Source organism: Cervus canadensis, chromosome 5, assembly GCF_019320065.1.
Source record: "Cervus canadensis isolate Bull #8, Minnesota chromosome 5, ASM1932006v1, whole genome shotgun sequence".
Taxonomy (NCBI): domain Eukaryota; kingdom Metazoa; phylum Chordata; class Mammalia; order Artiodactyla; family Cervidae; genus Cervus; species Cervus canadensis.
The window spans coordinates 1,534,755-1,659,516 of NC_057390.1; the positions used below are offsets into that span (position 1 = coordinate 1,534,755).

A 124,762-nucleotide genomic window follows, 5' to 3' on the forward strand; every position below is an offset into this window, starting at 1 on the left:
CCACTGCACCCCTTGCGTAGAGCCCTGTGAGGCGGAGGCGGGACCACTGAACCTCCTGACCTTTCACTGGCACGAGTTTTAGTGCCTTTCTCTAGATCTCGCTTTCTCTCAGTCTCTCCTGGTCACTGCCTGTCTTGCTTTCTGCCAGCATTCTGAGGAGGCGCTCTTGGTTCTTAACAGTTCATTTTTTTTTTCTTCCAACTGTTGGTCCAACCAGAAAACAATTCTGCCTTTTACAACCATAACTGGGAGGCAACACAGTCTGAATCACCATCTTAAAACTATGATAAACACCTTCACCCAGTCAGAAAACCAGCACAATGACAGGAACCGAAAACCACACCCATGTGTTCCCCTCCCATTGCTCAGCCCTCGCTGGCTGACCCTTTTAAATCTTGGTTTAGCATCCCTTTACTTTCACTTTATAGACTTCCTCACCTATCCAGGTATGTCCGAAGAGTGTGTGCTCAGTTGCTAAGCTGTGTCTGACTCTCTGTGACCCCGGGACTGCAGCCCGCCGGGTTCCCCTGCCCCTGGGATTTTCCAGGCCAGGGTACTGGAGGCGGTTGTTGTCTCCTCCTGCAGTGGTCTAAAGAGCACATTGTTAGCACAATTTATGCTAGCTTTATTTTAAAAAGCGGGGTGGGAATCAGCACTCCAACGTTCATTGTAGCACTGTTCACAGCAGCCTAGACACCAAAGCAACCAAAGTGTCCATCAACAGATGAACAGATAAGAAGATGTGGTGCATACACATATGGATACATATGGATGGACTTGGAAATTATCATACTAAGGGAAGTGAGTCAAAAAGAGAAAGACAAATATCATGGGATATCACTTATTTGTGAAATCTAAAAAAAAACAAACACAAATTAACTTATTTACAAAACAAAGACAGACTCACAGATACAGAAAACAAATTTATGGTGCCAAAGAAGAAAAGGGATAGGGAAAGGATAAATTAGACATTTGGGATTAGCAGATACAAACTACCATATACAAAATACATGAACAGCAAGGTGCTACTACACAGCACAGGGAACTATATTCAATCTCTTGTAATAAACCGTTATGAAAAAGAATATATATATATATATTACTTTGCTGCACACCAGTAAAGAACACAACACTGCCAATCAACTCTACTTCAATAAGAAAAAAAACCCTCGTCTTTGGCAAGTTTGACACAATCTTACTGTCCATTCTCTCTATACTGTGCCGTCTATCGGTCACAGGTTTGTCCCTTTAAACAACATCCCTCTTGTTCCTCCTCCTACCAGTCCCTGGTAGCCATAATTCTATTCTGTTTTTATGAGTTCACAGCTTTTTAAAATTTCATGCAGAAGAGGAGCTTAGTTTTCTAATCAGCCTAAAGTCACATGTGGAGACCAGCTCACCGACCATCCTTTCAGGCACCCGGGCTCACCACCTGTCCTTCATTTTCTATACACCCATCCTCAGGGACTAACCCTGATCAAAACAAAACACTAATGCTAGCCTGCCCTGGAAAGGAAGGTTCTCTCTGATTAAGAAAGTCTGGGCCCAAGAACCCTGCTTGTTTACAAACCAGTATTTACTCATATTGCTCACTTCACTCCTATTCTGAACAAACACCCAAGGATGACTAGACATTTAACAAAATCCTCAAACACGAAAAACAGAGGTCAAAGTACAAAGGGGGGAAAAAAGGAACTCAAAAACAGAAACAAGGCAGAAAATAGGAAAAAACACCTCAAAACTTACCATCAAGTATCCCCAGGAAACAAGAGACTTGGCAACCAGAAAACAAGAACAGATGCTACAGAAAAGGAACAAGGAGCTCGGAGAGACTGAGAATTACGGCAGTGGTCATTTAAAATGACTCAAGAGAAGCTGGAAGACAAAGTTGAGAAAGTCTGCCAGGAAAAAAAAAATGAAAAGGTACAGAGATGAAGAACAAGAAGAAAAGATTAGGAAACTAGAAGACAAGCCCCGGAGGTTTGACATCTGAATCAGAGTTCAGATGAGAGAGCAGTGCAAATAGTTGAAGAACACTAGCTTCCAGATTAAAAGAGCCCCTGGCATGCCCCCAGCAATGAAAGAGAAAGAGACCAGCATCGAGTCACAACACAGTAAAATTCCATAAAGCCAGTGCTAAAAACAAAGTCCTAGACACTTCCAGGCGGGAGGAAGAAAATCAAGTCATACCTTTACATGCTAAAATGCCACAGTGCAGAAGGCGTCAGGTTCTTTAAGAACAATGTTGCATATTTAAAGGCATGATGCCTTCACAATCCTGGGGGAAATTTTATTCCCAGTCTAGAATTCTACACCTACACGATTATTCAGCCAATTTTGAGAGTAAATATTTTCAGATGTGACGACCTCAGAAAGTTAATCTTCTGTTATCATTTCTCAAGAAGCTATTACATGAGACACTGTCCTGGTTCTCTACGGCTATGGTAATAATGTACCCCAAAACTTAGTGGCTTAAAACAACAATTCAATATCACTCTACCTCCTACTCTTTCCGTCAGGAACTTGGACACACAGGATCAAGTGTTAATAGAGATGGCACGTGTGCTCCTCACAGGTCTGGGGTCCCAGCTTAGATGATCTGAACAGCTGGGGGCTGGAGCAGTCAGGAATGGCCAGCATCTCTCTACGGGGCATCTCTTCAAGGACCAGCTTGGGCTTCCTCACAGCATGGCAGCCACAGGCTAGTACAGAACTTTCCACATGGAAGCCAGGGCCTCGGGAGACAGAAGCAGAAGGTACCGCTCAGTCACTCAGCCCTGAGCCCAGACACTGGCACCCCATCACTCCAACCATATCCGTGGGTCAAAGCAGTCCCAGGGGACACAAAAGCACCCCTCTCCACGGGAGTGCCGTTAATCTGTGGCCGCCTCTAATCCTCCACAAAGAGCAACCGAGAAAGAGCAAGCCTGGGAAGACAGAGACTGGACTATAGAGGAGAGGCAGAGGAAAGCCCCCAGGGGACGGGAAGACGATGGTAAAGCCAGTCCAGACTGAAGCCCCAGAGGGAGACCTCCTGGATGGGCCAACAAGGAGGGAAGGGAACGGCAGATGCGTGGCGGCTTTGGTCACACTGTTGTTTTGTTCTTGTTTAGTTGCTCAGCCCTGTCCAGCTCTTTGCGACCCCATAGACTGTAGCTCACCAGACTCCTTTGTCAGTGGGTGTCTCCAGGCAAGAATACTGGGGTGGGTTGCCATTTCTTTCTCCAAGGGGATCGTCCCACCCCACGGATGGAGCCTGCATCTCCTGCAAGTCTCCTGCACTGCAGACAGCTTCTTTACCACTCAGCCACCAGGGAAGCCCTTGACCAAACTGAGAGGACTGTAACTCTTTTGTCTAGAAGTGCGCAGGCCCGTGAATGACAATTTTATACAAAACTAAGCAAATGAATAAAGGTAGAAATTGTTATCCCAAGAGATCACCAAAAGTTGTCAAAGAAAGGAAATGAAATATGTTATGCCATGGGGCATGGCAGGGAATAACACATGTAGTCACAGCAGTGTGAACCCTGGATAGCAATTTAAGTAAAAATGGGGATGCACTGATTTGTGGGAATAAGGAAATAACATGTGCAGTCATGGGAATCTTCATTTTCTATACTACTAAGTCACTACATGGGCTTCCCTGCCAGCTCAGACAGTGAAGACTCTGCCTGCAGTGCAGGGGACCGGGTTTAATCCCTGGGTCAGGAAGATCCCCTGGAGAAGAGAACCCACTCCAGTATTCTTGCCTGGGAAATCCCATGGACAGAGGAGTCTGATGGGCTACAGTCCTTGGGCTTGCAAAGAGTCAGACATGACTGAGTGACTCACACACACACACACACATACACACAAGTCACTATGTAATCAAGAAGCAGCTCTGTTTATGAATGTTTTAAAGGAAAATAGAAGTAAATGTCATAAGAATCCCCTGAAAGACTTGAAAGTGTTTGCCAATGAGAAAAGGGAATGAGGGCTGAAGGGGATGGAATATGGGCAGATATTTTTCACTCCAAACTTCATAGTGTCTTTGTTGTATTAGGTGGGTTCATATATTGTATTATGAAAATAAAAATAAATTTTAAAAGAGAAAGCTGTAGAACTCATAGTATGATTCTGTTTATCCAAGAAAATGTTCACATGTATATGCGAACTCACAGGAAAATAGGAAAAGTAGGAAAAAAAACAAACGCTACAACACACTAAAGTGGCTGGAGGACCAAATGCCCATCAACATATGAATGGACAAACAAAACGTGATGCATCCATCTAATGAAGTGTCGCTGTTGTTGTTCAGCTGCTCAGTCGTGTCCGACTCTGCAACCCCACAGACTGCAGCACGCCAGGCTTCCCTGTCCCTCACTGTCTCCCTGAGTTTGCTCAAACTCACGTCCATCGAGTCAGTAATGCCATCCAACCATCTCATCCCCTGTAGCCCCCTTCTCCTCTTGCCCTCAGTCTTTCCCAGTGCAAAGAAAGAGAGGACAACAACAGAATGGGAATGACTAGAGATCTCCTCAAAAATACTGAAGATGCCAAGGGAGCATTTCATGCAAAGATGGGCACAGGAAAGGATGATGGAGTGTCAAGTTCAGTCGCTCAGTCATGTCCCACTCTCTGCGACCCCTTGGATCACAGCACGCCAGGCCTCCCTGTCCATCACCAATGCCCGGAGTCCATCAAGTCAGTGATGCCATTCAGCCATCTCATCCTCTGTCGTCCCCTTCTCCTCCTGCCCTCAATGTTTCCCAGCATCAGGGTCTTTTCCAATTAGCTCTTCACATCGGGTGGCCAAAGTACTGGAGTTTCAGCTTCAGCATCAGTCCTTCCAATGAACACCCAGGACTGATCTCCTTTAGGATGGACTGGTTGGATCTCCTTGCAGTCCGAGGGACTCTCAAGAGTCTTCTCCAACACCACAGTTCAAAAGCATCAATTCTTCGGCACTCAGCTTTCTTTATAGTCCAACTCTCACATCCATACATGACCACTGGAAAAACCATAGCCTTGACTAGATGGACCTTTATTGGCAAAGTAATGTCTCTGCTTTTTAATATGCTGTCCAAATTGGTCTTAACTTTCCTTCCAAGGAATAAAGTGAAAGTGAAAGTGAAGTCGCTGAGTCTTGTCCCACTCTTTGCGACCCCATGGACTGTAGCCTACCAGGCTCCTCCGTCCATGGGATTTTCCAGGCAATAATACTGGAGTGAGTTGCCATTTCCTTCTCCAGGGGATCTTCCCTACCCAGGGATTGAAACCAGGTCTCCCGCATTGTAGGCAGACACTTTACTGTCTGAACCACCAAAGTCCAAGGAGTAAGCGTCTTTTAATTTCATGGCTGCAGTCACCATCTGCAGTGATTTTGGAGCCCAGAAAAATAAAGTCAGCCACTGTTTCCCCATCTATTTCCCATGAGGTGATGGGACCAGATGCCATGATCTTAGTTTTTTAAATGTTGAGTTTTAAGCCAACTTTTTCACTCTCCTCTTTCACTTTCCTCAAGAAGCTCTTTAGTTCTTCTTCACTTTCTGCCATAAGGGTGGTGTTATCTGCATATCTGAGGTTGTTGATATTTCTCCCGGCAATCTTGATTCCAGCTTGTGCTTCCTCCAGCCCAGCGTTTCTCATGATGTACTCTGCATATAAGTTAAATAAGCAGGATGGCAATATACAGCCTTGGTGTACTCCTTTTCCTATTTGGAACCAGTCTGTTGTTCCATGTCCAGTTTTAATTGTTGCTTCTTGACCTGCACACAGGTTTCTCAAAAGGCAGATCAGGTGGTCTGGTATTCCCATCTCTTTCAGAATGTTCCACAGTTTATTGTGATTCACACAGTCAAAGGCTTTGGCATAGTCAATAAAGCTGAAATAGACACTTTTCTGGAACTGTCTTGCTTTTTGGATGATCCAGGTTTTTATTATACAGCCTTAAAAAGGAGATTCTGTCACCTGTTGCAACATGAAGGAAACTTCAGGACATTCTGCTAAGTGAAAAAAGCCAGACACAAAAAGACAAAAATGTATGACATAACCAGAGTAGTTCAAATTAATAGAGACAGAAAATAGAATGGTGGTTGCCAGCGGCTGTGGGGAGGAAGGAAGAGGGAATCAGTGTTTAATGGGTACAGTTTCAGGCTGCGAGGGTGCCAGAGTTCTGGGGATGGATGGTGGCAACGGCCGCGCAGCACCGTGGATGCACTTAATGCCACTATACACTCAGCTCTAGTGAGGCAGGCGAGCCTGGAGCCTCTGACACAAAGGGAAGTCAGAAAGAGAAAAACAAAGTTGTATATTAACACACACATGTGGAGTCTAGAAGAACGGTACTGATGAACCTATTTGCAGGCAGGGCAGCAATAGAGACACGGATACAGAGAAGAAACGCTGGACACAGTAGGGGGAAGGAGAGGGTGGAGCAAATCCAGGGAGTAGAGCTGATATAGACACTGCCGTGTGTAAAACGATAGCGAGTGGGAAGCTGCTGTAAGCACAGGGCGCTCGGCTGGATGCCCCGTGATTCCCGTGGGGTGGGGGGGAGGTTCAGGAGTGGGGGGACATGTGTGTACGTACGGCCGATTCGCACTGCTGTGTGGCAGAAGCCAGAGGAACACTGTAGAGCAATCATCTTCCAATCAAAATAAATGAATTTTTAAAATTTAAAAGCAAAAAAGGTTAAAATGGTCAATTTTATTTTCTGTTTATTTCACCACAATAAAAATAAGTGGCTGGCTGCTGCTGCTGCTGCTAAGTCACTTCAGTCGTGTCTGACTCTGTGCAGCCCACCAGGCTCCCCCGTCCCTGGGATTCTCCAGGCAAGAACACTGGAGTGGGTTGCCATGTCCTTCTCCAATGCATGAAAGTGAAGAGTGAAAGTGAAGACGCTCAGTCGTGTCCGACTCTCCGCGACCCCATGGACTGCGGCTCACCAGGCTCCCCCGTCCCTGGGGTTCTCCAGGTAAGAACACTGGAGTGGGTTGCCATTTCCTTCTCCAATGCATGAAAGTGAAAAGTGAAAGTGAAGTCACTCAGCCGTGTCTGACTCTTCGAGACCCCATGGACTGCAGCCCACCAGGCTCCTCTGCCCATGGGATTTTCCAGGCAAGAGCACTGGAGTGGGGTGCCATTGCCTTCTCCAAAGTGGCTGGCTACTATATATAAAATAGATAACTAATAAGGACCTTCTGTGTAGCACAGAGAACCCTATTCAATACTCTGTAATGACCTATACGAGGAGAGAAGCTAAAACAAAGAGTTGATATATGTACAACTGATTCACTTTGCTGTACAACGGAAACTAACACAACCTTCCAAATCAACTCTACTCCAATAAAAATTTAAATAAATACACAAATTGTACACTTCAAAAAATAATAATAATAAGTGGCTGGGGACTTCCCTTGTGGTCCAGTAGTTGAGAATCCATCTGCTGATGCAGGGTTCTATCCCCAGACCAAGATGATGCCACATGCCACAGAGCAACAAAGCCGGAGCACCACAACTACCGAAGAAGCTCGTGTGCCTAGAACCTGTACTCTGCAACAAGAGAAGCCACCGCAATGAGAAGCTCACACGCCAAAATGAAGCGTAGCCCCTGCTCATGGCAACTAGAGAAAGCCCACATGCAGCAAGGAAGACCCAGCACTGCCAAAAATCAATAAATAGTAGTTTAAAAAAATAAGCGGTTGGGGGAGGGGACAGTTTGGGAAACTTTCAGGTTTTCCATATTATCTGACTCTCTGCAATGAGAAGGTCTTCACCATATGCTTGAGTGCATAAATAAGGCTGGGGGGAAAACCAAATCTCTGCAAAGGTTAGAAGAGAAATGTGCATTGCTCCAGGGAAGGAAAGAAAAGGCAGTGAAGAAAAAGAAGGGGGACAGGGAAGCAGCCAGGCTCAACACAGCCAGGCCAGGGAGGGGAGCCCTGAGAACAGATAGTGGGGCGGTCCCGTGAGTCTAGAAACTTCTAGTGAGGCCTGTGAGCCTTATAGGGCTTCCCTGGTGGCGCTAGTGGTAAAGAACTCACCTGTCAATGCAGGAGACATAAGAGAGGAGGGTTCAATAGCTGGGTTGGGAGGATCCCCTGAAGGAGGGCATGGCAACCCACTCCAGTATTCTTGCCTCAAGAATCCCATGGACGGAGGAGCCTGGTGGGCTTATGGGGTCGCAAAGAGTTGGACAGGACTGAAACGACAGCACAGAAGCCTTAAATGTGCACTCACCAGCCTGGCCCCCAGGAGAGAGCCCCGATTTGCCAAGAAACAAACTCAAAAATGTTTGAAAAGCTTATCACATTTCAGATGGTGCTCTTTTTTCTTTAGTTTTTTTTTTTTTTTTTTGATGGGGACCATTTTAAAAGCCTTTATTGAATTTATTACATGATTGCTTCTGTATTCTGTTTTGGTTTTTGGCCACGAGGCATGTGGAATCTTAGCTCCCTGACTAGGGAAAGAGCCTGCACCCCTGCATTGGAAGGTGAGGTCTTAACCCCTGCACCACCAGGGAAGTCCCCGAATGTTGTTTTTAAATATTCCCTGCAACCTCAGGAAGGAGCCTCAAGTGGCCCAGAATCCGCTGCTGCCCCAGCCAAGGGCATACTGTCCTACGGACCTCGGGGCAGGTGGGACCCTTAGACATGGGGACATTCCCAGAGCCAGGGGTACCTGCCATCAGAGTGAGGACAGGGAGGACTCAGCCTGGCAGACTGGTCTTGGGGAGAGAGGGGGGAAGCTGGGCTGCACCCACACCACATCTGGCGCAGTACCCCAGAGGATGAATCCCTGCACAGAGGAGGGCAGTGGTGACGTGCTCAGAAAACTGCAAAACCAGGATTTGGGTTTTTGGGGAAGCAAACTGTTTCCTGGGCTCTAATGTCCTGGGAGTGCCTGACACTGCACAAACTTCCTGCTGTACACACAGCACTCACACGCGTGAACCCCGCCCCTCTAACATCTACTTGAATTTCAAGGGCCTGCAGACAGAGGACTGGCTACAGGAGGCCTCATATTGCATCTGTGAATCCATGTCTGGTGTTAGTCAGTCAGCCGTGTCCGACTCTTTGCCACTCCATGGACTGTGCAGCCCGCCAGGCTCCTCTGTCCATGGGATTCTCCAGGCAAGAATACTGCAGTGGGTTGCCATGCCCTCCTCCAGGGGATCTTTCCGACCCAGGGATCGAACCTGGGTCTCCTGCATCGCAGGCAGATTCTTTACCATCTGAGCCACCAGCGAGTTTTATTTCTGGCCTCTCATGGACCCTTTTACTGTGGCAGAAGGTTAAAAACATCAAGAAGTCAAGTCACTGTCTTGGAACACAGGATAAGATCAAATCTGATAGTACAAGGTGAACTTTCAAGCAGATACTAGGATCTTTAATCACTGGGGGCGAAAAAAAACAGTATGAAATTTAAGCTCCTATTACAACTCTGAAATTATGAAGTCAATAACCAAGAACTGTAGAGAATGGAAAAGTGTTTGTTAGAGTAATGGGGTTTGGATCTTTTTCCCCCACTTTTTTTTTTTAGGTATCATACCACAGCCAGCATTAATGGAAAGCCACTCAACAGTTTCTCATTTAAGCCAGCAGCACAGATGTTATCTCCTTTCTGCAGATGGAAGCTCAGGAAGGTAAAATCTCACTTGATGACAATCACACAAGTAATATGCTGCTGGTTGGCTTTCCAACTCCGGCCTGCCTTTCCCTCTGTCCCAAAGCAGACTGCACAGTTCACAGCAAAGAATCTTCTATTTGGCCAAATCAGTGGTTTAGATGCTAGCATTCTTTCACATCACTTAAACTGCAGTAATCTAAGTAAGAAAAGACAAAGAGATGACAGCCCAGGAACTAAACTGAAAAGACACAGGAAGACAGGAAAAGGGACGTAAGGGCAGTGGTCCCCAACCTTTTGGGCACCAGGCACTGATTTCATGGAGGGTAATTTTTCCATACACCAAGGAGGGGGGATGGTTTTGAGATGATTTAAAGGCATTACATTTACTGTGCACTTTATCTCTATTATTAGTACATCAGCTCCACCTCAGATCATCAGGCATCAGATCCCGGAGGTTGGGGACCCCTGTATAAAGGGATGGGACAGTATCACTTAAAGCAGCAGGACCTCCTTGCCCTCTTAAAAATCCCTGAGGCCTCCACACAAGAACCTGCACATGGATGTTTACAGTAGCTTCACGCATAACTTCCAAAGCCTGGAAGCATCCAAGGTGGACTTCAGTAGGTGAATGGATAAATAAACTGGCTCACCAGACAACAGAGCAGCATTCAGCACGAAGAAGAAATGAGCTCTTGGGCCAGGAAAAGACATGGAGAAAGCTTAAAGATGTATTACTAAGTGAAATAAGGCAATCTAAAAAGGCTACATACTGTATGATCCCAACTATATGATCCTAAAAAGGCAAAACTATGGAAACAGTGAAAAGATCAGTGGTTGCCAGGGGTGTGTGGTGAGGAGAGAAAAACCAAGTGCTGACAATTTTTAGGGCAGTGAAAATACTCTGAATGACGCTGTAATGATGGGAGCTGTGCTGCGCTCAGTCGTGTCTGACTCTTTTGCAACCCCATGGACTGTAGCCCACCAGGTTCCTCTGTCCGTGGGATTCTCCAGTCAAGAATACTGGAGTGGGGTGCCATTTCCTCCTCCAGGGGACCTTCCCAATCCAGGGATCGAACCCACGTCTTCTGCATTGGCAGGTGGATTCTTTACTACTGAGCCACCTGGGAAGCCCCCATAATGATGGGTATGTGTCATTAAACATTTGTCCAGATCCACAGAATGTACACCACCAAGAGTGAACTCTAACATAACTGTGGTCTCTGAGTGACTATGATGTACCCACGTAGATTCATCTTTGGCTAAAAAAAAGTCCATTCTGGTGAGTGATGTTGATAATGGAAGAGGTTATGCCTGTGTGGGGACAGGAGGTATTAATATATGGGAAATTTCTGTATCTTCCTCTCAATTTTGCTATAAACCTAACACTGCTCTTTAAAATTGTCTTTTAAAAAATTATTGGGGTCTGCAAATATCTATGGGTATTTATCATATTAGAAATTATAAAAGAAAAAATGTTTAAATATTTATTAAATCATTTGAATGTAACAATAATAAGCTCATTAAATATTTACAAAAGAACTACACTTTTATTTAGAAAAGTGGCATTGTCCTGCATCTTTACAAGTCTTGCTAATGTCTGCCTTGAAATAACTGGATGCTGCTCTATGCTTCCGCAGATATGTTGGGAAATTATACATCCTATAGTCTCTGGGAACTACCACTGTACCTTCGTGAGAAAATGAAAATGAAAAGGTCAGTAACTGCTTCATGTTATCACTAAAATAATTTCTAACTTGTGAAGCTCCTGGAAAAGTCTTGGGTACCACCAGGAGTCCCTGGAGCATGCTTTGAGAAGATAAAACAAAGAAGACAGTGGGAGAGGGGGAAGGACAAGGCCGGGAGACACGGGCACCCCCACCATCTCACACCCGTCACCTCCCCTGAGCCCCGCGCCCCCACCAGTTACCCCCAGTGCAGAAACCACCGCTGCCTCCCCAAGGGTGACACCCAAAGGCGGGGACTCAAGAAACAGGTTAGGAAACAGGTTTAGAAGCTGCCACTCTGGGCCGACCATCCAGTCCGCCGCTGCGGGGCGCACCCGTTCGTCCCTACTCTCCGTATAGGAGGCAGCGCGGTGGGCAGAGGACACCTCCTGAGGGCCACGAAGTCGCCGGCTCTGCTGCGTCCACAGGACTGGGGCGGGCAGCCCATCTTTTGTCAGGTCGGGAGGGACCTGTGTTCGGGCGCAGCACACAGACCCCAGCTCGCCCTTCCCCGGGGTGCACCGCGCGTACCCTCGGGGACACGTACCTGGGCCGGAAGAGCGGACAGCCGCCCAGGAGCCCGCGCAGCTCGTTTTTGAGGCTCCAGAACTCGCCGTCCAGGTAACGGTGCAAGGATGAGTCCCCGAGCCCCAGGTCCGCCGGCTCCATCGCGCTGGCGGGCCTCTGGCGCATCTGTGGGGCCGCTGCCCGCGCGCCTCCTCCCGCACGCGGGCCGGAGCGCACGCCCTCTCCTCCCCACGCCGCCGGCCAGTCTCCTCCCTCCTCCGCCGCTTGCCCCTCCCTCCCGCGCGCTGGCCTGGGCACCCAGTGAAGCGAGAAAGGTCCGGGAGTCTGGGCCCTTACAATGGTCTCCCCTCCCCGCCTTGCCCCGGGGCTTGGGTTCCTGCTGCCTGGGCCCTCAGCTCAGCTGTCTCTCCAGCCGGTGGCCCACGAGAACCCTAGTATCAGAACCCTAGAGGGGAGGTTGGTCTGTAGACACCCGGGCCTGGCTGCTCAGAGCTGAGGCATCTTACAGAGCGGACCTCCGTTATCAGCAGCCTCTCTGCGCCCAAGATCCAAGATGGCCTGGCCCGTGCTCTGGCCCCAGGTCAGCTGCAGCTTGGCATTCCAGCGAACTTTTTAATATTACTGTAATCTGCGGGGTGGCCTGGGGCTACAGCGTAGCTGGGAGATGCAGACAGAACAATGAGCAACCTTGAACTCATCTCCCAGAATCCTCCTTCTGTTGTTCTAACAAGTGACAAACATTTGTTCCTTTCCCCTAAGTCTCATTTACTTTACTGATCCTCCTTTTAAGTATACAGGGAATGTTAGCTGTTTCCTTTCAAAGACCTCGGCGCTGGGGGGATGACTGCCGGGGGCTGTGCTGCAGTGGCCCTTGGGTCTGTCTGCTGTCGTTAGGTTAATGAACATCATCTGTGTCTATTTCCTTCTTGTTGCTCAGTCCTAAGCCTTGTCCCACTCTTTCCGACCCCACTGACTGCAGCACGCCAGGCTTCCCTGTCCTTCACCATCTCCCAGAGTTTTCTCCAACTCATGTCCATTGAGTCGGTGATGCCATCCAACCATCTCATCCTCTGTCACCCCCTTCTCCTCCTGCCCTTAATCTTTCCCAGCATTGGGGTCTTTTCCAGTGAGTCAGCTCTTCACATCAGGTGGCCAAAGTATTGGAGGCTCAGCTTCAGCATCAGTTCTTCCAGTGAATATTCAGGGTTGATTTCCTTTAGGATGGACTGGCTTGATCTCCTTGCTGTCCAGGAGGTTCTTAGCTCTGTATTTTCACGGTGCTTTGTGAGCCAAGGACTGTTCTGAGGCATGGAGCCCCCACGCCCCTCTTCTGCTGAGGATTCTGGAGCCTGGGCAGTCCCTGGGGTCTGCCTGGAGCTGACGGTCTCCCCCTTCCAGGGAGCCGCAGCCTGTGTTTGCTGGGAGGGTGTTGTGGGGGGGGGGGCACCCCCAGTTGCACACGAGCCCTCGCTGTGAACCTGCTTCTGCCCAAAGGCCTGCCCTGGAGCCTGACCTGCCCCAACTTTGTCTGTGACTGATCTTGTGACTTTAGATAAGAATCTTCATCTCTCTTAGTCTCAATTTCTTCATTTGAAACTTGTGGCTAATATGACCTACATTGTTTTAAAGACTATAATTATGTATATATAATGTTTGCCTCATATTAGGTGCTCTGTGATGGTCACTAGGTTCTGTGGGATTATTTAAATTGTGGATATATTCCACAATGACTGCAGAAAATCTGAATAGAATATTCATTGTAGATTTCTCAAAAACAAAAACAAAAACAAAAAAACAACTCCCTCTCCTTATAAGGACACCAATCAATGGGTTGGGTCCCATCCTACTCCACTCTGACCTCATCTTAACCTGATTACATCTGCAAAAAATCCAATTTTCCAATAAGGTTACATGAACTTTTGTGGAACACAATTCAATCCAGTGTGTGCATGTGTGCTAAGTCACTTCAACCACGTCTGAATCTTTGAGACCCTTTGGACTGTAGCCCACCAGGCTCCTCTCTCCATGGGATTCTCCAGGCAAGAATACAGGAGTGAGTAGCCATTCCCTTCTCTGGGGGGTCTTCCCAATCCAGGGATCAAACCTGGCTCTCCAGGACACAGGACAGATTCTTTACTGTCTGAGCCACCTGGAAAGCCTCCCTTCCTTCAAGGCCATCAATAGGATGGAAGAAGTCAAAGAACATAGGCTAGATGTGCCAGTTACCTCTGGGCCAGCATCAGAAAACCTTCCCCTGCTAGAGGAGTTAGACATGTCCTGGAGAAAGAGGCTGGGCTTAGAACCAGAGTGCCCACAGCAGGGCCTCATAAGGGAAATGCAGGAATCCAGCAGCCCAGTCCTCTGAGAAGGGTGTCCAGTGACCCACAATGGACCAGGCATGGCCTCCAGGTTTGTGTTCAAGGGCCATCCTGCAGCCCTGGCTCTCCATAGAAGAGGGAGGCTGTGCTGGCTACTGGCTTCACTTCACGCTGCCCCTTGCCCCTCGGTCCCTGTAGGGGAGGCAGGCCCTCAGCCTGGACACTGAGAGAGCATTCTGTGTGGGCGGTGGCGGCGAGAACCCTTTAAACTCCTTCCACAAGTGAGTGACCAGGAGCGTCAATGACTTGCCCAAGGCAGAGGACTCAGGCCCCAGAGGACCCACCCTACATCACACTCCCCTGCAGGACTGGCCTGGGGGCTTCGGTGAACTTTCTAGAGGGAGTTTTCATGAGGGCCTGGGGCATGAACACTACAGCCCAGGGCTTAGGGTTCCATGATGAGGTACAGACTGTTCTTGGGGAACTTTGGTGTGTTTGTAGAAACCAGAGAACCAGAAAATAGAGCAGGGAGCACCCTGGAGTTTTCTCGATCAGTCTTTTCTTTTCAGATGAGAAATCTGCAGGGCATGGCCTCTAATGGCTCCATCTAACCACTGCACTGGGTTTCAGGAGGCAAATGGGGCAACTTAGGAAACTATAATGTTCCCTGTGTATGGATGTGAGAGTTGAACCGTGAAGAAGGCTGAGTGCCGAAAAACTGTTACTTTCAAACTGTGGTGCTGGAGAAGACTCTTGAGAGTCCCTTGGACAGCAAGGAGATCAAACCAGTCAATCCTAAAGGAAATCATCCCTAAATATTCATTGGAAGGACTGATGCTGAAGTTGAAGCTCCAATACTTTGGTCACCTCATGTGAAGAGTTGACTTATTGGAAAAGACCCTAATGCTGGGAAAGATTGATGGCAGGAGGCGAAGTGGGCAACTGAGGGTGAGATGGTTGGATGGCTACATTGACTCAACAGACATGAGTCTGAGCACGTTCCGGGAGATGGTGAAGGACAAGGAAGGCTGGCGTGCTGCAGCTTATGGGGTTGCAGAGTTGGACACAACTGAGAGACTGAAAACAACAATGCTTCCCAGTACCCCCCAGGACTTTGAGAATCCCAGTAGTGATACTAGCTCAGGTTTACCTAGCCCTTGCCTTATAACATTGTTATAAGGTAGAGAGGCTATAAATGCTAGAGAAATTTTGAACTAATGCTCAGAGATGCAGGTATAATATTGTAAAAAGAAATTTGTCTGGGGACCTCCCTGGCAGTCCAATGGTTAAGACTTTACACACTCAGTGCAGGGGACATGGATTGGATCTCTGGTTGGAGAACTGTTTCTGCATGACAGTGGGCATGGCCAAAATTAATTTCAAAAAATGAAAAGAAATTTAGTTGGTTTTTGACTGAGCTCCTGACACAGAGCCTTCAAAAACTCTGAGCATTCTTAAGGGATCAGTGTCTTTGTTGTGCTATTGACTAATGCCGGCAGTGATTTTGGAGCCCAAGAAAATAAAATCTGTCACTGCTTCCATTTTTTCCCCTTCTGTTTGCCATGAAGTGATGGGACTGGATGCCACTATCTTAGTTTTTTGTACGTTTCACTCTCCTCTTTCACCTTCATCAAAAGGCTCTTTAGTTCCTCTTCACTTTCTGCCATTAGAGTAGGTGTCATTTGCATATCTGAGGTTGTTGATATTTCTCTTGGCAATCTTGATTCCAGCCATTAGTACCAGTGCAGCCATTTATCAGAATGCAAAAATGAACTCATAAGATTCCCTCTAATAAGGGAAGAATAGGAAAGAGAAAGGAATAGGGTCTCTGGTCTCTAGAACCAGGCTAACATGTAAATAACATCTGGGCATCAGTTAGGTCCATTATACAAATACCAGGATAGCACATAGGATTGAACATTCCATTAGAGATTCTTGGGGAGGCTGATGGCGGCAGAGAGCTGGGATTCCCTCCTTCCTTCCAGGCTGCAGTGATATGAAAGTCCATCCTGGGTTTTGACCACACAAGGGATCTTCAGAAGTCACAAAACACCCTCAGATGAAAAACATTTCAAGAATAGGACTTTATTTTTTCCTTTCTTCATATTGACTTTATTCTTAAGGTTCTGTAGCCCCTTAAATCACTTGTAAGCTTTCTGTCACTACTTTAATTATAAATCTCTAATCTTATATGATGTTTTAGCAACACAGCTAATACTATTATAAATTACTTTAAATTTCCCAGTGGAAGGAAGATATACGTGGATTTGTGATTGTTTGCATGTGTCAAACAGGCAGAACCTAGAGAAGAATAATTGTTTTCTTTCTCTTTTCTTCTTAATTTTGGCTGCCCTGGGTCTTCGTTGCAGTACATGGGCTCTTGGCTGCAGCGCACAGGCTTTCTCTAGCTATGGTGCCCACGGCCGTCTCTCGTCGAGATGCACAAACTCTACAGCATTCAGGCTCACTAGTTGTGGCACCTGGGCTTAGTTGCTCCAAGGGGTATGGAATCTTAGTTCCCCTACCAGAGACGGAACCTGAGTCTCCTACATTGGGAGGCGGATTCTTTACCCCTGGACCACCAGGAGAGTCCCCATTTCCTTTTCTTAGCAGAGCAGTGACTGGTATCATGGGACAACCCAGGATATGAAGCACAGGCTGCAGGAGAGTGGGCATCAGAGGAACATGGTGAAGAGAAGGAGACAGTTTTCATTTTACAGATCAGGAAACTGACGCCCAGATTCAGGGTTTAAGTCCCATTATCTGCTTCTTGGGCTTCCCAGGTGGCTCACTGGGTAAAGAATCTGCCTGCAATGCAGATGAGACTCAGAAGACGTGGGTTTCAATCCCTGGATTGGGAAGATCCGCTGGAGGAGGGCATGGAAACCTACTCCAGTATTCTTGCCAGGGTAATCTCATGGACAGAGGAGCCTGGTGGGTTACAGTCCATGGGGTTGCATAGAGTCAGACACCGCTTAGCGACTGAGCACAACACAGCACATCTGCTTCTTGGGAAAGTCAAGTCTGGACTCATGTTCCCTGATGCAGTCTGGTTTTCCATCTCCAATAAGTTTGGAAGTTACTATTTTGGAATAACACGTCACTGAAAGCCCAAATATGAATAAAAATGCTTTACCAATTTAGACAATCTATTAGTCATTTTACATAGATGGACATTTAATATTGAAATTAGCAGATAAACTAAAGTTTTCGAGGAAGAGAGAGTTATAACTGCACATTTCTGCCTCAGAGGCAGGAAATGCAGACCTTGACACGTGTGGACCCACTGCTCCCACTCGGATCAGAACAAGCCTCTCCACCTACATTCTGGGGCGGGTCTGGGGAGATAAGGTAACAGACCCACTAAGGCAACAGCAATGCCAAAAATTAAAGGGGTGGCTAGATCAGTGAAGCAACGATTATTATTTAACAAACTTTTCAGATATGCCATGGCAATCGCTACACTCTCAACACAAACCTGAGGAGAAAAGGGCAGAGGGAGAAAATGAAAGAAGAAAAGAGTTGGAGCAGATGGAATTTGAAATGCTGTCAGTGGCGTGAACTTCCAATTAGTGAGTTTTTTAAAAAACGACCAACATATTTGCCAGCTCTTCCGGATTTTCTGCTTATATTGATTTATGTAAATTGCCAGCATTTGGGGGTTTATAGATTTTCATCAAAGTAGCAGACTGTTTCTTCACACTCTTTGGAAGTTCTTCCTTTACTCCTGACGTGTGGAGATAACGTGAAGCTCTTAGAAAAACACGGTCATTCTAGACTTAGGAAACAGCACATGAGACTTGCCTCAACAAGCTCCTGAAGGCTTTGAACCAGGCCAGTCTCTGCTTTCCTTCCATGGTGCTCAGTCCTGTTACATGGGAAGGTCAAACATCTGGTAAACCCTCCAACTCAGCACACCTCTCCACAAGCAGCAGCCTCCCCAGCTTGAGCGGCTGTTTCTGTCAACTCTTCTAGGCCATCACATTATCCTTCTCTTCTTTTCCTTACATACTAAAGACATCTTTGTGTTCTGAGAACACTCCCTCCTTGAGATCTGATTCCCTGTCTCACCTTCTTCCAGTCCCTCTGCCTCCAATGCCAGCTTAGCATCTGCAGGTTACTGATCTTGGCCTCTGCTCCCCACCTCTCCCTCCCTGTCCCCCTAAAATCCTGATTTATTGGGAACTGGGTCGATTAACCTAATAGGGACATTACGATGAACACAAATATGTGGGAGGATCGTTATACTGGGTTGACCAAAAAGTTTGTTCAGGTTTTTCCATGTTATAGAAAATTCTGAATTTTGGCCAACCCAACAATTTTCCTACAGAATAAGAATAATAGGAGAGAGGGATGTCCATAATTAAGGAAAAAGAGAAGGCATTGAGTAAGCCAGGAAATTATTTCCAGAAACACGTACGATTCTAATAATTGCTGACAACCCCACTGCTTACCACTGCTACCTCTAGTTACACCCAGTGTCTGGCATCAGTGGGTCAGTGTGCCCTTTTTAAGGGGTGGTGTGGAAGAGGCATTCACAACACTTTACTCCACAAACAAGCCTGGTGGGAGAGAAGCTCCTAGTGGTAGAAATGAAGGAGGGCAGACAAGCTCTGTGGCTTCTAGCAAACGGGGTAGAGCTAAATATACCTACCATGAGGTCCTATGACCACAGTGCTGCTCATTCCCCAAAGGCCCAGTTTACTGTCAAGATCAAGTACAAACGCCTTAATCTAGCATGTAAGATCAGACATCTAACTATCAAATTCGTCTTTCATAAACAATTTCCAGTGCTCATTAACAGAAGTCCTTAGGGGTTATTTCCTTCAGTGATTTTTATTTACACCAGGAATGATGTCCCCAGACTCTCCCCAGCCCAGATCCACCCCACCACGTTCAAGGCCCAAGTCAAGCCCTCCCTTCCCCAGGAAGCTTTCTCTGACAGACAGGCCCATGTCCCCTCCCTCCTCTAGACTCCCCTAGCAGAAATCATATGTGTATTAATTTAGCACTTAATCCTGCATTGGCAGCCAGATTCTTTACTAGCTGAGCCACCAAGGAAGACCCAAACATTCATTTAGCACTTAATATTTTTTATGTCTATACAGGCTTCCCAGGTGGCTCAGTGGTAAAGAATCTGCCTGCCAATGCAGGAAACACAGATCCAATCCTTGGGTCAGGAAGACCCCCTGGTGAAGGAAATGGTAACTTCAGGCAGTATTCTTGCCTGGAAAATCCCTTGGACAGAGGAGCCTGGCAGGCTACAGTCCAAGGGGTTGCAAAGAGTCGGACATGACTTAGTAACTAAAAAACAACAATTTTTTATGTCTGTATCTCCATCTCCGAGATAGTAGTTTCTTAAGGGCAGGATCTGAGTCAGATAAGTTTACAATTAAATCCAGTAGCACCTAGTATATGAGAGATGCCTGATCAACATTTCCTGATTGGTGACTGAGGTGGAATCAGACACAGGTTGAAGACTTGAGTTAGTGAGAACAAAAATGTGTTAATTCCTGTGATAATCAGCAGAACGTAAACTTGTCTAAAGACTCCAGAGTGAGCACCCTCTGAGTTAACAACCCCACAAATTGGATACTTGTGTAATCCAAATCAATCAATTCCCTGAAAGAAATTCTGAGCTCTGAGAGCATCGGGATTTCCAGAAGCTGCTGATTTTTGAAAAAAAAAAGATACTTAAGGGCCCTAAGACAGCAAAACATGCACACCACTAAAAGGAAGGTAATCACACGAATAGCTCTTTATATTTCACTTGCACTGCCAAGCGGCTCCTGAAAGAACCTGGAGAAGTAGAATGGGAAGTTATTAAAAGATCAAGGGTTTAGGTAAGGTTAGGTTGACTCTTCCAATTCAGTCTCAGGTAGGAAGCATCAGCATAATTCTTCTTAGTCTTCTAGGCTCCTTTGCAAACGGATATCATTTTTGGTTTTCTAATTCCTAAATCCATGGTCTCCACAGCTCCCAAGTTCCACAGAAGATGGTGAAAGTTTTTCTGCCGCCATTCTGTACTCCATCCAAACTTCTGTTCTTTTAATTACCAGTTGGATGTAGAAACTGGTCCCTTGAGCCCAGTCCCTTGAGCTCTTATTCGCTATAGAGCACCCACAGAGCATTTCATATCAGTTAAATCAAGCCTGGAGGTCTCCAAGGGTAGCAACTTATCGCTTTATTTGCCATGTGTAATTTACGTAACTAACCCTCAAGTTCCTACAGACGTGATGCCCTCACGTTGTAACCACTACGCTAAAACCCATTAGGTTTTTCCCTGGGCTTTTGATGAATCACCCCGTAACTCTCTGCCACAGCTTATTTGGATCTGGAACCAAAATTTAACGGACTTCAGCACTAGGGTTCTTTACTTACAGCGAGGACGCGGAACAAAAAACTGCGGGAAATGGGGAGGCATGCTACTCGGCAGGATTCCGTTTTTCACCCCACCAGCCTCTCCTAAGCCAGAGGTAGGCATTCCCCCATGGGCTCTGCGACCTTAAATAAGTCTGAACGGTATAAACGCGATTATTTTTCTTCTTTCCATAAACCAGACATAACGACTCTGGTTTATATATGTAAGCAAAACGTCGAAGCGGCGCAATTTTTTCAACCTCGAGAAACTATTTTTCTCCCAGGATGCCTTCCCCAGGGTGATGCCTTAATCATGTTATTTTGTAAGCCAGTTGCAGCTTGGACGGCCAAGGAAGAAACTCATTCCCTCCTCCTGGGCCAAGCTAGGTGGTCCCGGTCAAGCCGCACCCTGAAACCTAGCCCGCCCTCCGCTCAGCTTGCGCTTTTGATTCAACTGGGTTGCGGGAAGTGAAAGGAGGGGCCGGCGCACCGGAGGGAGGCGGACCTTGGTCTCCAGGCAACGGCCCAGGCGATTGGCCAGCTCGTTTGCAGCCGAGGCCAATGGCCAGGCGCCTTGCAAACGGTCGTTGCGGCGACTGAGGCTGCGCGGGAGATTCGACTTGGGGGCGGCTACTACCCAACGGCGTAGTTGGGAGTGCTGCTGGCCTGGATCCACTCGCCATGGATAACCCGGAAAATGTATTTCAGTAAGTGTGGGTCTGGTGGGAGGGAGAGGGGTGTGCGGGGGCGTGATCCCGGGCTGGAGGCCGCCTGGGGGCTGGGGTACCTGAGTTCGGGCCTAGTGGTATGCAGGTCCCTGGCCAGCCCCAGACCTGCCTCCCTTGGCCTTCCCGCCCCTTTCCTTGGACCTGGAATTTGTCCCCTCCCTGCCTCACTACCCCTTTGCCTCCCCGGCTGGGCTGCAGGCCACTCGGGGGTCGTGGTAAGATGGAGCACAGTGTAGCCGGGACTCTCTGCTGAGACCCCGGGCCTTTGACCGAGCTGCCGCTAGAGTGGCAGTTTGGGGAGGGATTTGGTTGAAATTGAGGCCGCCAGAGGTCCTTGATTGTAAGGAATTCTCCCCTGGGCAGATCGCCTCGGTGGGAGTAAAGTGTCTAACCCCCCAAAAAACTAACACTTGCATGTAGGTTTCGTGAGAAATTTTCGAAACCACTTATTTTAAAATTCTAGAAAGGGAAAGAACTTAAAATTGCACTATCCCATAATCCCACAATTATTAGAATCGTTGAGTAATGTGCACTTTAAGGGGAAGAATGTTCCGCTGTTTGTCATTTATGTCCACCTGCTAACAATTTTTAAAATTCCCATGCCTTTGCTTTTTATGACTTTGGTGATTTATCCAGACTGTTTCAAACGCATTTAAAACAGTTAAATCTTGTGCTACAGAAAGTAAAACTGGTTAGTTTTATTAGCACCAGTGTAATATTAACTTTCTGGGATCAAAAGACTCAGATCCTTAACTCTGCCTTCAGACTTTTTCTGTAGCCCAGACTGCAAAGGATTTCAATTTTACAGACTCCTCTTCCCCCATTTTAAAATAGAAACCAGATATTTCTGACCTTATTTTGACTTTCCAAAGGCTGATTTGCAGTAATGCGCTGAGTGTTTTAGTGTTGCTTTGTAGTGTATTTAGACCATATTACTGGGGAAGTGTGATTGGGGTCAGATGGGCATCTTACTTTGGGCAGCCTAGTTCATGTTTCAGGAGAAAGTTATTTCATAACTTAAACTAGGAACTTTTATACTGCTTATAAATTGTGGGAACTTATCTGCTATGATGCACAAGAGGGAGTTTCAAGATGTAGGAATATTTTTTAACTTTTAAAAGTAAGTACTATGTTTACGTGGTTAAAAAAAGATTTAGGAAAGTGTTCACTGAGATCTTTATCTGACGGCTCTCCCAATGCCTCGTATGTAACCATTTTTTTAGTTTATTTTTCAAGAATGTAAATATTTATAGTACGAACATATGTATGTACATATATACGTATGTGTACAATTCCTGCCTTTATTAAACATAAAAAGTAGCAGAGCATATGCACTGCTTTTTTTTTTTTTTGCTTAATGCTCTCCTTGGAGATTTCAGTCTGTCATTCCATAGATTCTTTTTTCATTCTTTTTACAACTTCATATTTCATGTACCATAATTGACCTAAAAAAGGACACTTGGTTTGATGGGCCCTTGGAATATGGACCTTCTTTGCTGTTACAAATAGTGCCGTGGTGAAAAATCTCATACCCATGGTGCTTTTCAGGTATCTGTCCTCTGGATTCCCAGGAGTGGGTTTGCTAGATCAAAAGGAAATCCGTCTGTAATTATGGTGATACTATTACCAGTTCCCTTGGCAGGGATTGAGCACACTGCCACCTCCAAGCAAGTTGGAAGTGTGTCTTTTTCCATTACTTCCCCTCTACATTGTTGTCATATTTTTGGAGTCTGGTAGATGAGAAGTTATCTCAGTGAGGCAAATTTCTCTCCTGAGAGAGGCTGAGTATTTTTCTGTGAAATACCTTTCGTTCATTTCTTAAATTGGATTGGGTTTGGTTTTTTTTGCCCCAATTTCTAGAAGCTCTTTCGTCATCCCTGTTTAGCAATTCTTTCTTAACTCTGCTTGGTGTTTTGTTTATTTGACATGGAGAAGCTTTTTATTTATAAGTAGTCCACTTACCTAGCTTTTTCTTTTGTGGCTTCTGGATTTTGAGTCACAAGAAACTTTGGTTTCATTTGTACTGTGAGGTGACAGCTAGAAGAAAATATTACTTTTTTTTTCCCCTCGAAAAAATCATCGAACTTCTCTGATAGAAACCTGAAAGTCTTCCTTACTTTGGCTCTCTCTCTCACCCAGTATTCAGTCCCATCCGCAAGTCTCATTGTCTCTTTCTCCAAAACACCCCAGTTCCACATTTGAACAGTTCCCATACTGGTTGGGACTCTGCAATAGGTCCGTAACTGTTCTCATCCCCCACCCGCTTCATCACTTAGAGACAGTTTTAACATACACATTAGATCTTGTCACCCCTCACCTTTCTCCTAACTCAGCTGCTTGGTTCTGGCCCTGTCAAACGTTACCCTCTCAGAAAGGCAGGCTTTCCCTGACCACCCTACCTGAAGATAGTAGGTCCTATCACACTCTTACCCCTTCTGCCTTTTAGGTTTGTTTGTTTTCCCCCCCTGTGTTCTTATTTTACAGATTTCTTTTTGTTGGTTTCTTTATCCTGCTAGCACCTGGGGCCTCTTGGAGAACTTTCTTGGCTTGGCTGGTTTATTTTTAAGCTGTGGCTGAGTATGCAGAAGTCAGGGCAAGTTCTCAGGGACCTCCAGCTGCTGACTTCTGAGCATTGTCATCGGTGGTCTCCCTCAGGAACCTCGTGTCCCACTGAGGCCCAGAAAGCAAACTGTATTGTGGAAGTCCCGATCTGTGGGACCCTGGGCTGTCACGCGCTTCCCTGGTGACTCAGGTGGTCAAAAATCTTGCAATACAGGAGACCCAGGTTTGATCCATGGCTTGGGATGATCCCCTGGAGAAGGGCATGGCAACCCACTCCAGTATTCCTGCCTGGAGAACCCCATGGACAAAGAAGGCTGGCAGGCTACAGTCCATGGGGTTGCAAAGAGTCGGACACAACTGAGTGACTAACCCTGGGCTGTCATGCACCTTTCAAGAGCTCTCTTCAGATCTCCAGCCGAGTTCCCAAGCAGCAAGGCGAGGGGTCCGGGTCGACGCCACACCAGGGTCCCAGCGTTGGAAGGAGGAGCAGCAAAGTTCTCGTGCCCTCGTGGCGGCAGTGACATTGAAACTGGAGACCTTTTGTTAACAGCTGCTTCCTGTAGAGCTGCCTCCGCGGCCTTGCGTCTCGCTTTCTTCCGAAAAAAACACTGGCTGCTTTTGAGTTTCTGACTTCTGAGTGAATACTGTTTTCAATTTTATTATAGCATTTGAATTGGTGTTTAAGATTTCTATTTTAAGGTATATTCATGATAAATATGAAATATAACTTTTGCTTTTAGGAAGTATTCCTAATAATCCCATGTACCTATTTTTCTCTGTTCTAGAATGTTTGAAGCCCATATGCAGAGCTACAAGGGCGATGACCCACTTGGTGAATGGGAAAGGTTAGCATTTCGTATATTTATTTTTTCTGTAAACAAACTATATGCTGCCCGGAAAAATTAATATTATCCGTATTTTTTCTAGTTACATGCGATGGGTAGAAGAGAATTTTCCTGAGAATAAAGAATACGTAACAACTTTATTAGAGCATCTAATGAAGGAATTTTTAGATAAGAAGAGATATCACAATGACCCAAGATTCATTAATTATTGTCTAAAATTTGTAAGTATACTTTCAGAGGTATAATCACATCCCCAATCATGTTGTACTTTTGCTTTTTACCCCAGATTTTAGGATCATTTTTGGCTGTTTTTTATTTGATTCCTTATGTTTCTAAGTCATAACTTTTTTTTTAAAGTTGTGTGGCCAGAGACTTGTATTTTACAGCCTTTTGACTTCTGTATTGTGGAATCAGTGATTGAATTTTAGAATCCTCCTTCTCTGTAAAATCTGAAATATGACAACAGAAGGTAGAAACTGGGCTTCCCTGGTGGCTCAGGTGGTATAGAATCCGTCTGCAATTCAGGAGACCTGAGTTCGATCCCTGGGTCATGAAGATCTGGAGAAGGAAATGGCTACCGACTCCAGTACTCTGCCTGGGAAATCCCATGGACAGAGGAGCCTGACAGGCTACAGTCCATGAGGTCACAAGGAGTTGGACCCAAGTGACCGACTAACACTTGCACTTTACAAGGTAGAAACCGTGAAAAGAAGGTTTGTTGGCTGAGAAGTGTGTTCAGGGAAGAGCAGATAAACAGGTGCTTCAGCACTCCCTGGTGCTAAAGAGGGTTCCTGGGAGTAAATTACATCCATTGTGAATAATTAAGAAAATATTAACTCTCAGAAATGAAATTTAGGGCTTAAAAGAAAAGGCTGCCTCAGGTTAGGCTTTCAAAGGTTGGATCTGTTCAATCTTGAAATAAAGGCTTGGGGCATGAGTTGTCATAAAATCATGAATAGAATAGATAAAGTAAACAGGAATTTGTTAGCTATCTTTACTAAGCTTCAAAATGTGAGGATTAGACACACCCTGTGGAATTTAATGAGTACAACTTTATATGTTAATATTACGGCACAGAACCTACTGTCTTGGAAAATAGTGGGGGATGCTGAATTTCAGGGAAGGGGATGAGCTGACTTTGAGGCTTGCCATCGGAGGACCACACAGGCCTTCCCCTGTGCTGCCTCCGTGAAGACGACCGCTGAGTGTGGTTTGGACTGGGGGCCCCACCGAGCCTGGCACGGCCCTTCTCTCACGTCTGTCTGCTTTGGATTTCCGCAGGCCGAGTGCAACAGTGACCTTCACCAGTTTTTTGAGTTTCTGTACAACCATGGCATCGGAACCCAGGCAGCTCCTCTGTACGTAGCCTGGGCTGGGCACCTGGAAGGCCAGGGGGAGCGGCAGCACGCCAGTGCCGTTTTTCGGAGAGGAATTCAGAACCAGGCCGAACCTCGAGAGCTGCTGCAGCAACAGTACAGGTGGTTTGACAGTGAGACTCCACCCAGTGATGCCTACCTTGAGAGGCAGCGGTTTGCTCTGTAAAGGTTTTACTGTTATATTTGTACAGGGAGATGCTTCTCACTGGGGAAAATGTGGAATTGGTGTAAAGAAAAACTGTCCAGAAATACTACCATTGATATTTTTGAGCACTTCCTTCCAGTGTCTTTTCTGATGCCTGTGTATGTGCCTTAGAGTCTGTGTATTACCTAGTAAATTGTACTGTATGTCTGGTGTATGTGCTGAGCTTTATACTGCTCTTAAGAAATTATGGGCTTTTATACCACTTAGAAAGTGGTCGTGAAGTCTGTCCCAGAGCAGTGTCGTAATTTCATTGTTCTAGAGTGGAGCATTTGTTTCCAACATTTTTTTTCTCCACAAAGACCAACACATGGTGCGTACTGAGTCACTCAGTCATGTCCGATTCTTTGTGACCCTATGGACTGTAGCCCACCGGGCTTCTCTGTCCAAGGGATTTTCCGGGCAAGAATAAGGGAGTGGGTTGCCATTTCCTTCTTCAAGGGATCTTCTCGACCTGGGTTCGAACCCGAGTCTGCCGCATTGCAGGTGGATTCTTTACTGCTGAGCCACCAGCAAAAGCCTACAGTATGCGCATGTTGCAACATGTGTGTATTGATACCCGCAGAGGAGGGTACATTTGTTATGTGAATTTATAAAATACTGACATAAATGAGGCAAAAGGAGGAATTTTTCTAATGTAAGTGCGTTGGGTATGAAAATAAGCCCAGGGTTTTTTTCTTAATTTTGAAGCAAATCTAAAATTCAACTTTGCAATCTCTTTTAACCTCAGTCTTTATTAGATCACAGTAAGCTATCATGTTTAGTTTTCACTCTAATATAAATGCATATTAAACTGTGAATTGTAATCTGTATTGATGCCTTTACTGTTGTCTTTTAGGATGTTTCAGGCACGCCTCACTGAAACCCATTTGCCTGTTCAAGGTAAAATAACGCTTTCTAAAATATCCAAAGTATCAGTAACTTAGTCTCTGATTTGCACTGCCTTTTTTCCCTTAAAAAACAAATCCATCCTCTATTTATTGATTATATTATCTTAGGTAACGGGGAAAACCCTCTGATAATAATAATGCCTGCTTCATAGCCCTGCATAGCAGGGCCTCTGTCTTAGCACTTTAAAAGAAAAACTCACCAAAAAAACAAAAAAGCTTGTTAATTTCATTGTATTTTTAGGATTTTCAAAAAGTAAAAATTACCCCAAATTGAGTGACGATACTTATTCTGGAGTACATCTGTTCTGAATTAAATTAAATGTATTTGATGCAACTTTTAAAGAAATGGAGTTTTGTTTTTCTTTTTTTAAGAAATAAAGATTACATTTCGGCATTAAGCATCGACTATCTTATCCTGTTTTTTAAATTAGCTAGAGTTTACATTTCTTTCAGGGACTTCCTTTGGTGTTTTGAATTTATTAGAAAATTGTTTCTACAACATTACTTTTATTTATAAGGTGTTTTAATTATGTTTTTGAGATAGTGTGAATGAGTTCATTTTTCAGTGCTACTTATTGAAAGATCAGGGGAATGTATTTGTATTGTGTTCATTTAATGTGGTTTTACCCTTATTTCTTTTTATTTCATGCATTTCGTGTCATAGTGAGAACGTCAGAACCTCTGCATGATGCTCAGATTTTAAATCAAATGGTAACATCAAAATCACATCCAGGAAGTAACTCAGCCTGCATTTCTAAGAATCAGGTAATAGTAGCGGTTGTAGTTGCGTGGAAACTGGGCAGGGTGTTGCATGGTCAGCCCGCCTGCCATTCGTGTCCCTTGGGCAGCTCGTTTCTTTGCCCTTGTCTCCCTGGACTGACCTCCACGTCAGCCGCCTCTGCTGTGGCGCCTTTCTGGGCCTGTCATCACCCACCACTGCCCACTTCCAGTATCAAATGGAAAATCACTCACTCTGACCGTAACTTACTGTACTCGTCTGACCTGGTGACACCCCTCCATGACCTCCTGTCTTCGCCTGCTCCCCCCCAGCAGCCTCTGTCCCTCTTTGCTCTGCTGGGCTCCCTTCCCTGGCTCAGGATTCTCTAGCTTGGGTCACACCCATCTGCAGACACCTGAGCCTACTTCAAATGCTCTGATCTTGGAACTGTCACCTCAACCAGAGCTTTGCTATTTCCTGGCAGTTATGCTTCTTATTTCTCTGTTCACACTTTATGTTTTCCACATTGCCTGTGTTTCCTTTTCTACTCACTAATGCCAAATGATAATTTTTTTAACTTCTTTTTACTCTCCTCAAACTTGGGGCCTGACTATGTCTACCCTCTTTGTCAGGAACTGGCAAACTTTCTATTTCAATGAGACAGCAGAAGCCCTCAGAGGACAGCTGTCCATGTCTGCCACCAACCAATAAGCAACTGGACCCTTGCTTGCCTTGGCAGGGGCCGAGGCGACTCTCCTGCCCTGATGACTCATCTGCATGTGCACGTTCTCTCCTTTCTCCCAGCGTCTTCCCTCCTCAGGGTACCAGTGCTCGTTCAGTTTGCTGTGGACCTGCTCTAAGCGAAGTGCTATGGCGCTGCCTCTGTTCCAGGGGCACACGTGTTAAGTCTCATTGATATAACACATTCCTAGAAGGAGACATGAATTCCAGCTTTGACAGACACTCACATTATCCCAACTTACATCCTCCTCACGCGTGCTATCTTGTTTGTTTCCTGCTGCCCCAGCTCTAGGCCTCCAGGCAGCAGAGATGGATCCTGTCCACAGTCACTTCCCAGGACCTTAGCTCAGGAGCGGACATGACACGGATGAGATATCCAGCAAATACTTGTCTAGTGACGGGATGCTGGCACTGGGGACTCCTGAGCAGAGAGCAGTACCAGAAGAAAATGTTAACAGTTTTTTTTCTAATGTAGCTATTTGGAATATTAATCTCATTACACTTAGGCCCTGTGGCTCAGCCCCTAGACTGTGGGTCTTTCTTATTGGAACAACACCCACAGGTCCAGACACTTTCTTATTGGACTCTAGTTGTAAAACCTATCATAAAAGTGATGATGCAAACCAAGGCTTCAGCTATTAATGGTAACTTGAAAGAGCACATATAAATCTACTTGATGATTCAGAGACCCCTCAAGTGTTTTCATATTGTTTTCTGCAGTCATCTGGTTGACGGATTCTTCTCAGATAAGTGATTATTTGTGTTTCTCTTCTGTCTTCTTAGGGTCCACAACTTTCTGGAGCAACACCTGCAGCTGGTGATAAAGGGTCGAACATGCAAGTACAATCAGTGCCTTCACCTGTTACTGACTTTCCTTCCAGAGCCGTTTCAGTACACTGTCGTAAATGACGTATCTTCCCCCATTTTAGGGAACAGAGGGTGATCACAATTTCTAAATCAGGATATTCTGCACACCCGTCTGTGGCAGACAACGCTGATGTTCAGCAGGTTGTCATGTATTGCAAGGAGAAGCTTATTCGTGGAGAATCAGAGTTTTCCTTTGAAGAGCTGAGAGCCCAGAAGTACAGTCTACGGAGAAAGCATGAACAATGGGGTACTTGCAGTCTTAAATTTGAGATAGCCTAAGTCACTTAACATGATTCTCATCTCTGAGTAAATACATTTGTAGTAGATAATTCACTGTGTTGAAAGAATCTCAAGAAAAAAATCTCTAGCTCATTCCATCAGAAGCCTAAAACCTTTGTTAAATACTAGTGTAGCAACCACGTTTGTCCAAAGCCTAAATTGATGTCTTGACAGCAAAGCTTAGAGCTGAAACAGCACTAAAGGAGATGTCCATGCCAGTGCTGTAGATATTTTTAAGCTTTCAAATAACATCTGTATGGATTTGAGCGTCTGTATCTAGCAATTCTAAACCCCCGGGTCAGTTATTTATACTGTAAAGGATTAATTAAGAGCTAGAGTTGAAAAGAGATTTTTCAAAGTCTGCAGCTATTATGAATAAGACATTCAGGAGCCCTCTGATCAAAGTGCTGTGTTGTTCATGGCTGTGCTGTACAGTGGATCACGATTCTGCAGGGAAAACTGAATGTAAACAACAACGTCGGCACTTCAGTGTTGTAGCACGTGTTTGCTGTAACAACATGAACCTCAGAGGAAAATGAACCTCTGTTCCTCTCAGGACTTAGACACCATCTATTTGTGCTGTGCCCCCTGTGTTGGCCAATTTTTGTTTATTCATTGTTTCTCGTTTGGTTAACACCCGAGAGGACAGTCAGGTGACACTCAGGGAGGACCCTTTTGTGCCTTGCACAGATGCTAAAGTCTGAGCTGGACAGTGTGATTGGTATGTGATGTGGTTATGTTAACCAGTTGCTGGAAATGGGACTGACAGCAATGTCCTTGACATACTGACCTTTAAGTGCACTGTACTCTTGCTCCTTCTTAGGAAGCACCGAGAAACGTCTATCTTTTAAAAGCACTTCCGTTTTCAAATGATTGTTAAAAGTGCTTAGTGTCATACCATGTTATTACCAAATATTTTTGTTGCTCATCATGTACATTTTTATAACTTAGGCACCCTGAACTTAAAAGTAACTGTGCTGAGGATAGGTAAAAATTATAATTGAAAAGTAGATAGTATTTAAGTTCTAAAAACCTAATACTCTTGGAAAAAGACTAGTAAAAAATAGTTGCCATCTTAAAGATAACCTTTTGCTGATTTTGCACGGATTTCTCTGTTGACCTGAGTTTAAATCTCACATTCAAACTATGTTTTGTCTTTCCTAAAGTAAATGAAGAGAGGCATTATATGAAAAGGAAAGAAGCAAATGCTTTGGAAGAACAACTATTAAAACAGAAAATGGATGAGCTTCATAAGAAGTTGCACCAAGTGGTGGAGTTGTCGCAGGAGAACCTGCCCTCTTCCCAGGGGGCATCTGAGGTGTGTGGGCTCCTCCGCGTCGCTTCCCACGCCCACTGCAGTGATTTCTGCTTCTGTTTGTCCCTTCCATGCTCTATTTTTAGAGTTAATTCTGATGTCAGTTTAGCTACTAGCTTTCCGAATTATTCCCCCCTCCCCCTCACCGGGAGCTGGGGGGAACGACAATCCGACACACTTCCAGCAAGGACAGAAGTCACGTTTAAAGAGCCAGGAGTCAGAGGGACACTGGGTTTCTCAGTACCAGCCCGGAAACACTCACAGTGTGAAATGAGAAGGGACGTTACAGAAGAGAAGGTGTAGTATGTTGTGTGTGTGTGTCTGTATATTAGTGTATATAGTCCTTTTTCTGATTTTCTTTGTTTAGGAGAGGTACAATGACTGTTACAGAATGAAAATTCAAATAAAATGATTAATTTGTATTGAGAAGCTGGCAACACCTGCAGGAATGGGTCTCAGAGCTTGCTTTTCCCATAGACTTACTGTGGCCACATTCCTGTTTTCAGCTCCACCTTCACTTCCATTCTAAGACACATTCAAGATTCTGCGCTTCTCTGGAGATCACCTCCTGCGACTGCTATTTGAGGTGTTAGGATCCCTTTACTGTCATTTTAGTGAGGTTTTGGGAGGATGTGGATGATAAAGCACATGTTTGAGTCTTTAACCAGAAGCCTCTCTTAATGAACTTACTTCTGTATGAGTGGTCTGAGGATGTGTTTTCCAATGGCTCTCTGGTCGTCCCTCAGTCATTTATTTACCAGCTCAGCCTTTCCCTGTTGGTTTAGAATACCTTTGTGCACGCTCAGTCACTTCAGTCATGTCCAACTCTTTGCAACCCTAAGGACTGTAGCCCGCCAGACTCCTCTATCCATGGGACTTCCCAGGCAAGAGTACTGGGGTGGGTAGCCATTCCCTTCTCCAAATGTAGATCTTCCCCACCCAGGGATCAAACCTGCATCTCCTGAATTGCAGGTAGATTGTTTACCGCTGAGCTACTGGGGAAGCCCTTAAAATATCTTTATCATAGACTGAATTCTTAATATATAAAAGATCCATTTCTGAAATAACCATCTCTTTGCTTTGGTCAATAGTTTTCTTCTTGATCATTCCATGTTGTGTGTTTACTATAACTTTGTTGTGTGTTGATATCTGTAGAGAAAGTCTGATTATTGTTTTTTAACATTTTCTTCAGAAATGAATATTATGATTATTTTGGTGTAGGTCATTTAAATTATCTCTTTTTTGATTACTGTTGAGAATAAACTTTATATTTTGTCCATTTGTCTGTGAGATAACTATTCTTGCCCTAGCTATTCAGTGTTTTCCCTAACAGTTTGAGAATACTTTTACCTGCTGAGGAATTAATTCTTTGTCTTCTAACTTGGTAATGTAAGAGTGTACATGTGTAGTCTAAGTACGTATGAGTGGAAAAGCGAGATTTTAATTAAGTTAAAGGCCTGTGTCCACGTCCTTCCCATGATGCGCCATGCTTTTGTGGCAGTTCCTACAGTTAATGTTCATGTTTCCTATTCACTGAAGAGAAAATGGTCACCAAGGGCATTTTAATGGGAAGAACACCATTATGAGCATTTGGTTACATTGATTTGTTAGTATTTTCCGTAAGTAAAGAAAAATGCACCAGTTCTTAAATACTGATGAACGGTTGTGGCTGGTATTTAGTGGTTAGAAATATGAACCACCAGTTGAATCTGTGGTTAAGCTACAGAAGCGTCCAGCATATAGTGTGGCCTTGTTGTTGACTGTTCATTTCAGAGTACCTAGGGAGGTAGAGGCTGCCTCGGGAGGCCAGGCATCTACTGAGGACAGACGCCTTTCTTTGGAAAGCTGTAAGACCTAATTGGTAGCCTGTGGCTTTTTGTCTGCTTGCTTGCTGTGAAAGGTCAGTCCAGCGTGTTTGGAGCCACACACAGCCTCCCAGCAGGAACTAAGAGCTCCGGGTCTTCCAGCCATCCCTCAGCAGACCTCGAAGAACGTGGATGAGAAACCCAGAGAGGCATCTTCTGTTCCTGTCATGGCAAATGCTGTCACCACTGCTTTGGTGTCCCCAGCCGTCAACCAGAGCGTAGCTTGCCCAGGTCCTCTGGCAGGCCAGCCAGGGATGGACGCCATGTTTTCAGGGGCCAGCAGAGATGCCAGGTGAGCCAAAGGTAACCCTAGAGACGTGGGTAGTGGGAATGGTGTCCGATGGCTTCTTTATGTGACTTGCAATGGTGAGAGCAGTGTGTAATTGATGGGTAAGGCTTGTTTTTCAAAATAATTTTTAGATGGGCATGTAGGTAAAAACCAAATTGCCAAAACATCAGCCCCAAATCGTTCAGCCTCACTTATTCTGTTTCGAGAATATTTGTTGTACTTCATACTTCTCTCTTGAATTAAAAATTTTTGATACCCTGAAACTTAACAATCTTTCTGTAACTGAAGAATACACACCTGTTAAACTGAAATTGCCTCTGCTTACTAATTCTGACTGAACATAATGTAGGGGTTATTACAGTCCAGATAGTTACTTGACTATTGGATTATTACTTGAATACTTGATAGTGCGTTCTTCTCATGTTCCTTCTGTCTTCCCATTGGGACAGTTTGGGATTAATATCCATTATGCAGTATACCAAAATCTGTCTCATACACTGCTATGGAGGTTTCCCCCCCCAGTTCTGAGCAATTTTCCTAGATAGCAGAGATTATAATTATTGTCGTATTACTTGTTCTGTTTATATTTTTATCTTCAATCACTTTGGTGCTCCGTCTCTTTTTTGAAACATATAAAAACTTTTTTGCTTTTTCACAAAAAATGAAAGTGAGGCTCCCATCTTTCCCTTGGGCTAAAAGCACAGATTATGGTTCTTAAGGACTATTTCTCCCTGGTGTCTGAATTAACTTTTACCAATGATTTCCCTTGGAAATAAGATTTAAAATGATCATGCTTTGGCAGTCACCTTAGGATAATAATTCAGACCTGTGTCCTGTATTGAACCACGTATGTAAAAAGTGAACTGCTGGGACTTCCCTGGCAGTCCAATGGTTAAGACTGAGCTTCCAGTGCGGGGCCTGTGGGTTCTATCCCTGGTCTGGGAACTAAGATCCCGCAAGCCATGTGGTATGGCCAAAAAAAATTTTTTTAAGAAGAGCACTGTGTGCAGGCTGTGGCTTCATTAGCTCTTCACAGTTAATTCTCGTGACCATAAGATAGTCACAACAGCAATGACAGACCCTGTAGACATGCTGCGCGTCCAGCCATCCCTTACAAAAGGATGAAGCTCTTTAACCTAACGGACATTCAGATCTCAGAATCACTGCGGTCTGACCCTAACCCTGGCCCAGGCACGGGACCGAGTGGACCCCCTCACACTCTCGGTGGCCTGGACAGCTGACTGTGGCAGAGAGAGCACCTTCCTCTGGTACTGCGTATAAAACTCAGGCTTTTATGGCAGTTTAGTGGGGGTTGTGAAATGAAGGGTGCCTTGCACTTTTTACTTTCCATCCTCACAGCGTTCATTAAGGGAAGCAGTGTTAGACAGATGAAGTCCACTATCCCCACTGGACTTAAACCAGACTGTGATGTAAGTGTCTTCTGTAGCATTTTTTCCATTCTTGATAACTGTGAAGTCTAAAGGACGGGCACTACGGCTCCACAGCAAAGGCACCAATGCTCCCCCACATCATAACTCAGAAGAGCCACACTGGGCACCCAGGCCCAGAGCTGCCGGCCAGCCCCTTTGCCTGGGTAACAAATGGGATCGTTTGGATCAGGGAGACCCTTCAGCTCCCTTCCACGTGTACAGATGATTATCAGCTGTTTACGTCTATAATCACTATGTCAAGCAAACATGAATACCTGGCCTTTATCTGTAAGAATTATTGTCCTCAAAAGAAAGAAAAAACAAAGTCACTTACACTGTAGACCTAGGCAGTCCCATCTGTTTCTTTTTCTTGGTCATGCCACATGCCATGCAGGATCTTCTCCAGCCAGGGATCAGACCTGTGCCCCCTGCACTGGGAGTGTGGATTCTTAACCTCTGGACTCCCAGAGAAGTCCCCCATCTGTATTTTAAAAACAGGCTGGTAATCGCCAACATTTTTTTTTTTTTTTTTTTACTGTTCTTGAGAGTTAGTGTGTCTCAAGAGTTTTCTCTTTCAGGTGTGTGAACAAAAGTACTCATGAATTCAGGCCACAGAGCGGAGCAGAGATAAAAGAAGGTAATGTTTAATTGTAATACATTTGTGTCTAATCTCTGCCCAGACTTGTCCACGTTACTCAGGGGTCTGTTAGCTGGCCGCAGTGTGTGGGGACTCTAGGCCTTAATGAACCTAATTGTCAGCTCTCCTGTTCTCAGAACGCAGGGGTTAAATAAGCCCTGGGCCATTTCCAATAAAGGGGAAAATCTATTCGATAGTCACAGGTTATTAGTTAGAATCCTTTGGAAACTTGATTTGTGAAAACTTTCCTCTTAAATTTCCCAGCAGATTAATCTAAAACAAGAGTCATCTTTAATATGTAGTGAGGAATGAAAGGTGGTTAGTTGGGAGTGATGTATAATACGTCTGTTTGTACTACTTTGTTAGAGGTACTTACATAAAAGTAAGTTTTATAAATAAAATAGGACATGGATTGAGCATTCACTTCCCTCCCCCATGTACCGTGACATTCTTTCCAATGACAGTTTAGTGGAAGCAGAGCTACTTGAAAAAGCAGGTGACGCCTACATTTAACCAGGACCTAACTGAGCCCTAGTGGATGCCAAGCGCTGCTCTGAGAGATTACAGGGGCAGTCACAGACAGAGGACAGGAGTCCCCGCCCGCCCAGAGGGGTGACGGGCGTGTGGCTGTCAGGGAGGGCCCGGGAAGATGCTCACAGCGACAGTGCTGTTTGGGTAAAGACCTGAGAGAGGCAGTGGCCCACAGAGCCCGCCTGCAAAACCTGTTTCAGGCAGAGGTACCAGCAGGGCAGAGCCCTTGACGTCCCTGATGTGTTCCGAGCACACAGCGGCCAGTGGCCGCAGGGCGGGGGTGGGGGGTGAGGAAGATGAGGCCGGAGCTAGGAGGGCTCAGGCTGAGCAGGGCTGTACCTGGACTCCAGCTGAGTGAGACGGAAAACCGGTCCTCAGGTTGACAGCGCGGCTACTCTTCCTTGGGATACAGCAGAACAAAGGGTGCTGTTGATGACTAGGCTGCTCATGTGATACGGTTTTAGACCAAGCTGCTTCATTAACTCTTTTGAGCTTTTATTTCCTTTTCTGTTAACAGATAGTTCTTACTTTACCTACCTTGTGGGACTATTATAAAGATCAAAATAAAAGACGTGAGAGTACTAGAATAATGGAAATCCCTACTAAGTATTGGCTTCCCTGGTGGCTCAGTGGTAGAGAATCCACCTGCCAATGCAGGAGACTCGGGTTCAAGCCCTGGTTCGGGAAGATCCCCTGGAGAGAGAAATGGCAACCCACTCCAGTGTTCTCGCCTGGGAAATCCCATGGACAGAGGAGCCTGGCAGGCTACAGTTCATGGGGTCAGTGGACACAAACTAGTGACTAGACAACAACAAGTGAGAATTATCAACAATAATGAAGTGTATAATAAGTTTCTTAAATTGTGTGTCTTCTGAATTATTCTAATTTCTCTACTGACATGGCAGTGTGTCCACGTTTCTTTAACAGGGTGTGAAACACAGAAGGTTGTTAACACAAGTTCCTTTCACACAACTCCAAACACATCACTGGGACTGGTTCAGGCCACACCATCCAAAGCACAGCCGTCACCCACTGTGCATACAAAGGAAGCTCTCGGTACGTAAAGCCCGCTGTCTGAACGCCTGACGTCTGGGGCTTCCCTGGTGGCTCAGACGGTAATGAACGTGTAACCTCTGACAGTGACTTAATGAAAGCTCCTTTGCAATCATGTTTACCGTTATTCTTCTGTTCTTTCAAGGTTTCATCATGAACATGTTTCAGGCTCCTACACTTCCTGATATTTCTGATGACAAAGAGGAATGGCCATCGCTAGGTCAAAATGCATTCGAAGCCCAATTTCAAAGTAATAGCAAACTATTTAATAGCTACTAAATGGATAACATAGCAGGTGGTTGCCCACGGAAAAAGCAAGGATTATGCAAGAAGTAGGCCTGCCCTATGTTAGCTTGTCAGATAAGGGCATGTTGTGAAGTAAAAAATATAAGTGTTTCGCCAGGTACTCAGTGTGTGTCATAGACTTGGTTTGTTTCTTAAAAAATAAAAAATAGTAAGTGCTAAGGAAGGGCAAGATAGGCCTTGGTAGGAGTGGCCAGGAGGACTGAGTGGCTGAGGGGAACCTGAGCCTTGCCAGGCAGAGGGGTGTTCAGGGCGGAGTGTTGGGGACCAGGACCCACCCCACCCCCCACCTCCCATTTGTCTAGAGTCAGAGGCTTTTCGCTGGAAGGCAGAGAGAGATCACAATGAAGACTTAGGGTTAAGAGCTTAACTGCAGAAAAACAAAGATGTGGAGAGCTCTGTTCAGCGTCAGTGGCCGTAGCTGTGTGTTAGGAGCATTGTGATTGCCCCGTTAGCTGTGGCGGGGCGCGAGGCCTGGGAGCTTGCGGGCTAGCGCCTGGGGCGGTAGTTGGTCCCTTCCTGTCAGCGCAGAGGGGCTACCACATGGCCTAGTTCCAAAGCTGACGTCGGTTGTCTCCTATGAGCTCTTATTCCATGTTCTTATTTGTAGTTAAAGTTTCAACTAAAGCATACTGTTTTTGTCCTGTTACAATAATTAACTACAGTTTTTGTACTGTTGCAGAAAATGCACCATCTTCTGGGGCTTGGGGAGTCAATAAGATCATCTCTTCTTTGTCATCTGCTTTTCCTGTATTTGAAGATGGAAACAAAGAAAATTATGGGTAAAGACATACGTGGTTAAGATAACTCTGAGTGAAAAGCTTGTTGCCATAGTGACGGGTGGTGTAGGGGTCCAGGTGGGGCTGTTGAGAGAAGAGCATCTGCCAGCCAAACGGCAGGGTTGCAGCCCCAGCTCTGCCAGGATGCGCTTTGTGACCACAGGACCAGGAGACTGGCTGAAGTCCGTTTCCGCATTCACAGCGCTATAAGAAAGCAGTCCTCCCATGACAAAAGCGTGTATTGTGAAAGGAAACAGTGTGGTTATAAAGCATCAGAGAGCCGAGGTGTCCTGTAGGTTTGAAACTGTGTTAGTTATAATGAGTCGTCAGTACAGGTATCCACATATGTTCTGAATGTATTTGCAGGACTGATGAAGCAGAAGGGAAGTGGCTTACATTGGCTCATGCTGCAGAGAACACTTGTTTTAAGGCTGAGCCGCATTAGGATAAAGCAGGGTAGCACCAGGAAGTTTCTCTGTTAGTAATTTAAATCATGAAAGAGAGGTGTGAACTACAGTGTCATGGTGTGGAAGAGGTTTGTATTCCGTAGCTGGACCACGCCCTGGGGAAAGAAAGAGAACATGGCATCCACGCCATCCTGTTGGTCACAGCCCTCACTCTTTTTTGTCCTTAAAATTTAAAACTCAGTGCGATAGAAAGCTCCGTATTTTCCACCCTCACATAAAGTAACTGTACATCTGCTTGTATATAGCTACTCAAGTTAATTCAGCTTGCACTCAGATTTGCTATAAAGGTAAGAAATATGTATATAAGTATTAACTAATTAAATAGGATAAGTGGAGAATGTTTTTAACACTGTGACTTAAGTGGTAGAATTTATTTCCTTAGGGTATTTTACTGTTTATAATTCTGCCAATTTTTCCTTAGATTACCACAGCTGAAAAATAAACCTGCAGGAGCCAGGACCTTTGGAGAACGTTCCGTGAGCAGGTTTCCTGCAAAACCAAATGTGAGTCTCTGCTTCATCCATGAAATGGTTGTGCAACCCTTTTTGCTTTCTTTTACCAAACAACTGTGCCAGTCAAATGAGATGGTATATTTAAAAAGCAGTTCTGGAAAAATAGAATATTATGTGCAGATCATGTTTTTAAAACATTATCCTATAATTATTTGCAGTATGCATAATACATACTGACAGATGTGGAAATTGAAAAATGAGTTTAATGTGATCCTTGCCCTCTGAGAGTCTTCCCTGTAGACAAGAGAAATCACTGGGGGCATATATATTTTTCCCAGACCTAAGAAGCTTGATAAAGGCTAAGTGGGAACTCCATAATATCTTTGTTATTCCTCTGTAAATCCAGATTTTTCAAAAATTTTTTTTAAAAATTGGTAAATAAACTGTGACTCTTGCATGTGATACAACTCCATTGGCGTGGGTTAAAGATGAAGTGTCCCAGTTCTGGGGAGAAGAACCAGACCCATGATGTCCTTGGCTGCGTGTTAGCCAGGGGTTCCATCCATTCCTTTGAAAGAATCAAAATTCCTGTTTTGTTTTTTTTTTTAATCTAAAATAAGTATCGACGTGTTAAATTTCATCTACGAAACAGGGAGCCTGCTGCCTTTTTTTCAGCACATCTTTCATTGTAGGAAGTGCCTCACACTGAAGAATTTCTGGATGATTCAACCGTGTGGGGTGTCCGCTGCAACAAAAGCCTGGCGCCCAGCCCCAAGAGCCCAGGAGACTTTAGGTCCGCCGCGCAGCTCGCGTCTACACCTTTCCATAGGCTTCCGGTGGACTCTGGGCACCCACTGGAAGATAAAGGTGTGCATTATACCCTCTGAGCGTCTTGTCTTCTGCCAACTTCAGTTCTACTATTACGGTAGTCATCGTCTTGAAAATTCTAACTGGGACATTGGAAAATCATAAGAGGAAACTTAAAATCCATTCATTGTATTAGTACATAAATATAATGTCCTCATAAAGTCTCTGTGCCTTTTCAAATTCAATAGCTTAGATTATAAGTAGAACAGAAGAAAAGACCGCAGAAGCATTTAGGGCAAATGTCTAACCCATTTGCACAGGACAGAGGTTTATTTCATGTTTTACAGTAAATAAAATAGCCAGGACAGACAGATTAAATTACTTGAATGCTAAAATAGTGAACATTTTCTAATTTGATAAGAATAACTAACAGCAAGTTTTAATCCTTGATATGTATCTACAAATTTTATTACTTTAGAGATGTAGCAAATACTTAGAAAATCATATTTAAAATTTTTTTTGGTGGTCTGATAAAATTCACAGATAGTCCTATTTTCCCCAAACTTAACACACATCAAAGATCTTTATACATGTGAAATGAAGCTTAATAAATGACATAGTTATTGAATACAGATAATTATTACCTATTAAATACCAAACCTGCAAAATAATATAGACATACCTCATTTTTGGCACAGTGGTAAAGAATCCACCTACCAATGCAGGAGACTCAGGAAGATGCAGGTTCGATCCCTGCCTGGGTGGGGAAGGTCCCCTGGAGGAGGGCATGGCAACCCACTGCAGGATTCTCGCCTGGAGAAGCCCACGGACAGAGGAGCCGGGCGGGCTGCAGCCCACGGGGTCGCAGAGTCAGACGACTGAGCGACTGAGCGCGGTGCCTCGTTGTGGGCGCCTCACTTTGTTGCCCTGTGTAGACGCTGGGCTTCTTGCACATGGAAGGTGTGTGGCCACTGCGTGTCAGGCAAGCTCACTGGCGCGGTTGTTCCAGCAGCGTTTGCTCACTTCCTGTCTGACATGTGGTAATTCTTGCAGCATTTCCACCTTTGTCACTGTTGTCACACTTGTTACAGTGACCTGTGATGCGGGCTCTTTGGTGTTACTGTTGTAACTGTCTGGGTGCCACAGACCTCGCCCATTAGAGATGGTAAACTTAATGGACATTGTGTGTATTCTCACTGCTCCAGCTGGTTGTTCCCTGTCTTTCTCACTTTCCTCGGGCCTCTCTCTTCCTGAGAAAGGAGAATATTGAAATTAGGCCAATTACTAACCTACAGTGGCCTCTAAGTGTTAAAGCGAAGAGAAGAATGTCATGTCTCACTTCAAATCAACAGCTAGAAATGATTAAGCTTAGTGAGGAAGGCATGTCAAAGTTCAGTTAGGCTGAAAGCCAGGCTTCTTATGCCAGTTAACCAAGTTGTGGATGCAAAGGAAAAGTTTTTGAAGGAAATTAAAAGTGCTCCTCCAGTGAACACATAAATGATAAGAAAGCCAAACAGCCTTATTGCCAATAATGGAGAAAGTTTGAGTGGTCTGGAGAGATCAGCCATAATACCACCTTAAGCCAAAGCTGAACCCAAAGCAAGGCCCTAACTCAGTTCTATGAAGTTAGGTTCTTCTAACTTCATAAAAGTTCTATGAAGTTCTGTGAAGGCTGAGAGGTGAGGACTCTGCAGATGAAGTCTGAAGGCAAAAGAGGTTGGTTCATGGGTTTAAGGGAAGAAGGCATCTCTGTATCAAAGGTGCAGAGGGAAGCAGCAAGTGTTGATGTAAAAGCTGCAGCAAGTTACACAGATCTAGTTCAGGTCATTAATGAAAGTGGTTACTCAATAACAGATGTTCAGCATAGACAAAACAGCCTTCTGTTGGAAGAAGATGCCGTCTAGGACTTTCACAGCCAGAGAAGTTGAGGTCGGGTTTTTAGGCTGATTCAAATGCCAGACTGACCCTGTTGTTAGTGGCTAATGCAGCTGATGACTTTAAGTTGAAGTCAGTGTTTATTTGCCATTCCAAAAGGTTTTAAACAATTATGCTTAGTCTACTCTGGCTATGCTCTATAAAAGCTGGATGACAGCAAATCTGTTTACAACATGGTTTACTGAGTATTTTAAGCCCACTGTTGAGAACAACTGCTCAGAAAAATAGATTCCTTCCAAAATAGTACTGCTCACTGACAGTGTACCTGGTCACCTGATGGAGACATAGACAATGAAATTGTTTTCGTGGCTGCTAACACAGCATCCGTTCTGCAGGAGTCCTTTCAACTTTCTTACTGTTTAAGAGCGACATTTCACAAGGCCATAGCTGCCATGGATAGTGATTCCTCTGATGGTCTGGGCAGAGTCAACCGGAAACCTTCTGGAAAGGATTCACCCTTGTAGATGCCATTAAAAACATTTGTGATTCACGAGAAAAGGTCAAAATATCAATACTAACAGGAGTTTGGAAGAAGCTGATCCCAACCTTCAGGGATGACTTTGAGGGGTTCTAGACTTGAGTGGAGGAAATAACTAGATGTGGGACCAGCAAGGGAACTAGAAGTGGAGCCTGGAGGTGTGACTGACTTGCTCCATCTCGTGGTAAAACTTTCATGGGTGAGGAGCCTCTTCTCGTGGATGAGCAAAGAAAGCGGTTTCCTGAGACACAACCTACTCCTGGTGCAGATGCTGTAAAGATTGTCAAAGTGACAAGAACAGATTTAAAATATCCCGTAAACTCAGTAGATAAAGCAGCAGCAGAGGATTGAGGATTGACCTCAAGTTTGAAAGAAATTCTGTGGGTAAAACGCTATCAGACAGCATTGCCTGCTGCAGAGAGATTGTTCATGAAAGGAAGTCAGTTGACGTGCAGAGTTCATCATTGTCTTATTTTAAGAAATGGCCACAGCCAACCCAGCCTTCAGCAACCACCACCTTGGTCCTTCAGCAGCCACCAACATCGAGGCAAACCCTCTACGAGCCAAAAGATTACAACTCACTGAAGGCTCAAGTGATGGTTTGTATTTTTTAGCAGTGAAGCCTTTTTTAATTAAAGTGCACACATTGTTTTTAGACATAATGCTGTTGCACACTGAAGACTTCAATACAGTGTAAACATAACTTGTGCATGCACTGGGAAACCAAAAATCTTGTGTAACCGCTTTATTGCAGTGGAATGGGTCCAAACCCACAGGGTCTCAGAGGTGCTCTTGTGCTGTAAGATCTGGGGCCACTAGCCAAATAATCACTGCTGGCACTTTTTCTGTTTTTTAAGTAGCAGTTGTTCACTGAAGCAGATGCTAAAGAATTCCATTCCCTTGGATGAAAGGATGAAAACTTATTTTAACATGAAGTCTGAGCATATAGGCCTAAACATTTTTAACTAAGCAATAAAAATCTTTTCTTACGGTACTAACCAAATATATTTCTTACCTGAATTTTAAAGGAGGAGTTAGTTGAAACTTGGACAATTGCCAAGTGCTATCACAGACTTGCTACTTTAATTTTTTTTTAATTTAAAACTAGTTTCAGTTTGGAGAACTTAATCTGTTTTAAGTCGAGTGTCTTTCGTAAAGTCAGTATTGGCCTTTCTTAGTGTGTTTGGCTTTGGTCATATGAAGAGAAGCTAATGTTCTAGTGCTGAAGAGTATTATTGGCACCTGCTCAGTGAGGCAACAGCTAGTGAAGTCTAATCCTGTGTTAACACCTGCTTCTATATTGTTAGCATCACTTGGTAGAAGTAGTCTCTATTTCTACCCTATATCACTTACCTCTCTGTAGATTTTCTTTCAATGATTTTATTTATTCGTTTGCTTGCTTGTTCTTGGCTGTGCAGGTCTTCATTGCCCTGGGGGCGTCTCTCCAGTCTCGATGGGCGGGGGCTGCCCTCTAGCTGCCGTGTGCAGGCCTCCTGCTGCAGCGGCTTCTCGTGCTGCAGCGCGCAGGCTCTGGGGCGCGCGGGCCTCAGCGGTGTGGGCTCCTCGGCTCTAGAGCACAGGCTCAGGACTCATGACTCACAGGTTCGGTTTGCCCCTCGGCATGTGGAGTCTTCCCCGATCAGGGATCGAACCCCTGTCTCCTGCACTGGCAGGTGGATTCCTTACCACTGAGCCACCAGAGACGTTCCGTCTGGACTGTTTTCTCTTAAAGGACTGTATGGATTAGATGGGTAAGGTTGACAAGCTCATATACAATAATAGAAGTGTTTCAAGTGGTTTTCACCCAACTTTTACAAATATGCTGCTTTTTAGCCTGGAACACTATTTTGAAACTGTAATGAAAGTCAGTGCAAAAAAGGAATCCGAGACTTCATAACCATTTAAAATCATACATGTGTGTATAGGGCCCATCTCTACTTTCTTGTGTGTTTCAGAAAATATGGTAGCAAACCAGCACACCCATGTGGCTTTGGATTCTTGTGAAAGAAGCAAGGTGGAACCCTTGAAAGAGAGAAAGTTCAGGTATTGTGGGGGTGTATGTGGTTCTGTCTCTCTCTATTTTCATGGTAGCGTTGCTTTTTAAGCTATAAAGGAATACCTCATTCCTGTCTTTCTTTAAGGGCTGCCAGAGTTTTTATTAACTGAGAGCTTTAAGTCAGAAGGTACTCTGTAGATGTAAGTATAATGATTAGGGACTTCCCTGGCGATCGGTCCAGTGGTTAAGACCTAACCTTCCAATGCAGAGGATGAAGGTTCGATCCCTGGTTGGGGAGCTAAGATCCCACATGCCTTGCAGCCAAAAAAACCAGAACATAAAACAACAGAAGAAATATTGTAACAAATTCAATAAATACTTTGAAAGGATAAAAAAAATTTAAATACAATGATTAACCTGAAGGCTTGGTTTTAATACATCAGGGAGTGAGAGAAGCGGCTGGGTAGCGGAGAATCCCTGCCTGCTGCTGACCGGGGGCAGAGCTGCACAGAGATCGTGGGAGGGGAGGGGAGGGCATGTCTTCGCGTGCCAGTACAGTCTAGTCACGGGAAAAACAAGGGACAGACTGTGAGACCGCTGGACTCACAGGGTCTTAGGGAACCAGGAAAGACCAAGAAACTCACAGGAGAAGAGAGTAAGGAAGGTGACAAATAGATGCAACACGGTGTCCACAACGGGATCCTGGAGCAAACATGGTATCTTGTGGAAAACCTGGCAGAATCCAGACGAGGTCTGGGAGTTTGTCAGTGGCAGGATGACAGGTCGGTTTACTGCTTTTGACAAGAGAGCCACCTTAATGTGAGACGGTAACATTAGACGAAATTGATGAGGAGTTTATGGGAATCCTCTATTATCTTTGCAACAGATGGTTAAATCTAAAATTACTCCAGAATTAGTATCTGCATGTAGGTGAATTCACAGATATGGAATCCTCAACTGTCCATGTGTGCATGTCCCCCAGTGTGTGTGTGTGTGTGTGTGTGTGTGTGTGTGTGTGTGTGTAAATGTAGACTGCGGTTAGGTTATCGAATTATGGCTGACATTTTCTGTTTGTTTCAGTGTCGTAAAAGAAGACACTTTTGGAATAAAGTTAAATATTTAACCTCTTTTACAGTAGTGATGCTTAGAGGACAACTCAGGGAAACCTGAGCAGCATATCCTACTAAAGAATATCCAATGCCTAACCTCACCTGTTTATCTGTTACCATGTTTTTTATTTTATTTTATTCATGCTGTATGAACCATGTATTTGCATATATTTGTACGAAGAAAGTGCTTTAATCAACTATTTGTGAAGCAGATTTGAAATGTCCTTCATAGAATGAAAAGGAAACTGTTCTGTGGGACTTTGACACGATCAAACCCAGTAAGCTTGTCATCACATGTTTTGCTTCCTCCCCTTTCATCATACCCAGCCCAGCTGAAGAGACAAGCCCAGACCCAGTGTGCCCCACAGATGGCCCTTTGGCGTCCTTGCTCCATCTGGGCCAGCCTGCTGCGGCCGTGCTGACTCGTGAGGCAGAGCAGGGCCTCGAGGCCTGCAAAGCCGCAGACCCCGACTTTGCCACTGCAGAGGATCCAGCAGAAGCCAGCGCTGGGCTCCAGGCTGAACTGATGCAGGCTGACTCGCTTGGGAATGTCGACACTCCAAGTATGAACAGTGCTCAATCTTAATTGTTCTCTGAATAAGGACACTAGCCTGGTAAAAGCTGTTTCATGAAAGAAACTCAAGAGTAGGAACTTGAATGCCGTTGAATAGAACACAAATTCAGACAAACTTACAGGTTATCTCACTGTGCATACAACAGTAGCCTCCTTGAAGGAATAATTAATTTTGTTTTAATTTTAAAATATCAAAATAACTACTGTTGGAAGAGGCAAGTGGAACTGGGGGGCTCGCTATGCGCCAGGCATTTGATCTGACACTGTTAGCTCCGTTTTACAGAGAGGTAAACAGGCTCAGGTTCAGAGGACCCCCTCCTTACCCCAAGGCTACACAGAAAGCCTTGAACAGTGGTTAAGAGCACAGACTCTGAAGATAGAGTAGCTAGACTTTTTTTAAAACATAGATTAACTACTTTACTTATTTGGCTGCGCTGGGTCTTAGTTGTGGTGCGTGGGATCTTCGATCATCTCAATTCTCTGTGACCCTGTTTTCTGTAAAGTGGAGGGGGTGGTAGTACCTCCTTAAGAGTCTACTGTGAGGGTCATGTGAGTTACTAAACATAAAGGGCTCAGAACAGCGTCCTGCTTCTGCTTAGCACTAGTAAGTGTCAATCAAGTTGGATTAGACTGATAACTGCCACTCATAGAATTTTTTAGAGCATTCTAAATTGGGCAGAAACTTTTTTCTTCCCTTTAGAAATGGTTTCTCTTTGCGGATCCAAATTTTATCTCATACAGATAAATTGTACATAGTACAGTCCACGGGGTCACAAAGGGTCGGACATGACTTAGCAACTGAACAACAAGCAACAGTATAAGTATTAAAAGGCAGCATGTTTTCCAGATAGAAGTGGAAAAGCACAAGACCCAGAAGGATGGGATGGGGAGGGAGGCGGGAGGGGGGATCGGGATGGGGAACACATGTAAATCCATGGCTGATTCATGTCAATGTATGGCAAAAACCACTGCAATATTGTAAAGTAATTAGCCTCCAACTAATAAAAATAAATTAAAAAAAAAAGAAGTGGAAAAGCAGTTTAAAGAGTACATAGCTGAGCATGTCGGTAATGAATCTCCAAGTCTGCCTTTAAGATGTGTACCCCCAGTTCTATTAAAGGCAGAATCATGAACAGATGCTCCTGATTTTGATTCCTTTATCACAACTGAACACGCAAACTTATAGATCTGAAAATGACAAGACGATGAACTGCAGAACTACCAGTTTTGACTTTCGAAATGATAATTTATTATTTGAACCAATGCTCTTTAGAGATAAGACTTAAAAGCTTATTTAACAAAGGTCTCAACTTGCTTTGTCTTATGATTTATTTGGTAAGTCTTGCCTACTGAATTCATTTCCTTTTTTTCTTCCCATTCCTTCAAGACTTTACTGTTGAGAATCCCTGGGATGAGGAGTTGATTCTCAAACTTTTATCCCGGCTTTCTAAACCAGTGAGTTCCTATCCAAATACTTATGAATGGGCATGTAAGCTTCCAGCCATCAAGCCCAAGACTGAATTCCGCCTAGGTAAGAACCATATGGGTAATAAAGCTTTAAACTCTTCTGTCTGTGGGAAGTTGATGCTGGCTGGTGTGTGTGCGTTGTGTTTCTCCTCCTGTCACCTCCCCGCCCCTCCCGCCAGTGATAGGTTTCATCTGTAGCTTCACCTGTAGTATTAAGACGAGAACATCTTGTTAAGGCATGACTATAGGATTTGATTGCTGCTGTGACTGTGACTATAAAGGGCAATTGGGCAGTTATCTATCAAAATTTAAAACGCGTATGCTTTTAGACCCAGACACCCACTTTTAAGAATTTCTGCAGATAACACTTGCATACCTTCAAAGTGATGTGTGTGTAAAACAGCAGATAGGAAACAACATAGACAGCTGTAGGGCCTGCTTAAATAAATAATGGAACGCGCATGCGTGCTCAGTCGTGTCCGACTCTGTGACCCCATGGCCTGCAGCCCACCAGGCTCCTCTGTCCATGGGATACGGGAGTAGGCTGCCATTTCCTTCTCCAGGGGATCTCCCCAACCCAGGATTCAAACCTCTGTTGCCTGCATTGGCAGGCGGATTCTTTACCCCTGAGCCAGCAGGGAAGCTATATTATCCTTTTAATGTCCACAGTTTCTATAATGACACCCCCTCTTTCATTTTTACTATTAGTGATATGTGTACTCCTTATTTTTTCTTAGCCTGGCAGAGGCTTATCAGTTTTGTTGATATTTTCAAAGAACCAACTTTTTTTTTTTTTTTCACAGAATCGACTTTTGTTTTCACTAATTTTCTATATTGATTTTTACTTTTAAATTTCATTTATTTCTACTCTTAATTCTTATTTCTTTTCTCTGCCTACTTTGGATTTAATGTGCTCTTCTTTTTCTAGATTTCTAAGGTAGAAACTAAGATTATTGATTTTAGATCTTCTTTTCTAACATATACATTCAGTGCAATAAATTTCTAAGCACGCATTTCGTGCATCTCACAATTTCAGTAAATTATGTTTTCAGAGTGTGTTATTTTAGCTCCAAGTGTTTGAGGGCTCTCCAGCTCTCCTTCTGTTATTGATTACTAGTTTAATTCCATGAGTGTGTGATTTCTTTTTTTTTAATTGTATTTAATGACCCAGAACGTGGCCTTTATCGGTGCCTATCCCATGTAAGCTTGAAAAGAATGTATATTTTGTTGTTAAATTATTTCGTAAATGCCTATTAGATCCAGTTGATTGGTGGTGCTGTTCGTGTCAGCCATGCCCTTACTGATTTTCTGCCTGTTGGCTCTGTCAGTTGCTGACAGAGGGATATAGAAATCTCCAGCTGTGATAGTGAAGTAATCTGCTCTCCTTGGAAGTCTGTCAATTTTTTCGTCACTATTTTGATGCTCTGTTTTTTGGCTCTTACACTGATGCCTTCCAAACTCCTTATATGCCAGCTAGAAACCAGCAAGTGACTTTTTTAATATTTGATTTTAAACATGTGAATTTTTTTTTAAATAATCTATTACAACTTGATCTCTGTGGTCTTTCTCCCAAAATGAATAACTTCAATGTCACTAAAAAATATCAAAACAAATCCGGGTGATAGGCATTCTACAGCTTATCAGACAAGTGTTCCATAAAGCTGCCACAGCTGTCAGAAACAGAAAGTTAGGAACTGTCACAGCCCAGCAGAGGCTGAGGAGACTTGGATACATCCTAGAACATTACGGGAAAACTGGTGAAATCTGAGTAAAGTCTGGAGTTTAGGTAACAGTAACCTACCAGTGTTGGTTCTTGTTTGTTACCAGTGTACCTTGGTTATGTAGAAGTTAACAATAGGGGAAACTGGATGCAGAAACAGAAACTCTACTATCTTTGCAACTTTTCTATCAATCAAAAACTGTTCTAATACAGGTTTACTGCAATAAAAATTTTTTAATTACGTTAGAAATATCGGTACAATTATACCCTGTCCCTTTTATTCTGATGTTAAAACGCTTGTGTTTTTCATAGGCAGATTAGAGCTTTATTCAGCACCTTGCGGATGATGTTTACGTGTTCTTTGCTATCACAACAGTCTTGCCAACTAGGCAGCACAGGCATTCCCCCTTTAGGCATGAGAGCACCGCCTGCGTGGGGATGGGCCTGGGCCCAGCCGTGCTGCCCTGGCCCCCCGTCGCCCCGTGGCAGACTGGCAGAACACGTCCTGAGGGAGCCGCACCCACGCTTACCTATTACAGCAACTCAAGCACCAAGAACAATTTACAGATAGTTCACTTCGATAGTCTTTAGTGTTTTAAGCTTCTGTTTTTCATTTTGACTTCTCTCTCTCTTCAGGTTCTTTGCTGGTCTACGTTGATCACTTTCTTGGAGAAGGGGCTTTCGCCCAAGTCTATGAAGTTACCCACGGAGATGTGAACAATAGCAAAAATAAGGAGAAATTTGCTTTGAAGGTAAATGATCTAAACACTATAGAAATGAATTTTAGAACTTGAGATTGCCAGTCTCTTTTTTTTTTTTAAGATAGTGGTGGTTTCAGGGACTTCCGTGATGGTCCAGAGGCTAAAATTCCCCACTCTCAACACAGTTCCAGTTCCAGTTCAATCACTCAGTCCTGTCCAACTCTTTGCAACCCCAGGGACTGCAGCACGCCAGGCTTCCCTGTTCGTCACCAACTCCTGAAGCTTACTCAAACTCATGTCCAAAAAAAAAAAACTCATGTCCATCGAGTCAGTGATACCATCCAACCATCTCATACTTTCTCGTCCCCTTCTCCTCCCGCCTTCAATCTTTCCCAGCATCAGATCTTTTCCAGTAAGTCAGCTCTTGGCATCAAGTGGCAAAATTATTGGAGCTTCAGCTTCAGCATCAGTCCTTTCAGTGAATATTGCAGGACTGATCTCCTTTAGGATGGACTGGTTGGATCTTCTTGCAGTCCAAGGGACTCTCAAGAGTCTACTCTAACACCACAGTTCAAAAGCATCAATTCTTTGGTGCTCAGCTTTCTTTATGGTCCAACACTCACATCCATACATGACTACTGGAAAAACCATAGCTTTGACTAGACGGACCTTTATCGGTAAAGTAATGTCTCTGCTTATTAATATGCTGTCTATGTTGGTCATAGTTCTTTTTCCAAGGAGCAAGTATCTTTTAATTTCATGGCCACAGTCACCATCTGCAGTGATTTTGGAACCGAAGAAAATAAAATCTGTCACTGTTTCCATTGTTTCCCCATCTATTTGCCACGAAGTGATGGGACCGGATGCCATGATCTTAGTTTTTTGAACGTTGAGTTTTAAGCCAGCTTTTTCACTTTCTTTCACTTTCAACAAGAGGCTCTTCAGTTCGTCTTCGCTTTCTCCCATAAGGGTGATATCTGCATGTCTGAGGTTATTGACATTTCTCCCGGCAATCTTGATTCCAGCTTGTGCTTCATCCAATCTGGCATTTCACATGATGAATTCTGCATATAAGTTAAATAAGCAGGGTGACAATATATAGCCTTGACATACTCCTTTCCCAATTTGGAACCAGTCTGTTGTTCCATATCCGGTTCTAACTGTTGCTTCTTGACCTGCATACAGATTTCCTAGGAGGCAAATCAGGTGGTCTGGTATTCCCATCTCTTGAAGAATTTTCCAGTTTGTTGTGATCCACACAGTCAAAGGCTTTGGTGTAGTCAATAAAGCAGAAGTAGATGTTTTTCTGGAACTCTTGCTTTTTCAATGACCCAATGGATGTTGGCAATTTGATTTCTGGTTCCTCTGCCTTTTCTAAATCCAGCTTGAACATCTGGAAATTCTCGGTTCACATCCTATTGAAGCCTGGCTTAGAGAATTTTAAGCATTACTTTTCTAGCATGTGAGATGAGTGCAATTGTGTGGTAGCTTGAACATTTTTGGCATTGCCTTTCTTCGGGATTGGAATGAAAACTGACCTTTTCCAGTCCTGTGGCCACTGCTGAGTTTTCCAAATACCCTGGCATATTGAGTGCAGCACTTGCACAGCATCATCTTTTAGGATTTGGAATAGCTCAACTGGAATTCCATCACCTCCACTAGCTTTGTTCAAAGTGATGCTTCTTAAGGCTCACTTGACATTGCACTCCAGGATTTCTGGCTCTAGGTGAGTGACCACAGCATGATGATTATCTGGGTCATGAAGATCTCTTTTTGTATATTTCTTCTGTGTATTCTTGCCACCTCTTCTTAATATCTTCTGCTTCTGTTAGGTCCATACCATTTCTGTCCTTTATTGTGCCCATCTTTGCATGAAATATTCCCTTGGTATCTCTAATTTTCTTGAAGCAATCTCTAGTCTTACCCATTCTGTTGTTTTCCTCTTGTTTCTTTGCATTGATCCCTGGGGAAGGCTTGCTTATCTCTCCTTGCTATTCTTTAAAGCTCTGCATTCAAATGGATAAATCTTTCCTTTTTTGAAATCAAATTGCAACAGAGGGTGCCTGCATTCAAGCCTTGGTCAGGGAACTGGACCCCACATACCACAACTAAGACTTTGCATGCTGAATCTAAGACCCAGCACAGCCAAATAAATATTAAAAGAAATAGTCTTTTTAAAAAAAGATAGCAGTGGTTTCATTTAGATCTGTTGTCAGCACTTAGGAAACAAACCTGTCCCACGGGATTCAGAACTGCCTTGCCGCTAAAATTACCTTGCAGCAGTCCCCATCCTGCAGCAGCGATTCATAGCTTGTCATCACTTTTCCACCCGTGCCCTTTTTTTTTTGGATGAAGTTGCTTTCTTGCGGTCATTTTCCAGAACATGAGCTGGGTGTGAATGTTACATTACCTGCTTTGCAGGTCCAGAAGCCTCCCAACCTCTGGGAATTCTACATTGGGACCCAGCTGATGGAGAGACTGAAGCCAAGTATGCAACACATGTTTATCAAATTTTATTCGGCCCACCTGTTCCAGAACGGCAGCGTGTTAGTAGGAGACCTCTACAGTTACGGCACGTTGTTAGTAAGTGTGATGCTTTGATGACACAAGCATGAAGTACCTTTTTTGCTTTGCACATCCCTTTTTGCACTTGAAGGTTTTATTGGAGTGGTGGGTGGGGCAAAGCTCTTGGTTTGAAATTTCATTAATCATGGGCAGCCAACTCAGAACATTCCACTGTCCATTGTTTCTAGAATGCCATTAATCTCTATAAAAATACCCCTGAAAAAGTGATGCCTCAGGCACTAGTCCTCGCTTTTGCTATCAGAATGCTCTGCATGATCCAGCAAGTCCATGACTGTGAAATCATCCATGGAGACATCAAGCCAGACAATTTCATACTCGGAAACAGGCAAGTGTTGCACTTTGAACGGGTACTTCTCTGACCATCTCCCCCAGCAGCCTTTTATTTTCTGTGTTTACACAGCCTGGTGCTTATTTGTGTTTAACACAGATTTTTGGAACAAGACAGCAAAGATGATGACTTATCTGCCGGCTTGGTCCTGATTGACCTGGGTCAGAGTATAGACATGAAACTTTTTCCAAAAGGAACTGCATTTACAGGAAAGTGTGAAACTTCTGGTTTCCAGTGTATTGAGATGCTCAGTAACAAGCCATGGAACTACCAGGTAGAGAACTAGAGAGATCTGAAAACATTTCCTGTATTACATTCACTGCAGTCTTGACATGAATTTGGCCATCCAGATGGTTTGAGCTGGTGTAGTTGTTTTCAGCTGTGGACACATCACACTTCGCAAGCTTGGGGTGCAGTTCAGAAACCACAGCCAGCCCCTGGGGGAGGGGAGGGCGTCCACGGGATTGATGCTGTACTGGCCTCTGTGATAGGATGAACGGCACGGTAGCCCAAGAAGAACAGAACTTCCTGAGATGCTCCGTCAGGAGGTGGTGGGTGATCTGCCATCTTTGGAAGCCTCCAGCAAAGCCTAGACGGCCACTCATAGGGCATGTCAGTGTGAGGGCTGACACGTGGCTTCCAAAATTCTTTGAAATCCTGTGACTGTTTCCTATGATTTATTGTATTTGCTGCATAACTTGGGCAGACATGATAATATACTCACATGTAAATTATAATTTTAATCATTGATACATACCCATATTTTCATTTTCTTTTATTAAAAAACTTTATTTTGTATTGGAGCATAGCCAATTAACAACATGGTGATAGTTGCAGGTGGATGGCGAAGAGACTCAGCCATCCAGACGCATGTATCCTTTCTCCCCAGACGCCCCTCCCATCAGGCTGCCCCTTAACACTGAGCAGAGCTCCCTGTGCTGCACAGGGGGGCCCGCTTGATACCCGTATTTCCTTTACAGATTGATTACTTTGGAGTTGCTGCAACCGTATACTGCATGCTTTTTGGCACTTACATGAAAGTGAAAAATGAAGGGGGCATCTGGAAGCCTGAAGGTCTCTTTAGAAGGTGGGTATTAGCACTGGTGCTACAGTGGGAAGGATAAATAGAGTAGAATGTTGCCTTCTGTCTGGTGGAAGATGGATCTTTGCCACGAGCATCCATGCCTCGGGAAGCAGGGTGACATAGCACAGTCCTGGCCCTCCGTGCAGTGAGAAAGTTAAGCGGTTCTGTTTCTCCATTCGTAACTTTTGTTCAATAAGGTGTGCGTAGACATTTAATTGAACCTCCAATTTCTCTTAGTTATAATAGAGTCAACATTTCCATTCTGGATGCATTAAGTTGGGTTTAAGTGAGTGAAGTCAGATGCAAGACTGGGTTGTCGTGCGTGTTGAAGGCTACACTGCATCCTTCTTTTACGGCTTTGTCTCAACAGGCTTCCTCACTTGGACATGTGGAATGAATTTTTTCACATAATGTTGAATATACCCGATTGTCATCATCTTCCATCTTTGGATTTGTTAAGGCAGAAGCTAAAGAAAATATTTCAAGAACACTATACCAGCAAGATCAAGACCCTGTGTAACAGGCTAATTGTACTGCTCTTAGAATATAAGCGTTCTCGGAAATAAAATATGGACACTCCCTGGAGATCACCTTGTAAATACTTGCCCATTCACTCAGTACCTCGATGTCTACATTTATTATTATTGTAAATGTTTCTTAAAAATAAAAGCCCACAAAGTATATCCATGTGACATAGTTGTTACAGATATTTCAATAAAATACACAACAGGATAAGGTCCCTGCCTCGCAGCTGATTTCACTGCTTTTGGGGTGGATGTGAGCATTTATGAGAACAGTCTGCAGAGGAACATTCTCTGAAAGCACTTTTAAAACACTGACCTGTTTACTTTAAGCCAAAAAAGAGCCATGTCAGGTTTTTCCCCCCAAATTTAAAGGTTTATATTTGTGTAAAATAAGCAAAATTTCCCCAAATATATCCAGCAGACTTCACGTTTTTATGAATAAAATGTGCATGTCCTTTATATATTATAACTATATATATATATGTATATATGTGTGTGTGTGTATGTATATTTGTATAGCTCCCCAAGTGACGCTAGTGGTAAAGAACCCGCCTGCCAGTGCAGGAGACATAAGAGGTTCCATCCCTGGGTCGGGAAGATTCCCTGGAGGAGGGCATGGCAACCCGCTGCAGTGTTCTTGCCTGGAGAATCCCATGGACAGAGGAGCCTGGCGGGCTACAGGCCGGGGGTCACACAGAGTTGGACACGGCTGAAGTGCTTAGCATGCATACATGTCCTTTGTCATACGTGTTCTTCATTCTATTCATGGGAAATAACGCAGGGATAAATCTTAAGCGTCTGTTTTTTAAAAGTACCATAAAAAAGACTATCCCAGATCTTGAAAGTAGTCATGCATCATTAATTAGCTCTGAAATAACAGCAGCCAACATCACTCATTGACCAGCGCCTGCATTAGAAGGTGAAGTCTCAACCACTGAACCACCAGGGAAGTCCTGCAAATATGTTTTTATTTTAAAAATAATATAACCTACATGATTGATTAAACATATCCTCAAATTAGAAGGAAACCAATATTAGATTTACTCACAGTGTCAAAACAACTGAGCACTGATAAAGACAGAATTGTGGGATTTTTTTCTTTCCTCTTGAAAATGTTTTCAGTGGAAACAAAACTAGAGCAGATAAGGGTGCTGTTTTACAAAAGTCAAAGTGTCAGTTGCTCCGTCATGTCCAACTCGGCAACCACATGGACTGTAGCCTGCCAGGCTCCTCTGTCCACGGGATTCTCCAGGCAGGAATACTGGAGTGGGTTGCCATTCCATTCTCCAAGGTATTTTCCTGACCCAGGGGTCGAACCCAGGTCTCCTGCATTGCAGGCAGATTCTTTACCGTCTGGGCCACCGGGGGAGCCCCCTGCTGTACTCAACTCAGAGCCAAATGAGTCCATCTGTGAAAAACTGCTGTGGCGCCTTCTTGTCTTGGGCAGGGAGGACGCTTGGCCTCTGCTTCCAGCCCCTGTCACCATGTTCTGCCTCCCTGCCAGCCCCTTTGCTGTTACTGAATCTTCAGCCCCATCACACCCAAGACACACTCCATGTCCTTCACACCAACAACCTCAACCTGACCAGCGTCATTTCAGCACTGCTGCCGCCCATCTGGTGCCCAGCCTGTGCCAAGGACTCCACTCACCACCTGCACGGTCAGCTACAGCCTTGTCCCCAGGGAGGAAGGCTCCATCGAAACAAAAGAAGTCATTTTATTAAATACGCACTTCAGGAAAGTAGATCGTTTTTGGTGGTTGGTGGTGGTAGTGATGGGTTTTGGGTTTTTTGTTTTTCTCCATTTCATGGTACAAACTGCAGCAGTTGTCTTCATTTCATTATAAATTAGTTGTCTGGAGCACACACACATACACACCTTATCTGCACAAGGACACAAGTTCTGCATCCAAAGGGCAACTGAGGGACTTCCCTGGTGGTCCAGTGGTTGACTTTGCCTTCCAGTGCAGGGGGTAAGATCCCACAGGCCTTGGGCCAAAAAAATCAAAGCGTAAAAAACAGAAGTAACATTGCAACAAATACAATAAAGACTTTAAAAATGGTCCCTATTAAAAAAACCTTAAAGGAGGTGGGGTGGGGGGCAACTGAGATGGATGCCACAGACAGCAGTGTTGGGGGCAAAGAAACCTCCAACTCACCAATGGAGACTCGAGTTCCCTGGGGACAGAGCTGGGTTCCATTTACCCCATGTCTCGAGCTAAGCAAGGGCCCCGCTCATCCTAAGGGCCCAGGTATGGGCTGGATTCACCAAGGTTCAGATTTAATAAGTACTTGGGCTTCCCTTGTAGCTCAGTCGGTAAAGAATCTGCCTGCAGTGCAGGGGACCCGGGTTCAATCCCTGGGTTGGGAAGGTCCCCTGGAGAAGGAAATGGCAACCCACTCCAGTATCCTTGCCTGGAAAATCTCATGGACAGAGGAGCCTGGTGGGCTGCAAGCCATGGGGTTGCAGAGAGTCAGGCACGACTGAGTGACTTAAGTTACACTTGGGTCAAGGTCTTTCCCATTCATTCCTGCTCCCTTCTGCTGCCACCTGCTCCACATTCCCAGTCCCAGCTGAGAACAACGCTGGTTACCCCAGAGACTCAGAGATTCCTGCTACCAGTGCCTCTTCGCTTTGGATTATATCTGTGTCTAAGGCAATAGTTCCAAAAGGTACTTTTTCCTAAGATGCACCCAAGAAACCACAAGTGTGGCCCAGGCATATCAGAAATAAGCACTCAGAGATGGTTGAGCATCGGCATGATACGTGAACACACCTGCAACGCTGTTCCTCCACACCTTCTCCATCTCTGGTCCCAGCAGTGTCCTTGGTCCTCCTTTTCCCTCATCAAGTCAATCCATCTGCCCCATTGGTTCTATTCTGAATGGTTCAGATGAGCCCATTTCTGGATCGGTCCGGCTGCAGGCAGGCTAAGCTCCAGTAACAGAGAACCCACACGAGGCAGCTTAGAGAAGACAAAGGCAATTGTGACCTCTCGTCAGTCTGGGGTGGGCAATCCTGTGCTAATGCTGACCCTGCTGTGCCGGACAGAGGCTCCCAGGATGTTCTGGTGGCTGCCGTTTCCCAGCAGAGCTGGACATCGTTCCCAGGGGCAAGATCTGCGAGCTGTGGACCCCAGCTGAGCTCACAGCCCACAGACCAGACACAACCGAGTTGGCTGTGTCTCTCGCCAGGGAGCTGAGAAATGATGTGCCCAGCTGGGAGCCCAGGTGCCAAAATGTGGGGGTGACTAGTCCCCTAAAAGGTAGAAGAAAGACCTGGAGGAAAGTGGCCACAGCGGCCACCCCTCCTGCCCCTTGTCCCCTGCCTTACACTGTAGGCAGCTGCCGGGGCGGGATGGTGCCCCGCTGGCTGCTGCAAGAAAGTGGTAACCCGATCCTAGGCCTCTGACCCTGAGACCTGCTTTCCTCCTGCGGTGGTGGTGGTTGGGTCCTTTCTGACTCTTGTGAGTCCACTCCTCCTGTAGGGCTCACACTTGAAAAAAGTTACGTAACAAAGTTTCCTCCACTATTAATACTGAACATGTGGAACATGCATAGGTCCATGAGCAGGTGAATAAATCAAGAGACACAGATGGCATGGAACACTCCACAGCATTCTGTGTGTTATTTGTGTCTGCACTTCATGAAACAACTATTAGTAAGTGAAAAAAGCAAGACATTGAATTAAACATGATAAACGTCATGACATCCCATTTAGGATAAAAGACGCAATGATACAGGGACTTCCCGGCTGGTCCAGTAGCTAAAACTTCTCGCTCCCAGTGCCGGGGCCCAGGTGCAATCCCTGGTCAAGGAACTTAGAGCCTGTGTGCTGCACCTAAGACCAGGCACAGCCTAAGTGAATACATATAAATTTTTAAAATGCAACGATATATTAATACACATGACATCCACGGCTGTAAACGGGTAGGTTTAGCTCCAGAAAGATAAGCACACCTTCAGCGGTTCCCCTGGAAAGGGTGTCAGATGTGAGTGGGAGGATGAGAGAGGGGCTGAGGGTAAGGGGGAGGGGAGGGGATGCTTAGGGAGCTGGGATGGACATGCGCACACTGCTATATTTAAAATGGATGGCCAGCAAGGACCTGCCGTGCAGCACGGGGAACTCTGCTCCATATTATGCGGCAGCCTGGATGGGAGGGGAGTCTGGGGGAGAAGGGATCCATGTATATGGATGGCTGAGGCCCTTCACTGTTCACCTGAGACTCTCAAACATTGTTAATCGGCTACACCCCAACACAAAATAAAAACTTTATGACATGGAAAAGAGCAACTTCTGGCTTTTTGCTATATTTCTGTATTGAATGTTTTACAATGACTGCATCGTTTCTAAATAATTAAAAACAGAAATGGCCAGCATATTTTCAAATTTAAAAAATTAAGTTGCCACAAGTCCATTTAGCTTAATCCTTTACATAATGATAAATGTTAAATATACAAAGAAATAAGAGAGGTCTGCATGGATGGCAGGACTCCACAAATCCCAACAGATGGGTCAGCGAGGCCCCCATCTGCTGGGAATTGTGGCGGTGATGGAATTCCAAGCACCAACGCTGAACACCAGCTTTCTGGGTTTTAACCCAGAAGGTTAAACGCCGTCTGGAGCACATAGTCAGAGCTCCAACCACCGCCCCCTCCCCAGGCCACACAGTCTGGGAGGGAGGTACCATCTGCCCCAGATTTGCAGGTGAGGATGCGGGGCCCAGAGAGTTTAGGTGGCATGGTCAGTGGGGAGCCAGGCAGCAAACCAGTGCGGCCCGAGTCCTGGCCCTGAAGCCTTCACTGTGCACCAGGTCACCCTCAGAACAAGGGAAGGTCCCTCCCAGGCCAGGCTCAGCTGCCACCCTGACATTCAGAGGCCTGAGGTCAGGAAGCCGCACTCCTCGCCGGCCAACCCCCTTGCTCAGGACAGGGCCAGTGACAAGGTGCAGAGGAACCAGGAGTCCTGCCCTGCCGCCTCTGGAGAGGATTCACTTACTCAGGACGCAGTTGTGATCAGCAGTAGTCAGAGTCACAGAGAGAAGACAGAATGGTGGCCAGCAGGGGCTTGGGGAGGGGGTGTGAGGAAGTCACTGCTTCACGGTACAGAGCTTCCTTCGGGGCAATCAGAAGTTCTGCAGGTCTGTTGTACAATGACATGAATATACTTAGAACTACTGAGCTGACGCGCACTTAGAAATGGTTATGATGGTAAATTTCATGTTGTCTATTTTACCACAATTAAAAACGTTTTAAATACAATGAAAAATGTTAGTCGTTCAGTCGTGTCTGACTCTTTCCGACTCTATCTGCAGCCCAGCAGGCTCCTCTGTCCACGGGATTCTCCAGGCAAGAATATTGGAGTGGGTTGCCATTTCCTCCTCCAGGGGATCTTCCTGACCCAGGGATTGAACTTGTGTCTCCTGCTTGGCAGGCGGATTCTTTACCATCCGAGCCACCAGGGAAGCCCTTTAAATAAAATAAATCCTTTTAATTTCCCAGAAGGAGGAGGTCACTGTATTGAGAGATTTGAAATGGGAAAGTGGCCTCAGGGAGCAACTGACTCAAAATCTTGCTATAACTGTAATTTAATTCAAGAAATTTTGAGAGCCTCCCTTGAAAAAGAAGCAATTGTGACAGAATTTGATCTTCACATTCATATTGTTCTTCATTTCGAATAAACACTGGATCTAAAAGCTACCACACTACGACATGTTCCTTTAGCATATTTCGGTATTTTAAATTCATTCATGTAACACCATAGCACAGTATTCATTTAGTAAAATAGCAAAGTATCATATAAAAATAAAGAAAATCTTTTATATATCCATCAAAAGGACTTACATGTATGAGCAATGCCCTCTACAAACTCCTTATAGATTTTCCTCTCCTTACTTCTATGATCAGCTCTAAGCATAACCCCAGTGGGACCACACAGAGCCGACGACTCAGGACGGCCAGGGCGACTCACAATCTTATCAAAACACAGATGGGAACCCGGGCTGAGAAAGTAACCTCTAGGTAGGAAACGCGAACAGTGACTATAGCTTATCTTGGTTTCCAGTCGTAGACGTTTCCAGGCTCGGGATCAGGCACTGTTATCAAAATTGGGCTTCTTGGGTGAGAAGTTCAGAATCTCCTCCAAGGAAGTGTCTTTACCCTCTGGAGCTATTTCAGACTCAAACATCTGCTGCAACAAAGTGTCCACCGTCTTGTACTCTGGGAGGAAGGAGAAAGGGCACATGGAACCTGACTGTGGGGGGAGAAGGGGAGCACCCAGCCCCTCAGAGCTGGGCTTTCCCGAAGGAGGACCTCAGAGCCCATCCCAAGGAGCTCCCAACCCCCTCGGAGGCTCCGGAGACCAAGGAGAAGGTCCCTCTTAAAGGAGGCAGGAGGACCACCTCTGAGATGGCATACCCATCCCACTCCTTCCCGCCCCCCGCCCCCCCCCCCCGCCTCCCCGTCTATGCTGTGCTGTGTTTAATTGCACGGTGTCCCCGCCAAAGCCCCAGCTGGAATTCAGACAGGTGTGGGTTCACTCGATGTTGTTTAGTTGCTAAGTGTTATCAACTCTTGGTGACCTCTGGACTGCAGCCCACCAGGCTCCTCTGTCCACGGGATTTCCCAGGCAAGAATACTGGAGCAGGTTGCCATTTTTTCTCCAGGGGATCTGCCCGACCCAGGGATCAAACCCACATCTCTTGCATTGGCAGGTGGGTTCTTCACTGCTGAGCCACCAGGGAAGCCCCCTTGGGTTTACTCAGTCAATCCATAACTCACTGCAAATCAGTAAAGGAATTAAACAGCTGATGTTAACAACCCCGTGCCCCAGGCACATTGTGAGGCCCTGGGAATACAGTTCAGTTCACTTCAGTCTCTCAGTCATGTCTGACTCTTTGCAACCCCATGGACGGCAGCACACCAGGCCCCCCTGTCCATCACCAACTCCCGGAGTTTCCTCAAACTCATGTCCATTGAGTCGGTGATGCCGTCCAACCATCTCATCCTCTGTCATTTCCTCCTCCTCCCACCTTCACTCTTTCCCAGCCTCAGGGTCTTTTGAAATGAGTCAGTTCTTCGCATCAGGTGGCCAGAGTATTGGAGATTCAGCTTCAGCATCAGTCCTTCCAATATTAAGGACTGATTTCCTTTAGGATTGACTGGTTGGATCTCCTTGCTGTCCAAGGAATTCTCAAGAGTCTTCTCCAACACCACAGTTCAAAAACATCAATTCTTTGGCGCTAAGCTTTCTTTATAATCCAATTCTCACATCCATACATGACTACTGGAAAAACCACAGCTTTGACTAGATGGATCTTTGTTGGCAAAGTAATATCTCTGCTTTTTAATATGCTGTCTAGGTTGGTCATAGCTTTTCTTCCAAGGAGCAAGCATCTTCATTTCATGGCTGCAGTCACCATCTGCAGTGATTTTGGAGCCCGAGAAAATAAAGTCTCTCACTGTTTCCATTGTTTCCCCATCTATTTGCCATGAAGCAATGGGACCAGATGCCATGATCATAGTTTTCTGAATGCTGAGTTTTAAGCCAGCTTTTTTACTCTCCTCTTTCACTTTCATCAAGAGGCTCTATAGTTCTTCTCTTTCTACCATAAGGGTGGTATCATCTGCTTATCTGAGGTTATTGATATTTCTCCCAGCAATCTTAATTCCAGCTTGTGTTTCATCCAGTCCAGCATTTTTCATGATGTACTCTGTGTATAAGTTAAATAAGCAGGGTGACAGTATACGGCCTTGCTGTACTCCTTTCCTGATTTGGAACCAGTCTGTTCCATGTCCAGTTCTAACTGTTGCTTCTTGACCTGCATACAGATTTCTCAGGAGGCAGGTCAGGTGGTCTGGTATTCCCATCTCTTGAAGAATTCTCCACAGTTTACTGTGATCCACACAGTCCAAGGCTTTGGCATATTCAATAAACCAGAAGTAGATGTTTTTCTGGAACTCTCTTGCCTTTTTGATGACCCAATGGATGTTGGCAATTTGATCTCTGGTTCCTCAGCCTTTTCTAAAACCAGTATGAACATCTGGAAGTTCACAGTTCACGTCCTGTTGAAGCCTGGCTTGAAGAATTTTGAGCATTACTTTGCTAACATGTGAGATGAGTGCAGTTGGGTGGTAGTTTGAGCATTCTTTGACATTGCCTTTCTTTGGGATTGGAATGAAAACTGCCCTTTTCCAGTCCTGTGGCCACTGCTGAGCTTTCCAAATGTGCTGGCATAATGAGTGCAGCACCTTCACAGCATTGTCTTTTAGGATCTGAAATATCTCAACTGGGACTCCATCACTTCCACTAGCTTTATTCGTAGTCATGCTTCCTAAGGCCCACTTGACTTCAAATTCCAGGATGTCTGGCTCTAGGTGAGTGATCACACCATCATGGTTATCTGGGTCATGAAGATCTCTTTAGTGTAGTTCTTCTGTGTATTCCTGCCACCTCTTCTTAATATCTTCTGCTTCTGTTAGCTCCATACCATTTCTGTCCTTTATTGTGCCCATCTTTGCATGCAATGTTCCCTTGGTATCTCTAATTTTCTTGAAGAGATCTCTAGTCTTCCCCATTCTATTGTTTTCCTCTATTTCTTTGCATTGATCACTGAGGAAGCCTTTCTTATCTCCTCTTGCTATTCCTTGGAACTCTGCATTCAAATGGGTATATCCTTCCTTTTCTCCTTTGCACTTCACTTCTCTTCTTTTCACAGTTATTTGTAAGGCCTCCTCAGACAACCATTTTGCCTTTTTGCATTTCTTTTTCTGGGGATAGTCTTGATCCCTGTCTCCTGTACAGTGTCATGAACCTCCATCCATAGTTCTTCAGGCACTCTGTCTATCAGATCTAGTCCCTTGAATCTATTTGTCGCTTCCACTGTAATCGTAAGGGATTTGACTTAGGTCATACCTGAATGGTCTAGTGGTTTTCCCTACTTTCTTCAATTTCAGCCTGAATTTGACAATAAGGAGTTCATGATCTGAGCCACAGTCAGCTCCTGGTTTTGTTTTTGCTGACTGTATAGAGCTTCTCCATCTTTGGCTTCAAAGAATATAATCAATCTGATTTCAGTGTTGACCATCTGGTGATGTCCATGTGTAGAGTCTTCTCCTGTGTTGTTGGAAAAGGGTGTTTGCTATGAGCAGTGCGTTCACTTGGCAAAACTCTGTTAACCTTTGCCCTGCTTCATTCTGTAGTCCAAGGCCAAATTTGCCTGTTACTCCAGGTATTGCTTGACTTCCTACCCCACTCCCCTATAGTGAAAAGGACATCTTTTCTGGGTGTTAGTTCTAGAAGGTCTTGTAGGTCTTCACAGAACCATTCAACTTCAGCTTCTTTAGCATTGCTGGTCGGGGGATAGACTTGGATTGCTCTGATACTGAATGGTTTGCCTTGGAAACAAACAGAGATCACTCTGTCATTTTTGAGACTGCATCCAAGTACCGCATTTCAGATTCTTTTGTTGACTATGATGGCTACTCCATTTCTTCTAAGGGACTCTTGCCCACAGTAGTAGATATATGGTCATCTGAGTTAAATTCACCCATTCCAGTCCATCTTAGTTCGCTGATTGCTAGAATGTCGATGTTCACTCTTGTAATCTCCTGCTTGACCCCTTCCAATTTGCCTTGATTCATGGATTTAACATTCCAGGTTCCTATGCAGTATTGCTCGTTAGAGCATCGAACTTTACTTTCATCACCAGTCATATCCACAACTGAGTATTGTTTTTGCTTTGGCTCCATCTCTTCATTCTTTCTGGAGTTATTTCTCCACTGATCTCCTGGGCATACAATGGAGAACAAAAAAGATACAGCCCTGCACCTGTGGAGCTTTGAGTCTGCAGAGAAGACAGATGGTGACCAGGCAGTCACTCAGCAATGAATGTGCGTCTGACCGGTGCTAAAAGGTGGGGGGGAGCGCTGGGGGGGAGCTCACAGGAGCACCTGACCTCTTGGGGAGCCCAGGATGCTTCCCCAAGGAAGTACTACCTGAGCAGAGACCTGTAGGAGAGGCCTTGATTAGGCAAGGGGGGTGGGATGGGAACAGGGGGAGAAAGCAGCATGCGCAAGGGGCCTGTGGCAGGATGGAGCAGGGGAGCCATGGAAGTAGGGCTAGCAGGACCGAAGGGCAAAGGCTCAGGGGGTCCTGGGCTGAGACATTCACGGGAACCAGAAATGGGGCCCCGAGCCCACGGCAGGTCTTTATCCTTGACCCACAGAAAGCCCCTGAAGGTCAGGTTTGCCCTCTGGAAACATCACACCAGCTGCTATGAGAAGGATGGATCAGAGGAAGTTCCAGTTGGGTTAAAACTTACTTTTTGATGCAATTCTAAAGTACAGTCCTTTCAAGGCCTTCTTTCTGTTGTCTCCATCATCCGCACTGAAGCCACTGTCCTTGGTGTCCATGTGGTCAATGAGCCCCCCGTCCTGCACTTCTTCCCTTCAGGGAGGAAGACGCATGTGAACACGGCTGAGTCCCACAGCTGAGTCCCTCTGTCCTCCCAGCCGTGGCCCCACATCACGCGTGCAGCTGGTGAGGGTCTCTGAGAACTGGCACCCAGGAGCCAGCTGGCTGCCAGGGGACCTCGGGGGTTAAAGGTGGTCAGGACCCTGCCAAGAACATCCCACCTCCAAAGCCCATGAGCCGTGTCAGGAACTGCTACTCACTCTTGGACCCCCACTCCAAGCTCCTGAATCTTCTTCTCAATAGCAGTTTCCACTTCACTCTTTTCTAACGAATACGCCACAAAAAAAGCCTCCAAGATGAACGCTATGAAAATACTGAGAAAGAATAAAAGGCAGAGGGTGTTATGTTGAGTCAGCCGTGGTCTAGGTGATGGGAAATCATAATGCCAAAGAGTTTTCAGGTCCAAATGAGAAAAAGGCTGCCCATCTTTGCAAAGAAAATATAACATGAAGAAGAAATAACAAAATGTCTTTCAAGCATTGGGCACAACTTTCTTTCACCTGGAAAATCATTCTTCCTCTACATCCTATTTAAACAGTGACTATTAAGAAAATAGAGGGTTTTTTAATTCACAATTTTTAAAGATTATATTCCAGTTATAGTTATTATAAAATACTGGCTATATTCCCTGTGTTGTAGCTTATGATAAGTCACTTCAGTCATGTCTAAGTCTTTGGGAATCTAAGGACTGTAGCCCACCAGGATTCTCCAGGCAAGAATATTGGAATGGGTTGCCATACCCTTCTTCAGAGGATCTTCCTGACCCAGGGATCAAACTCGAGTCTTATATCTCCTACATTGGTAGGCAGGTTCTTTACCCCCAGCGCCACCTGGGAAGCCCATCCTTGTATCTTATTTTATATGCAACAGTTTGTACCTCTTAATCCCCTACCCCTATATTGCAAAAGTATGAAATGCGTCACCAATTTGTGTGTCATCCTTGTGCAGGGGCAATGTGAATCTTCTTTGTATACAGTTCCAATTTTATTACAAGTGTTGCCAGACCAAGCACAGAAATACAGTTTACGGGGAAACTTGGGCCAAGTAATGGTTGACAGACAACTCTCCATGAATGTCTCATGTTTCTGCATATGAGATCTGGATCCTGTCTGGATCCTGGAGCAAAGGCACGGGAGTCAATTTAGGGATGTCTTAATTGGAAAAAAAATTCACTTATGGAAAACCCGAACTTTTTGACCACCCCAGTACACTAGCCTCTGGAGATGTCCCATGGTACTAAAGCCTGGTGCTGCCTCCTCCCCAGAGACCACTGTGGCTAGCACAGACCTCTCCTCCCCAGAGAACTGCTTACATTCAAGAGTAAAAATAAGGTCTTTCTTGAACTTGCTTACAAAATGGAAACAGACTCACAGACTTGAAGAATGAACTTCTGCTTGCCAGAGAGGAAGAATGGGGGGAAGGGATAGTTAGGGAGTCTGGGATGGACATGTACACACTGCTGTATTTAAAATAGATAAACTTTTTGAAATTTAGTAACATTTACCTTTTTGCCAGTTTTTCTAAATGTCCTCTGGACATCTAATAACAACATATGAGATAGAAAATTTTTAATATGTTTGTGTGGGATATGATTAATACAAATTAAATATAAATCTATTATATTTACATTATTATTGACATCATTCAAGATGCTCCTATTCTTATTTTTTCTGCACTTGATAAAATATTCTCAAAGAAATGTTAATATGTCTCACTATGATTATATATTTTTTCTTTTCCCTTATATTTCTTCTGATTTTGCTTTATTATCTTTGTTTCTTTGCTGTTAAGGTGTCTAACAGTTTATGATGTCTATCTTCTTTGCGAATTGTACCTTTTATCATTAAAATTTTTCACTTTTGTTTAATTTAAAATAAATTTTAAAAAATAAAGTAAAACAGAAAACCAACAGGGACCTTCACATCTAGCACAGGGAACTCTGCTTAATGTCACATGGCCGCCTGGAGGCGAGGAGAGTCTGGGGGAGAATGGATACATGTTTATGAATGGCTGAGTCCCTTCCCCGCTCACTTGAAACCGTCACATTGCTAACTGGCTATACTCCAAAACAAAGTAAAAAAGTTTTAAAATAAGGTATTTCTCTTTTTCTCTCTCTTTCCAGAGGGGAGGATGGGCAGGTCTTCCCAGATATACAGATTAGAGTTTCCTCATTTTGAATTTCTCGTTCTAAAGTCCAGTCCGTCCAGCTGGCCCTCGTCTCGCTGCTTAGTGGGGATTAGGGCTGAGGAAACAGACCCAAGTATTGCTCTGGCTACAGCTTCTGCCATGAGGAATAAGCCATCTTTGTCTTGGACCCGAGGTGTCACACTTTGTCATTACACACGCACGGCACACATGCACGATGACCTGTCAATCTGAGAGTAGGGAACCCCAGCCCCTTCACCACCTTGACTTAACACGATGCTGATGGAGCCCCGGCTTCACCACCCCATACCTGGGGCGGAGAGCAGCAGAAAAACCCCCACAGCTTTCCACGTTGCCCCGGCCCACCGCAGCATTCTGAAAATCTCTCTGAAAGCCACTGGGAGGCGTTTCTCTCCTGTTCCTGCTGCTGTTCCGTCCAGACTCTGCAGTCCCCGCAGCGCCGAGCGGCTCTCCCCTCCCCTCCCTCTACTGGGACGTGGTTGAGCCAAAGCCAGCGGGTTGGCGGCCAAAGCAGCCTTGATGTCACAAGGCCCGGGGCTGGGCTGTCACGCTGAGAATTGCGTGCCCTGGGCGCTGAGAAGCGTACAACAGCCAGAAAACATCTCTGGGAAAAAACTCAGCGATCAAGGGCTTCCCTGGTGGCTCAGTGGGAAAGAATCCATTTTGATCCCTGATCTGGGAAGATCCTACATGCTGCGGAGCAACTACTGAGCCTGTGCTCTGGAGCCCATGAGCCTCGAGTACTGAAGTTCACGCACCCTAGAGCCTGTGCGCTGCAAAAAGAGAAGCCACTGCAAGGAGAAGCCCATACATCACAACGAGAATAGTGCCCACTTGCTGCAACTAGAGAAAAGCCTCAGCAGCAACCAAGGCCCAGCACAGCCAAAGAATAAATACATAACCAAAATTATTTAAAAAACGAAAACCTGTGACCAAGGGAACCCAGAGGCCCACAGGGAACAAGGGAACTAGAATCAGAGAGTGGCAAGCTGGAGGGAAAGCCCTCTCAAGCGCTGAGATGTCACAACTGCTTTCAAACAATGGCTGAGTTCCCCTACCCCCCAGAAGACAGATCAGGACAGAACCGGAACCACTGAATAGAATTAACCCGTGGCACCTGCCCATTTTACCTGTGCGAGGACAGGTAAGGACCAGAGCTGGACGACAAGAAAACTAACTCATTCAGGTTCTAACGCGTCCCAGGACTTGGGCAGATGTCAGCAGAGGGTGGGTGCAAGTCACAAGGATGTTCATCCCAGTGGGGAAGGGTAGGGAGACCTGCCCAGACCCTAGAGCCCTTCTGACCCGAGCAACTTGCGAGGCTATGAGATGTATGCGACATACCGACATGCACGGCTGGCTGACACCGAAGAACAGAAGTGTGGATAGAAGTTAGACGCCTCCCTTCTGGTGTCCTGGGCATCCAGCAGGGGAGACGTGACCCACCCACAAGGAACTGCAGGGTGGAGCCAGGGAGGGGGAGGGGGAGTGGCTGTAGGTCTGAGGGTGGGGGTGGGGTGGGGCGGGCAGACCAGGAAAGGCCCACTGGCAGGAGAACTCACTTCACGATGAGAATGACGACCACAACGTGGAAGCCGATGAAATACAGCTTTGCTGCCTGGTGTGTCACGAGGGCAAAGCCGTCCGCGAGGAGTGCAAAGCTAAGGCACCAAACCTGCGAGGTTGCTGTTTAGTTGCTCAGTCGTGTCCCACTCTGTGACCCCCTGGACTGTAGCCCACCAGGCTCCTCTGTCCACGGGATTTCCCAGGCAAGGACACTGGAGCGGGTTCCCATTTCCTCATCCTCCCAGAAGCTGCTCTGAGCATCCCCCACCACGCCCGCTCCTCAGAAAGGATATTGTGCCACTGGTTAACCACGGTGAGCTCCGTCAGCAGGATGAGTGAGGACGCCAGGTCATTGAAGTTGTTCTTGCAGTACCTGCCTCGGGCAAATGCTGAGTCTTTTAAGGCTGGGTTCCCACATACCAGGGCATCAGGACTGCCAGAACTGGGGTCCAAGAAGTGCACTTTGCCGTGGAACGCTTCCATCCCAATGATGGCAAACGCATAGTAGACCACCTAGGGTGGGCGGCAGCGGTCATGGGGTGGCATGCGGGGTGAGGGGAGGCAGGAGGACATGGACATGGGTGGGCCAAGTGACAACAGCCAGCAGAAAAGGTGGCTACCCTCATTCCAGGAATGGCTGCCCCCTAGCCAGGAGTTCCAGCAACCTCAGGAAAAAGGGTGGGTGGGGTCTGCCCATCGACCACTGGGTAGTTCAGGGACAGGAAACACACCGGCTGGGCCCACCTTGACCTCTCCCAGAGTCTCCACTTACAAAGTCAAAGTGATGCCGCTAACAAGTCAGGGGGTTAAATTTGCTATTGTTGTTCACTCCTGTCTGACTCTTCACAACCCCATGGAATGCAGCCTGCCTGGCTCCTCTGTCCATGGGATTTTCCAGGCAAGCATACTGGAGGGGGTTGCCGTTTCCTTCTCCAGGGGGGTTTTCTGACCCAGGGATCTAACCCACATCTCCTGAATTGCCAGGTGGATTCTTTATTGTTGAGCCACCAGGAAAGCCCAAGTCATTAGATTTTGCATATTTGTCATATTGTGCACATTTGTCGTACTGTATAGCGATTTCCCAGTAGAGTTTAAAAAACAATCCAGATATAAGAGCCATGCACTGGAAGGAGCTTGAATCCCTGAGAACCACCTGGTGGTTAGGGCTAGGAATACCCCCTGGACTGTGGGTGAGAAAGAAACTTCGACAAGATTAACCCACTGAGGCTTGGGGTGTTTATCATAGCAGCCAGTGTACCTAAACTGTTTGCATGTATAAATGCCTGACGTTTATACACATTTGCTATTTCTAAAAATGGGTCCTAGAAACCACTGAACTCATTGATTTCATCTCTCTTTCTTCCCCTCACTTAAAATAAGGCTCAGAGAGAGCTGCTAAGAATGAATCTCTTAGACTTCCCTGGGGGTACAGTGGCTAAGAATCTGCCTATCAAAGCAGAGGACACAGTTTGATCCCTGGTCCGGAAGATTCCATATGCCTTGGGCAACTAAAACCTGTGTGCTACAGCTAATGAGCCCAGGTGCTGGAACTGCTGAAGGCCTAGAATCTGCGCTCTGCAACAAGAAAAGCCTCTGCAATGAGGAGTCCACCCACTGCATCGGAGAGTAGCCGCTGCTCGGCAAAACTAGAGAAAGCCCGTGCAAAGCAACGAAGACCCAGTGCAGCCAAAAATGAATAAGTAATATTTAACAACTGAACACCTCACCACTTGCTTCACGTGGATCAGAAAGAGAACACTCACCAAGACCAGGCCGCCGAATGTCAGCATTGTGGGGCCAATGTTAATTAAGGTGGTCACGATCACCCGGAACCTGGGATAAAATGAAGTTTCTGACGCAAGGAAAAGGGCAGGTAAGAATAAAACTGACACCATCCTAGCACCTTTGGTTCAATGCCTCTCCCTCCTGTCCTGGGTCTGTTCTCTAAATGCCGCAAGGAATCTGCCTTTACAATTTTGTCACTGTCAGTTCATCTACTGAACTGGGTGGGAGGGGCAGCAGGTGGTTAACTTGTATTTCACCTAGAGCAAAGCAAGGCAGTCAAAAAAAACAAAAACATGAGAAAGATAATCAGTTTCACCAGTAAGACAGAGGTGGGTTTTGAGGCTGAAAACCCATCCAGCCTGGGTGGACCAGCGATTAAGACTTTACCTTTCAAGGCAGGTGGGTGAGGGTTCGATCCCTGGTTGGGAAGCTAAGATCCCTCGTGCCTTGTGACCAAAAAAACAAAACATAAAACAGAAATAATATTGTAATAAATTCAATAAAGACTTTAAAGATGGTCCACAACAACAAAAAAAGAAACTTAAAAAAAAGAAAAACCATACAGTCTCATCTGATTTTTTTCCTCCACCTTTTTCTTCATCAAAAATCCAATCTGTATTAAAGCTTCCTTGGAGACTTAGGTTGAAAGAGTGAGTATTTTGTGGGGTAGCAGGCCAGTCCTCGAATAGAGGCATCCCGCTATACTCCTAGAAAGTAACCTAGCCTTTCCAAAACAGAGTGGGTTTTTCCAGGTTTGGGGATCTGACTCCTAGGTTTGTGTCCTAGTTCTGTTTCTTTCTAGCTATGCAACACTGGGGAAACTACTCACTCTCTCTGAGCTTCAGTGTCATGACCCATGAACTCAGGATCATTAAAGCCCCTACATCAAGCATTGTTGGAAGGATTTGACAAGCTCCAATACTTTGGCCACCCGATGCAAAGAGCTGGCTCATTGGAAAAGACCCTGATGCTGGGAAAGATTGAAGGCAAGAGAAGGGGATGACAGAGGATGAGATGGCTGGATGGCATCACCAACTCAATGGACATGAGAATGAAGGACAGGGGAGCCTAGAGTGCTGCAGTTCATGGGGTCACAAAGAGTCAGACGCGACTTAGGGACTGAACAGCAACAAGACGATGGTTATCACACTGTTACCATGAGCCGCCATCATGACATGCAAGCACAGCTGAGGGACCAGGTCACGGGGATGAAAGTGACGGACTGAATTCCTGCCCTCAGGGAGCTGCCACGTAGGTACCCGTCACCATCTTCACAGGCTCCCTGCCCCAGCCCACTGCCCCCGGAGAACCCAGGTCCTCTATACAAGTTCCACCCTGGGTACACAGGTGGGCGTGCTTCTAGCTCCCAGGCTCCAGTCTCTGTCAAGCCCCAGAAAGGAGAAATCACCCAGGGGCAACGGTTCCCCATGGTTTCATCCTTACCTCTGGATGCTGACGATGACCCGTAAGAGCCGGAGTATTCTCAAAATCAAGACAATATCCAGTATCTGCTGACTGTTGTATTTTCTCGCTGGAAAAAGAACACAGTCAACTCACAATGTTCTTTCTGAGCACCTCCAGCTCCTCCTTTAATTCAACGACGCCTGAGACTCTGTGCGTCCTAGGGAAATGCACATCTCACTTCAAGAACAGGGTGATGGCTCCGAGCAATAAGGAAGGGAGGGCTCACCAAGCTGATCAGAGCTGAGCTGAGCAGCCCTGCCAGTCCTAGAGCAAAGACTCATGAGCGCAGGACCAGACTTCAGACCATTGTCAAGAAGTGACTGTGGGTCCCGTTCTATGGAACACGTTTCAGCAAGCCCTTCTCCCCCAGCATTCATTTCATAGTCAGGTTAAGAAGCTACTCTGTCTGGAATTCCCTGGTGATCCAGTGGTTAAGAATCCGACTGCCAATGCAGGGGACCTGGGTTCAATCCCTGGTCTGGGAAGATCCCACGTGCCTCGGGGTGACTAAGCCCATGCCACGACTACTGAGCCTGTGTTCTAGAGCCCGTGCTCTGCAGAAGAGAAGCCACTGCAATGAAAACCCACAAGCCTGTGCACTGCAACCAGAGAAAAGCCACACGAAGCAATGAAGACCCGGCACAGCCAAAAATATAAATAAATAAAAATTTGAAAAAAAAAAAAAGAGAATCTGCTTTATCTGTAAATAATCCTCTCTGCCTTCTACAGGAAGGAGTGTGCAGGGTGGTGAGGGCACATGTGGGGAAGCCAGAGGAGGGTAGAAAGAAGAGGGTGGGAGGATGGTGGGCAGAGGCTGATGCTACAGCTGGATCCAACATGGGCAGAAGGTCAAGGATGAGCCCTGAGACCAAGGGCAGTTTTGGAGAAATAACCAGGTGAGCGTTTGGTATGATGATGCCTACAAATGAATCTCTACATAAAGAAGGCTGAGCACCGAAGACTTGATGCTTTTGAACTGTAGTGCTGGAGAGGACGATTGAGAGTCCTTTAGACTGCAAGGAGATCAACCCAGTCAATCCTAAAGGAAATAAACCCTGAATATTCATTGGAAGGACTGATGCTGAAGCTGAAGCTCCAATACTTTGCCACCTGATGTGAAGAAGTGACTCATTGGAAAAGACCCTGATGCTGGGGAAGATTGAAGGCAGGAGGAGAAGGGGATGACAGAGGATGAGATGGTTGGATGGCATCACCGACTCGATGGACATGAGTTTGAGCAAAGTCCGGGAGATGGTGAAGGACAGGGAAGCCTGATGTGCTGTGGTCCATAGCATCGCAAAGAGTCAGACACGACTAAGCAACTGAACAACAACCATAGAGCTAAACACAGACAAAGCTACCATCCCTCTCCAGAACATGGGACGTTTTTACTGATTCTCTTTCATCCCCCTGCATTGCTCCAAACACCCCTAAGAGGGCACCGTGGATGTTCTACAAAGATTACTGATTAAACACATGATCCAGGAAGCAGAGAAGCTGGGAGTCGGTGACGACACTGACCTTGAATGGTGGTGTTGGCCACAGTGGCCAGCAGGGCTGCGATGATGATCACCGTATCGAACCTAACAGTGAAGAAGCAGCATCAGTAAGAAATCGAGAGAAAAGTCTGTCAAGCTCAGGATACAGTGAATCCTAAGAAAATGCTGAACCCAATCTCCTAGGGAAAGCCAAGATCCAGCCATCAAACTCATTTCCATGATTTTTAGGACAGCAGATACAAAGAAAGAAACACGGTGTTTGATCACTGACTGGCTGGTCCAGTGAACCATTCCGGGAAATCTGTAGAAATCAACCGATTCATATCACTCTGCCTTCCAACATTGCTACATACTTGCAAGAACACTTTGACACATTTTCAGAATACACAGTATAATCTTTCTTGGCATTAATTTTACTAAATGCATTGCAACTTAATTTTTTTTTTCTTTTTGTGTTTTGGCCACACTGAACACTGTGTGGGATCTTAGTTCCCTGACCAGGCATCAAACCCACATTCCCTGCATTGGAAGCATGGAGTCTTAACCACAGGACCACCAGGGGAGGTTCTGCAACTTTCTAATTAAAGATGAAATTCATCATGCCATTACTTTTCTTTCTGACAAGGGTGCCATGGTCCTGGACAACACAAGTCAGGTCTCTCCTGCTGGGCCACACAAGAACTCCAGTGAGTTTCTCGGCACTGAAAGCAGTGACCACAGAAATCCAACTTTCCAAGCTGTGTCCTCCTAAAGTTGGTGTTCCGTGATGCCCGACACTCAGCGGCACCCGAGATGGTGGGCAGCATGCGGGCGATGGTTTGAGGCTGGCAGGTACCCAGCCTGGAGGAAAGAAGGGCACAAGAGACACACCCAGCCCAGGGAAGAGCTCACTAAAGTCCTCATCATCCAGCCACGCAGGCCGTGTTTTCTGATAATAAGACTAGAGTGTGGGGCCCGGAAGTCCTGGAGGGAACTGTCTCACTGGGTGTGTGTCCTAAGATCCCTTTTCAAATTCAAGATGCCATGATCTGTGATTCTAATTTTAGCCAACATTCGAACTGACATCATAAACCACAGCTCTGACAACCAGATGTTCCCATGTCCTCAAGACTCATTATAAGAAGCCTGGGGGCTCCCCTGGAGTCCCAGTGGTTAAGATGACATGCTTTCACTGCAGAGGGCGCAGGTTTGATTCCTGGGAGGACTAAGAACCAAGATCCCTCAGGCTCTGCAGCATGGTCAAAAAAAAACAAAACAAGACTAATGAACAAAAAACAAAAAAGAAACCTCAAAACTAGGCAGATGAAGCTTGAAACACTCCACACTGTATTCCCACAGGGTGACAGGAAGCCCCTGTCTTCACCCATGATCCCCCCACCACCCACACACACACACAAAAAAAAACACACAGACTCACCAGTTCCAGAACTGATTCCTTCCAAAATAAGCTCTGGGTTCATACGTGTACAATTTCAGGAGAATCTCAATGATATACAGAGAAAGGAAAAGCCATTCTGCGTAGGAAATTAAGGAGTCTTTCTCATCCAAAGCAATGAATATGGTGTTTATTAGAATGATGACATCGTAAACCCAGACAAAAATCCTGGCAGCAGGGAAAAAAGAAGAGATTCTGTCGTATATTGCAGTTAAAAAAGAAAAAAGCAGGTTTAGAGCCCTACAGGGAAAAATGTGTTTCCTGTCAATGTGATGAATGGGATACACTCACCACCTCCCCCTCTACCAACACACACACACACACACATCCACCCCTCATGGAAAGAAAGGCCCCAGCATGGTCAGGGCCCTGACATTCACCTGCCTCCCAGGCTTTCCTGCCAAGGAGAAAATGAAGGCAGAGTGAGGGAGCAGGACGAAGGCCTAGTGTTCCCAAGTGCGCCTTTCCAGCACAGCGGCTGGGTCAGAGGAAAGGTCCGGTAGAATCAGGGGGCAGGGAGAAGGTTTGGGTACCACTGTATCTCTACTGCTTGTCCCTGGAAAACTGGAATCCTTTGCTAAGAAAGCTCCTAAAAACTTCTTTTTTTTTTTTAAACCAAATTCTCTTTTATTTTACTTTTCTAAACAGGTTAAGATTATTTTAACAATATTTTCTTTTTAACACAGTACACCCAAAATACTATCTGCTTAACATGTAATGATCATAAAAATTATAAGCGAGATATTTGGCAGCCTTTTTTGGTATGAAGTCTTTGAAATCCGGCATGTGTGTGTGTCTTTTTGTGTGCCTTTTTTAAAAATTGGGATACAGTCACTTTACACACACATGAGACTTCCAGGGAGTCAACATGTCCTATTTTCTCACCAAGTCACGGGTAAAAAGGGATGAAAAAAATGTGATATTTGGGCTCAGGCTCAACTTTTCAATGACAGAGCGGGTTGCCCCAAGCAGGCATCTGTGCTCTGTGCTCCAGAGAATCCTGGGTGAATCCTGGATGAATCCTGGACGTGGCCGCAGGAAGATAGAGTCCTAGCCCACTGTTCTGGGGAAGCGTCAGACTCTAGGGGCCAGCCCTGGATGCCACATGTAGACACACAAACATCCATCACGTGAAACACATCTGTAGCTCAATGTCAAGATGAATGGAAAGGACCCTTCACATAAAGGGTTTTGGTTAATATAGAACATGGGCACTGAAAGGGATATTTACCTACATCATAGGCTGGGCTACTTTCAAGGACTTCTGAACCATTTACTTTCTTTAAAATAAAAAAAGATTTATTTATTTGCAACAGGTCTTAGCTGTGGCATGTGGGATCTTAGATCTTTGTTGCGGCATTCAGGATCTTTAGTCATGGCATGGGGGATCTAGTTCCCACCAGGGACAGAACTTGGGTCCCTTGCACTGTGAGTGTGGAGTCTTAACCACTGGACCACCAGGGACATCCCATCATTCACTTTTATGAGACAATAAATTCAAAGAAGGCAAGAGGGGGAATCTCTGCTGATAGGAGTATTCCAGGCAACACATAGTGAAAATAAGGTCTCCAACCAGGTTGAAGGACTCTTTCTGGAGCACATCGTGCTGTTCAGTTGCGTCTGACTCTGCGACCCCATGAACTGCAGCACTCCGGGCTTCCCTGTTCTTCACCACCTGCCGGAGTTTACTCAAACTCACGCCCACTGTATTGATGATGCTATCCAACCATCGGCCTGCCCCCATTCTCCTCCTGCCCTCAGTCTTTCCCAGCATCAGGGTCTTTTCCAATTAGTTGGTTTTCACCAAGTCCATCTACTTGAGAATAAAAGATTCAGTTGACATTCTTAACAGTCATTCCAGTGATGCTAACTCACGTCTTCTTACCATATACTTTACAGAGTCAAAATACCACACTTGCCATCAACTTCCTAATGACTCTGATAGGGCTGGAACTTTCTGAAATCAGAGAGTGATTAGCTTCCCTGACTCAGAAAGCACAGCCAGTTTGTGGCTCTTGAGCATTAAAAAAACAAAAACAAAATCGAAGAAGGAAGCGTAGTCTAAAAGCCTGGCCTCTGGCTAAGGTTAAACGCAGCTTGTCCAAAACCCTTTCCCTGCCTCCCTGAGAAAACAAAGGCAGCGAGCAGGGGGCTGATTTAGAGCTTCAGTGGTGAAATGTACTCAGTCCAGACAGCACTAACTGATTCAACTACTTTGAGAGCAACTTCAGAGAAAACCGGCTCCATCTCACTTGCCTGTGTTGAACCATCTTCTGGACCAAGAGGCTTGTGGACGACTGGTATACCCGAGGCATCCAAGTTTCCAGTGGGTGTCTCTTGATATTGATGGCAACCACCCGGATGTTGAGGAGGTCAGCCAAGCGTAGAAAGTTCATTTTGTCTGCAATGAAAAGACGACCCCCCAATATGGGGCCGCTGTGACACTATGGTCCAAAAAGGGACACCGAGATAGCACTCCTGGATCTGCATTTCACAGATGGAGATCTGAAGCCTCAAAGGCCAAGGGGCCAATGAGTGGCCCAGGCTCCAGCCCAAAGCAGCCAAACCAAGCATGTGACTTTGCTGGTTCACAGACGCCACTGCCTCACTCCCTGCCTCCCACCTCACTTTCCTCCTCATTGAAGACAATCACTGCTTCCCATGTCTGCCTGACCTACGTTTCCAGCCTCAATCCCATGTCCCTGTCCTCCCCACAAAACCTTCAAGGTAGGTATAACCCATACCCGTCAACCCCTACCCTTTTCTCAGCCCACCCTCCTCTCTGCCCCTTCTCAGGGACTCAATCAAACCCACAGCCTCCACAACACACTGGCATAACATCCCAGGCCAAAGTACAGGGATCACTTTCTTTTTAAAAACAATTAAGTAACTAATTTTTGGCTGCTCTGGGTCTTCATTGCTGTGCAGGGCTTTCTCTAGTTGCGGTGAGCAGGGGCCACTCTCTAGCTGCGGTGTGTGGGCTTCTCTTGTTGCAGAGTATGGGTTCCAGAGCACGGGCTCAGTAGTTGGGCACACGGGCTCAGGTGCCCCTTGGCATGTGGAATCTTCCCAGACCAGGAAGAGAACCTGCGTCCCCTGCATTGTCAGGTGGGTTCTTAACCACTGGTTCACCAGACAAGTCCACAGTGATCACTTTCCTGACTAGCCTTGGACCCACCCAGCCGCTGAGCCAATGCTCTCAGGACCTGCTGGATCGCTCAGGGCAAGCGGGCTATTCTCTGTCACCCCCCAGGCATGTGGGATACTGACCAAGAGTCCACTGGGTTGCATGAACAGGAGTCCACTGTTCATGTATGAACTTCCTGTTACATACAACTTAAAGAAACATCACATCGATGGATGAAATCAGATTACACGGAGTGTTGCTGCCTCTTTGAAAACCAAGTTGAAGGCTTTGTTAAGCTTTAAAGAAAGTTGTAAATTGCACGTACAGATTCAGGTATAGCTGAGATAGTTGTTAAAGAGTGGGGTGGATTTTTTTTTTTAATTTTTTAAAGAATTATTTTTTTAAAATATTTATTTGGCTGGGCTGGGTCTTAACTGTGGCCCTCGGGATCTTTTATCTTTGTTGCAGCATGTGGGACCTTTAGTTGTGGCATGCAAGCTCTTAGTTGCGACATATGGGATCTAGTTGCCTGACCAGGGATGGTACCCAGGCCCACAGCCTTGGGAGCACACAGACTTAGCCACTGGACCACCAGGGAAGTCCTGGGATAGAGTTTTTAAATTCTAGAATGCTTCTTGGTTAGAGGCCGAGATGATGGCCAGGTCTCCAAGTTTTCAGAAGTAAACCACCAGTCATGGTTCTACAGATGTCACCATAATGATTAATTTGAGAATGATGACGGTGAACTGCTATCAACAGACACCCAGGCAAAGAGAAAGTCTCAGCCATGTCCAAAGTGTGGCCTCATCTGAGTGAGGAGTCTGAGTTAGAAAAAACACTGAGTGATATTCAACAGTCAAGTTGCTTATATTCTCTAGGGAGTGCCACAGTAAAGAATCTGCCTGCATGCAGAAGACCCAGGTTCGATCCCTGGGTTGGGAAGACCCCCTGGAGAAGGAAATGGCAACCCATTTCAGTATTCTTGCCTGGAGAACTCCATGGACAGAGGAGCCTGGCAGGTGATAGTCCATGGGGTTGCAAAGAATCGGACATGACTAAGAGATTAACACTACACACTCAAGTGATCCTAAGAACATCAAGTTGGATGAAAGCATTCTTACATATCTTAAGATATCTAAGAATATCTTATTCTTAGATTCTAACTCTAAAGATTCTGGGTCTTTAGAGTTAGAACCAAAACACATACATTTGTCTTAATAGTCAAAGGCGTGTAGTACCCACTCAGGGCGAAGGGCAGCCTGGGAAAATTAGTTGATGTGATAACTTGAGTTCAGAGACTTGGGCTATGTGAGCTCCACCATCAGACGGTAGGGAGACACTGACATGACAACCACAAATAGGGTTCAGGGGAGCCTACTGATAAGAATCCAGCCAAGGGACTTCCCTGGTGGTTCAGTGGCTAAGCTCTGAGGTCCCAGTGCAGGGGCCTGGGGTTCGGTCTCTGGTCTGGGAGATCGACCCACATGCCACAGCTAAGAGTTCAAATGCCACAACTAAAGATTCCCTGTAGTGCAACTAAGACCCGACAAGTCAAATAAATAAATAAAACTCTGTGTGTGTGTGTGTGTGTGTGTGTGTGTGTGTGCGCGTGTGTGTACACAGAATCCAGCCACAACCTCAGTCGTCAAATAACCTCAACCAACAGGGACTCTATCAGTGTCACTGGGCTCACATCTTTTCATCCAGAAGATTCTGTAGAACAAGAAAGGACAGGACTTCCCTGATGGTCCACTGGCTAAGACTCCGTGCTCCCAATGCAGGGGGCCAGGGTTTGATCCCAGGTCAGGGAACTAGATCCCATGCGCTGCAACTAAAGATTCCACATGTTGCATCTAAGACCCGGCAGAGCCAAATAAATAAATAAACATTAAAAAAAAAAAAGAACAAGAAAGGACAAAGAGGGTCCAAATTATGGTAATTTTGTGTCAAGAAATTTGTGCCCATCTGGTACTATATGTTGGAGATTAGGGGTCAGCAAATTCTTTTCTGCAAAGAGTAAATATGTTGTTTTGTGGAACAATTGATCCCTGTTTCAACTTTTCAATTCTGCCACTTTAACATGAAAGCAGCCATAAACAAAACACAGATGAATGAGCCTGGCTGTGTTCCAGTAAAATGTGTTTATAAAAACAGGCAGTGACCATATGTAGCCTGTGGATCACAGCCTACCAACTCTTGTTGTAGACACATTATTCTCTATACTCTCTGTTAACAATTCTATTCAGCCCTTTTCTTTCCACATCTATAAGTTTCATCTTTCTCAGTTTAACACCAGATTTAAGTCTAACACTTTTGGCACTAACAGAATTCCAGCATTTAACCTTGGAAACCACACAGGCCCATAGTTACAGATCAAGGGAGAAGGCGAGCATGCCTCACAGATCTGGTGGTCTCCCTGCTTGTACTGAGTGGAGATTACAGTGAAGTGTGAAATTCTGTGTGTCTTTCTGTTATTAAAACTGTCTTTGAAAGTGTTGGTTAGGGACTTCCCTGGTGGTCCAGTGGTTAAGACTTCACCTTTTAATGCAGGGAGTTGGGGTTCCATCCCTGGTGGGGGGCTAAGATCCCACATGCCTTGAGGCCAAACATCAAACAGAAGCAATATTGTAACAAATTCTATGAAGACTTAGAAAAATGATCCACATCAAAAGAAAACCTTTAAAAAAATTTTAAAAAAGAAAGTGTTGGTTAACCAAAGGAGTCTTTGCACACCCAGACACCAGAAATAACTGCTATCTCCCCTAAAAGATAACCTACAATCCCTAGAAGTTAACAAATCTAATTGGCTGTCTTCCTTAAGGACATGTTTGCTCTGGTAACAGTATTTAAATTGACATCCCTGTTTTGTGAAAGGCAAAATACTGGGGAAGTCTGCTAAGCCATGAGTTCATGGGCATCTTCTTGCCACTTCCATGGAGTGCTAATAAAATCTGTGACTCAGACGGACTCCTTTTTTCAAACTAGATGAGTCCTGGTCTCATTCAATTTACAAATAGGATCATGACTCAGGTGGCAAAACTGAGCAGGGCTTCCTGGGCATATATCTGGAGAAAAACGTGATCCAAAAGGATACCTGCATCCCAGTGCTCACTGCAGTGTTGTTTACAGCAGCTAAGACGTGGAAACAACCTAAACGGTCATCAACAGAAGAATGGATAAAGAAGATGTGGTGTATACAATGTAATATTACTTAGTCACTGCTGCTGCTGCGGCTACTAAGTCACTTCAGTTGTGTCCGACTCTGTGCGACCCCAGAGATGGCAGCCTACCAGCCTCCACCGTCCCTGGAATTCTCCAGGCAAGAACACTGGAGTGGGTTGCCATTTCCTTCTCCAATGCAGGAAAGTGAAAAGTGAAAGTGAAGTGCGACCCCATGGACAGCAGCCCACCAGGCTCCTCCATCCATGGAATTTTCCAGGCGAGAGTACTGGAGTGGGTGCCACGGCCTTAGCCATTAAGAAGAATGAAATAACGCCATCTGCAGCAACATGGGCGGACCTAGAGATTCCCATACTGAGTGAAGTAGGTCAGACAGAGAGGGAGAAATACATGGCACCCCTTATCTGCGGGATCTAAAAAGAAATGATACAAATCAACTTATAAAACAGAAAGAGACTCACAGACTTACAGAACAAACATTGCTGGAGGGAAAGATGGGGGGTGGTTAGAGAAAGTTAGGGAGTTTGGGATAGACATATACACATTGCTATAATTAAAATGCATAGCCAATAAGGACAGGAACTCTGCTTGATGTTACGTGGCAACCTGGACGGGAGGGGAGTTTGGAGGAGAATGGATACATGTATATGGATGGCTGGGTCCCTTTGCTGTCCACTTGAAACTGTCACAACATGGTTAATTAGCTATACCCCAACACAAAATAAAAAGTTTAAAAACTAAAAATTGAGCAGCGCTCAGAGCTGAGGGCCAAGGCCTGCTGACTCCAGTCATGAGCCAACCAGTGGCAGCCAAGGTCACAGGGAGGTATGCCTCAAGGGCATCTGCCAACCTCCTTTGCCCCCTCTCACCTGCTCAAAAGGCCGTGTGATGTCCTTTGCTGAACGTCCCCAGGGCATCAGAACCTCAGGGCACTGCCTGGTGAGGTCTGGGGCTGTCGTCATGCTGCAGCTTTACAGCCTCAGACCAGCCTCACATCAAGTGAGAGGGAAAGCCGCGGATTAAGCAGAACCACGGGGGTGCTGTGCTTTGAGTAAATGTTCAAGTTTGAGGTTTCGATAACCTAAGGCTATAAATCTGACACAAGCTTTTGAAGATTAGCAGTGCTAGGGCGTGGGGTATGGTAAACCAGAGATAGAAGAAAGTTCTAGAGAAGGCAACAGTCTAAGGCCGGAACCAGCCAAACAGGAGTTATGGGCTGAGCTGTGTCCCCTGAGATTTAATATGCTGAAGGCTTAGCTCCCAGCTAAGCACCGGGAGTGTGCCTATATTTTGGAGATGGAGCCTCTGACGAGGTAATTAGGCAGAAAGGAGGCCATTAGGGTGGGCCCTGATCTCATGCAACTGGTGCCCTTAATAAGAAGAGGAGGGACTCCCCTGGCAGTCCAGTGGTTAAGAATCTACCTTGCAATGCAGGAGATGCAGGCTCGATCCCAGGTCGGGGAACTAAGATCCCACATGCAGCACAGTGTGGACAAAAAAACTTAAAAAAAAAAAAAAAAATCCACCCAGGAGGGAAAATTTAATAATGAAAAATTGGGACTTGAATTTTACATGTTTTTTCAATTCCACCTTTCTAGTCATTCATCTTTGCTGTGTTTTACCCAAATATACAAATCCATGGCGGGCTAGAAATTTAAAAGCTTCATGCACTTTCCAAAGAACTTGCAAAGTTTGGTGCCCAAGGGTTGCCCAGCCACTCTTCCCCCATCATTAGCGGAACCCTAAGTCTCACATGAGGACCCAGAGTGTATCAGTGCCAGTCCCTAACAGAGCCACCAAACCTGACTCTTCGGGGGCTGAGAAGCCTGGCTTCCGAGCCATCGAGCTGGGTGGCTGAAGGCACATGCCCACAGCTCAGCGAGGACGCCTGTCAAACCCTGACCTGGCCTCCTGGGTCCAAAACCCTCACTGGAGGGTGCTGGCAGCCCCTGTTTAACGGTGTCCTGCCACACAGCTCCCCCTTTTCCCTGGACACTCTCATAGGTTCCCGAGGATCAGTCACCGTTTCCTTCTTCTCACACAGGCAGCAAGCCCTGAGAAAGCCCTGGTCCTGCTGGACAGCTTTGAGACTCCTTGTCTCGTGTAAATCTACATCCTCTCAGACTTACCACTGCATTTGGGTGCGTCTCCCTTTAGTCTCCTCTTGAAACTGGTGAACTGAAGTCGGGGTGTACTGCAGTCATCGCATGTCTTTCCCCATTGCTACCTTATCTTTATGGTCATTTTTAAAAGCATCTTTTTAAATGTATTTATTTATGTGACCACACTGCACAGCATGTGGGATGTTAGTTCCCCAACCAGGGATCAAACCCATGGCCCTTGCCTTGGAAGCATGGAGTCATAGCCACTGGCCCACCACGGAAGTCCCTTCATGATCATTTTTGATGTCACCAACATTTCCTGTTAAGCGACCCTTAGAATTTGGGGCAGTTTAAAATAATGATAAAAGGCAGGGGCCTTGGAGGCTAGATGGCCTGTACCACACTGCAGCTGTGTGGCCCTGGGCAAATGACTTGACCTCTCTGAGTCTCAGTTCTCATACTGACAAAAGAGGATAACGAGACCCCCGCCTCAGTGAGTTTGGGGAAGATCACAGACAATAATCACAACAGTGGCACGCACATGGCAAGCACACTACCAATATCAAGCGTTACTGATCATCGCTATCAACCACTTATACATGAGTATGTAGGTTACTTTCAACTTCTCACTTGTAAATGCTAAATGCACTTCAGGCGTTTATTTATACAGCCATTTTCCATGTTTTAGATGTGCTCCTTAAAGCAGAAGCCCAGACAGGGAATGACCGTGTTACAAGGTAAAGGGCGTCCAGAAGGCTTGGCACATGCTGACAACACGCACCCTGGTCAGAACACAGCTCAGGACCCTAACTCCACGGCAACACCTCCAGCCAACACACAGCTCTATTTGCAAACGTGAGGAAATGAGGGACTTCTCTGGTGGCCCAGTGGTTAGGAGTTTGCCTTCCATTGGAGGGGTTGAGGATTCGATCCCCGGTCAGGGAACTAAGATCCCACAGACGACTAAGCCCACATGCCACAGCTAGAGAGAAACCCGTGTGTCCCAGCTAAGATGGGACTCAGTCAAATAAATACATAGCTTTTTTAAAAAGAAAATGAAGACAATATCCCATCCCCCCACTTCTCATTGAGGCTTCTTACCCACGTGCCCCGTCTGTCCCTCGTCGGAGATCCTCAACAGGAGCTCCAGGTGGGAACTGCTGATGTCTGGAGCCACGACCTTGACCAGCTGCCTCCACCGGGCCTCCTTCACCACAAACTCTATGCCCACCTTGACTTTCAGGATGTTGAAAGCTTCCGTCATTTTGTGACGCTTCAGGTATGCCAGTGTGTGAATCTCATTCTTGAAAAAAAAACAGAAGTGTGTGCGTTTTTCTTAAGAGGAAGATTCAAGAAAGCCTCATTTCTCAGCCTTAAACATTTCAAAGTAATGGAAGAGTTGAGATGAGTGTGTCCTGGGGACCACGTGTATCCTTCCTGGATGAGCAGGAGATACCCAAGGGGAAAGGTCTCACCACGCCTAACGAAGACTCGTTATCCTGCTCCTGCTCCTGGGTTTGCAACATCTCATCTTGTAATAGCAACCCAGGAGCTCATGCCACAGGGGGAATCGCAGAGAGAAGTCACTGATGAGTCTGTTAATTCGCAAGGTACAAAATCCCTCCCCTGCTCCAGACATGGGTAACTATCCAGTATCTGAAGAAACAGAACTCCGCTTACCACGTGCAAGTGAGTGAACCCATGAAGGATAATCAGAATGCTGAGAAAACAAAGCAGCAGGAGGCAGACAGGTCCAAACTCCGCCCTGCCCAGGAGCGAGGCAGATTCCAGAAAGGAAGGAGATGAGGTTTGCTGCTGAGAGAGAGGGAGACGCAGGGGTGGGAGAAGACAGATCTGCCATTAAGTCGATGAAGACAGAGAAGGAGAGCGGGAGGAAAGGAGGTGAGTGAAACAAGGCTAGCAGTGGTCTGGAAGGAAGGGGTCCGGGCTGCCATTAAGCCTGACTGTGCACAGAGAATCTTCCGGAAGAGGAGAACCCCTCTTCATGGTATAATGGGCCATGTGGATGCCCACCCCTACTGCTCCCTGTAAGCTGATAACATAGCTGGACCATAAATTCTTTTTTTAAAACTGAGCGGAGTTGATTTACAATGTCGTGTTCATTCAGGTGTAAAGCAAAGTGATTTAATCATATATAGACAGATAGGGTAGATAGACAGATAGGGCTTCCCAGGCGGCACAGTGGTAAAGAATCCACTTGCTAATACAGGACACAAGTGATGCAGGTTTGATCCCTGGGTCGGCAAGACCCCCTGAAAGAGGGCATGGGAAGCCACTCCAGTATTCCTGCCTAGAGAATCCCCATGAACAGAGGAGCCTGGGGGTTACAATCCATAGGGTCACACAGAGTTAATCTGAAACAACTCAGCACACACAGTTGCATATATGTATATATATACACATAATACATACATACATATATTTATACATATGGCTCAGATCATGAACTCCTTATTGCCAAATTCAGACTTCAATTGAACAAAGTAGGGAAAAACACTTGACCATTCAGGTATGACCTAAATCAAATCCCTTATGACTATACAGTAAAAGTGACAAATAGATTCAAGGGATTAGATCTGACAGACAAAGTGCCTGATGAACTATGGATGGAGGTTCGTGACATTGTACAGGAGGCAGGGATCAAGACCATCCCCAAGAAAAAGAAAAGCAAAAAGGCAAAATGGTTGTCTGAGGAGGCCTTACAAACAGCTATGAAAAGAAGAGAAGCAAAAGGCAAAGGAGAAAAGGAAAGATGTACCCATCTGAATCAAGAGTTCCAAAGAACAGTAAGAGGAGATAAGAAGACTTCCTCCGTGATCAGTGCAAAGAAATAGAGGAAAACAATAGAATGGGAAAGACTAGGTACAATGCAAAGATGGGTACAATAAAGGACAGAAATGGTATGGACCTAACAGAAGCAGAAGATATTAAGAAGAGGTGGCAAGAATACACAGAAGAACTATACAAAAGAGATCTTCATGACCCAGATAATCATGATGGTGTGATCACTCACCTAGAGCCAGACATCCTGGAATTTGAAGTCAAGTGGGCCTTAGGAAGCAGCACTACAAACAAAGCTAGTGAAGGTGATGGAATTCCAGTTGAGCTATTTCAAATCCTAAAAGATGATGCTGTAAAAGTGTTGCACTCAATACGCCAGGGTATTTGGAAAACTCAGCAGTGGCCACAGGACTGGAAAAGGCCAGTTTTCATTCCAATCCAAAGAAAGGCAAGGCCAAAGAACACTCACATGATTGCATTCATCTCACACGCTAGCAAAGTAATGCTCAAAATTCTCCGAGTCAGGCTTCAACAGGATGTGAACTGTGAACTTCCAGATGTTCAAGCTGGTTTTAGAAAAGGCAGACGAACTAGAGATCAAATTGCCAACATCCGTTGAATCATCAAAAAAGCAAGAGAGTTCCAGAAAAACATCTACTTCTGCTTTATTGACTACACCAAAGCCTTTGACTGTGTGGATCACAACAAACTGTGGAAAATTCTTCAAGAGATGGGAATACCAGACCACCTGACCTGCCTCTTGAGAAACCCATATGCAGACCAAGAAGCAACAATTAGAACACACATGGAATAACAGACTGGTTCCAAATTGGGAAAGGAGTATGTCAACGCTGTATATTGTCACCCTGCTTATTTAACTTATATGCAGAGCACATCATGAGAAATACCAGGGTGGATGAAGCACAAGCTGGAATCAAGATTGCCGGGAGAAATATCAACAACCTCAGATATGCAAATGACACCACCCTTATGGCAGTAAGCCAAGAGGAATTGAAGAGTCTCTTGATGAAAGTGAAAGAAGAGAGTGAAAACGCTGGCTTAAAATTCAACATTCAAAAAACTAAGGTCATGGCATCTGGTCCTATCACTTCGTGGGAAACAGATGGGAAACAGTGGAAACAGTGGCTGACTTTATTTTTCTGGGCTCCAAAATCACTGCAGATGGTAATTGCAGCTGTGAAATTAAAAGACGCTTACTCCTTGGAAGAAAAGTTATGACCAATCTATACAGCTTATTAAAAAGCAGAGACATTACTTTGCCAACAAAGATCCATCTAGTCAAGGCTATGGTTTTTCCAGTGGTCATGTATGGATGTGAGAGTTGGACTATAAAGAAAGCTTAGCACTGAAGAATTGATGCTTTTGAACTGTGGTGTTGGAGAAGACTCTTGAGAGACTGCAAGGAGATCCAACCAGTCCATCCTAAAGGAAATCAGTCCTGAATATTCATTGGAAGGACTGATGTAGCTGAAACTCCAATACTTTGGCCACCTGATGTGAAGAGCTGACTCATTTGAAAAGATCCTGATGCTGGGGAGGATTGAGAGCAGGAGGAGAAGGGGACGACAGAGGATGAGATGGTTGGATGGCATCACCGACACAATAGACATGAGTTTGAGTAAGCTCCGGGAGTTGGTGATGGACAGGGAAGCCTGGTGTGCTGCAGTCCATGGGGTCGCAAAGAGTCGGACACGACTGAGCAAGTGAACTGAACTGAATTGAATAGATCCATCCCTGCTTTTCCCCTTTAGTAATCACAAGTCTGTTTTCTATGTCTGTGAGTCTATTTCTTTTTTGTAAATGAGTTAATTGGTATAATATTTTAGATTACACATATCTGTGATAACATGTGGTGTTTGTCTTTCTCTGTCTGGCTTACTTCACTTAGTATGATCATCTCTAGTTCCACCCGTGTTGCTGCAAATGGCATTATTTCATTCTTTTTTATGGCTGCAAATGGCGCGTTTCATTCTCTCTATATTCCATTGTAAATATGTACCATCTTTTCTTTATTCACTTATCTGTCGATGGACATCTAGGTTGCTTCCAAGACTCGGCTATTGTGAATAGTGCTGCAGTGAACATGGGGGTACAGCTATCTTTTTGAATTAGAGTTTTTTCTGAATATACACCCAGGAGGGAGATTGCTGGATCATAAGGTAATTCTATTTTTAGTTTTTTAAGGAACCTCCACACTGTCTTCCATAGTGGCTACACCAGTTTACATTCCCATCAGCATGTAGGAGGGCTCCCTTTTCTCCACACCCTCTCTAGCATTTATTATTTAAAGACCTTAAACTCTTAATGGGTGCAGCTATGTCTTCATCAGCTTTGGCTCCTTCATACTTTGTATGAAGTAAGTCAGACAGAAAAGGACAAATATCATATGAATATTATATATGGAATCTAAAAAAAATAGTAAAAATGAACTTATTTATAAAACAGAAATAGAGTCACAGATATAGAAGACAATCTTAAGGTTACCAGGGAGGAAAGTGAGGGAGGGATGAATTGGAAGATTGGGATTGATATATACCCACTACTATATAGAAAATAGATAATGAAATAGACCTACTGTATAGCACAGGGAACTCTACTCAATACTCTGCAATGGCCTATACAGGAAAAGAAGCAAAAACAGAATGGATATATGTATTTGGACAACTGAATCACTTTGCTGTGCTCCTGAAACCAAGACAACATTGTACATCAACGAAAAATTTAAAAATAAATACACTAAAATAAAGAGTTTATTTTAATACTCAATACAAATTTAAAAATAAGTAAATAAAAACCCTCAAAAAAAGGAGAAAAGACTTCAAGGAGCCATGAACAATCAGATGCATTAAGAGTGAGGGACAAGGGACCTCCCTGGTGGTCCAGTGGTTAAGACTCTGCCCTTCCATTACAAGGTTCAATCCCTGGTCGGGGAACCAGGATCGCACATGCCAAGTGGCCCGGCCAAAAAGAGAAAAAAAAAAAAAAGAGTGAGGAGCAAATCCAGGATCTGCCCTGAAGCTGAGACACACTATCAGACCCATGCCAGGCTGACAAAGAACCACCTGGCCCAGCAGAGTTCAGCCAGGCAAATGAATCTTCAGATTCATCAAAGCAAAAGGAAAATGAGTATGCTCAAATATTTTGCAAATGCACAGGCTGGCCTCCCTGCTCCCACCCCAGCCCGGCGACTGACCCCCGCTGGACCCCAGGTCAGGCGTGTCACCTTCAAGTGCTTCCTGTAGTTGTTGTAGACAACAGCCAGAAAGACGGACATGAAGAGGTAGGTGTTGATGATGATGTAGGTGATAAAGTACAGAGAATACCACCAGTTGAGCTCGTAGGCAGGCATCCTAGAAGGAAATAAGTATCTGTCATGGTTTCCGTGCCCTGGGTCCATGGTGCACAGACGGCTGACCATAGGTGACCTCCCACGTGGACAGTCCACATGCCCGGGGCCCAGGGAAACCTGTCTCACTCTAAGTCTCCCCTAGACAGTGCGACGGGGCCTCAAAGCCACCACCGAGCTTCACGCTAAATGGCTCACTCCAGACCTGCCTTCTGAAGTTCTCAGTGCCTTACAGAAGTGCCAATTTCCAGAGCCGGCAAGATCTGGGAGATGCCCCCATCCCTCTCCCTCCCTCCCCACTGAGAAAATCAGAGCCCAGAAAGGAGATCCACTTGCCCAGAATTATAGAAAGAATCTGAACTGTGACCTGGGTTCACACTCAAGGCTTTTCAAGGACACCAGAATGCCTTGCTGGGATGCGGGGAAGGCAGATAATTTTCTATCCACATTTGGACTATGAGAATGAAAGAAGTACCATTAATAATGGCACTGGGGCCTTCCCTGGCAGCACAATGGTTAGGAATCTGCCTGGCAATGCAGGGGACACGGGTTCAATCCCTGGCCCAGGAAGATTCCATATGCTACAGAGCAACTAAACCTGTGGAGGACAACAACAGAGGCCGTGAGCCGCAACTACTGAAGCCCTGTGAGCCTAGAGCCAGTGCTCCGCAGCAAGAGAAATCACTACCACGAGAAGCCCATGTCCCACAGTGAAGAGCAGATCCCACTCGCCACAACTAGAGAAAGCCCCAGTGCAGCAACAAAGACCCAGAATAACCAAAAAAAAATAAAAAATAACTTTAAAAAGTAGTGGTGCCAGGACAGAAGGCATAAATCAGGATGCATGCTTATACCACCTTCCACGGAAACTGGGTTTTGTTCAGCAGGGGACACTGAGGGAGCCAGCCAAGGGAAAGAGCCAAGAAAACACAGGAGGGCCAGGAACTTCACCGTGCTCATTTTTGGCTAGAGGCAGGCCTCAGAGTGAGCAAGAACCCAGGACAAGTTGACACGATGGTCCTACACACAACTCAACAGGAAACCCGCCCTTCCCCCAAGCGCGTTATGGGAGGAGACGGGTGGACATCTGCAGTTTACAGCTCCAGCCACACTCTAGAACCCAGGAGTCATCTACTCAGGGAGCACTGTTGAATAATCTGACCTCCACAAACAAGACAAAGCCATGATAAACGGGATATTAGGGAAAAGAAAAAAAAAAATCCTGATGTTTTTCTCCTAAATAATGTCCACATGTGTGGAGAACTGGCACTGCGGGACAGGGGGAGGGGACAACTCCTAATCTTTACATTTCTTTCCTGTTTCATTTAGCCAGAAAACCACATCAATGCTTAGGAGAAAAGCTGTGCTTCATTTACAAAAATGGCTTAAGTGTTTCAACTCCAGACTCAAAGAACATTCCAGAACAGAATTGAGTTCAAATACTTAAGTTGTGTTTCCAGAGATGTCTCCTGTTGCTTTTGGTTTTTTTAAAAAGGTCATCTAAATTTAGTTTTAATCTTTTTTTTTTTTTTTCTTTTTGGCCAAGTTCTTCGGCATTCAGGATCTTAGTTCCCCAACCAGGGATCAAACCAGTGCCCCCTGCAATGGAAGCTCAGAGTCTTAACCACTGGACTGCAGGGGAAGTCCCTCATACAATTTTTGAAGAGTGCAAAGTGTTAGCACTAGCCTACCCTCTCTATTTAAATCTAAATTTACATAGGGACTTCCCCTGCAGTCCAGTGGTTAAGACTCGGAGCTTCTATTCCTGAGGGTAAGGAAGCCCTGGTGGGAGAACTAAGACCCCGCATGTCTCATGGTGTGGCCCCCCAAAAAAAAACTGTATAAAAATTTTACAACAAATATGAGTAAACAGAAAATCACCATTTATTCCTCTTACAGTTGCTTTTAAGAAAGTGCATTCTGTTATATAGCAGGCATCAGTGGCTGTGAATCGGTGACTCACGTACATGACGTCAGGGCTGTTTGCAGTGGTGACCAGCACGTAGAGCTCAAACGCTATGTCCAGGACGTTGGTGAAGTACGGCGACCCTTCCACCGTTCTGAGACCCCTAAAGAGGACCCAACGACACAGAGTGTAAAAAACCCACAGACGGAAATGCAGCTGTGGTTTCCGGCCCTTGTCCGCTTGCTGGAGCCCTGCTGGAGTGTCTGAACGGGGAAGACAGCCGCTGGTGACCAGTTCTGCCACCAGCAGGCTGAACACACACATGGGCAGAAACCTCCAGAGCAGCGTGCTCACCTGTCCCCGAAAAGCTTCAAGGCCATGAGGGAGAAAATCATCATACTGAAGAGGAACAAGAGGAAGACGTAGAGGACGTCAGGTAGAGTGTTCCGGATGCTTCGGAAAGCCCTTCGGATCTGTGAAAACAAAATTTCGTTTCATTCACACACAATCAGCTGATTTTCTGCTAAAACAAAAACCCCACTCCCTTAGCAGACGCAGACTGGGATATGCTGTTGCTTTAGTTGCTCAGTCGTGTCTGACTCTTTGCAACCCCATGGACAGTAGCCCGCCAGGCTCCTCTGTTCAAGGGAGTTCCCAGGCAAGAATACTGGAGTGGGTTGCCATTTCCTTTTCCAGGGGACCTTCCCGAACCAGGGATCTAACCCACGTCTCCTGTATTGGCAGGGGGATTCTTTACCACTGAGCCACCGGAGAAGCCAAACGGGTATGCAGAGAATGGAGAAACAAGGTCCTATTGTACAGCTAGCGAACTATACTCAGCATCCCAGGATGACTGTACTCACATCCTACCCGTGATGGAAAAGGATACTTAAGAGAATGTACATGTAAGTGTGTAACTGAGTCACTTCATTGCACAGCAACAATTAACACAGCACTGTGATCCAACCACACTTCAGTAAAAGAATAAAATAACACCCTCTTGTGCATCCTAAATCATATCCTTACCTGACGACTTTCAGGGAAGTTAATGAGGAAGACTGGCCTCAAGGCCCTTGACCATCGAACTCCGCGGATGTTAACAGCTTCCAGGGACGCATAGATGACCAGGTCAATCAAGGTCAGCTGTGACAGACATGGGGCAGAGATGTCAGTACTGCTAGAGGACTGAGGAAGTGGCCATACAGATGCATGTTCACTGACCCAAGAGGAAGGTCACAATACATCCTGGGAAAAAACCACATTTCATAAACAACACAATCCAGTTTCATAACAGAACATTAACAGCAGCTGTCATCTGAGAGTTTACTGTGCGCCATAGCCTCTAAGAAGCTTTCCATAGACTATTCCACGCCCCCTGCAGAGGGTACCACTCCTGGATGGAAATGCTTGATGTACAGAGAGGGAGATCGTGAGGCCCCAGTCACACAGCCGACAAGAGGGGCAGACCTGGGACTGGACCCCAGCAGGTTTGGTAACAGAGCCTCGGCAGTTACCAGCACTGCCACCTGTGTCCCCACCACGCGGTGCTTTTCTTCAGCCCCACACATGAGGCAGGTTTTCTAGCCTAGCTCCCTGCTGGCACCAGTGGTAAAGAATCTGCCTGCCAATGCAGGAGATGCAAGAGACGCAGGTTCGCTCCCCGGGTTGAGAAGATCCCCTGGAGTAAGAAATGGCAACCCGCACCAGTAACTTTGCCTGGAGAATCCCATGGACAGAGGAGCCTGGCGGGCTACAGTCCATGGGGTCGCAAAGAACTGGACGAAATAGCATGCACACACACAATAGGATAAAAATATCCAGATTACAGAAAATTCTTATCAGTCCTTATTAAGGTCAGTCTGTGATCCTGAGGATGGACAAAGGAAGAAGGACCCAGCAAAGTTTAGAAAAATATAAGTTAAAAAGAATAATCTACCATCATCAGAAATGTTAGGTCAGTCCCTTTGGAGGCAAGGCACCGAGAACTGAGAAAGCTCAATCACAGTGGGAGAGAAAATACACAGGCTCAGAAAGACGCTGGTGCTGGCTGCTGCCTGGGGCGCCACCTGGAGGGAATCAGAGGCAGCAGGGATGGACGGACAGCTCGCCAAGGGTCACGGTATCTGGGGAGGCTTCCTGGAGGAAGCACTCCCTGATGGAATCTTTTGTCGCTGTTGTTAATTAGTTTTTGAGTTTTTGGCTGCACAGGGTCTTCCTTGCTGTGCTCAGGCTTTCTCTAGTTGCAGTGAGCAAGGGCTACTCTCTAATGGTGGTGCAAGGGCTTCTCATTGCAGCGGCTTCTCTAGTTGCAGAGCACAGGCTCCAGGGCGTGCAGGCTTCAGTAGTTGCAGCACATGGGTTTAGTTGCCCCACGCCATGTGGAATCTCCCCAGACCAGTGATCGAGTCCCTGTGTCCCCTGCATTGGCAGGCAGATTCTTAACCACTGGACCACCAGGGAAGTCCCCTTTGATGTAATCTTAAAGCAAATAAAAGCTTTAAAAGCACACAGCTCAGAAGTCAAGAGCCGTGGCAGGCAGACACAGCAAAGGGATGCTCAGGAAGCAGGAATTCCTGGCAGTGGGGGCAGAGGGGAGCAGGAAGTGACAAGACCTCAGACTGAGGGCTGGTGACTTGAGGATCAGGCTAAAAAGGTAAGTCTTATTCCCAGAGCCTGGGGAGCCCAGAAAGTCTTTCAAATAAGGATGAAGGAGGTGAAGGAGTGAGATCTTTTGGTTATAAATGCAGGACAGACCGGGACGGGGCACCCTGTACCCTCATCCAGTCCACTCCACACACCCCTGAGGAGGACCTCTGCCATGCAAGGCATTGTTCCAGCCCTAGAGAGAGAAAGCACTCAGAGCCCTCTGGAGGAAACCTGGACAAGACCAGGGGCTGAGGGTGTGCGGGGCGGGGCTCTGAGGAGGCGGCGTGGGAGGGACGGCCATGCAGGTCTAGGAGGGGCGGGCTTCCGGCGGGAGGGACACAGAGCCTCCAACATGGACTTTGGCTTTTCTCTGGTGGGATTCGGGATGCTCTAAAGAAGGGAGCACAGCGACCAGGTAAGACTTAGGCTTGAAAAGTGCTCATGTGCCCATCATAGTCAAGGCTCCGCGCTGGAAGCCTTAGGAGATGAGGATGGACTTCCGACCCTGTCCCAGGAGGGGGTCATGCAGCAAACAGGGCCATGAAAGAAGTACATGCTCTTCCAATTGTTTTCTTTTTTTTTTTTTTTTTTAAGTTTTCCCATGTATCTCATCCTCCACCTTCCTGGGTCAGGCAATACTGTGTTAGGGACCAAACTGAAGACGTCATCATAAGTCCCATCTCAGATCGAGGGTTTTTGTGCAGTAAGACACTCATATATGAACATGTTATGTTCCAAGAGCATGTTTGTAAGTCCAACAAAGTTAGCCTAGGTACCCAATTATACACAGTACTTTACTATATAGTACTTTACTTTATAGTATTTTACTGTAATGGGGCTTCCCTGGTGGCTTAGAGGTAAAGAGTCTGCCTGCAATGCAGGAGATGCAGGTTCGGTCACTGGGTTGGCAAGACCCCCTGGAGAAGAAAATGGCAACCCACTCCAGTATTCTTGCCTGGAGAATTCCACGGACAGAGGAGCCTGGCGGGCTACAGTCCATGGCGTCGAAAAAGAGTCAGACACGACTTAGTGACTAAACAACAACAGCTTTACTGTTGTAAAGGTTTATAATACTTTTCACATAAAATACATTTTATATAAAACAAACACAAAAAATAAAAAAAAAAACATTTTTAATCTTAGAGTACAGTACCTTGACAAGTACAGTGGTACCAGTTACATCTCTGCTGCCTCTACGATCGCTCATGGACGTCCTGGAATTGAACTAGAGACACTGTACAGACGTGCTCTATGCAGTCCTGTACATTAAAGTGCACAAAAGCACAGTGACCTGTAGAAGACGCCGCACACGACAATGCACACCAGACACGGGAACTAACTCACACGATCGGACGTGTGAACACAGGCTCACATCTGTGAAAGCTTGCAAGTTGCAGGTTCGTAAGTAGGGGACTTACTGTATTCATTTTTTAATAATAGGAAGTGAAGATATTTCTAAAAAAAATGAGACCAGAGAGATAACCCTGTGTATTTTGGGATTTCAGCAAATGTATGAAGGAAGTCAAAACAAATTGAGAAAGGGTGAGAAAAGATAGTGGACACTCTAGGCTGAGGCAGTCTGGCTGCTGTGCTGAGATGCTAATTATAAAGTGCCCCCAGCTAATCACGGCCCGCGACCACTCTCATCACAGCAGAACTTCAGAATACATCACGCTGCCTCACTTGGCATAACCTCTAAGCTAGTGTCCTTCCAGATCATTCTATGAAGTGCTATCACTCCTTCTTCTTTTCTTTTAACAAAGATGGGTTCCAACTATACTGTGACCTGCTCTTTTGACCGATTAAACAAGAAGCGATCTCCTTGATCACAGACACGTAAGTGCATACAAGGCCATTTTAACGGATGTGGATGTACCATGTTTTATTCATCTTCTATTGTCAGGAAAAGAAGAGAAGTGAAAGGCAAAGGAGAAAAGGAAAGATATACCCATCTGAATGCAGAGTTCCAAAGAATAGCAAGGAGAGATAAGAAAGCCTTCCTCAGTGATCAATGCAAAGAAATAAAGGAAAACAATAGAATGAGAAAGACTAGAGATCTCTTCAAGAAAATTAGAGATACCAAGAGAACATTTCATGCAAAGATGGGCACAATAAAGGACAGAAACTGTATGAATGGACCTAACAGAAGCAGAAGATATTAAGAAGAGGCAGCAAGAATACACAGAACTATACAGAAAAGATCTTCAGGACCCAGATAACCATGACGATGTGATCACTCATCTAGAGCCAGACTGAACTGTGAAGTCAAGTGGGCCTTAAAAAGCATCACTATGAACAAAGTTAGTGGAGGTGATGGAATTCCAGCTGAGCTATTTCAAATCCTAAAAGATGATGCTGTAAAAGTGCTGCACTCAATTTACCAGCAAATTTGGAAAACTCAGCAGTGGCCACAGGACTGGAAAAGGTCAGTTTTCATTCCAATCCAAAGAAAGGCAATGCCAAAGAATGCTCAAACTACTGCACAATTGCACTCATCTCACATGCGAGCAAAGTAATGCTGAAAATTCTCCAAGCCAGGTTCCAACAGAACATGAACCGGGAATTTCCAGATGTTCAAGCTGGATTTAGAAAAGGCAGAGGAACCAGAGATCAAATTGCCAATATTTGTTGGATCATTGAAAAAGCAAGAGAGTTCAAGAAAAACACCTACTTCTGCTTTATACCAGACCACCTTACCTGCCTTCTGAAAAATCTGTATGCAGGTCAAGAAGCAACAGTTAAAACCAATGGACTGGTTCCAAATTGGGAAAGGAGTACATCAAGGCTGTATATTGTCACCCTGCTTGTTTAACTTATATGCAGAGTACATCATGTGAAATGCCAGGCTAGCACAAGTTGGAACCAAGACTGCAGGGAGAAATATCAATAACCTCAGATATGCAGATAACACCACCCCTAAGGCAGAAAGGGAAGAGCCTTGATGAAAGTGAAAGAGGAGAGTGAAAAAGTTGGCTTAAAACTCAACATTCAAAAAACTAAGATCATGGCATCCAGTCCCATCACTTCATGGCAAATAGATGGGGAGACAATGGAAACAGTGACAGACTTTATTTTTTTGGGTTCCAAAATCACTGCAGATGGTGAGTGCAGCCATGAAATTAAAAGACACTTGCTCCTGGGAAGAAAAGCTATGACAAACCCAGACAGCATATTAAAAAGCAGAAACATTACTTTACCAACAAAGGTCCATCAAGTCAGAGCTATGGTCTTTCCAGTAGTCATGTATGGATGTGAGAGTTGGACCATAAAGAAAGATGAGTGCCAAAGAATTGATGCTTTTGAACTGTGGTCCTGGAGAAGATTCTTGAGTCCCCTGGACTGCAAGGAGATCCAACCACTCAATCTTAAAGGAAATCAACTCTGAATATTCATTGGAAGGACTGATGCTGAAGCTGAAGCTCCAATACTTTGGCCACCTGATGCAAAGAACTGACCCCTTAGAAAAGACCCTGCTGCTGGGAAAGACTGAAGGCAGCAGGAGAAGGGGACAACAGAGGATGAGATGGCTGGATGGCATCACTGACTCGATGGACATGAGTTTGAGCAAGCTCAGGGAGCTGGTGATGGACAGGGAGGCCTGGCGTGCTGCAGTCCAGGGGGTCAAAAAGAATCGGACACAACTGAGTGAATTGAACTGAACCGATTGTCAGGAAATCCAGTTGTTTCCAATTTTTCAACACTAAGAACAGCTCAGCCATGACCAATCTTGTAGATAAATCTTTGAACACATCCTTCTAAAATCACCCTAAAGATCAAGTCCCAGGAATGGAAATATGAGAGCAAGCACTTGCATAGAAAAGGCTTTTCAAAAGGAATTGCCAACCAACCTTCCAGAAAAAACAACTGATTCCTCCCCCAAGTAAAGGATGACGAGATTGAAGGGATGAAAGGATTGAAATGTTTTCAATCTTGCCAACATTGTTTTACAGGCAAACGCATGGTCTTTTATTGTTGCTTTCATGTATAGTTCTTTTATGGGGGAGTATAAAGAGTGGCTTTATTTCTTTTCCAGGAAAAGGAGGAACACAGTAGGCTAGCACCTCAAGAACCATGCCCACCCATATATAGTTCTTAATTAGTCAAGTTAAACATTTTTGTCATATCTGCTAGTATTTACTTCCTCTTTTAGGAGATGCCATCACCAATTTTCAGCACATATTTTTCATAGAAAAGTTGAGCATTTTTATTTAAAAAAATCAAAACATCTATTTGGTATTTATGCTACACTGAACTATGGAAAAGCTAAGAAATAGTCAAATAATATATTAATCTTTCAATCTTAATGACTGAGCAGCATTCATACAGATATACTGTATATATAGGTATATATAACACAGGTACTATGTTCCTGAACTTAAGTATGAATATACAGCATGGAACAAAACAATCATGTTTATATGTGTAAATGCAATTCAGGGAAAAAAGAATGGAAGGATATATGCAGGAGCTGGAACTAGCACTCTGTTCTGAGGCTGCCCTGCACCACATTTTTAAAAAATGTAGTCTCCGTTTCTTTTTCCTTTAATTTGGAAGTGCCCCTGAAACATTAAAATATTCACATTGTCACATTTTGCCCAACTTGCGCTTCCCTTGTGGTTTTCTGGCAGCTGTGCTTGCTCTACCAACATCTGTGGTGTTTCTTGAACCCACTGAAACCTACCGAGTTTTTTTATACTTTCTGCCTTTGACCACAGCCTCTCACAGGCACTATAAGAGCACTCACCACTATGGTTACCATGACGCAGATGTTTTTTGTATCCTTCCAGAAGACCTTCTGAGGAGTGACTTTTGCAAAGTGAACAAGTCTCCCAAAGAAGGCAGTCAGACAGAGCACTTCTGCTATTGAGGTAACCTGTGGCAAAAAAAACAGAGCTGTGGCTGAGTTCTCTCCTACCCCCTGACATCACCCTGCGAGAATCAGCAGTGTCCCTCAATTCTACTTGGGCTTCCCTGGTGGCTCAGATGGTGAAGAATCTGCCTGCAATGCAGAAGACGCAGGTTCCATCCCTGGGTCGGGAAGTCCCCCTGGAGGAGGCAACGGCTACCCTCCCCAGTACTCTTGCCTGAAGAATTCCATGGGCAAGGAATCTGGAGGGTACAGTTCATGCGGTCACAAAGAGTTGGACACAACTAGCAACTAACACTTAGCTTAACATTACTGAAAGTTACAGCAAAATTCTTAGCTGGTTGGAATGTTTTCTTTCTCTTAAAACGAAACCTGCCTCTCAACCACAAATCCCATGACCCAGCTGACAGGGTTTCCTGGAAGGGGCAGGGGGCTTGTAAATTAGCAGGCAGAGGACCCCCAGAAGGCATTTCCCCAGGAAAGCGGGGCTCAGGGATTGGGAGAAATGGGCATCTGCTATGCTCTCAAATTTCCTGTGTTCACACTCAGAATAGACATCTAGAAGTTCAGTGTCTCTAATAATAACGCTCCAGAGATGTGGTTTGAAATGCCAGGTCATTCCTTAGATCACTGCCCTCCCGCCCTGCTGCTTGAATTTGGCTGAATGCTACCAGACCCACCTTGATGTCCTGACCATCTCCTCCTTGAGCTACGGGGCATCAATTCCAAACTCCCACAGGCAGCTAGCTTTGCAGTCTGTGAGTGCAACTCATATTAATACTTTGCCTGCGCTTGCCAGGAGACAGTAAATCCTCCCTAATAAGAGTATTTTTCTCCATTAGTGGGGAGAGAAGAGCTCAGTGATGGTGGAGGGAATGAACTTCTCAAGGGAAGGAGGAAGGGGTTGGCTCTGGACCCTGAAAGCAGCAGGTGGCACAATTTCTCCACCCCCGACCCCAGCCCTCAGGAGCCCTGGGCTCGGATATGGGCTGCAGCCCCTTCAAACTTTCTAGCTCTCAGCCTGTTCATCCTTGAGAGGCTATAGAGACTTACTGTCAAGACCAGGTTTACAAAAGGGCCTGGGGCATTCCAGGACACCCTGGCTCAAGATGAGATTTTCTTGGTAATGCTGTTGTTGTTCAGTCGCTAAGTCGTGACCCCACAGACTGCAGCTCGCCAGGCTTCCCTGTCCTTCACCATCTCCCAGAGTTTGCTCTAACTCCTGTCCACTGAATCAGTGAGGACATCCAGCCATCTCATCCTCTGTTGTCCCCTCCTCCCCACTCATCCCCCATAATTTGACTTTAGAGACGTGAAGTAGAAACATTGGCTAAACAGACAGCCAAGCCCAAGCTGTGTGTGACCGATGAGAAGGGTGAGGACACAGCAGAGAGGCAAGGGGCTGAGAAGAGACCCACGGAAGCGCTCCTCGTCCAGGGCTGGGCGGCAGGGTGGTGGGACTGGCTCTGGTCGGGTCTGTGAACGCACAGCTCTGCTTCTTCAGGTTTGCTGTTTGTTTTGACAGACACTGGGCTAAAAGTTTTCTGCCTGGAGACGTCATTAATTGTGACATCCTCATCAAATGGATACCACCAGCCTTGGGAGCATCCACGGAAGATTGCCAACTTTGATGGCCCCCAACAAGCACAACTCTGCTTTTTTACCTCGCTGTGCGGGGTCCTCCCTGTTGACCCAGGGCTTGGGCATGTGATGGGCTCTGGGCACCTGGGCGTTGGCAAGTATGGTGTGAGCGGAGGGTGATGGTGCTTGCATGTTAGGATGCAGCTCCTTCTTAGACCCCCACCCACAGGGAGAAGCCTGAGCCACGAGGAGTGGCCGAGAGAGAGCAGAGAAGAGAGCAGGGGCACTCCGGTCCGTAGATCCAGCCACGTGAGCCCCCAGCTGCCCAGATCCACTACCCCAGCCAAGAGAAAAATCTGCCCAGTTGAGCCAGTCACCCGCAGACTCATGGGAGGCAGGAAAACCTTGTTCTTTAAGGCAAGGGTCAAGTGAACTTTATCTGTCAAAGGACCAGACAGTAAATATTTTAGGCTTTGCAAGTCATACAATCTCTGTCACACCTACACAGAGGTGAGAGCAGTGTTGAGTTGGGAATTAATGTGAGCAGGTCATCAATTTATTACTTGGAACCCATCCGCAGTAGCTGGGTAGTCTGATGCTTTACTTCAAAGCACCCATAAATAATGACTTATGACTATGAAAAAAGCTGGATATGTGGCAAGTACAAGACATATATTACACTATATGCTCACAGTGTCTACTCAACATTAAATAAACCTGCCTTCAAACATCACTTGTCCGTAGCATATTACACTATATGCTCACATTTGCTGCTGCTAAGTCACGTCAGTCGTGTCCGACTCTGTGCGACCCCATAGACGGCAGCCCACCAGGCTCCCCCTTCCCTGGGATTCTCCAGGCAAGAACACTGGAGTGGGTTGCCATTTCCTTCTCCAATGAAGGAAAGTGAAAGTGAATGTGAAGTCGTTCAGTCACGTCCGACACTTCGCAATCCCATGGACTGCAGCCTACCAGGCTCCTCCATCCATGGGATTTTCCAGGCAAGAGTACTGGAGTGGGCTGCCATTGCCTTCTCCTCACATTGTCTACTCAACGTTAAATAAACACTCCTTCAAACATCACTTGTCTGGCCAGTGTGTCCTTGTATGCATAGAAGACCCAAAATGGCCACTTATTTTCCAGTGTCTACTGAGGAAAAGCATCAGCTCGGGGAGTAGGCAGAATTCTTCCAACCCCTCCCCCGGAAAGAAAAATGAAACCAATTTCATAAGTATTGAAAATCTGAGGGGGAAAATGTAACTGAATTCATCTATGGCAAAGTCTGATTAGCCATCCGTGCTGAGAGCTTACCAAGAAAGGGAGCGGGAACACGGCTGGTTCCTCAAAGAGGGCAAGCGAAAGGTCGACCCAGATGAAGAAGTAGGTTGCTGCCCGCATCGTCCAGTGGTTATAGAAATGGTAAAGTCTAGAGCGGAGAAGAACAGAGGGAGTTACAAATGAGGAGCGGGAGTTAAACAGCTACCCCAAGCCCCATTAGAAGAGGAATGGGAGGTAAACGACAAAGTCCAGGCTCTGACCACCCTTCCTTTCAATCCTAGGGAGTGAGGGGTAGCGTCTGACTGAGTGCACCCTATAAAGTGTTCACAGGGAAAAAAATCTCCGGGATATTACCAGCTCTCAAAGCGCATTCTCTTAACAGTCTCAAGCTAGGATGAATACCCTCCTGGTCAGGTGCTGGTGACCTTGAGATGTACTTTTGGAAGGCTGACACAGAGCAAACCCTCAGTCAGAGTGACCTGTTATTAATATTACATGGTGCAGAAGCCTAATTGATTTATAATGTGTATCAGCCCATCTCGGCATGGTGGACCCAGAGAGATCTTGGGGTCACACGGTTCTCGTTAGGAGGTATCCCGAAACCTGCCAGACAGCATCCAGGCATGAGGCATCTGCTGCTGCCTTTGGAGGTACTGACACCTCAGTGCTGATGCTAAGAATTTTTTTTTTCTTATTCTGAGCTGAATCTTTGGTTTTAGTTCAACCTTTAGGGGGTTAGGGAGAAAAAGCTGAATTGTCATGAAAAGAACAAACATATGAGTCCCATCAAAAGGCAATAGAAAGTAAAAGAACAAGTCTTCTTTTCACTTGGGAAGCTCTAAGAGGATAACTAGGAGAAAAAGATGACATGTTTCCAACTTGGAGGTCTTCTCTCCTGTCCTGGGTGTTACTTACTCAGTTATCTGACCTTAGTATATTTGCTGAATGCTTCCCTACCTGTGAGGCACCATGCTCTTAAATCTTGAAAAACAACACCACTGGATTTTGCCCAATTCTATATGCCATACCCTAAATACTTTTCAAAATATTAGTTGATACAGTGACTTTAGTTTGGGTTCAACTTCAAGAATATGAAGTGCTAACGGACAGGCGACTCTAGGTGACAGTTTAACACTTGAATTACCTGATGGCCTGAGGGGATGTCTCAAACGGAACGTTTCTGTTGTACTGGGCGTCAGAAACATAGGCAGCTGCCAGGAGAAGATCCTGGTCCTCATTGGGAGAAAGAAAGGGGAGAACAACAGTCAGAGCCAGAAAGGACACTTTGCTTTCTTGTTTGTGAGTACTGAGTATCCAAAGAAAGCCCTCTTCTCCTCTCCCCCACCCTCCACGCTGCCCCACTCTCGCAGGAAGGAACCAGCACTAACGCTGCCACACACCCACCGCCAGGCGTTTTCTGGGCAACGAGAATCCTGCTTAACTTTCTGGAATCCAAGTGTAGGCTCTCAGAGGAGGAAATGAAAACCACTTGGATAATACAGCAGATTCTTTACTGTCTGAGCCACCAAAGAAGCCCCATATATTTAATAAATGTACTTAAATGGTATAATTCTACATTCATAAGGGCTTCCCAGGTGGCCCTAGTAATAAAGAACCTGCCTGCCAATGCAGGAGACCTAAGAGATGCAGGTTCAAACCCTGGGTCAGGAAGATCCCCTGGAGGAGAGCACAGCAACCCACTCCAGTATTCTTGCTGAAGAATCCCACGGACGGAGGAGTCTGCGGGCTGCAGAATACGGGTCACAAAGAGTTGGACACGACTGAGCGTCTGAGCACATTCATACACCAAGACTCAAACTATAGACTTTAAATAAGTATGGTTTGGTGCATATTAATTATAGTTCAATGAAGTTGTTAAAAATTGCCCTCCAAAAAAAATTTGGATTAAAATTTGATGTGGAACAATAATCTTACAGGTGAATTAACTGCTATAAGAATATATAATCTGCTGATTCACATGCATTCTCAGGGGTCTCAGGGGTCTTAAAGACAGGTCATTAAAGCCTAAGAAACATCATATAAATGTGTTAAACAATTATTACATATTCATATTTTCTTTTATACAGTTAAAAAATATTTTAGTAGAAAACCTAATATCAATTATTGTTCTGTGGAATATCTTGAACTTTCAGGAACACTAGAGTTCCCCAGGACATGCTTAGACAGCTATAATATTTTAGTTATAAAATACTTGGCATCAGCAAAAGTTGATTTTTTTCAATGAACACACATTAATTTTAAGAAAATTCCATTAAGCTCCTAAAAGATCACACTGTGACAGCAAAGAATTCTGATACCGAAGATTTTTTTAAAGAAAATATTTAAAGCAAAATCTCTTAAAGGCACTACTATTTCCAATTTTTGAAGATGATGAGGGAGGGACTTCCTTGATGGACCAGTGGCTAAGACCCTGTGCTCCCAATGCAGGAGACCGGGGTTGATCCCTGGTCAGGGAACTAGATTCTACATGCAGCAACTAAGAGTTTGCATGCCACAACTAAAGAAAGATCCTGCGTGCCACAACTCAGACCCATTGCAAATTATTTAATTAATTAATTTTTTAAAAAATGATGAGGGGACTCCCTGGTGGTCCAGTGCTAAGACTCTACACGTTCACTGCTCAGGTTAGTTCTCTAGTGATCACTGGCCAGGGAACTAAGATCCCATATGCCACACAACTCGGCCACACACACACATAAAAAAAAAGTCTTTCCAGTCCCAGGGAAACCATTTGTCCACAAATATGAACAGTTTGACAACTGCAAATTTGAGGGCAATCATCCACACAGCCTCCAGGTGGAAAATGGAAAAAAAAAAACATTGTTGCTGTCAGTCACTCAGTTGTGTCCGACTCTTTGTGACCCCATGGACTGCAGCATGCCAGGCTTCCCTGCCCTTCACCATTTCCTGGAGATTGCGCAAACTCATGTCCATTGAGTCGGTGATGCCATCCAACCATCTCATCCTCTGACGTCCCCTTCTGCCCTCAATCCTTCCCAGCATCAGGGTCTTTTCTAATGAGTCTGCTCTTCATATCAGGTAGCTAAAGTAATTTCTCAGGCAGCTGGCCCCTGGGGCTACCTCCCTCAGACCCCACCCAGACTCCCTGTATTGAATATGTAAGCATCATGGCACCCCATCCAAATGCCCCCTTGCCAGCCAAACTCATGCCTATCATTTTTAAATACGCTTACACTTTCATAACAGCTAACTTAGATTAATGTTTCAAAGCTTTCCCATTCTTAACGGCTATTCCATTTCTGACACCTATCTCTTCCTAGGATCCCATCTGCTCTGTCCTCTGGTTCTTCTTGTTTTCCTTCCCTCCATCCCATGTGTGTAAGACTTCTAAGTCTCCTGCCCATTTGTGCTTGGGAAGAAGTCCTCTCAACAGGCAGAGTTATGGTACATGAGCATTCTCACTTGTATTAAGCCCATTTGTATCTTCCTTGTAAAATGAATGACTTTTCATCCAACCCAAGAATGTGGCTTATGTTAGATATGCCACTCCAAAACTGCATATACTTTTCAAGTTTACATGGGAATCACTACCCAGGTGGCATTCATAGTAAAGAACCCGCCTGCCAATGCAGGAGACATAAGAGATGTGGGTTCAACCCCTGGGTCGGGAAGATCTCCTAGAGGAGGGCATGGCAACCCCCTTCAGTATTCTCGCCTGGAGAATCCCAGGGATAGAGGAGCCTGTGGGCTAGAGTCCATAGGTTTGCAAAGAGTTGGAAACAATTGAGCCAACTTAGCACGCATGCACGCCCATGTCTACTGTGAAAATGGCGAAGACTGGATATCAGGCATTCCTCCAGACACAGCTGAAAAGTGGCTTCATATCTCAAAACGGCAGCCCCAGTCTAGGGGAGATACTGCTGACTGCCGGGACAATAGATCTCACCTCCCAGGCACAATACAATCACCTTCAGAGCTTTTCTTGTAAAAATCTTGCAGCCCATACCAATTACATCGTTCTCTGGGAGGTGGGACCCAGCACTGAACTTTTAAAGCTGCCAGGGGATTCCAACGTGCAGTCAAGGTCAAAACATCACTGGTCTAAATATGGCCATTCTACTACTCTTTCTCAAAGGTTTTGTGTTTTCATGGCACTTGGACAATAACTGACTTCTCCTGATTTTTTTTTTTCTTCCCTTTGCTTAGAGCCATGACATTTCCTTTCCACTCCCCAAGACTTAAAAACATATGTAAGAGTCTTGCGTTTTCTCCTCCTACCCTCCCCACTTTGTAAGCCTTCATTCTGAGGAAGGTGAATAATTTAAATCCCTCAGGGCAAGAGGGAGGAGGGTGTCCAGGAGGGAGGGGGAGATGGAGTCCAGTTCTGGTAGAATGAACAACTGGAAGCTCCAAATACCTTTAAGTTCAGAAACCCTGATAAAACTGAAGCTGCTGATAAAAGTGCTTTGAAAAATGCCACGGGATTTCCCTGGCAATCTAGTGGCTAAGACTTCACCTTCCAATGCAGGGGTTGCAGGTTTGATTCCTTCTTGGGGAGCTCGGATCCCACATGCCTCACAGCCAAAGAAAACAAAACATAAAAACAGAAACAATATTGTAACAAGTTTAATGTTGTTGTTTAGTTGCTAAATCTAAGGCAGGGGTCTCACTCTTTTGTGACCCCAAGGACGGTAGCCCACCAGACTTCTCTGTCCATGGGATTTCCCAGGCAAGAATAATGAAGCAGGTTGCCATTTCCTTCTCCAGAGGATATTCCTGACAAGAGATAGTACCCAAGTCTCCGGCAATGGCAGGTGGGTGGTTTACCACTGAGCCACCAGGGAAGCCCCAACAAGTTCAATAAAGACTTTTAAAATGGTCCACATAAAAAAAAAATTCAAAGAGAGAAAAAAGCCAATATGTCTTATTTAGATATAGAAGAACATTTATAAAACTTAAGGTAAAGAGAAGTTACCATAAATTTCAAGTAAAGTGCTTCCCCTTGTCAGATTTCCCGTGTCATCAGAAACACCATGCCCTCTCTCCATCTCTCTCCCTGCCTCCCTTCTCTCCTCCCGTAGGGCACTCTGATGTCCAGAAGACAGCAGATCATTGCTTCCCCATGCACCTCACTTCCACCTTCAGTCAACAGCACTTCTCCTGGCGTGCCCGCAGAGCCAGACACCAACTCCCTGGCTTAGCCCTTAAGGCCTCTCCCTCTGTCTCGGCTCCCTCGCTTTCCCTCCAGGAACCCCTCCTCTGGCCCAAATTGATGGACTGACTGTCCCACTCCCAGCTCCACGCCCACGCCTGATCCCTTGCATGCCTAAAGCCAGGAATATCCTTTCCACCCCCCTCCATGGGGACCCGTCTCAAATTTCACTTTCTCCTTGAGGACTACCAATGCCAGCAGCTTCCATTTCCAAGTGGGAAGACAGCCAAGGGATGCTTTCGAAGTGTATGGTGAGCGTTCCATACAAAGAAATGGCTTCTGAGGGTAACCTGGGCACGGTAGCCTGGGCAGGAGGGTGAGAATATCAGTGAGCACTCGGTGTGGGTATAAACAAATCGTGTGCCTCCGTTCAGAAAGCAACAGCCTAAAGGCCAAGGGCAGCCTGAAGATATGTTTTGTTTGGCCTAGAGAGTTCTTTTTGGATGCTGGCTACTGATTCAAATTTTTTACAAAACTGGAGCCAACACAAAAATGTGAACTTCTGGTTTCTCTTCAAAAGATCATAACATCTGGCCATGTTGGGTTGTACTGCAGGAAGTTTTTGCAGCCCGCCCTGATGCTCGGTCACCTGAAGGAACGCTTAGTATGTTCCCCAATTTTGTGGGTTAGCCAGGCCGACCTTCCAGTCTGGGCCAACTTGGCTGGTCTCTATGGTCATCTGGGGCTAGATGGTCTGGAACCAGCTGCATTCACACAGCTCGGCCATGTGCACCACGCAGCAGGCTGGCCAGGGCCCTTTCCCCCAGGGTCACTGGGTCCCCAAGAGCATCTGGAGAACACACCCCAATGCCCAAGTAATTTTCATCCCTCTGCTTGCATCACATCTGCCAGTCTCCCACTGGCCAGAGCAAGTTTCATGGCCAGCGGTCTCTAGGGCTGGAGAAATGGACTCCACCTCCTGATGTAAGGGGTTGCAAAGGCCCATTGCAGAGGGGGAATAGATCCCAGATGGAGTGTGTGGCCATGTTTACAATTGATAGCCCATGTGGCACAACCAGCTGGAGGTGGGTAGCTGTGGTCTTCTTTGTCCAGAGGACATGCCCTCCGGGTCACAAGCCCCAGTCCCCTCCCCAACTGAATTGTTCCCATCCAGGTCACTACTTTTATGTTGCTCCCTGGCCCCTGTGGACATTTCAGCTTGTGACCACACCTGATTTAGGGTTTCCCAGGTGATGCAGTGGTAAAGAATCTGCCTGCCAGTTCAGGAGACCCAGGAAATGCACATTCAATGCCTGGGTCGGGAAGATCCCCTGGAGGAGGAAATGGCAACCCACTTGTCTTCTTGCCTGGAAAATCCCATGGACAGAGGAGCCTGGTGGACTACAGTCCATGGGGTCGCGCAGAATGAGACAGGACTGCAGACACATGCATGAGTTGATCTCTACCTGATTTAAGTAACACCCTCCCAAGCCCTCCTGGTCACTGCCCTTTCCTCCTGCAAGGAACCTCTCTGAAAATTGCTATAAGGGAACACCAGTGAACCAACAGCCCCCAGACAGGGTGATCTAAGAGTTGGATGAACAGGTTTAAGAAGAACATAAAAAAAGAAGCGCACGAAGTATCAAGAGGTGATCATACAGAGTCACAAGGAAACAGCCCAGGACATGGGCTCTCAGCCTTGGCTGCCCTTTCAATACTTAGTAGCTTTACAATTACTGTTGCTGGAACTTCTCTGGTGGTCCAGTGGTTAAGACTCCACACTTCCAGTACACAGGGTGTGGGTTTGATCCCTGGTTGGGAAGATCCTGCATTCTGCAAGGTGCAGCCAAAATCAGGAGAAAAAAATTACCATTGCCCAGGCCACAACCAGATCAATTAAATCAGAATCTCAAGGTAGAGTCTAAACCCAGATTTCTTTTTTTAATTAATTAATTAATTTTTAATTGGAGGGTGATTGCTCTACAATATCGTGTTGGTTTCTGTCATCTATTCCCATGAATCAGCCATAGGTATGCGTATGTCCCCTACCCCTTGAACCTCCCTCCCACCTCCCACCAGAGATACATGTATAAAAACTCCCCGGGTAATTCTGCCCAACAGTAAGGCTGAGAATCACTAGAATCGGATTATTTCTATTTCAAAACTGAAAGTTTTGGTCAAAGCACCAGAATGGCTTGCCATCTCAGCAGCAGCCAAAAGCAACACCAGGCAGAAAAGGGTTCTAAAAAACTGTTTGAAAGGAGAGGGCAGAAATGCATTTCAGGTGACTAGGCAGTTTCTTATAAAGTGATCCCAAACTAACTTTTAAAAAGGTTAACCAGGTCAAATTGGTACCAAGTGTCTGAGGTCTGAGCTGCAGTTTAGTGACTTAGTCAATACTGCTATCTCAGAAACTGGGGTTCTGCTGACAGTGACCTGTTGGTACCAGGCTCTTCATCCGCTCTGCCTGCTCTGGGCTGACCCCTGCAGGCATGCATTAAGCTTCTGTCTCACTCAGGACTCAGCCGGGTCTCTGGGCTGTTTTCAGCCCTCCTGGCATTTCTAGAGGCCTCCAGTTACATTCTTTAATTTTGACAAAGAAACACTGAACACAGAGTGAGACACCAGACAGACTGAAAAGATTCCCTTGCCGCAGAAGACTGGTGCTCACCATCAGCTTCATCGTTTTGCAGAATGAGGGGAGCAAGACCTGGGCTGAGTCAGAGCCAGGGACCAAGAGTCCTTTTCCTTCTCTTCCTCCTTGACCTGCTTTTCTCCGCTGAATCCTTTAAGGGACAGGGGACATGGTAGAATCTGCCTGTTGGAAGTGGCCAAGCCCCTCTGGGAGGCCAGTAGGCCAGGGAGCACTGGGGGAACAGGGCGTTTAACCCCACCCAGAAGCCTGCCCCCGGGACCACCCTGAGCAGGGTGCAGGGGCCATATAGCTGAACGGGGGAGGAAGGGGAAGACTCCTCCATACACTCAAGGAGACAAAGGACTGAAACACCCATCACCTCCCACACACTTGCAGGACTAAAGGAAACGCCTCCGTGTGCCAAGCACTGTGCCCTGGGCCTCACCGACACTGTCTTCTCGAGACGGGTGTGATTTATCACCGCCACCCTTACAAAGTGGGAAACCAGAGACTTGCAGCGTCTTGTCATTCACAGCTAGCATTTCCTGAATCAGAGCCGAGGCTCTTTGCACTGGCGCCCTGCCTGCCTCTCCACTGAGTTCTTGTCCAGGGAAAGGAAACAGCCCGAGAACTCTTTCAAGTTCCCAGTTTCCCCAAGCTTAGGCGGTCTGGGTGAAACCAGAGCTGAGCGGCTGCGCAGCGCGTCTGCCCGGCCCGCAGGGATCCGAAGAGCCTGGGCGGCAGCCGCACTCCCCGCCCCACATCTTCCAGCTTCCCAGGCATTTCCCTTGCGGCGGGACCCTCGCTTGGTTTCCTGCCGCCATGGAGCGCCGTGCGGCGGGCACGGGCCACCCAGACCCGGGGGCGCGCCACACGGGGAGAGGACCCCCCAGCACGCAGCCGGGGCGCCGATCCCAGCTTGGCCCCCGTCCGGGGAAGGCGGCTGCGGGCCGGCCTCCGGGTACAGGCTTGACAGCTCCAGTAACGACCCGAACGCGCGGGGCTGCTGCCAGAGGCATGGCGCCTCTGCGCTCCAGCGGCGGTGCGCCTCCTCCAGCACCCGAGCACCCGGAGGACCCAGAGGACCGAAGAAGCCCGGGGGCGGAGTGGCTCTGCAGCCGCATCTCCACCCCGGGGCCCTCGTTCCCAGCGGCCGGTACTGGCTGGGCTCGGGGTCGCTCTCCATCCAGGAGTCCCGCGGGCCGCAGACGCGGGGCTGGGGGCGCTGCCGTCCGCCCGCAGCCACCAGCCCTCGGGGCGCCCTTACCTCCAGGTCGGGCGGCTCCTCGGAGGACGACGGGCGCGAGCGATGCGTCCCCGCGGCTCGGCTGTCCCCGGGCATCGCGGCGGCGACGCGCGGGGCGGGAACGGGGCAAACCGGGGCCCCGGGCAGCGGACTCAGCCCTCGGGCTGCTGGAGGCCCGGGCTTGACGCGCTCCGCACGGCCCTTCGCGTGACTGCGGCGGGGCCCCGCGGGGGGAGGATTGGCGGCGGGCGCGGCGGGTCCCCGGCTCTGGCCCCTTCCCGCCCTGCCTCCGGAGTAGTGCTGAAGCCAGGGGCGGGGACGCGGTCTCGCCCGGGGCGGGGGCGGTGGGGGGCGGGACGCTAGGGGCTGAGCGGATCCAAGGGGCCGGCGGTGCAGGGGTTAGAGGCCGAGCTGGGGAAGCGTCCCAGCCGTGCGCCCTGGGCGCTTGATTGCGCCTAGCTTTCTGTATCAATAAAATACGAACAAGACCTTCCTCCCAGGGTTGTTGCGAGAATTAAAGGAGTTACTGTATTCAGTTGCTGCCACCGGCAGGTGCCCAGTAAATTATGTTTCCTTCCCATGGCGAGTGGAACCCCCTGGAGAGCTGGGTGTGGACCCAGAGAAGGGCCTCCTGGGGCAGATACCTCTGAGAAGGGGTGTGCGAACCCTCTTCCCTTCCCTGGTGCACCCCAGCCTCAGCCTGGCCAGGAACTTGGGGTTAACAGAGCCTCTGAATTTGGAAAGAAAGCAGATTAGATTTTCATGAGACTATTCCTGATTTTTTTAATGTTGGAATGAATTTTAAAATAATAATAATAAAAAATAATAATAATAATAAATGTTTACATGGGGTATTTTTTGCTTGTAGGGCAGGTGGTGCTGGGCTCCTGCACCAGTGAACTTCACTGCAAAGTGAAAGTGTTAGTTGCTCAGTCCTGTCTGACTCTCTGTGACCCCATGGACTGTAGCCTGCCAGGCTCCTCTGTCTATGGGGTTCTCCAGGCAAGAATACTGGAGTGGGTTGACATTACCTCCTCCAGGGGACTCTTCCTGGACCAGTGATCAAATCCCTGTCTTCTGCGTTGGCAGGTGGATTCTTTACCACTGAGCCACCAGGAAAGCCCATGAAATTCACTAACACCTCCCAAAGGAGGAAGAAGCCTGGCAGGGCAGGGACTGACCCCGGTCAGCTAGCAAGAGGCACGGTGTTCCTCTGGGCTCTTCAGGACTACTCTGTGCTTGGTACTGATGGATGCCAAGGTCCAGGTTGGGTACTGTGATGGGCAGAATTATCACCCACCCACCCCAAGATTCCAGATCCTAATCCCTAGGACTGTGAATCTGTTACTTTACTCCTCTAAAGCAGGAGTCCCCAACCTTCCAGATCTCATGCCTGATGATCTGAAATGGAGTTGATGTAATAAGAATAGAAATAAAGTCGCAGTAAATGTATCCCAAAACCACCCCCCCACCCCATCTGTGGAAAAGTTGTCTTCCATGAAATTGGTCCCTGGTGCCAAAAAGTTTGAGGACAACTGCTCTAAAAAGACTCCACAGCACTGTTACTAATCAGTTGATCTTAAGATACAGATTGTCCTGGATTATCTAAATTGACCCAGTGCAATCACTTGAGTCCTTAGAAGCAAAAGAGGAAAGTGGAAGGGGAGGTGAGAGAGGATGGTCCTGGAAGGACTCAGCGTGCCTGGTGGGAATGCTGCTATCTTGAAGATGAAGGAGAACTACAAGGAACCGAATCTGCCATCAACTTGAATGAGCCTGAATGGGAGTTCTCCCCAGAATCTCCAGGAAAGAATACAGCAACTTTATTTCAGTGGTTTGAGACTCAGAGCATAGAATCCAGTCATGCCTTCCTGGACTTTTGACCACAGCCTGTGCTAATAAATGGATGTTCATTTAAGCCCCTAAGTTTGTGGCACTTGGTTACAGGCAAGAGAAAATGAATATAGGACCCTAGACTGCTTTTCAATGCCAGAGTCAAGTTCTTGGGGTGAGGCTGGCCTACAAGGAGAAGGGCAGATGGACCCAGGTCCTTAGTAGGCATGCTGGGCCTGTTCTGGTTGTTCCCCCTCAATTCAAGTATTACACCCTCTGGGAGGCCCTTCCTCAACTTCTCCCAGCCAGTGGATCACTTCCTCTCTGTGGCCCCAGGCTCTTCATGAAAACACCATTTGGTACCTCAGTTCTACTGTGCATGTATGTCGTCACACACCACTTGGCCACCAGCACCTGGTCGGGGAGGGACTGGAAACCGTAATGTCCAAACCTCCAGTTCCTGGCACAGAGCGGGCATGTGGCAGGCAACAAAATGCAAAAACAGAATTCATACCAGCTTGTGGCCAGTGGTTCTTGTCTACAGGTGTCCGCAATAATTAGTTCTTGTCACTGTTTATTGTGTGGATTACCCTAAAACTCTACATGCTCTTGAGAAAAGACAGTGATTCTATTTCTATCCAAAATCATGACGTATGGAACGGTTGTTTTATGGTGGGGCCTTTTAAAATGGCTTTTCATCGGTACAGTGTAAAATGTGCATTGTAAAGTAGAAACAACTCATCAAAGATAACTGTGGTTAGTGCATTTCGGCGAGCAGCCTTCTCTACATCCCTCCACCTGTGCACACAGACATACAAGTATGCAGTTCAGTGCACATGAGATCATATTCTACCCTGCAGGTGCTGTTGGCCTTCCGTCTACATCCTTCCCACCCAGGAACCCAGAATCCAGCCAGGCCTCCACCCTCACGAGAGTAAGTGAAGTAAGCGAGGTAGCTCAGTCGTGCCCGACTCTTTGCGACCCCTTGGACTGTAGCCCACCAGGCTTCCCAGTCCATGGGATTCTCCTGGCAAGAATACTAGAGTGGGTTGCCATTTCCTTCTCCAGCGGATCTTCCTGACCCAGGGATGAAACCCAGGTCTCCCACATTGCAGGCAGATGCTTTAACCTCTGAGCCACCAGGGAAGACCTGGGTCTCTACCTGGCAGCAACCAAATGCAATCACTCTGAATCAATGGCAAATGTCAATCCAACAGATCATCCAGCCATCTCTCAATTTTTCAGGATAAGCTTGGTGTTCCAAATTATACATGAATGCATCAGGATTAACATGATTCCTATTTAGAACATAGGTTAGGGTACAACCTCCCATCAAATTTTAAGAAACACATAGATGTTCTGAAATGCTGATGGAATGAAAATAGACATGTAACAAAAATATTACTAAGTTGCCAGAAAAATAATTTACTGTATAATGATGAAAAGGCTGAATTCAGAAATCAATGACTAAAAACTGCACTAGAGTCTCCTGTCTTCCCCGTCTCTGCCTCTCAGCAGTAGAACAACAAAGGAGGAAAAATATAGAATCCACATTTACTAAATCAAAATTTTGCTCTAAGTGGCAGATTTTCTAAGAATAAACTCTGAGTTCAATGATCCTTTGTGACTAATCTACCAAGTCACCTGATTCCATTTCAAAGTCGTGGTAAATCTTCCTTCTGAGTCCAGCTTCAGGTATTCTCACAACTAGAGGAGAATCCTTAATGAGGGTTCTCACTAAGAGAATCTATACAGGCTAATCTATACAAGATGTTTTCCTGCCAACAGTTACCAAGGGAAGAATGTAACTTAAGGTAACTCAACCCGTTTTAAGAAAGCCGTGGGCTGGGCTTCCCTGGTGATTAAGAATCCGCCTCAAAATGCTGGGGACACTGGTTCGATCCCTGGTCTGGGAAGATCTCACGTGCTGCCGAACAGCTAAGCCCGTGTGCATGCGCCACAATGGCTGAGCCTGTGCTCCGGAGCTCAGGAGTCACAGCTTCTGAAGCCCCCCCACCCCCCACCCCAAGAGCCCATGCTCCACAGCAAGAGAAGCAACAAAACTATATAGAAGCCTCTGCCCACCACACCTGGAGAAAGCCCACTCTCAGCAATGAAGAACCCACACACAGCCTGAAAATACTTTAAAAAAGCTATTGGCTTCAGAGCAAAGACTTTCTCTCTCTTCCCTCCCTTTCTATAAATGTAAATTTTTAAAACTCAAGAAACACATTTTCCTAATGGCCACTGACAACCATCTTCCAGTCAGCCTTGGGTAAGGATGATGCTGTGGATGGTAGAGCAGATAGATACATACAAGCATTCAGGTCTCTGAGGACCTTGTAGAAAGACTGCTTTTTGGTAACTCCCTCCTTACAACTGTCCAACTGTTGCAGGAAAGGGGACCCCTTCCAGGGCCTGAAACTGGGCTCTTGTCTAAACACTCGGAAATGCATTGTCCGAGGAGATGCATGTGCTGACAAAGCAAGAGATTTTATTGGGAAAGGGCGCCCGGGCAGAGAGCAGGAGGGTAAGGGAACCCAGGAGAACAGCTCTGTCACGTGGCTGGCAGTCTCGGGTTTTATGGTGATGGGATTAGTTTCCAGATCGTCTTTAGCCAATCATCTGACTCAGAGTCCTTCCTGGTGGTGCACGCCTTGTTCAGCCAAGATGGATGCCAGAGAGAAGGATTCTGGGAGGTGGTCGGACGGGTGGTGTCTCCTTTTGACCTTTCCAGAACTCTTCTGGTTGGTGGTGGCTTATTAGTCCCGTGTTCCTTACCAGGACCTCCTGTCTTAAAACTCATGAAAATGGTCACTATGGGGCCTGGCCAGGGTGGACAGTTTCAGTCAGTGTGCTTCCCCTAACATAACCTCTATGGCTGATGGGGTGGGGGAGGGGGGAAGCAAGATAGTTAAGGAGTTTGATCTTTTTTGTATACAATTTTAAAAGGATGCATATACCTCTATTTTCTGATAAGTGCATAAAGTATTTTCCTGAAAGGATACATCAGGAAACTGTAATCAGGGTTTAACTTTGAGCACAAAACTGAAACGACAGGGAATGGAAACATGAAGTGAGAAGAACTTTTTTTCCTCTCATTTCACATTTTTCAATGAGGTTTCATTTTCACTATATTACTATCATGTGTTTGCACATCATAAAATTCACAAGGATGAGGGATGGAACTTAAGTAGCAATTTTGGCTGTTTAATGAAAAAATATTTTCTGTAATGGAAAAGATTAAAACTGATGATTATGTCTGAAAATGCCTGTTCCTGGCAGCATCTCTGCTAGTAGGGAGAATATACCTTTGCAGGGGAAGAAGGAATTCAGTTTAGAAAGCACTGCTTTTAGAGGCCAGCTGAAACAAAACACACCCTCTTGGAGTACTGAATTGGCTTACCAGAGTGACCATGGAAGTGCCACAGACTGCGGAGGTGGGGCCTTCAACAACAGAAATCTGTTTTCCCCAAAATCTGTTTTCCCACTGTCCTAGAGGCTAGAACTTCAAGTTCAAGGTGTTGGCAGATTGGTCTCTTCTGAGGCTTCTCCTTTTGGCTTGTAGATGACCATCTCCCTCTTGTGTCTTGACATAGGTTTCCCTCTCTGCCCATCCATGTCCAAATTTCCCTCTCTCATAAAAACACAAGGATTACTTGCAAGCTGTTGATGGAAACCATCCCACCCCACTTCCAGAAATTTCCATTCAACAAATACTTCCTGAAAACCTTTTTATTTTTCAGACACTGTATGAGAAGCCTGGCAAATATCCACCCAAAATGATTTCATTTTAACTTAATTACATTTGTAAAAAACAAAACAAAACAAAACAAAAAAAAAACCCCTAACTCTGGAACTTCCCTGGTGGTCTAGTGGTTAATAATCTGCCTCCAAATGCAGGGGATGTGAGTTCCACCCCAGGTTAGAGAACTAAGATCTCATATGCTCCAGGCCAACTAAGACTGTTTGCCTCGTATGCTGCAAAAGATCAAGCAGCAAAAAAATAAACTTCACATTTTGAGGTGCTGGGGGAGTTAGCTCTTCAGCATATGAATTTGGAGTGGCGGGGGACATAATTAGGCCCATACAGGTATTGGTTACACTTCCCTGGTGGCTCAGTGGTAAAGAATTTGCCTGCCAATGCACAAGATGTGAGTTCGATTCCTGGGTCAGGAAGACCCCCTGGAGAAGAGAATACCAACCCACTCCTTTACCTGGAGAATTCCATGGAGAGAGGAGCCTGGTGGGCTGCAGTCCATGGGATCACAGAGAGTTGGACACAACCAAGCGACCAAGCATGCCGCACCCCACTTTAGAATTAAGAAAACAGAAGCTCAGAGGGGAGAATCAAGTTGTCCTAGGTCACACAGCCTGGAAGTGTAGCACCAGGATCACAAACCCCCGGCCACTGGCATTGTGGAATTTCCACTCCACTCACTGTGCTCTGTCCAGACATAGCTCCTAGGGAATTTCAGTTGAGAAAATGAAAAAAGTTCATACTTTACCAAAGAAGTCTGCCTAATTCTGCCTAACCAAAGAATCTGCCAATTATCCCCTAGAATCCCATAAGATTTGTAAGTATTTTGAACACTGCAAGGCAGCCAGTTAGGACACATTGTTGACAGGTGGTCATGGTTGACAGGCGGGTGGTGGTGGTGGTTTAGTTGCTAAGTTGTATCCAGCTCTTTGCAACCCCAGGGACTGTAGCCCTCCAGGCTCCTCTGTCCATGGGATGTCCAGGCAAGAATACTGGAGTGGGTTGCCATTTTCTTCTCCAGGGGATCTTCCTGGCCAGGGATCCAACCACTTGTCCTGCATTGGCAGCCGGATTCTTTACTGACTGAGCCACCAGGGACAGTAGGGGGCAAACCTCAAACAGGACTTCCCTGGTGGTCCAGTGGCTGGGACGTTGCACTTCCAATGCAGGGGCTGTGTGTTCGATCCCTGGTCCTGGGAACTAATATTCCACATGCTATGCAGACAAAGTAAATAAATAAATTGTAAAAGAACAACAAGAACAAAAACCCTTCTCAAACGTATTCCTCTGTCAGCACAACCCAACTGCCATCCTGCCATCCTGACTCCATCCATCTCCTCCTTCTCACATGCTCTGCTCCAGCCTCGCTGGCTTCCATTCCGTTTCTCAAACATTCCTCAGGGTCTTTGCTCCACCCATTCCTTCAGCCCAGATGGCTCATCCCCCTGCACCCACCTGCCCAGCTCCCTGCCCCTTCAAGTGTTTGCTCAGCTCCCACCTTTTCAGGGACCCTGACTATCCCACTTAATTCTTCTATCCACTCCTGTCCTTCTGACCCCTCTTCCTCATCTCTTACTTTCTTGCATTGCCCTTATCACCTTCAACCTTAGGACACAATTTCTCATCTCTCACATTTATTGTTTATTATCTATGCTGTAATGTAATGTCCACAAGGGTAAAAATTTTGATCTTGTCCACAGACAGTTCTCAAAGCATCTGATACAGTATCTGGAAAATAAAAGGTTTTCAATAAGTGTGTGTTGAATGGAAATTTCTGGAAGTAGTGTGGAATGGCTTCCATGAAGACCTTGCAATTAACCACAGAAAAGAGGATGTAGAAGGTTATTCTGTGCTTTCGGTTCCCAGAGGACACAATTTTCTCAGGGCTCCCAGGCCGCCTCCCCTGTGCCCCGTGGGAAACCCACAGCCCCATCTGGCATCTCGCCTGCATCCTCACTGGGAGTGATGGCTTGTTTCACCTCCCCCCACCCCTGGCTGAAGGCGCAGGGCCAGAACTCCATTCTGAACTACCTAGGTATCCTTTGAAGCCACACGAGAGTCCAAAAATATTTCTCAGCCTAAACTGCTGATCTGTTCCAAGTTGAGAATTTTATAAACAAAACTGAGTTATTAAAGCAATGGATGAAATGAAGCATCACTGTGGATGATTCCACATAAAAGCTGTTTATAGTTCTATTTTGTTGGAGTCACTTCTTCTTTTGTGAATTCTCTGCTTTTGACAAGAGCACTTCTCTAAGGGCTTCCCTGGTGGTCCAGCAGTTAAGACTCTGAGCTTCCACTGTGGGTGGGGCACGGGTTCAGTCTCTGGCTGGGGAACTATGATCCCACATGCCACATGGCCACAATAAATAAATAAATTGTAAAAAAGAAAAACAACAAAGAACAACTTCTTTATATTAAAAAAAGGAGTTCTTGCCTTAGTTTCTTGGTATGAGAAGTGAGCCAAATTGCCAAGGCTAGGAAATAGTCCCCAAAAGACTGCCATCAATTCCGACACCAATCACAAATTTGGGGTGTTCCCAAGGCCACCAATAATTTGCTGTAAAGACTCACAGGACTCATTGAAAGCTGTTATGCTCATAGTTATGGCTTATTACAAGGAAGGATACAGATGAAAACCATCCAAGGGAAAAGTGCATAGGACAGAGTCCACGGAACAGAGTGCTTCCAGTCATCTGACCTGGTGGAGTCCTGGACAGCGGCCTCCTGGCTGTGATGCGTGACGATGAGTACAGATGACTGAAGAGTTTCCACTGGCCAGCAATGGAATGATCGGAACACTAGTGAGGAATACAATGCAATAGAGAGAAACATATTATGTGTGTTAAAATCTGTGCTTTTCTAATGATCCTTTAAAGATAGCTAGAGAATGCTAGGAAACTAAATCATTATCTGGAAAACTGGTAAACAGAGGGGAAGATGCAAGCAGCTGTCTCACCTTTCTCAGTCAAATGATGCTCAGAGTAATTAAGAGTGAATGACGGGGGACTTCCCCGGTGGTCCAGTGGTTATATCTGTTCTATGCTAACAAATATAATTTACAGAATGAGTAAATTTAATTCATTTTGGAAGTGAGTTTGGAAATTATATTTAGAAATACATATTTGTTAGAGTATACTGAAAAATTTTTGAAAATTATATTTGTTAGAACACATTTCTTACAGGAAAGTAAATGTATTTATCTGTCATGTAGCAGCAGCTGCTGCTGCTATTCAATCCCTAAGCTGTGTCTGACTTTTTGTGACCCTGTGGACTGTAGCCCGCCAGGCTCCTCTGTCCATGGGATTCTCCTGGCAAGAATACTGGAGTGGGCTGACATTTCCTTCTCCAGGGGGTCTTCTCAGTCCAGGGGTTGAACACACATCTCCTGCATTGGCAGGCGGGCTACAGAGTCACCAGAGAACATAGGGACATATGGGGTACAGAGGAACAAATCACTTATAAGCATAAAAATACATATTGAAATAAGAGAAAATCTGGGAAGACACTTACCGAAGGGCCTGTTCACACAGTTTTTGAATGGATGATAGATGGTAGTATTGAATTCCAATGAATCCCTCTGAAAGAGGGATGGGCAAGATAATTTGATTTTAATATGTCAAATTTTAATATGTCACTTTGCCTCTGGCAATGGCTTGTTTCAGGCAGACTTCCCACTGAAAGTAACTAGAAAATCCTGACCAAAAAAAAATTTTTTTTTTAAATCTAAGGCAGCAAGGAGCTGCAGGGAACCTCAGGGAACCAGCATCCTGGAAGAAAGGAACCTAGAGAGTGAGCTTGAACTTGGCTCAACTTCTCCCTTCAAGGCATTTGCCAATTGGCAAGTGGGGACTGACAGGCTGAGCCAAGAGCAGCAGGTGAGATGCTGAGATGCTGAAGGTAGAGCTGGTGATGTGTCAGAGCTGGGAGAACAAACACTCGGGGGCTTCCCAGGTGGTGCTAGTGGTAAAGAACCCACCTGCCAATGCAGGAGACATAAGACACAAGGGTTTGATCCCTGGGTGGGGAAGATCGCCCAGAGCAGGGCATGACAGCCCACTCCAGTATTCTTGCCTGGAGAATCCCATGGACAGAAGGGCCTGGCAGGCTACAGTCCATGGGGTCACAAAGTCGGACACGACTGAAGTGACTAAGAACGTGTGCGCTAACAAACACTCGGGATCAGGACCTGCCAAAAGAGGACCACCGCAGGCTTTCAGAACAGACCCTCAAGGTGTACAGTCCATAACGAAGTATGAGGTAGAAGTAGATCCACCTTTATAAGGACTGAAGCCTACCTTCTAATTCACTCAGTCCTTAATGGGATACAGGTATGTTAGTCTTTAGTAAGTCAAAGGTGAATGTTGTAATGTCTAGGGAAAATATCAAAAGGAAAAGAATGCATAATTAATGAACTGATAAAGATGGAAAAGGGAATAATAAGTTCTGCGCTGGAAGCAAGATAAATTCTCTCTGGATTACGATATTGTCCAAAGATTCAAATTATCCAGAATTTTTTTAGGGAATTCCCTGGTGGTCCAGTGCTTAGGATTCTGTGCTTTCATTGCCAGGAGTACTGGTTCAATCCGTAGTAGGGAACTTCGATCCTGTAAGCTTTGTGGTACCGCCAAAACAAGACAAATGACAAGAAGTCATAGATCCAAGAAACTATGAACACAAGATGGATCAATACAAATAAAACTCAGTTAAGAACAGCATATCAAATTACTAAAAATTAAAGGAGAAAATACTAAGATTGGCCAGAAGAAAGGTAAAAATTCATGCTACCATGAAAGACACAAAAGCAAATTTTATGATTGACTTCTCAGCCTGAAGAAAAGGTAATGATACCTTTAAAGCAACAGAGAAAAATAATGCATAACCTAGAATTCTATGCCCTGGAAATTATCCTTCCAAAGCAAAAGTGAAATAAGGATAATTAGGCAAATTACAATTGAGAAATTTCTTTAGCAGCAGATTTGCTACAGAATATACTAAGTGGAGTTTTTAGGTAGAAGGGAAATAATTCTAGATGGAAGCACAGAGACACAAGGAGGTATGAAGAGCAACAAAAAGCAATTCCTTCACCCCAGTAAAAATGTGGGTGAATCTTAAGGAATATTGGCTGTGTAAAACAACAATAATAACTGTAGAATTGAAACATATACACAGAATTTAAGTAAAAGTAACCAGGGGACAAAGCAACGCAGTTTTTAAACTGGGGAAAAGACATTTCTCCGAAGAAGATATACTAGGGACCAGTAAACACATGAAAAGATGGTCAACATCACTCATCATTAGGCAAAAGCAATTTGAAAATCGCGGTGACACACCACTTCACATGGGGCTTCCTGGTGGCTCTGCTGCTAGAGAACCCGCCTGCAGCGCAGGGGCATGGCCAGCTACATTCCACGGGGTCACAAGAGTCAGGCGCAACTTAGCAACTAAACCCCCACTTCACATGAGAGTGTTCATGATAAAACAAAAAAATAGGAAAGAACGAAGTTGGAGGACTCACACTTCCTGATTACTAAACTTACTATAAAACCACAGTGATGAAACAGTGTGGTACTGGCATAAGGACAGACACATAAATCAATGGAATAGAACAGACAGCCTAGAAATAAACCCTAAGCTATACCATCAGTTGATTTTCAGCAAGGATGCCAAGAACATTCAATGGGGAAAAGACAGTCTCCTCAACAGATGATGTTGGGACAACTGGACGTCCACACGAGTGAGGTTGAAACTTTACCTTATACCATATACAAAAAGTAACCCCAAAATGAGTCAAAGGCCTAAATATAAGAGCTAAAAGTATACAATTCTTACAGGAAAACAGGGAAACGCTTTCATGGCATGGGATTTGCAATGATTTCTTGGTGTGATACCGAATGCACAGGTAACAATAAAAAGAGTTGTAGAGGAAACCAATTCCATTTGCATACATACATTAAATGAACTTACAACATATGTAAGTCTAATACTGTAAATGGTAATATCTTTTGCTTGGTGAGCACTTTGAAATGCAGACTCAACAATGGTAGTTAATATATCATTCAAAGTACACTCTTGTAATTCTTTAACTCATTACACTTGACTATTCACCCTGTAAATCCCCAGTAATCATCACCTCAAAGCCAGTTGACCATTATCAAGTCTACTAAAATGTCCCACTGAAACAATATACCCAGGGGAAAAATACAAAATCTCACGTCAGGGGCACACTAGCTTTTTAAGAGGGATTTAAATCTTATACCTCTGAACTCCTTCCCATCAGCTCCATTCATCCCTCTGGCCCGAGTTACCTCCTCCTAAAACAAGAGGATTTGAAGACTTCCCCAGTGGTCCAGTGGCTAAGATTCTGCATTCCCAATGCAGGGAGACTGGTCAGGGAACTAAATCCCACATGCTGTAACTAAGATTCTGCATGCCTCAATGAAGATCAAGGATTCCACATGCCAAATTAAAAAAAAAAATTTTTTTTTTAATGAAAATAAAACAAGGGCAATTTTCTATGGCCTCTGCCAGGTCTATGTGTCTAAGGTTCTCCCATATTCAAGGCTCCAGTGTACATGATCTGGCTTATTTTTAACCCAAGGGCCACTTAGGGATGAGGCATGGATTCCAAGTGAAGTTCAAATTGCAATATCAGCAGTGGCCAAAGTACACAGTGTCACGCAGCCAAAAATGGCTTTTAAATGTGCCTCAGAGCTATTGAATCATACCAAACTCCTCATTTTACAACTGAGAAAACGAAGATTCGGGGAAATTAAGTTTCTTCTTTGGATTATCCTACTTATCTATCCCACTTAAGATTTAGTTCAGTTCAGTCGCTCAGTCGTGTCCGACTCTTTACGACCCCATGAATTGTAGCACGTCAGGCCTCCCTGTCCGTCACCAACTCCTGGAGTTTACTCAAACTCATGTCCATAGCGTCAGTGATGCCATCCAGTCATCTCATCCTTTATCGTCCCCTTCTCCTCCTGCCCCCAATCCCTCCCAGCATTAGGGTCTTTTCCAATGAGTCAACTCTTCACATCAGGTAGCCAAAGTACTGGAGTTTCAGCTTCAGCATCAGTCCTTCCAACGAACACCCAGGACTGATTTCCTTTAGGATAGACTGGTTGGATCTCCTTGCAGTCCAAGGGAGTCTCAAGAGTCTTCTCCAACACCACAGTTCAAAAGCATCAATTCTTCTGCACTCAGCTTTCTTCACAGTCCAACTCTCACATCCATACATGACCACTGGAAAAACCATAGCCTTGACTAGACGGACCTTTGTCGGCAAAGTAATGTCTCTGTTTTTTAATATGCTATCTAGGTTGGTCATAACTTTCCTTCCAAGGAGTCAGCATTTTTTAATTTCATGGCTGCAGTCACCATCTGCAGTGATTTTGGAGCCCCCAAAAATAAAGTCAGCTACTGTTTCCCCATCTATTTCCCACAAAGTGATGGGACCAGATGCCATGATCTTAGTTTTCTGAATGTTGAGTTTTAAGCTAACTTTTTCACTCTCCTCTTTCACTTTCATCAAGAGGCTTTTTAGTTCCTCTTCACTTTCTGCCATAAGGGTGGTGTCATCTGCATATCTGAGGTTATTGATACTTCTCCCAGCAATCTTGATTCCAGCTGGTGCTTCTTCCAGCCCAGCGTTTCTCATGATATACTCTGCATATAAGTTAAATAAGCAGGGTGACAGTATACAGCCTTGACGTACTCCTTTTCCTATTTGGAACCAGTCTGTTGTTCCATGTCCAGTTCTAACTGTTGCTTCCAGACCTGCATATAGGTTTGTCAGTGGGCAGGTCAGGTGGTCTGGTATTCCCATTTCTTGAAGAATTTTCCACAGTTTATTGTGATCCACATGGTCAAAGGCTTTGGTATAGTCAATAAAGCAGAAATAGATGCTTTTCTGGAACTCTCTTGCTTTTTTGATGATCCAGCAGATGTTGGCAGTTTGATCTCTGATTCCTCTGCCTTTTCTAAAACCAGCTTGAACATCTGGAAGTTCACGGTTCATGTATTGCTGAAGCCTGGTTTGACGAATTAGGAGCATTACTTTACTAGCGTGTGAGATGAGTGCAATTGTGCGGTAGTTTGAGCATTCTTTGGGATTGCCTTTCTCTTGGATTGGAATAAAAACTGACCTTTTCCGGTCCTGTGGCCACTGCTGAGTTTTCCAAATTTGCTGGCATATTGAGTGCAGCTCTTTCACAGCATCATCTTTCAGGATTTGAAACAGCTCAACTGGAATTCCATCACCTCCACTAGCTTTGTTCATAGTGATGCTTTCTAAGTCCCACTTGACTTCAGATTCCAGGATGTCTGACTCTAGGTGAGTGACAACATCATTGTGATTATCTGGGTAGTGAAGATCTTTCTTGTACAGTTCTTCTGTGTATTCTTGCCACCTCTTCTTAATATCTTCTGCTTCTGTTAGGTCCATACCATTTCTGTCGTTTATCGAACCCATCTTTGCATGAAATGTTCCCTTGGTATCTCTGATTTTCTTGAAGAGATCTCTAGTCTTTCCCATTCTATTGTTTTCCTGTATTTCTTTGCATTGATCACTGAGGAAGGCTTTCTTATCTCTCCTGGCTATATTTTGGAACTCTACATTCAAATGGGTGTATCTTTCCTTTTTTCCTTTGCTTTTCACATTTTTTCTTTTCACAGCTATTTGTAAGGCCTCCTCAGATAGCCATTTTGCTTTTTTGCATTTGTTTTTCT

At 45.7% G+C, this 124,762-nt stretch overlaps 3 protein-coding genes and 1 non-coding gene across 13 annotated transcripts in view; 1 reads left to right on the forward strand and 3 right to left on the reverse strand.

Annotated features, from left to right (window-relative positions):
- ACOXL (acyl-CoA oxidase like) overlaps window positions 1-12,084 on the reverse strand; it is a 352,738-nt gene extending 340,654 nt beyond the window's left edge. For all 9 annotated transcript variants that reach the window (XM_043467731.1, XM_043467729.1, XM_043467722.1 and 6 more), the window contains exon 1: window positions 11,881-12,084. In XM_043467731.1, coding sequence (XP_043323666.1) covers window positions 11,881-12,026 — 146 coding nt within the window. In that variant the 5' untranslated portion in view covers window positions 12,027-12,084. The remainder of the gene's footprint in view (window positions 1-11,880) is intronic.
- A 9,031-nt stretch (window positions 12,085-21,115) lies between these two features.
- BUB1 (BUB1 mitotic checkpoint serine/threonine kinase) lies at window positions 21,116-54,390 on the forward strand. 2 transcript variants are annotated; one of them, XM_043467743.1, is made up of 25 exons: window positions 21,116-21,246; window positions 24,615-24,674; window positions 24,757-24,895; window positions 25,956-26,152; window positions 27,091-27,134; window positions 27,807-27,907; window positions 29,385-29,437; window positions 29,531-29,715; window positions 30,914-31,065; window positions 32,963-33,219; window positions 35,225-35,283; window positions 36,742-36,870; window positions 37,013-37,117; window positions 37,853-37,952; window positions 38,838-38,919; window positions 39,561-39,735; window positions 44,044-44,131; window positions 45,521-45,756; window positions 47,155-47,298; window positions 49,591-49,706; window positions 52,077-52,238; window positions 52,409-52,566; window positions 52,669-52,843; window positions 53,550-53,656; window positions 54,024-54,390. In XM_043467743.1, the coding sequence occupies exons 1-25, from the start codon at window positions 21,221-21,223 to the stop codon at window positions 54,217-54,219; spliced, it is 3,246 nt and encodes a 1,081-aa protein (XP_043323678.1). In that variant the 5' UTR covers window positions 21,116-21,220; the 3' UTR covers window positions 54,220-54,390. The 2 variants fall into 2 exon arrangements, with proteins under 2 accessions (XP_043323678.1, XP_043323679.1); XM_043467744.1 differs by lacking the exons at window positions 21,116-21,246; window positions 24,615-24,674; window positions 24,757-24,895; window positions 25,956-26,152 and adding an exon at window positions 26,202-26,218.
- A 5,586-nt stretch (window positions 54,391-59,976) lies between these two features.
- Window positions 59,977-110,739, reverse strand: LOC122441338 (two pore calcium channel protein 2-like). The gene is made up of 19 exons (XM_043467745.1): window positions 110,458-110,739; window positions 102,566-102,654; window positions 101,455-101,569; window positions 98,440-98,568; window positions 92,076-92,192; window positions 91,404-91,522; window positions 91,111-91,212; window positions 89,021-89,147; window positions 84,076-84,277; window positions 76,822-76,966; window positions 74,548-74,733; window positions 73,153-73,214; window positions 71,611-71,698; window positions 70,146-70,215; window positions 68,676-68,895; window positions 68,379-68,469; window positions 64,851-64,964; window positions 64,499-64,623; window positions 59,977-60,395 (listed from the first exon to the last, which is right to left on the reverse strand). The coding sequence occupies exons 1-19, from the start codon at window positions 110,530-110,532 to the stop codon at window positions 60,265-60,267; spliced, it is 2,307 nt and encodes a 768-aa protein (XP_043323680.1). The 5' UTR covers window positions 110,533-110,739; the 3' UTR covers window positions 59,977-60,264.
- Window positions 65,554-65,662, reverse strand: LOC122442745. The gene has a single exon (XR_006269739.1). It is a non-coding gene; the product is annotated as a U6 spliceosomal RNA (small nuclear RNA).
- Window positions 110,740-124,762: the final 14,023 nt, after the last annotated feature.

Excerpts from the sequence above, each read along its gene's own strand:
- BUB1 (XM_043467743.1), top strand. The coding sequence starts at position 21,221 with ATGGATAACCCGGAAAATGTATTTCA. Across the intron at positions 37,953-38,837 it reads GGAAACAAAGAAAATTATGG|ATTACCACAGCTGAAAAATA; the intron begins GTAAAGACATAC and ends ATTTTTCCTTAG. Across the intron at positions 49,707-52,076 it reads AGGAGAAATTTGCTTTGAAG|GTCCAGAAGCCTCCCAACCT; the intron begins GTAAATGATCTA and ends CCTGCTTTGCAG.
- LOC122441338 (XM_043467745.1), bottom strand. The coding sequence starts at position 110,532 with ATGCCCGGGGACAGCCGAGCCGCGGGGACGCATCGCTCGCGCCCGTCG. Across the intron at positions 84,278-89,020 it reads ACTACAGGAAGCACTTGAAG|AATGAGATTCACACACTGGC; the intron begins GTGACACGCCTG and ends TTTTTTTTCAAG. Across the intron at positions 70,216-71,610 it reads GTCATCGTCAGCATCCAGAG|GTTCCGGGTGATCGTGACCA; the intron begins GTAAGGATGAAA and ends ATTTTATCCCAG.